This window comes from Sorex fumeus, unplaced genomic scaffold, assembly GCF_029834395.1.
Source record: "Sorex fumeus unplaced genomic scaffold, SorFum_2.1 ptg000054l, whole genome shotgun sequence".
Taxonomy (NCBI): domain Eukaryota; kingdom Metazoa; phylum Chordata; class Mammalia; order Eulipotyphla; family Soricidae; genus Sorex; species Sorex fumeus.
This window is the reverse complement of record NW_026606111.1, coordinates 13163461-13307639: the sequence shown is the minus strand read 5'-3', so window position 1 is coordinate 13307639 and position 144179 is coordinate 13163461. Positions and strand designations below refer to the sequence as shown.

General features: G+C 37.3%; 1 pseudogene; it reads left to right on the top strand.

The window, feature by feature from the left end:
* Positions 1-36998: 36998 nt before the first annotated feature.
* On the top strand, positions 36999-37681 carry LOC130033638 (BTB/POZ domain-containing protein KCTD20-like; annotated as a pseudogene).
* Positions 37682-144179: the final 106498 nt, after the last annotated feature.

Sequence of the window (144179 nt, the reverse complement as noted above, 5' to 3'; positions counted from 1 at the left end):
AGTATTAAAGAGACAATATAATTAAATGTAGTAGATACTTCTTTGGAAAACTTAAACAAATAAATGGGGCTGGAGCCATAGCACAGCAAGTAGGGTGTTTGCTTTGCAAGCAGCCAACATGGACAACCCGAGTTCAATTCCTCTGCCCCTCTCAGAGAGACCGGCAAGCTACTGAGAGTATCTTGCCCACACGGCAAAGCCTGGCAAGCTACCTGTGGCATATTCGGTATGCCAAACACAGTAACAACAAGTCTCATGATGGAGACGTTACTGGGCCCACTTGAGCAAATCAATGAACAACAGGAGGACAGTGACAGTGAAACGAATAAAATTCAATATTAAGATAATTCAATATTAAGATAACATGATCACTTGATCACTTGATATCCCATTACTCATCTTACTCATTGATTTGCTCGAACGAGTGCCAGTAACATCTCCATTCATCCCTATTGTGTACTAGCGTAGCCCAATGGCATCTACTCATTCTAGGAACATAAAGAGCCTCAAACCAATTGTTCAGGATCTTGATGAAGAAATCTGATCATCCCGGAGCTGGGCTGCCACACGATCTTTTGACATCCCGTGGAATCCAGTCGGTAATGGCTCTAGTTCAGTGGTCGTCTCTAAATCTCATCATGTGTCCAGTCCATCTGATTTTTGATGCCTTGGCAAATGAGACAGCATCCCTGATTCTTGAGCGTTGACAGAGATCGGAACTCCTGATTCTTTCTCTCATTTGAGTAAAGCGTGATACTCCAAGCATAGCTCTTTCAATTCTTCTTTGAGTGCATGGTTGTTTTTCATCTAGTGTTCTGCCAATCCTATTCAGGATGACTCGAGTGAACAGCTTGTAGATGACAGACAATAGGCAGATTGGGCGATAGTTGCCAATGTTATGAATGTTTCCCTTCTTTTACAGTAGTACAGTCCTGCTGGTTTTCTATTGGGACAGAACCTTGCATTCAGACAGGTAGCATGTGAAGAGCCGAGCCAGTGTATTGATGAGTACTGATGGTAGGTTCTTCAGGTGTTCAGGTCTGACCTTGTCTGAGCCAGGTTCTCTTTGTTTCTTTACCGACAAGATGGCAGGTTGGATTTCAGAATGGAGAACGTTGGGAACGACATATCCATCCTGCGGAATTTGGTATGTCGGCAGGTGGATGTGGCTATCGAAGAGATCTGAGTAGAAGTCATGGGTAATCTTCTCCATTGCCCTTCTGGAAGATATGATAGATCCATCAGGACATCGGAGGGCAGTCATGTTGGTCTTGTAGTTGGTGAAGGACAGGCGAGCATTATGAATGCTTTTCCCGGCTTCTGCCGCATCTACCAGCACTGCTGCTTTTCTCTCTTTGAGGTCTTCCTTGATCGCTTCTCTGCACTGCTTTGCGAGCTTGGACGTTCACTTATAGTTGCCTGAGGCGTGCACCAAGCTATGTTGGTGAATAAACTCGAGAGTTTTTGAAGAGAGACTTTTTTTTTTGTGGTTATCTCTCTCTTGGCATTCCTCGCACAATCATGGAGGTGCTGAACCAGTCGATCATATTCCTCGTCAATGTTGTCAAACAAATAACATGAAGAATAATAAAAGCCAAATGGAACTATTAGGAAAGTGAACCCAAAATTTATAAGTGCATAAAAGAAGCTTTGTGTTTGTATGTATATATATAAAAGATTTGTTTAAAATATTACTTTCTTTGAAAATATAATTAGAAAATCCTGTTGTTTTTGAAACTTTTGGTAAAAATATACACCCTGCAGTGCTCAGAGCTTATTCATGGTTCTGCACTCAGGGAACAGTCCCAGGAGCAGCTTGGGAAACCATGTGGGGCGCTTGGCATTCAGCCCCAGTTTGTCTGATGCAAGACGAATGCCCAATCTGCCTTAATATTACTATGGCCCAGGTTTTTATATTTTTGTTTTGTTTGGGGGCCAGATATGTTAGTGCTCAAGACCTAGGGCTTACTCTTGGCTCAGAACTTGGAGGAGTCACTCCCAGTGATGCTCAGGGATTTATGCAGTACTGGAGATGGAAGCAGGGCCTTATGCAAAGCATGTGATCCGACTCTTTAAACTATCTTCCTAGACTAAGTTTGATTGGTTTTATAAAGAAAAAGAACTATGGCTCTATCTTTTATAAGCTCTCTGGAGTATAGATACAATACAAGGTTAACAAACTCACATACTAAACTTAATGCAACACCGAATCAAGGAAAAAATTAAGCTGAAAGAAAAATTATTGGCTATTCTTAATATGAATATGAAAATTTTATAAACATATTTAAGAAATTTATAAATATCTCAAAAAGATTCATGATAGATTTACTTGCAAGCATTAGAAAATTTGTTACTATAGATTCTAATATTATATAAAAATCATCTTTAACTTAACTGGAATGGACAGCTTATTATAAATATCAGTTGATAATATTCAAACTTTATTTTATTTTTGGGCTGAAGTGATAGCACAGCGGGTAGGGCATTTGCCTTGCACATAGCCGACCTGGGTTTGATTCCTCTGTCCCTCCCAGAGAGCCCACCAAAGCCTGACAGGCTCCCCGTGGTGTATTTAATATGCTAAAAGTAGTAACAACAAGTCTCACATTGGAGACATTACTGATACCCACTCAAGCAAATTAACGAACAACGGGAGGACAGTGCTACAGTGCTACAGTGCTATTTTTGTTTTTTAAAACTAAAAGTGAAATTTTTATAACTAAGGAAGTAAAATTTAAGACACATACTCATTAAAGCCAAGAAAATTCTATATTGAAGAGATCTATAATTGAAATGTATTAAACTTATAAAGTTGGGAATAATTAGAAATAATGTTTGTTCACTAATTCAGAGATAAATAGACCTTTATTTTTTTGTATCATTATTTACAATAGCCAGGAATTAGAAAAATAAGTATCCATTAACAGATAATTGTATGAAGAGTACTTGAACATATACATGATAAAATACTAAGTAAGTATAACAATTATGAAATTTTGAAATTTTCAACAATATAGATTGAACTACAAAGTCTGATACTTAGTAAATAAAGCTGATGAAGAAAAGTAAACACAATAAGATTTTACTCATGTTTGATATATATGTGTATGTGTGTATATACATATATACATATATTTGTAAAACAAACAACGAATGAACTAAATAAAACGAATAGGTTTTTGAGTATAAAACAAAATAAGTTCTTATCAGAAGGGAAGGCAGAAAAGAAAAAAAAGAGAGCTCAAGAGGTCAATTTTATTGTGAAGGATAGAGTAGGACTATCACTAATGAACTTAAGGCAATATAAATGTATGTGATTTATAATAATGGACACACATTTTATATGATATTATATTACAATATTATTTCAATAGAAAATTTTAAAAGAAAATTGAGGTTTTTTAAAAGTAAAGTTTTAATAGTTCTAGATGATAATTATTTTAAAACAAGTTTTGTTAAATTGTACAAATACTTTAGTGGCAAGAATCAATGTACTTTTATTCAACTAACTTCTTTTGCTTCTTTTATTCGAAGTCCACATTGTTACACACATCAAATAAAAATAAACTTATTTTGAAATAATATATCAGATTCAAAAAGGTGATTAATTATAAAAGAAAAGGACCAAACAGAATAGAGATGTGAATTTAGTTGACCACTCTGTAGCACTGTCCTCCCGTTGTTCATTGATTTGCTCAAGTGGGCACCAGTAACATCTCCTTTGTGAGACTTGTTGTTACTGGTTTTTGGCATATCGAATATGCCACGAGGAGCTTTCCAGGCTCTGCTGTGTGAGCAAGATACTCTCAGTAGATTGCCAGGCTCTCCAAAAGGGGTGGAGGAATTGAACCCCGGTTGGCCGTATGCAACGCAAATGCCCTACTCTCTGTGATATCGCTCCAGCCCAAATTATTAGGAAGAGGCAGGGGATACAGCTCAGAACACTTGTCAGTTCCACACACAGAAATAACGAAACTAAATCAATCTAAAAGCATGCTTGTTATTTTTTAAAGTTTTTTTCAAGACATGAATTGAAATGTTAGCATTTGAAACAGTAGTTTCTAATTTTTTTCTCAAATATCTTTCTGAAAAGTATCACCTCTTAACAAGCAAAAGCATATAATTTCCCTTGTATTACCACCATTAGAGAAGTGTAACTGGGATTGTTTTTTTTGTTGTTGTTATATTTATTTATTGAATCACTGTGGGAAAAGTTACATAGCTTTCATGTTTAAGTCTCAGTCATACAATGATCAAACACCCTTCCCTTCACCAGTACTTATTTTTCACCACCAAGAACCCCAATGTAACTCACCCCCAACCCCTCCCGATGCCTGTGAGGCAGAATGATTTCTACTTAACTCTTCTCTACTTTGATTACATTCATTATTTCGACAAAAGATGCACCATAATTGTTTAGAATTTCCCCCCACCAATCAGAACTGCTGAAAAGGCATTGTGAAATAATTTGTTTTCTATAGAGGGTATTTGATATGCCAAACACAGTAACAAGTATCACAATGGAGACGTTACTGGGCTCGCTCAAGCAAATCGATGAATAACGGGAGGACTGTGACCGTGACCTAAAGCTGGTTATGAGAACCATATGATGTTGCGTGACCGCAATCGTGGCCATGTGATTTTGGATTTCTGCTATTTTACTAATTAAGTCTGGAGGGATTTCTGCCAAGAGCCAGATAATTATGAGATTCGTTTCTGTGTGTCTGGTGCTATGGCTGTGCCGGAGAGCCACTCATGGGGGCAACTCGGTAGGGCATGAAGGATGAGCCGTACTGCCCCCCATCCCATGAGGCTGCAGTTGCCCCATCACTGCCGGCTCATACCTGGCTTTCCAATAAACTCTGAGGCAGCGGCCACCTTGCTGCGGGGTGGGGGGGTGGGGAGGGCAAAAGGGAAGCATGGCGCCGTAGTTTAATGCATGGTTCATTCACTTTTCTGCCGCAAGCTGCCAGGCTCTGAATTAAGTCCTTATGCCTCTGGTGCCATGGCCGTGCTGGAGAACCGCTCGTGAGGGGGGCAACTCGTGACCTCAGTAGGGCAAGAAGCTGGGATTATTATTTACTCTCAGAAATTTAAGTATTAAAACTCCACTGACTATTCAGTCTTGGATGATATGATTCCAAGTTATATTAGTTAGGTATTTATTTAGGTATTTTATTCCAGCCAGATTCAGGTTCAGAGGTATTTATAACTGAAATGGAAGAAATATTCAACTAGCCTTATCTGGGGTCAATAAATTGATATCATTGTTTTTGTAATAAAGTAATTTATATCAAAATAGATGTCAAACTTTTACTTTGTAATAAATCTTTTTTCCTATATGCTAGAAAGTTATTTAAATTAACATTATAAATACTTTACAAATAATAAAAATGTCAAAATTGTCATCCAGACTACATATCCTTTTGGTATTTTATGAATACTTCAATTTATGTTGTCCTGACACTCTACATGATGAGAGAATAATACATTTCTTAGGAAACATTTTCTAGAAGGCATGATTTCAACTAAAGTTTCATGTGAAGCATGTTTTATTTTATAATAAAGAAGAAATTAGTTTAATAAAAGCTAACTCTTTCCAACGTGCTTTGGGAATTTTTTATGATAGTATATATGTCATAGCAGGAAGTAAAACACATATTTATTTACAATAAATTCGAAATGATTAATTTACTGTACACTAAAACAAATCAAAAGTTAGATTATGTATCTTTGGATGATGACATATATCGCATTGTCAATATTGGGAACAATTGGTGAGTGACAAAGCATATTTCAAATTATGCCTTGTGTTACCAAGTTCCTACTACTCAGTCTCTATCCCTACATTGATCAGTTCATTATAATAAATATGTGACTCTGGCAGTACATTTTTGAAGGACTTATTAGGCTAATTGTCACCAGAGGTATTACCGCACACTGGTGGCTCTGTGAGAATGAAATACTGAAGTGCTACTCCAAACATCATTATCTTCCCATTTCATGCTTACTTGCTATCTTGGCATCTCAAGTTCTAGCTTCACTTTTGCTTTCTGCTCATATGTATTATGGACCAAACATTTTCTCTATGATACATTTTCATACAATAACATTTGGTAACTGTTCAGAAAAACATACCTTCAAAAGTTCAGCTATATATAGTGACTATTCAAGCATCTGAAAAGGTGTGGAAATAAGGAAGACTCTTTTAAGTTTTAATGTTTTATTTAATTTTTTATTTTTAATTTTTAAAATTTTATTTATTTATTGAATCACTGTGGGAAAAGTTACAAAGCTTTCAGGTTTAAGTCTCGGTCATGCAATCATCAAACACATTTCCCTTCACCAGTACTTATTTATATATAAGCTCAGCTATATATAGTGACTATTCAAGCATCTGAAAAACTGTCATAATAAGGAAGACTCTTTTAAGTTTTAATGTTTTATTTTAAATATTATTTAAATAATATTAAATTTATTCATGTTCAATAAATATTAAATATTTTAAGTACTGCTAACAGGGTGCTTGCCTTGCAAGAAGCAGACCCTGGTTCAAGATTTGCAATTGCATATGGTCCCCTGAGCCCTCCAGGAGTGATTCCTGAGCATAGAATCAGGAGTAAAGTTAAAAGCAATGCCAGGTGTGGCCCATAAAGCAAATAATATAAATAAGTAATGGTAATGATTACATTGAAAATAAAATTCCATGTATTAATTTGATCTCTATTGGTGACTCCAGAATCATTCTAGGATTGATGGGTATAACTTCTATTTTAGGTTGTGGGTGTTATGAAAATTCAATACTTATTTTCATAAAACTTTGCCTAGAGAAACCTTATATCTAATACTTTTCTCCAAATTTTATATGTCATGCATTAAATAGCAAGACATGCTTGGCTTACTTGAAAATAGTACAAAACAAAAACAAACCACACCAAAACCACTTGCAAGAAAGTTTCTTCCTTATAAGGTGCTGGGAAAACTGAATAGCTACAAGCAAATAAGTAAAACCAGGAAATTACCCAAATCTGTCTGCAAAAGTTAGTTTAAAGTGGCTAACCTGGAATAGGTGTTGGAATATTATAAACCTGAAGCTCAGCTATGAGTAATTGTAAATCATGATGCCATCATCATCATAGTCATCATCATCAAACAGTGTTTTAAAAAGAAAGGGAAAGGTTAGGGGCACGTTTCCAACATTTTCAATCATTTCTCTCTTACTGGACTTCTGTTTTCTTGAGTTAAATTCAGCTCCTCAGAAGGATTCACATAAAAACCTCATCACTTAGTTTTGAATTAGAAGTAGACAAGTGAAGTTAAGAATAGTTACAGGTAATTTAGTTACTTCAGCATCAGGTACTCGATGGAAATTATTCTTCCTGGTTATAATTCTCATCTTTCTAGTTATAGTTCTTGTTGTGAACAAGAGTTAAGTCCTTTGTTTCAGTGTGTGAGGGCAGTTGAAGATGAAGAACAACGGGAAAAAAAATAAAAAACTAAGTCATCAATTTGCTCCTGCTCCTCTGTTTTTTGCTCCCTCTTTTGGACCCTAGAGGCTAACATTCCTGTTAATTGACTTTTGAGCAAAAGTGGCAAAGGATATTTCTGAGTTGAAAATATATGCTTGAATCTTGCCCCTCCTTGTAGCTATGGGTCAATAAAACTCTGGCAGTCTTGAATTCTTACAGAACTGAAAAGTGACTTCTCATAGGCTTCTAAAATTGCTTTAAACACATTGAATTAGTGAAAACTAAGCAATTGATTCTCTTTTGTATTATAAGCATTCCAGGATTGCATATTATCTAATATAATGTATCTGATATTGTTGTTCTTTTACCTCATAAAAGAGGTAAATTTCACTATGAAGAAGGAACTTACTATTTATGCAAATAGCTGACTAGTTAGGAATTTTGATTTTACTTTTAATATGTGTTGTTACTTCTCAACAAATTAGTTATAAGGAAAATGAGACCTTTTTGTGATGAATTTATGAATGGAGAAATAGTTCTCTTGATCAAAATGACCAAAACCTTAGACAGAGACAAAATTCTGAAAGCAGCAAGATCGAAGAAAGAAATCTCTTACAAAGGAGCATCCTTAAAATTCACAGCTGATTTTTCTGATGAAACCCTCATGGCCCAAAACAGTGGTGGGACATAGTAAAAAAACTCAATGAAATAAATGCCTCCCCCAAAATACTTTTCCCAGCAAGACTCTCATTCATAATAGAAGGAACAACACACAGTTTCACAGACAAACAACAGCTCAGGAACTTCATAGACTCAAAACCATGGTTACAAGAACAACTAAATGGGCTACTTTAAGGCAAGAAAGGCCCCTCAAATACACCAAACTTTAACAGAACAATGGGACAAAATCCCATAACAATAATCTCTCTCAATGTCAATGGGCTAAACTCACCAATTAAAAGACATAGAGTGGCAGGATGGATTAGAAAATTGAACCCAACATTCTGCTGCCTGCAAGAAACGCATCTCAACAGTCAAAGCAAACACAGACTCAGAGTCAAAGGCTGGAAAACAATCCTACAGGCAAACAGCTCCCATAAAAAAGCTGGGGTAGCCATCCTTATATCAGACCACATCGATTTCAGAGTGAGGAAGGTCATAAGAGACAGTGAAGGCCATTTCTTATTGATCAGAGGATCTGTACAACAGGAAGAACTTACAATAATAAATGTATATGCACCTAATGAGAGACCAGCAAAGTACTTAAAACAACTACTCATAGATTTGGAAAAAGACATCAATAGCAACACAATACTAGTGGGAGACTTCAACACTGCTTTGTCACCTCTTGATAGATCAACCAGACTCAAGCTTAGCAAGGACATACTTCATTTGAGGGAAACAATGGAAGAAAGGGACTTAGTAGATATATACAGGACACTTCATCCACAAAAAGCTGAATACACATTCTTCTCAAGCGTCCATGGAACATTCTCCAAGATAGACCACATGCTGAGCCACAAAACATGCCTCCATAAAATTAAGAAGGTAGAGATTGTATCAACAATCTTCTCAGACCATAATGCGCTGAAATTAGAAGTAAATCACACACAAAAACAGAAAACTAAATCAAACACCTGGAAATTAAACAGTGCACTATTGAACAACGAGTGGATTAGACAGGAAATCAAAGAGGAAATCAAAAGATTCCTAGAAACGAATGAAAATGAGAACACGAGTTACCAAAACTTATGGGACACAGCAAAGGCTGTGTTAAGAGGAAAGTTTATAGCTCTACAAGCATTCCTCAGGAAGGAGGAGCGAGCACACATAAGTAACCTAACCTCACAGCTTAAGAGCTTGGAGAAGGACCAAAAAAAGGAGCACAACCCGAACAGGAGAAAGGAAATAGTAAAACTCAGAGCAGAGATTAACGAGATGGAAACCCAGAAAACAATCCGAAAGATCAATGAAACCAAGAGCTGGTTCTTCGAGAAAATTAACAAGATCGATAAGCCTCTAGCAAAACTCACAAAGAAAGGGAGAGAGAAAACCCTAATAAACCGAATCAGAAATGAAAAGGGGGTCATTACAACAGAAACCACAGAAATTCAGAGGATCCTCAGGGAGTACTTTGAGAAGCTTTATGCCACGGAACATCAAAACCTCGAGGAAATGGATAAATTCCTAGACTCCTACAGACTCCCAAGGCTGAACCAAGAAGACCTGGAATACCTGAACAGACCTATCACCATCAAGGAAATTGAAATTTTCCTATTCTTAATGTTTTTTACAGCTCATATGTCTATAACATATAACATATGACTAGGTCTACTCTGTATTTTAGGGGTAAGGAGGTGAAAAATATTTGGTTCAATTTAAATGAGTTTGTTATTTTGTTCTGTTGTGGTTTTAAGATCTTTACTATTGTAGAATTTTATAAGTTTATAATGTGGCATTGTAGCACTATCCTCCCGTTGTTCATTGATTTGCTCCAGCGGGCACCAGTAACATTTCCATTGTGAGACTTGTTACTGTTTATAATGTAGTTTTTCTTAAGTTAGAATCCAGGATCAAAGATTTCTATGAGCATTTAGATGAAGATAAATTATATATCAGAAACAACTGATTAAGCAGTGGGAGAGTGCACTAAGAAAGGGAAGGATTTCTGTAAAGAAATTTATGCCAATTGGAAAATAACAGAGAATACAGTTGACAAAAGAGTTGGTGAAGGAACTAAAGAACATTAACAGGTGATTTAACTTTATAATTTAAAGTAAAGCTTTCATGAATAATTAATTCACAGTATTCAAAATGTGTAAATAGTATCAGTTATAAAGGTTAAATAGCGTGCTAAATTTTAAAAATCATTGACCAGTCAAAAAGCTCTAAAAAACACTCATTTAAAATTAATATCTATCAAATAAAAGACAATGTTTATGAGAAACAGCCTTGTTCCTGACGCCCCATTCGCTCTCAATGGAACGACCATCTCCGAATGCAACAGCTATGTGTACCTAGGTCGAGAGGTCAACATGACAAATGACCTGGCACCCGAGCTGCGCAGGAGGAAGAGAGCGGCTTGGAACGCCTTCAAGAACGTCGAAGAAATAGCTAAGAGGACGAAGAACCTCCGGCTCCGGGCACATCTCTTTGATTCCACTGTTCTTCCTGCATTAACATATGCCTCAGAGACCTGGGCCCTACGCAAACAAGATGAGAACGCCATTCAGGTCTCCCAAAGAAGAATAGAAAGAGCTATGCTTGGAATATCACGTTTCACTCAAATGAGAGAACGAATCCGGAGTTCTGACATCCGTCGACGATCAAGGATCAGGGACGCTGTCTCATTTGCCAAGGTGTCGAAAATCAGATGGGCTGGTCACGTAATGAGATTTAAAGACGACCGTTGGACTAGAGCTGTTACTGATTGGATTCCACGGGATGTCAAGAGACCGCGTGGCCGCCCACCTACCAGATGGTCAGACTTCTTTGTCAAGGTCATGAACGATCGGTTTGAGGCCCTCCATGTTCCCGGAGCGAAGAGATGCCATTGGGCTACACTAGCACGCGACAGGGACAAATGGAGACGTTACTGGCACCCGCTCGAGCAAATCGACGACTAACGGGAAGTTAAGTGATTAAGTGATCTATCAAATATTGTCAACTTTCAAGTTTTTATTTACATGCTAGTTTTTAACTGCCACTTCATTGTGAAAATGCAAAGTGTATCTTTAAACATGCTCTATAATGTTTCTGAAAATTTTATTTCTAAATTTTAATGTTATGCTTTAATAACGTGATAGTATCATCAGATATTAAATATATAATATGCTAATTTTATGTTTAACCAGACTTATATAAAATTAAAATAAAATAAAGGGAATATTACTCCTGGAATACCAGAGAATCTGAAGTGTATTTTATACCTCTGACAGTTTTGCATAGGTAGAAACCTATGAATGCCCTCTTATATAATAATTCCAGCTATAAAATAGATTGCTCTGGATTATAAAATAGCAATAATAAAATACTACACTAACTAGTACATAGCCTATGAAGATTCCAGAATAAGACTATAAAGTATTTTTTCATTATGTTTATTATTAAATGTACAGGACCACCTGTTTTGAAAGCATGTTTTATGTAAGTCACTAAAATGAGAAAAACAAAATATAAAGAAACCTAAATTATAAATAATTCTGATAATCTTAATATGCAAATAAATTTTATACATATTTTATGAATATAATTCCATATTTTTGTATATATCTCTAGACTACCTCTAGAGATATTATCTTATATTATTACTACCTTTAGCTTAGTTTTATACATGAATTTCTTTAAAAGTATTATATAAATACTTCTGTAATAATTTCTTGACTTCCACAACTGTTGAGTATGTATTAGAACATTTTAATGCTTGGTTCAAATTATTTACATTATGGCTTGTGATAAATATTATATTTTGATAAATAAAGATCTTCATTATAATGTGTATTTAAATGTACTTTTATCGATTTATGGCTCAGTAAACAATTCAAAGCTACTGTTTAAAAATTTTGTGTCTATTTTAATTGCGGTGATCAATTTATCAACACAATTCTTTCTGTTTCTCATGATCTTTTTCATGTTTATTATTGAAATTTAATGAGTCCTCTTTTTACAAAAGTTAATTCATCAAGTTGACATTTGTTGCTATCATTAAATTGTCTTATGCTAAATTTTATCTGATTTATGTTGAAATAGAGGGAAGCTCATAATTAAATTTTAATAGTTCATCTCTTGACTCAGGGGATTGTAATAAATGTCATATCATCTATTGATATTAATATTTCTTCTACATCTTTTCTTCACTTAAGCATTAGGAACAATGTTTAATAATATTTCAATAATTTCTGTTGTCTTGTTTTCAGCTAAATTTAAGTTTTTACTAATGTCATTGACTTTGATTTACTATAGAACTTTAACATGCTTTATTATATTAATAAATTTCTTAATATTAAACAGATTTATCTTTCTGTATGAAATATTGCTTTCTCTTAACATATTTGATACATTATTGAATTCTACTTACTGATGTTTTATTGGGAAGCTTGATCCGTACATTTAAAAAAATACTATGTATCTGAGGCTGGTAAATGCATTTTTTTTTGGTTTTTGGGTCACACTTAGTGATGCTCAGGGGTTACTCCTGGCTCTGTACTCAGGAATCATTCCTGGCAGTGCTGGGGGACCATATGGGATGCCAGGGATCAAATCTGGGTTGGCCATGTGCAAGATAAATGCCCTATCCTCTATACTATCACTCCAGCCCTGGTCAGTGCACTTTGTATTTAGGCTCCATAGCACAGCGGGTAGGGCGTCTGCCTTGAACGCAGCCAACATGGCCGACCCGAGTTCGATTCCTCCACCCCTCTTGGAGAGCCCGGCAAGCTACCGAGAGTATTCGATATGCCAGACACAGTAACAACAAAGTCTCCAATGGAGACATTACTGGGCCCGCTCGAGCAAATCGACGATCAACGGGAGGGCCTTTACCTTTTACCTTTTACCCATCTTTTAGTATCAAGAATTTTTTGGTTCCATAAAATCACTTTAGTTAGGATTAAGTATTAATTATTAAAAATATTTTTCATACACAATTCATAGAAGGAACCATGTACTAGGGACTACACAAACAGATATGCAAGAATTGAGTGACATAAATTACAGAGGATTAGGTAGTAGGAAAATAGGCTAAATTCTGGGATTTTATTGCATCAGAAATGGCAGAGCATAAGATTATCATTCACATGGACTCTAGGTCTTGCTAACTGAAATAGAGAGCAACAATAAAATACCAGAAAAGTATAGAAATATATAGCACTGTAGTACTGTGCTCCAGTTGTTCATTGATTTGCTCGAGCGGGCAAAGTCTCTATTGTGAGACTTGTTACTGTTTTTGGCATATTGAATAAACCACGGATAGCTTGCCAGGCTCTGCCGTGTGGGTGGGATACTCTCTGTAGCTTGCCAGGCTCTCTGAGAGGGATGGAGGACTCAAACCTGGGTAGGCCAACACATGCAAGGCAAATGACCTACCCGCTGTGCTTTTCATAGAAATATATAGCAGTATAAAACTATGCAATTCAAAAGTGGATTTACAGTGTACTACTAATACAAGAATTCTCAAAATTAGTAATATGTTCATAACATAGAGTTGAAAACTCTATACTCCTGAACATTTGATACTTAATTCTTTACTCAGTTATAGTTTATATAAAAATCTGTGACGTATTTAAAGTGCAAAACAATGAATAGGGATAAGTACACTCATAAAATAATCAGTATATGCCACCAATATTCCCATTGTCACAAAAATCTCCTTCACATTTATTTATTATTACTCTATGTTTATAGTATTGCTTTTTGTTATTAAAAAATACCCATTATCAGGGTTGGAGAGACAGTACATGCACCCATTTTGCTTTGATTTTTGGCACAACATGTTGTTCCCTGAGTACTGCCAGGAGCACTCCTTAGCACAGAGCTAAGAATAATCCCTGAGAATTACCAGGTATAAATACTACAAACGCTTCTTACTTCCAATCCATCCATCCATCCATCCATCCATCCATCCATCCATCCATCCTCTTAGCAAATTTATGAGATTAATATTTCTCATTTTAGGTACTATACTATTCACAAGGAGTTACTTATCTGTTTATTTCTTTTTTAGCCCACCCCATCATCTGTTGATATTATGTAACTTAAACTACGTGTAACTTAAATTATTGTGTTATTTAAGCTATGACTAATGCCTCACTCTTTTCCTTAGAATTTTGCAACCAGCATTCGATTCTGCTTTGAATTTGACTATTTCATATTTCTCATATTTACCCACATCATCCTATTCTTTGGACTCATCTCTGTAATTGCAAATGGCAGAATAACCTTTTCTGTCTTGCTATTTCCAATAGTCCACTGTGTATATTTAAGATGTCTTCCTTATTAGTTTATTATTTGATGAACAATTAGGTTGCTTTCATGTCTTTTCTATAGTAAATAAGGAGTATTGTAGAATAATTAGTTCTGTTTTTGTTTAAAAAATCAAATTTTTCCAAAAAATTAAAATACATATTAATTTGATAATTAAAAGGCATATTAATGGATAACATGAATGGGGTAACATATTCAGAACCATACCTCTAGCAATGAGATGATAACTATGACATATAAGGAACTTATAAAAATCAACAATGAGAAAGAATAAAATCTTATTTTAAAGAAGGGGACAATAGCAAAACAGACACTTTAACAAATAAGACATTGAGATGAACAATAGGCACATGAACAAAGTTACTTATTATCAAGAAAATGCAAGTTAAAAGGATAATGATATAATGATATACTACTATATATATCTGAGAGAACAGTCAACCTGAAAAGACCAGAAATAATATGTGATGAAAGGGGAGTGTAAAATAGTAAGCCATATACACTGTGTGTAGTAATATAAACTGGTCCATCATCTATGGAGTAGAGCATGAAGATTAAAATATTAAATGGATAAAATATTGAAACATATACTGCATGTATAGTAACTCGAGTCTTGATATTTCTCCAAAAAATATAAAAGCAATGATTTGAAAAGACATAGTCACATTTCTGTTAGTTGTAATACTATTTACATAGCCAAAATATGACTATAAATTAAATACACAACAACAAAAAAATGGATAAGGAAAACAAGCTAGATGTCACTGTCACTGTCCTCCCGTTGTTCATTGATTTGCTCAAGCGGGCCCAGTAACATCTACATTTTGAGACTTGTTGTTACTGTGTTTGGCATATTGAATACGTTATGGGTAGCTTGCCAGGCTTTGCCGAGTAGGCGAGATACTCTTGGTAGCTTGCCGGGCTCTCTGAGAGGGGCAGAGGAATCGAACCTGGCTTGGCCGGGCTGGCTGTGCGCAAGGCAAACGCCCTACCACTGTGCTATCGCTCCAGCCCATGCAAGATGTGTATACAAAATACTACACAGCCATGGGAAAAAAATAAAATCTTGTTTTGCAACACTCTCAGAGCTGGGGAATGACTGCTCAGTGCAATTATTCAGAAGAAAGACTAATATTGGATGACTTTGCCTTGTGGAATGCATAGGAGTAGATAAAGCAAAGGTGGTACTGGAGTTAGTTCAGCTGGTAAGGTGCTTGCTTGTATAACTGATGGATTCAATACCCAGGACCAAATATGGTTTCCTGAGCACCACCAGGAGTGTTTCCTAATCAGAGTCAGAAGCAAGCCCTAGTCCCAACCATGTACAGCGCCAAACTCCCAAGCAAAACAGAAAATATTCAAGGACTCAGACTCCAAAACAGTGGTGGCCAGAGGTGAAAAGAGCAGAGAAGAGTTCTCTGGACTGTGCAAGGCAAGAACAGTACCCACTGTGCTATATGTCCTGTTCCATTCCAGTGAACTGTGATGGAGGAACATTGGCTCTGCCTTTGTCACAGTACCATGCTGTTTTAATTATTACTGCTTTGAGTAGAGTTTGAAGTAAGGGAGGTTGATTCCTCCCATTTTCTTTTTTCCCAAGAATTGCTTTAGCTATTCGTGGGGGCATATTGTACCATATGAATTTCAGGAGTGTTTGCTACATTTATTTGAAGAATGTCATGGGTATCATTATAAGGATCACATTGAATTTGTACAATGCTTTGGGAAGTATTGCCATTTTGATAATGTTAATTCTGATCCATGAGCAGGGATATCTTTCCACTTTCTCGTGTCCTCTTTTATTTCCTGAAGTAGCATTTTGTAGTTTTCTTTGTATAGGTCCTTTACTTCCTTAGTTAAGCTAATTTTTAGGTAGTTGATTTTCTGGGGCACAAATGTGAAAGAGATTGTTTTTTTTTATGTACTTTCTTCTCTCTCACTATTTTCGTATAAGAAAAAATCGCTAGTGAATTCAGCTGGACCTGGTCTTTTATTTTTGGGGAGACTTTTGATTACAGTTTCAATTTCCTTGATGTTAATAGGTCTATTCAGTTACTCTGGATCTTCTTGATTCAGCCTTGGGAGATTATAGGAATCCTCCTGGAATTCCTTTATCCATTTCTTCTTGTTTCGTGGCATACAGACTTTCAAAATAGTTTCTGACGATCTTTTTAATATTTTTCATTTCTGTTGTAATATCTCCCTTCTCATTTCTGATTTGGTTTATTAGGGTTTTCTCTCTCACTTTTTTTGTGAGTGTTGATAGTGGTTTATCTATCTTATTTATTTTCTCGAAGAACCAGCTCTTGGTTTCTTTGATCGTTTGGAATTTTTTTTTTTTTTGGTTTCTATGTCATTGATTTCTGCTCTAAGTTTTATGATTTCTTTCCTTCTGCCTGATTTGGACTCTTTTAGTTGATCCTTTTCTAAGCTCTTGAGCTGTGAAGTCAAGTTGTTTATGTGGGCCCTTTCTTTCTTCCTGAGAAATGCTTGCAGAGCTATAAATTTTCCCCTTAAAACATGCATTTTGCTGTGTACCATAGGTTCTGGTAGTTTGTGTCTTCATTCTCATTTGCTTCTTGATATCTTTGATTTCGTCCTTGACTTTCTTCCTGGCCCACTCATTGTTAAACATTGAGTTGTTTAATTTCCAGGTGTTTGATTTGGTTCTCCATGTTTGTGTGTGATTCACTTCTATTTATTTTGGGGAATGTAAAGCCCTGTTTATGTCTATAAACCCTCTCTCTTCTATCTTTTCCTTCAAAGCCAATGTTTCCTTGCTGAGTTTTGTTCCTGTTGATCTATGCAGAGGTGATAAGGTAATGTTGAAGTCTCCAACTACTATTTTGTTGCTAGCATTGTCCTCCTTAAAGTCTTTTAGCAGTTGTTTTAAATATTTAGCTGTTCCCTCATTAGGTGCATATACATTTAAGAGTGTGATTTTTTCCTGTTGTACATATCACTTGATGAATAGAAAATAGGCTTCCCTGTCCCTTCTAATCTTTTTCAGCCTAAAATTTATGTTTCCTGATACTAGTTTGACCACTCCAGCTTTTGTGAGCAAGCTGTTTGCTTGCAGAATTGTTTTCCACCCTTCAACTTTGAATCTGTGTTTGCTCTGACTGTTGAGATGAGTTTCTTGTAGGCAGCAGAATGTTGTGTTCTTTCTCTGAATCTATTTTGCCACTCTGTGTCTCTTAATTGGTGAATTTAGACCGTTGACTTTGAGAGAGATTATTGTTGTAGGGTTTTGTGTCATCTTTCGGTATGTGTCTGTTGTGCTTGTAGGGTTTGTCTTGTCTTATAGTAGCCCCTTTAGCTCTTCTTTTAGGTTTGGTTTTGAGTCTATGAAGTTTCTGAGCTGCTGTTTATCTAGAAAGTCATGTACAGTTTCTTCGAGTTTGAGTGAGAGTTTAGCCGTATAGTGTATTCTTGGTGAAGCATTCATTTCACCATTGCCTTTGGGCTTGGAGAGTTTCCTCTGATAGGTCTGTTGTGAATCTAAGGGATGCTCCTTTGTATGTGATTTCCTTCTTTGACATTGCTGCTTGCAGTATTGTGTCTCTATCTGCAGCATCGATCATTCTAACTATGATATGTTTTGAAGTGTTTTTGTTAGGATCTCTTTTAGCTGGCACACTTCGGGCTCCTTGAATCTGAATGGCTGCATTGTCCAGCTCTGGGAATTTTTCAGCAATGATTTGTTTTACTGTGGGTTTTTTATTGGGATTGTTTCCTGAGCTTCTAGTACTCCAATGATTCTAATGTTGTTCCTCTTGTAATCATCTTCTAGGACCCTGATTCTCTCTAGAGCTATTTTGAGGTCTCTTGCCATTGTTTGTTGTTGCCTGTTGGTTTGGTACAGCTGATATTTCACCTCACTGATTCTGTCCTCAGCTGTGGTCATTCTACTGTTGAGGGCACAGACTGATTTTTTATTTCATCTATGGAATCTTATATTTGTGACATTTCTGTGCGTAGCTTTCCAATTTATGCTCTCATTTCTTCCTGGATTTTCTTGATTGTCTGATCCATTGTTTCTTTCATGTCCTCCTTCAATTTACTGGATATCTGTCTGACTGTTTCATTGAGTTCATTGAACATCTTCTTTACTTCATATCTGAATTCTTTCTCAGAGAGGTCCCTTAGGTGAGTAACACCTACTGAGGCTTCTGGACTCTTTTCATCATCCTCCCAACATGGTGGGAGGATCGTTTCTTCATGTTGGTTTGTAGGTATGGTGTTACACTAGATTTCTTGGTATGACTAAACTACCTGCAGCCATGTGAGCGTTGGCTGGCCCGGACTTAGGCCATGCCCATTTCTGCAGAAGCCCTGCCCAATTCTGAGAGGGCATGCCCCATGGGAACCTGGTGGGTTGGGGGTACTAGCTGAGAGAGGAAGGAGACCCATCCGCACAGCTTTGAGGAAGAGAAAGAGGCTCAGAGCTGCTTTTATCCCAGGGTCCTAGAGGACATCAGGGCACTTACACGGAGAAGGCCAAGTCCGGGTTTGAATACTGGTGGATAAACTGACTTGGGAGGGAAAGAAGACCAGCACAGTGTTGGGGATGAAGAGGAAGAGGCTCAGGGCTGCATTTGTCCCAGGGTCCTAGCAATGGTACAATTTTCTATACCGTTAAGTGGCTCTTCGAATGATTGCTTATCTAGTTTATTGATGTCAGCTGTCATTAATCCTACATTTTATACTTTAAATTAGGTTAATATTTTTTAATTTTTTAAAATTTCTTTTTATTTGGAGAAATATATAACATTCACACTCTGAGATTAACTGGCTCCTGCTATAACTTTTAAAGTCCAGTTAAAAAGGAAATATTTCACTTTGTCAATTTCACAGAAGTTAGTTACACTTAGTTATTTTGCATACCCTCTCCCTTGTTCTGTTTTAATGACCATATAAAGCATTATTTTGTCAGAACTGCATATAGTTTTAAGATATGGAATTGATTTTCCTGGAGATTGCTGCCTCACTGTGGACACATTAGAAATTGCTGAAGTTTGACAAGCAAATATCTGGCAAAATTTATTTACACATATTTCTCAAAAATTACATAAAGACATATCCACACAGATTTTAATAAATGTAAAATATTGTATACTCTGAGAAATCTATTTATGTGATGCCCAAATAGACCTTTTAAAGCTACAATGTCATATATATTAACTTCATTATTTTCTACATTGTCAGTATAGAGTAGTGGAAAGATAAATAATTTTCATAGTCATAATCCTTTCTCAATAATTTAGTACTCACAATCACTCCTGTTGCAAATTCAGGATGCTGCCTATATTATCATAAATTTATCTTAACATTCAACATTTTATTCTACGTTATCTTGATTGATTTTAAGTTTGCTTATAAGAACATAATGGAGCTAATAAAATAAACTTCATTATTATTAGTGATTTCATCAGAATTTTTCCATAAAACTTTGGTTCTAGTAATATAAATACCGACCATAATTCAAAAAAGTAACAATGAAGCCATTATCTATTTCCGTTTTTATTTTAAAATGTCTGCATTTTCATTCATAGCATTAAAATAACTCTTCTTAGATTTTATTAAAAGTCACACTGGACTGTCTTAATCAAAGTAATTTAAAAATTATATTATAGAATGACTTTTGGTAACATGTGAGCAATATAGTTTCAACATATTCCTGCGGCTCGTATTTATTTGTTTTTGTTTTTGTTGTTGTTATTGTTGTTGTTGTTTTGATCTTTGGGTCACACCTGGCCATGCACAGGGGTTATTCCTGGCTCACGGACTCAGCAATTACTCCTGGCAGTGCTTGGGGAACCATATGGGATGCTGGGAATCGAACCCAGGTTGGCTATGTGTAAAGCAAGCACCCTTACTGCTGTGATATCTCTCCAGCCCCAACCCTGCAACGTATGGAATGTATCCTCATTTTTGTGCTATTCTTATTTTTGTGCTTTCTATACTTGTAGATCATAGAGTTCTAATGCAGTGTCGTATAGTGGAGGAAATTCTGGGAAGGACATTAGGAACACAAGAATTTATTAATTGTGGATCACTATTTAGGTGTTAGGCTCTTGAGTGCCATTTTGATGTACAGTGCGTTCTTCAACTTTTATCAGATGACATTAAAGGAGCTAAAGCCATTTTCCAGAATCCCTTAATTATTATCTAAAATATAAATGGTTTCTATAACAGTTTATTCTTTAAAGAAAGCCCTTGATTCTGTTGAGAAGCGGTCATCGAGGCCCTAGCCAAACAGGGCGTTCAAACTCAATACATAGGATCCTCCGTGAGGTGTATTACAGATTCACTACCAGGATCTCACCATTCTACAAAGAAGTGATCATTGACATCAGGAGAGGAGTTCGTCACGGTGATACCATTTCACCGAAACTCTTCAGTACCACCCTCTAGAATGTCATGCAATGACTGGAATGGGAAGGAACGGGAGTGAAGATAGATGGTCGGCAACTACACCACCTCCACTTCACTGATGACATCATTCTAATAACACCAAACATTAGCCAAGTGGCACAAATGCTGGCCGACTTTGACCGTGAGTGTGAAATGGTCAGACTGCAGCTGAATCTCACCAAGAAAATATTTATGAAAAATAGACTCTTTCCTGATGTTCCATTCACTCTCAATGAATCAGACATCTCTGAATACAGCAGTTATGTGTACCTAAGTCGAGAACTCAACATGACGGATGACCTATCACTTGAGTTGCACAGGAGGAAGAGAGAGGCTTGGACCACATTCAATAGAGTCAAAGAAATGGCTAAGAGGAACGAAGAGCCTCTGACTCCGGACACATCTCTTGACTCCATCGTTTTTCCTGCATTAACAGATGCTTCAGAGACCTGGACCCTATGAAAACAGGATAAGAACGCTATTCAGTTCACCCAAAGAGGAATCAAAGGAGCTATGCTTGGAGTATCATGCTTCACTCAAGTGAGAGAAGGAATCTGAAGTTCTGACCTTCATCGACGATCGGGAATCAGGAACGCTGTCTCGTTTGCCAAGGCATCAAAAATCAGATGGGCCAGATATGTAATGTGATTTGTAGTCGACCGCTGGATTAGAGCCATTACCAACTGGATTCCACGGGACGTCAAAAGATCACGTGGCTGCCTACCAATGAGATGGTCAGACTTCTTCGTCAAGACCCTGAACAAATGGTTTGAGGCTCTTCATGTTCCTGGAGAGAACAGACACCACTGGGTCACACTAGCATGAGGCAGGGACGAATGGAGATGTTACTGGTGCCCACTCAAGCAAATCAATGAGTAAAGGGATATCAAGTGATCAAGTGAACAGTTTATTCTCTGTTTAATTTGACTGAAATAAATCTAATTCATATTCATTTGATTGAGCTGTGTTCAAACTAAAGAGTATTTATCACTGCTTTCCATAGACAAATCCTTTTAGGAAGCTTGGGCTGTCAGAAATCAACTGTATAGAGAGAGAAAGACGAGAAAGGGGTGATAATATTTCTATTTCAAAGCCTTCATTGTTTCTGTCATTTTAAATTTTATTCTCATTACTGGTGAATCATAAGTAACTGTAAGGTTGGAAAAGGTACCCTTTGCCATATCTTCCTTCTCTTCACCTGGTCCCCCACTAACTTACTGTGCTGTCCATCTAGGCTTCCTGGGATCTATTCAATCTAGGAAAAGTTTTTCTGTCTTTCTTCATGTTCTCTCTAAATCATTAGCTGTGCCTTTCTATTTTCTTTGTGCTTTGTTTTCAACCAACTTTCTAGCTTTATAAAGTTCTAAATGAATTCTGATTAAAATACATATTAGTGTCTTTCCTTTTCTTTTTTGATCCTAAAAAAAAGGTTAACTAGATCAGAGACTTAACTCATGTAAGGATAGACTTCTTCACCAAAATAATAAAGGTAATAATTTCTGTTTAATAATTTTGTTATAGAGACAGAATTGTCAAATGAAGAATTTTTTTAAAATGTCATTCTAGAACTTAACTATAACCCATATTACACTTAACAAACACCGATGCCATGAAATTTGCTGCACGTAGCAATAATTCATTTGCTATATTTTATTCTTTCTATTTTTATGAATTGTGGAACTGTTTTATTTTATTTTATTTATTTATTTTTACTTTTTTATTGAATCACTATGAGATAGACCCTTACAAAGCTATTCATGATTAGATTTCAGTCATACAGTATACTTTGGCACTATTTTAATATGGCTATGAATAATTGTATTTAATATTTTTATTATTATGCATTAAGCTGTACAAAGCAGTGTCTGTGTCTATGTGTGTGTGTGTCTATCTGTCTGTGTGTTCATGTCTTCATGCCTATATGTACTCATTTGTAGTTGGTATATCAGAATTTGGAATTATTGTGACAAAGGTTACAGGACCATTTAAGTTAAATTTAATTTGATTCTCTTTATCAACCCTGATCAGGATTAGAAGGTGTAATTGTAATCATTCTGGAGTAATAAAAAGAGCCTTGCTATAATTGCTCTGCTATTATCACTAATGCTTTTGCTTTCAGTACTTTATTTTTAGGGCCCAGTAGTAAAGCCAGCAAAGTGAAATTATTTCTATTCAATTCATGTGTAATATAAGTAACAGATTTAGAAATACTACTCAAGACATGCAAGTCATCATAAAACCCGCTTAAACTTTGAGTCAAAAGCAAGATGTTCTGTAGTAATAAACATGGGCTTTCTTCAGAGCAATTAGCTCTATTCCTGGAATTGTCATATAGTACCATGCACTCTGAAGGGTCTGAGCGTTTATCTAATTTTCAACTTAATTTAGCAACAAATTTTTTTTTGGTGTTGCTATTTTTGTTTCATGACCAGTGGAGCTCAGGACTGACTCCTGGCTCCATGCTAAAGGATCAATCTTAGAGGGAATCAAGGGCACAAACGGAACTCCCCAGGTTGAAAGGCAAACACCTTACGCACTGTAGTATCACTCTGGTAGAAGTCAGAGATAAGATGGTTTATTACTTACTGTAGTAATGTTAAGTCTTAGTCTAAGTCTATTTAAGTACTCTGAATCCCACCAATAGAGAACCACAAGAGAATACCTGATGACAGAGTTGTTTGCATTTCTCTGAGTAGCAATTTCAGAAAGGAAGATAAGTATGTCTGTTCTTTGCTCTAGATGGACACAATTCTCTTTCTCTCTCTAATTCTCTCTCTTTCTCTCTGCCCCACTTTCTGTCTTTCACTCTCTCCATGGCTCTCACAACAATTAGAGTGAGAAGATAGCCTTATAGAATCTATATGTAACTATAAATGGAGACTCTATCCTTAGCTTCAAATATTTTTATCCATACATATGTCCTAGAAAATGTAAAATGTAATTTAGAAAACAAATGGTTAGTACTTTTCTAACAGGAAAAAATGGAACGGATAGATAAATCATGGCCTCCCATCAATATATACTCTTTGCTTTCACAGAGTCTTGATTATGGTAAAAATTTCAAAGGATATATATATATACCATTTTGTTGGTCATTTTTACATAACAGAGAAGTGTGACAAAACTGCTTAATTCATCTGCACACAGTTACTTTAGTCTACAATCATTAGTGTACACAACAGGAGAATGAGATCAACTTGTAGAACACACCTTAACTGTGTCTGCCTAGAACCCCTGCAGCAACCAGTTCCAAACTGGTGCACTAACCAGGGTGTGCTAGGCTGCCATTGAGAGAAAAATATTAAGTGTTATTTTCAAATATAGGGTGGAGTTGGAGTTCTTCCTTGTACAGCTACCTGACCACTTGGACTCAAGGGCTTATGGGGAAGCTCTGAATCTGACCTTGATAAGGGTGAGCTGGCACCAAGGGACTCTGAACTCACAGATGATTAGTATAGCTTGATGGCCTTGCAATACTGGCAACTTGGGCTTGAAACAGGTAAAGCCAACACCTGTGGTATCTGTAAAACTTACTGCTCCACATCTGCATTAGATCATAGAGACCCTGTGACACTCTGTCCCACTTAGCCCATGTAGCCATAGATTTGCTGCTCCTCTTCCCATCACATGCTTTGCATCAAATCCATTCCTTTTACCCTATATTACCATTTATTTCCCTAATAAACATTGTAGTATGATCAGCAATCTTTGGAACTGGTGGGTTGTGTACCCCAGCTCATTCCTACGTAGGTGTCTCTGAGCTATCAGCCTTTGAGCAAGATTTTCTTCCCATTACCAGGTCTTCCTGTAGTTGCTCCTAGATTTTCAAAATAGTTCTATATCACTCTCTATCACTTATCTTAGTAATTTAACGAGGAGCAATAGCACAGCGGTAGGGCGTTTGCCTTGCACGCAGCCAACGTGGCCAACCCGAGTTCGATTCCTCTGCCCCTCTCAGAGAGCCCGGCAAGCTACCGAGAGTATCTCGCCTGCACGGCAGAGCCTGGCAAGCTCCCCGTGACGTATTCGATATGCCAAACACCGTAACAACAAAGTCTCCAATGGAGACGTTACTGGGCCCGCTCGAGCAAATCGATGATCTGCGGGAGGGCCTTTACTTTACTCGAGCTCGAGCTAAAATGATATAATCTCCTTTGGAAATAATCACATTCCATAATCAACTTTCCTTTGTTGAGTAGAGTTTACAATCAAAGGCATTCACATATTTATGAATAAGCTGCACTGTAGCACTGCACTGTCCTCCTGTTGTTCATTGATTTGCTCAAGCGGGCCCAGTAACGTCTCCGTTGTGAGACTTGTTGTTACTGTGTTTGGCATATCGGATACATCATGGGTAGCTTGCCAGGCTTTGCCGTGTGAACAAGATACTCTTGGTAGCTTGCTGGGCCCTCCGAGAGGGTGGAGGAATCGAACCTGGCTCTGCCAGGCCGGCAGCACGCAAGACAAACGCCCTACTGCTGTGCAATTGCTCCAGCCCATAGATAAGTTAGACTTTATAAACTTGAAAATATAATACCTTCATTTTAAACAACATTATGATTATTTAACCCAAAGTAGTAGTTTATACTAGTCTAGGGCCACTGTAATTTGGCAAAGTATCATGTAAAGTTAGAGAGGTTATGTTACCATAGTTGTGACTACTGAACAAAATAATCATATTTATTTTCTTGAGTTAGACCCAGATTCAGGAGCTCCAATTCAAATTTAACCAGAGCCAGATCATCAGGGAATCAGATTCAGATATTTCTATTTCTCTTTATTATTTATTATTTATTTATTTATTTATTTATTTATTTTTTGCTTTTTGGGTCACACCCAGCGATGCACAGAAGTTACTCCTGGTTCATGAACTCAGGAATTACTCCTGACCGTGCTCGGGGGACCATATGGAATGCTGGGAATCAAACCCGGGTCGGCTGCGTGCAAGGCAAATGCCCTACCCTCTGTGCTATCACTCCAGCCCCTCTACTTCTCTTTAAATCAAAGTTTCTACAAATTTAATGTTGGCAATTCAGATAAATAAGTTGCAAATAAAGTTTTTATTCCAACACATTGCTAACGAGCTATTTTATTTTTATTTAAAAATTTCATTGATATTCTGCAATTTATAATGCTATTAATAATGGTTTCTTATGCACAGAATTCTAACACCACACAACTTACCCATATATACTCTTCTTCTCCCAAGGAGCCCAAGTACTCTCCGTGAAAGAATTCATAGCAGAAGTGTATGATTAAATACGTATCAGAATATAGTATTTTAAACAGGAAAAATATGAACAGAATTATGTGTAATAGATAAATCTATTTGGATATGTAGAAAAATATATTTATGGATTAATATTAAATATTCAGCATTACTATCAAAATAACTGATCACAATGATATTCAATGATATTAGCTAGTGAAATTCTTATATTACTCATCACTGAGTTTTGATTATAAAAGTATCTATTAAATTCCATATATTAAGATCTCCTTTTAAATAATACTATATACAGATCTGTTTGTACATACTCTTTGGTTTAAATCTACTTACACACACTTCAATAAAACTAGATATACTCACGTTGAATGAAAAAATAAGTACTTATTTTCTAACTTCACTTTGTGTGCTTGGAAAATATAGTTTTGCTTTTGTGTATCTTAGCCATATAAAAATAAGCATGATGATTTAGGAATAATTTTGTAGATTATTTTAATTGTGAAACTATTTTTTTCTTGTTATTCATGTATGGAAGTCATTCATTCCTGTATTGGTGAGCCTATAAGCCAATAATTTATGTGCTCGTCATTTGTTACCAATGCATCATGTACTCTACTAGAAACCTAAAGGAACCTTAGGATATAAAACTTTATGGTCAGACAAAAGCAATGAAAATGTGGAGATCAATATATAAGAAATAAAAAGTTAATTATAAAATAATGTTAACTGGAGAGGATAGACAATGCTTCAGAGAGTTCACATTGAAAGAAAAGTAAAGTTTACAAAATATAGAAAAGTAGAATTTGCATTAATTACCAGATAAGAACATCTGCTTTGTAGCTCTAATTGTTTATAATAAAAAATGTTGTATTCTTTGAGAAGAATATCTAAATTGCAGAAAACATATAATTCCCTAGCTTTATACCACTGTGTCATTGACAAAATTTTAAGGTTGATCTAAATATAAATTGATGAGACATTGGAACAAATGAACAAATTATCACATACATATTTACTGTACAATTGATTATGAGATTCATCAGCAATTGATACCTATTAAATGTTTGTTTCTCCTTCCTTTAAATAGTTTTGCTCAAGTAAATTACTTGTTATTTCTCAGTTCCTAGGATATACAGCCTCCATTAAGTAGAGATTTTTGATTAATCCCTACCAATGGAGTATGGGGGTATTTAATTTTTTACTTTTAATTTCAGACCTTCTTTAAAAGTTATTGAACCCTAGAATAGCCAAGATAAGTACCAGGAGGATTACTCTATGACTCTGACTGAGGACAGCTGCACACACTAGGGGAAAAGGCAGCTCAGATAGAGAAGGGAGAATCAAATAAAGGGTGTTGGGAGGTTCCTCTCAGGATGGGAATTGAATGATGAGAGTAGACTATAGACCGAACAAGATTGCCACTCAATGTCTCTTTTGCAAACCACAGCACTCAAAAGGAGAAAGATAACAAAAGGGAATGCCCTGCCATAGAGGTAGGGTGGGATGGGGGAATGGGGGGAGGGAGGGATACTGGGACTGGTGGTGGTGGAGAATGGGCACTGGTGGAGGGATGGGTATTTGATCATTGTATAAACTGAAACCCAAGCACAAAAAATTTGTAAGTCTACAACTGTACCTCATGGTGTTTCACTAATAAAAATTTAAGAAAAAAAAGTTATTGAATATGCTGTATTTGTATTTTAATTAGTTCCTATTACCTGAACAAAGGGCTTCAAGGTTGTAGAAAAAGTCCACAACGCAAAATGGAAGGATTAATCCCCTAAATATTATGACAAAGAACCATATGAAAACACTACTGAATTAGAACACTAAGATTTCATTCATCATATTAACAGTTGGATACTATACCAGCATATTTATTGCAACAAACCAGTCAAACAAATTATACTCCTATTACATTGAGCCACATTTTTGTTATTCTTTAGAGAGCGACAGAACTAAGATGCTTGGACTTGACAGCTTAATTTTACATTTGGCTTAATTTGACACAATATACAATATTCCTTTAATATTAAATTTTCTGAAAGTCAAGTATTTCAAAGTAATAGAGTAACTTTTTTTTGGAACTAACATTATGAAGGTTTATAAAAGAAAGCTTAAGAAAGTCACAAATTAGTCAGAGGATCTGAATAAAGGTGGGTTGAAAACAGTAAGGGTAGACAATGGAAGGGGATTTGGTAAAAAGTTTATTTCGAACTCTACAGCAAGGTGATTTAGAATGCATTTCCTTTTTTTTATAACCTCATTTCAGCAGTGTCCAATGTCTTTTAGGAGACAATTTAGATGCTTCAGTAGATTTTATTGCTTCATTCTAAATTTGCCAAGTTTTCCTTTGTGTATAGCATCAACTAGAATAAATGGCAAGAGAATTGCCTCCAGTTGTGATTGTTCTGTTTCTGGTTGACACCACAGCCCTCGGTGATTTCCCAAGAATGATACCAACATTCAGAATTAAGATTACTGTATTTTAACATTATTTGGCTTTTGTATCATACCCAGAGCTCATCATTTCAGGAAGCTTATCCTTTGTCATAGCATTCTTATGTCTTAAACAGTACATTATTTATATCTCTATCAAATGTTTATTTTAAAAGGTGACTCTCTCTTTCTCTTCCTACCCCCCTCTCTCACACACACATATACACGCACTTTCTCCTGTCTTTTTTCATTTTTCATGTGATTAGTGAACCTTTTAAGTATTTTAAAAGGCATACATATATTTTGCTCAGTCTAACATATTAAATGTAGACTTATAAATTTTAAATATACAAACTATTTCCTCAGTTTGTAAATGGAATACATGTGCTTTATACTACATATGCATTCTCCGTATAATCTAATAATTAAATAGATTCTAAACTAAGATCTAGGTATGAAAAGCAGCAAAAATGTATATGATGACCCCTTATTAAGAGAAACAGTTTAGGATTTCCTCCACTAAATTAATCCTAGTGGCCTAAGTAAAACTATTGAAAGCATTGTATCTTGCTACAAAAATTTTTTTTTGAAAATAAGTTTTATTTGAAAGTTTTGAGGAAGGGCAAGGGCGAGAGAGAAAGAGAGAGAGAGAGAAAGAGAGAGAGAGAGAGAGAGAGAGAGAGAGAGGAGGGAAGAGGACAGGGGAGGGGAGGGGAGAGGAGAGGAGAGAACATGGGCTCCTCCAGAGTGGAGATACATCCCAGTATTAGATATGCAAATATGAAAGGACATGTCTCAAGAGGAGAAACGTGGTGACACAGGAGCTTGAACACCACATGCACTCAGCAACAACACATGGGCACAGGCAGCCAGGCAACACATGCAGTGTTGGCTATTAACCCCAAGTGTTTTAGGCTTCAACTTGCCTCTTTTCCTCTCCCTAGAGAAACTTACAGTGCTCTTATGAGTACTCACAGGTGTCTGAGTTTATCTTTAACCTTTCCTTTGTGCTTTACTTCTCATTCTGTTAGCAATTATATAGCCCACGTCAGGCTTGGTCACTTATAGGTTCAGTCAAACTTTCTGGTGACTTTGGACTTCAAATCTGTAGTGAATTATTTGCTTTACTCTTCCCTAATGCTTTACTATAGAACGATGTTTTTTACTTAAACACAGAAAAACTGTTATTGCTATGCTTCTAATATTTGGGAGTTAATTGACTCTGAAATATATTTACTCCTGGGCATCCATCATAATTACTAGACTCAGACTTTTGTTGCCATAGTTTCTAACTCCCCTAAAAGCTGAGTCCCACCAAGGGATATCTGGATGGACTTGTGGCAAACAGTTAAGCATCCCCGGCTTTGCTATGAAACAGTCTAGAAATCATAAGGCACAGTTGTTGTACATACTGTAATGACCTAAAAGAGAGGATTCCATGGGATAGGAAAAGCTAAACTGACTTGAGGACTTAGTCTGGGATTTACAGTAAAAGTTCAGTGGACTTTGAACCTTTTCCCTCAAGTCCAGAAAAGTAAATTTTGGAATCTATATTTCTTATTGTGTTTAAGAAATAGCTGCAATATTAATAATAAGAAAACTTAATATGATTATTGAATATGTACTAGCAGTGAGGGAAAAAAAGCAATATAGATGGAATGTCAGTCCTGGACAAATTTCTCAGAAAACCTCTAGACAAAATGCTTCCTTGAGTTAAATCCCCCACACGCAAAGAATTACCTCTGTCAAAACGCTTTATCTCTATAAATGATCAATCACACCTGTGTGCAGTTTTGTACCTCAAGTCCCCTCAGAATTTCTATAACAATGCTGTTTGGTTCTGAATAAACTGCCATTGACTGTTAGTCCGTTGTCCCCTCTCTTCCTTACCTCTGCCAAGGAGGCAGCTCTTAACCACTGAATGCATCATACCTAGGGACCCTGTGACACACTTTCCTCACAGGGCAGCAGAAGTGTGGGCTTCCTTTGTTAAAGTTGGCTTTTATAGATTTTTTTCTTTTGCATACTGTTGGGACCACAGCAGAAATGTGTTAGAGCCTGTCACTCTTAGATGCACCAATAATTATTATGAGTAGTTTAGATAGAGAAGATACTTAGCCTTTCAATGAGAGAAGCATTTCTAGTTTTTATTAAAAGTAAGTTTTAGGTCAACAATTGCTTCAGAGGAATAGGCAAACTTGTTCTTTGTCAAAAGTTCGTTAATACTTGGTGTAGATAGAACTAAGTATATCCTGAAAAGATGAACCCAACTAGAAATTCCATTATGTTTCACAGCAGTGGGATTGTTCAAGATAACTTGGTAAAGTCCTTTCCACTTAGGTAACAGTTGAACTGAAGGGGATCCAGCCTTCCCTGTTTTTAATAAAAATGAACTACCAGGATGCATTTTATTTGGAGGTATTTCTTTATTTGGGTGAGACAGAATAACATTTCTATATTCCTGAAATCCGGGCTTTACTTGCCCTAGATTCACAATATGGTTAGCTCAAAAATTTTTGAGTCCAGTAAGAAATGCATGATTAAAAAAGGGCCTGACACATAGCAACACAAACCTATTTTCCAGGGGTCTGTACTATCCCCAATAGTTTTAGGATTTCTTTCCCATGCTTTACTGAACTATTTTCAGCTGTTTTACAGTCTTCTTTCTGCATGTGCATGGAAAAAAAAACAAGAAAATATTTTTCAAATCAGTATAGATGTTTACTTTGAACTCCTTAGCCTATTACTAGCCTCAAAAAAGAGCATGTCTGCCTTTTCAGCTGAAGTTCTCCCTGATACATCTCTGGTTTCCACCCTCCTGGTCAGACTAGTGATAACATGTGCAGCTCTGAGTCCCTTTATGAACTAGACTGCTACAGTCAGTAAACCCTGTTTTATGTGTATTACCCAAGGGGTACCTTTTAAATCAAGCCAATTGGGAGACATTTATTAAATCACCTCTATAGAACTAGAATCTGATTTCTATGAAATGGCAAGTTACAAAAATATAGTTTTCAATACACCTTCACCTTAAATTTGACAGATGGCTTAATAAACCTGACTTGATATTTTGTATAAATATAAAAAGATTACAGAACTCTTCATTTGGGTACCCCATTATTTACTGAGAGGTCCTGAAAACTGATTAAGGACAGAGCAGGTGTATTACATGGAGCAATAGCACAGCGGGTAGGGTGTTTGCCTTGCACACAGCCAACATGGCTGACCCGAGTTCGATTCCTCAGCCCCTCTCGGAAAGCCCGGCAAGCTACCAAGAATATCTTGACTGCACGGCAAAGCCTGGTAAACTACCTGTGACGTATTTGATATGCCCAACATAGTAGCAAGTCTCACACTGTTACTGGGCCCACTAAAACAAATCGATGAACATTGTGGTGACAGTGACAATAGTTTTTACCTGTCACAGCATGGTTACCCAGGTTGGCCAGTGTGAAGATAGGAAAGTCAGGTCAACACAGTGAGCTGGAGGTGGCCTTGGGACGCTCATTTTTTGTAGGAGTGTCCTAGAAGGAAGGAGTAAATCCCAGGGTAGGGAGAGATCTTGCTTTTTTTCCCATAAGTTGATTTATTTTATATATTTTTCTATATTTAGTACATTTGTATTTTTTTAATTAAATCATCGTGAGCTACAGTTACAAAACTTTCATGATTGGATTTTAGTCATACAATGATTGAACACCTGTCCCTCTACCAGAGTACATTTTTCAACCACCAATATCCTCAGTATCCCTCCCCCTTGCCCACCCTCACCATGCTACCCCTCCCCCTGCCTCTATGGCACATAATCTCCCTCTTACTCTCTTGTTACTTATGGGTATTATGGTTTGCAATACAGATAGTGAGAGGCCATCATGTTTGGTCCTTTATCTACTTTCAGAACACATCTCCCATCCTCGGATCACTAAGTCAATGATGGTTGGAAGGATTGCTTGGAAGATATCCTGCTTTCCAGGGCTTTCCTGATGCTGAAAATAGGTCTCAGGCTGTGGTCAGTCATTGTAGATCTGCAATTCCTTGTTTTCCAAAGAAGAGATCATTTCCAAGTCTTCCTTGAGAAAGTCTGCTTCCAAGGATTTCCCTGAGGTTAGTAAAGTTACATGTAACAATATCTATTATTACTGGCTCTGCTCCTGTCATTTCTTTTCATTCACTCTGTCCTGAAGCATTTCTTCATTCCATTTCAGAAACTGTTTCACTTTAACAAAATTTCTTTCTTTTCCTCCAGTGATTTTCTTTTCCTCCAGTGATGTTTTCACCCATTATTTTTCTTACTTAAAATATGTAACCAGGGCTGGAGTGAATGTACAGTGGGTAGGGTGTTTGCCTTGCACATGGCCAACCCGGGTTCGATTCTCAGCATCCCATATGGTCCCTTGAACACTGCCAGGAGTGATTCCTGAGTGCATGAGCCAGGAGTGACCCCTGAACATTGCAGGGTGTGATCCAAAAAGCAAATATATATGTATATATATACATATATATGCAATTATAAGTCATATAATCACATCAACAGATTTAACTTCCTTATCTTTTTGAACTTAGTAAAACTGGATCTCCCAAGAGATTTGAAAACAAGCTGCGAATCATTCTCTCACTTAGCATGATAAAATTGTACTCTGCAGCTCTCTTTAAAATTTTGTTGCAGATCTATCTGAATAAGAGCATTAAATCAACATTATAGTAGTCCAGAAAGCTTTATGATATTCACAATTAAAGGTTTTACAATACATACTATACTTGGCAAGAAAGTTTATTCCACGTTATGAATTAACCAGATCACTCTTGTCTTTAGAGTTTTATCCTTAGAAATTTGATTTCTACAAATTAATAGGTTTAAACATATACAGAAAGGATGATACTTGTGGATAAAGTTCTCTAAAGGTCAAGAGTATGGGGACAAAGATGACATGAAATTCCATTATCTCAATAATTGCATGCATTTTAATGTATTATGCTAATTAACAATATAGTCTAAAAACTAATTACAGTAATTTCCCACATTTTTACCCAATTCTCCATTATTAGAAACCAGTCAAGTTAAAGAAGGTCTTTGTGTCAAAGGTTAAGTTTTAAAATGACCCTCTTTTATTCTCTTCAGTCTGTTATCAGTAGCTGACTCATTGACAAATAGACAATAAGTTCCCTGGGTAAAGAATTCCTCAGGAGCAGAGAGGTGAGAAATATAGCTTTAACTGCAGTTTTTAAGGATATTTGTGCCTCTGAAACTGCCAATATTGTTTTCAAACACCCTACAAAATTAGTATTTAGAAACTGAGGCGTACATTTCCATACCTGTAAACAGCAACAAACTATGAAGAGGAGAAGCTAAAACCTGACTTTGGCAATTTCTTTCACAGAGTCTTTTGTAATTTCTGCAGAGGGATTTTTTAACCCCTTTTGACTTATATCTCCTGTGGAACTTTCCATTATCTGCTGTTTCCATTAACTCCTGAAGTAAGGAACCTTGCAGCGCTTAAAGTTTGCAGGAGGGTACACCACCCCACACCCTGGCAAATGTCCCGAAAAGTTGTCAGAGAGTCATTGGATTGGATGCCTCTGTTAATGTTCTCTGCATTGCACCTGAGGCATCCCTAAGGTCCAACATGGCCTCAGACACGACCACAGTTGCATGCCCAGAGCCTAACGTAGAGTGCAGTAGCTTTGGAAGAATTTTCTTCTGGATTTGGAGAGAAAAAGTTTTGGCTTTGCTACACCTTTATTTTCAGCTCTTTTGGCCTGCTTTTAGTTTGCTTAGCCCTGAGTCTGCTTGCTGGCCTTATTAACATCTCAATTCCCTCCTGGCCATCATTAAACAATTCTCTTTGTTGCCCTGGGTGCAGAGTTAAGGGAAGTTTCTTGCCTGCAGGTTGTTTTTATTGCAGGTACTCCCAGAATCTTAAAGGTCTTAAGCACTAGTGGGTTTCCCTTGTCTCCTTCTCACGTGGTTAGTGGTACAGGAGACCTACAAATGAGGGGTGTTCCTTACTGAGATGTCACATTCACAGAGAGGTTAATCACAGAGGATCCTCCCACAAGAGATTTTTTTTTCCCAAAGGGCATATCTCTGCAGGAGATTTTCAGTTACCTCCTTCCTAGTTATTCACTGTATCATGGTCTCATCTGTGTCATCACTGAATGATGCATGTGGGGTCCTCAGGTGACATGTGAAACAGGAAGAAGAGAGGCAGTAGTATTGAGAAGCGAACCTGCCATTTTCTCTCTATCCAGCCCTGCCATCAGGAGATATCTGGGGAAATCTAGGACTGGTAGGAATCTGCTGAGGGCCTCACTCCTTGCAGTAAAGAATAGTCAATTCTAGACCTTACTCAGGACTTTCAGGTTTTCATCTTTCCCTAAAAGGGAGGAAAAATCAGGAGAGTAGCAGTAAAGTTAAAACAGATTTTATGTGGAAGTTTTGAGGAAGGTGAGAGACAGAGACATAGACCAAAAAAGACAAATGTGCTCAAGGGAGAATCTGCGCTTCTCCATAGTTGAGATAGAGTCCCAGGACACAGCATTAGATTTGAAGGTACACATCTCAAGAGGGGAGATGTTGGAGACAGAGGTGCTCAGGCACCATTTGCACTCATCAGCAACAAATAGCCAAGAGCAGCACATGGGCCTGGAGTCTAAGAGCCACTATACAAAATCTTAATTTACAAAGTCATGCAAGACATTATGAGCAATTAATTAATTTATGTGTCTGTAGTCTATTCCTTTCAAGGAAAGATTTGGTAAAATCTTTTTAAAGACCTATTGAAATATAACTAAGTTAAAATAAATAAGGTAAAGGAAATAAAAATAAAGGGAAAGGAACAAACAAGTACTTTATGACATCTGTAAAGTTGTTACATTACAATATTACATGTGGTCTACCAAAGTATAGTGGGATTATTCCTTCTCTTCATCCACATTATTACAGGTATAGTAAGAGCTCTTCTCAAGTTTCATCTATGCATCTAAGAAAGCATTTGCACATCACTTCAAATTACTTTCAACTGTAAATAACTTCAAGTCTCCATTTTCTCAGATGGAAAAAAAGGTTAAAATCAGACCATTCTCAGCATTTTAGAAATGAATTAATGTTAAACATAAATCAAGTATTTTCTTTTGTTTCCTGACTTATATTCATATCCCTACATTTTTATCTCACTCCCTTTATATAACAATGAAAAATATGCTAGACCTTTGCAGAATATTAAATATTACTACAGATAAGATCATCATTTTTAACAAACTTTTTGAATATTTTATCTATTTAATAAAATAGATTGCCAGACCTTGCCCGGGCAGGCCATATACTCTTTGGTAACTTGCCGGGCTCTCTGAGAGGCATATCTATCTATCTATCTATCTATCTATCTATCTATCTATCTATCTATCATCTATCTATCTATCTATTTCTCTGTATGATTTTGTTGCTGTCTGAACCCCATCAAATATGGAGTGGCAATTGTGGAAAGTGGGTAGGAAGTGTCTTATGATGTGTCATGTGGCTGAAAAGTGGCTGTGCAGTTCAGAAAGCGTCCTGGAGTGTGGTGGCAGTTGGGTAGCGGAGGTTGGCTGCTGGGGCTGGGTCCCTTGGGGCATGGAGTGTTCTCACCCGAGTGAAAACAGCCTGGCCCAGTCTGCGTGGATTCTGCTTCTCCCTCTGACTCCTTGGTAGTCTGCCAGTGGGAAACCCTCGACTCCGATCCTTTGCTGTCTCCTGTCTGGAACCCAGCAAGTCCTCATCATGCATGAATGCATCTCTATCCACGTTGGCCAGGCTGGTGTCCAGATTGGCAATGTGTGCTGGGAGCTCTACTGCCTGGAACATGACATCCAGCCCAATGGCCAGATACCCAGTGACAAGACCATTGGGGGAGGAGATGACTTCTTCAACACCTTCTTCAGTGAAACGGGTGCTGGCAAGCATGTGCCCAGGACAGTGTTTGTAGACTTGGTATCCACAGTCATTGATGAAATTTGCACTGGCACCTACCGCCAGTTCTTCCATCCTAAGCAGCTCATCACATTAAAAAAAATCCCAAAACCCACTGGCTACAGAAAATGACCCTAGCCTTATATCTAAACTCCTGCCATCAGCCTTGCAAAAGTTACAGTGGTAATCAGAATTTTAGGTGGCGGTGACTCAGTTTAATCTCCTAAATGCTTTTCTGAGTAAGGAATAGTGTAGGCAAATGCAAAGAACACTCTTCAAAGCCAGGAGAACAGTTCATCTAACTTTCTCTTTGGAAGACTGACTGGGGCAGTCATAAAATGGAATCAACTACCATGCCCTTTATCTCTTGGGAATGGAATTTAAGAAAATAGTTTTCCTTAGGGAACATCATGTTATCATTTGTGATGAATGAAAGTTTGGAAGGCTAACTTTCACATTGGGAGATATTCTCAAGACATACACTTCCAGTTCTAGACTCTAAGCTCTACTGTTACCAGCCATGGAAACACCAAGAGAAGGCTCTATCTCCAACCTCAGAGATGCATGTGATTACCTCTGACTTCAACACTATCTGGTGTTAAGATCTGAGTGCTCTGCTGCATGAACTTGACAAACAATGGTGCTCACAAGCAGTCTGATCACTACCTCGAGGAGCTCATCCTGCCCATCATGGTGTGTTGTGCCAAGAAAGGGGAGTGAGAGTGCCACATCATTGTGCTAACAGATGAGGATTCTGTGGACTGGGATGAAGACCACCCCCCACCTATGGGCAAAGAATATTCCCAAATTCCTTATAGCTCAAAGCTCTACAGATTCTTCAAGTACATTGAAAATGGAGATGTCGCTAAAACAGTGTTAAAGGAACGGGGCCTAAAGAACATTCCCATTGGAATTGAAGGTTACCCTACCTGTAAAGAAAAATTAAGAAGCGATCTGGTGGCCGATCTAAAGTAATCTATAACTATGTGCAGCTCCCCTTTATCCAGATGTCATGGGAAAAGAAGAAGGAAAGAGTCATCATGTGGATTTCCAGTGTGGTCAGAATAAATCACTCACTAATCTGGTGGCTGCTGGAGAGGATGTCTTGGAAGACCAGGGGATATTAGTGCACCACCCACCACAGGTGAATGAACTGGACCGAGTGAATGCCCACTTTCTCAGATGACTTCTAATGACTTTTAGGTTTAGGACCAACTGTGGGTCCACCCTTCTTTGTAGGTTTTCTCTGTTTGGGTTACTCAGAGTTAACCCTCACCCTGGTTAGTCTCCCCCATCCTTTCCCTTTATCCCATAATTAATGTGTGTCCTTTCCAGAAAGTCTGTGCCTCTGGTGCAGGGGTGGAAAAGCACTCACTGGTAACTGAACTATCAGCTTTGCACCAACTTGAAATTGGGGGTTGGTGTTGTTTAGAGTCTACAAAACTGCAGGAGCAGGAAAGGAAGTCAAGACTCCCGTTGCCTCATATTCAGCAGAGCTCTCCTCACTCTTGAAACTCTATCCTTGGATTTTGTTGTGTTCTGTTTTACACCAGGCAAAGGGACCAAACATAAGGAGACAATCTCTAGCTCTACAAGCAGGATGTTCATTAAGTATTAAAGAAAATGCCTCTGTGTTGAGATGGCGTCTGGAAAGAAGCAGGCCTCATTCAATGTGTCCAAGAGGAAATTTTTAACAGCTTAAACTTGGTTTTGTTCTTTATGATGCAGTGAACAATCCAAAGCCATAGGATTTTTGATGTATAACAGTAAACAATGGTTATGAAACTTAAGATTTAATTTGTTTTTCAGCTTAAACAGATTATTTGGAATGAAAGAACCTCTCAGATAAGGCTACTTCGCTATCCTGGCTTGTACTCTAGTATGAAGTCACAGGTCTACTGTCCAGCATAGCACATTGCTCACTCTTGTGGTTTGGAGATCTTTAGGACTGATAACTAAGAGGCTTTCAAAATCTGGGTGGAAATTTCTCACACATGCTCAGTTTTTCAATAGAAAGTTATAAGGGAAGGAAGGAAGCATTTGGGGGTGAAAGTGGAAGAGAAACATCAACTAGCCTGGCTTTATCCTGGTGCAGTTTTTTTCATGCTATGGAGTTTGAAGTACCAGGACACTTTATTTTTGAAAGTAGTCCACTGCTCACCCACTGGGTAAGAATTACTATTGTCATCCTCAAAGGATGGATGAGCTAAAGGGACTTGGGGCCTAGTAATCTGGATGTCATACATGCTATATGACAACCCCCCACCCCCACCCTTACCCCCTTGGTACTGAACTGCTTTCCCTTGGTGTTTCTATAGTTTGGGTAACAATGATAATTTAAATAATCGCCATTAAAGTAATATTAAATATAATAGCTGTTAAATTTCAGTAACATTTTCATTTCTAAAGATTTATAATTTAATAATTTTTTTTTTCTGGAGTGTTACAGACAATAGGAGCCAAAAAGATAATAGTATATTTCTGGCAAAAAGTTTTATGAGTGATCAATGTTTGTGTCATAAATCCATTATTTCAAGCAATCACATACATTCTAGCTTTTGGCTTCCCTTTCCTTAATGGATTGCTCTTATGCTCATGGTAACAGAGCATGTTTTATCTGCAGGTAAAAAGAAAGGTGAATAAAAAAGGGGAAAAGAAGCACAATGTACAAGTCTATTGACTAAAATAAACAAAACAAAACAAAAAAAATCAACATTGATCTTATTACACAGAACTTCCCCAGACCAACACTAGAAGCAGATATTTTAATACTGTATTTTTAGAAATAATGCAGAAAGGAGATAGAAAATCTTATAAGCACCTTTATGGGTAGTCAAATAGCAACATTTTTTTCCAGAGGATACTCACATTTTCACTTTTTTTAAAAAAACATTGTATTATTATTATTTTATTTGTTATTTTTAATTAGTGAAGCACCATGAGGTACAGTTGTAGACTTAAAAAATTTTGTTCTTGGGTTTCAGTTATATGATGATCAAGTACCCATCCCTCTACCAGTGTCCATTCTCCACCACCAATGAACTCAGTAGCCCTCCCAGTCCCCGATGCCCCCCACCTAGTCCCACCTCTGTGGCAGGGCATTCCCCCACGCCTTTTATTTAAGCGTTATACAATTAAGGGCTAGAGAGGTAGCACAGCAAGTAGGGCATTTGCCTTGCATATGGCGGCCTACCTGGGTTTGATTCCTCAGTCCCTCTCAGAGAGCCTGGCAAGCTACCAAGAGTATCCTGCCCACATGCGGAGCCTGGAAGCTCCCCGTGGTGAATTCAATATGCAAAAAAAAAACAACAAGTCTTACAATGGAGACGTTACTGATGCCTGCTGTAGCAAATCAATGAACAAAGGGAGAACAGTGCTACAGTGCTATATTATTAAAATTCTGAGTGCCTTTTATTACCTTCCTCCAATAGTCTGTGGTTAAAGGGCATATTTTAAGCTCTTTGGTTTCTAAACTAGCAATCTTTCTTTTAGCTTACAAGCTTGCAGCCTAAACTTTGTTTTGGAAGTTTATGTGTATAATTTTGGGACCAGAGCCAGCTGTACTTAAAGTTTTATTCAGTTGCTACTAACTTGAGAAGACCATGGACTTTGTGTCCTAAAAACCCATCTTGCTTATCAATGTCACAAGAAGGGATTTTAATCTGGAAATAGCATGGAAAGGAAATTTGAGCTGTAGAATAGTGGACTTCTGTATGAACAATAAAATCTCAAATTTTGGTTCCCTGAGATACACTCTGTTTTATCCTCAAACCTAAACAGAATAAAATTTACTTGGGAGAAGGGTAAATTGAGGATAACCTATGCTTAACTTTAAGCTTTGAGCCAAGGACAATTGTATTGCAGTGCCTCAATTCAAATGAACCTGCTTTACCTGGAGAATGGAGGAAAAGTGTGGCAGTAAACTAATACAGTTTTGACAGCTTGTCTCATTATTCAAAAGTCAGGATTGTGAGTTTCAGTCATTCTAGGTCTTTGGATTTATTTTACAGATTTAGAATGGACTGAAAAGATAACCTAGATATGCAAATCTGTTCTCTTATAAAACCCCAGACCATTTTTCAGGAGAAATTACCTTTTTACAGTAATTAAAAGAATTTTTAATTTAAAGGCTTTAGAATGTTATTTAAACCTCAGTTCATTTTTTTCCCCATTGTATCCCTGGTCTTTTAGAATGGTGAGACATACTCTCAAATTATTCTACCAAATTTATCCCCAAGTCAATCTAGTTGGAACATAAGAAGATGGGACTTCTGGTAAACCAGTGCCAACAGTTATAAAATAAAAGCGCCCCTTTAGAAGCAGATGGTGGACGGGAGGAAAAGAGGTGGTGGTTAGTAGAAGTAGGGTCAGGGTGAGAGACATTGATAGATGGAAGTAGACACTGGTGAAAGGATCAGTGTTGAAATGTGATATTCTTGAAACAATAACGAATAACTTTGCAATTCATGATGAATTACTAAAAAAGGAAAAACAGAAAGTGGTAATGTGGACCATTTTAAATTGCCCAATAAATTGACTTCATTAACCTCCCTCATTATCTGGTCAGAGAAATATAAAATATTGCACATCCATAAATCATTTTCCCATGGTTTTCTTTTCATTTATATTATCTTTTTATCACTTGATGTGACACAAAAACCTATTCTGCTGTACAATAAATTCACAAATTCCCTTAGGAATTTCCCCTCTTTTTATTAACTCTTCCCTAATTAGCTTGAACATGTATTTCATTATGCTTAAAAGCAACTTGCTAATGATGTACAAAGCAACTTATGAAGGCTTGCTAAATTTTATACTCATTTATTCTCATTAGTGTTAGTATCTCCTCAGAGCTATAAATCACTATTTTATCTTGCAGTCTAAATGTAAGACAACACTATTAAACTTCTCTTACTTTTTGTACAAAACAAAACAAGAATGAGAACTTAGAAAATTTGAAAGGAAAATATACTTTGCCATTATTGCATTATTTCATTGAGGAGTTCCTTGATTTATACCTTTATCCACCTTGCTTTTAAGTTACGTGATGCTAAAACTTAAAAATAATGTTTATCAATTTGTTCACTATTGGGTTATTTAGTGAAATTTTCATTTATAGTAAATCTAATGATTATACTTATAGTTTTCTAGTTAATACACTTTAAATAGGGAGAACTAATTCAAAGATGAATGATTCATACTTATATTACTAAAGTTTACATATACATTTCCCTCAATTTAATTAATTTTTTTATTGAACAACCATAAGATAGATCGTTACAAAGTTGTTCATGATTGGGTTTCAGTCATACAATGTTCCAACACCTATTCTTCCACCTGTGTACCTTTTCTACCACCTACATCCCCAATATCCCTCCTGCCATCCCCTCAAACCCATTTTTTTCTTTCTTCTCTCTCTCTGTCTCTCTCTGTCTGTCTCCGTCTTTGTCTCTCTCTGTGTCTCTGTGTCTCTATCTCTGTCTCTCTCTGTCTCTCTCTCTCTCTCTGTCTCTCTCCCTTTCCTTTTGTGCATTATAGTTTACAATATAGGTTCTAAGAGGTCATCATATTTGCTCAGGGTGTTCATTGTTTTTATCAGGAAGGTATATCTGGATTTGCTTTATTTAACTAGGTGGCAGCTTTGGGGTGCAGATGTAACTGCCAGGGCTTCTGGAGGCACAGGGACATGGGGGAGGTAGCTAATCCCGACCCTGAGAAAGCCTGGAGAGTCAAAAAAACCCGCATACTTGAATTTTCAGCAGATTAATATTTCTGTGAGATCTGTCCTGAGACAGTGGAGTTTGGCTGGGGACATGGTGGCAATTCTGGGTTGTAGGAACAAGTGGCTGCTAAGGGCTCAGTTTGGATGGGCACCAGGTAAACCCACCCCCTCCAATCCACCCTGGTCTGTTCAGCCTTCTGTCAGTTTGAGATTAACTTCATCTTTTGATCTCTTTTATGATTTATTTATGAGTCTTGAGCAAGTCCAGTAACTGAGCTTGTATGGCTGAGCCAGTGGTAGTTTGTGGGCATAGCTCCCACATACCTAACTTTTGGTGTTTGAATTTCTTGGAAAAGTTGGTCCTGAGTTGTTGGAGTCTAGCCAGAAGCACAGTGGTAATTTTGGATTGTCAGGGAGGCTGAGGACCCAATCAGGCTGCAGAAAGCCTTTGCCTCCCTTGTCCATGTTGAACTACCTGTGGTACTGTGCCCTCTGGGCTCCAGTGGTGGTGAGAGCAAGGGCCAGGCCCCAGGCCAGGGCTGGTAATTTTTGTGGCTCGAGGACTCTTGTTGAGCAAAAGCCACCACCAGTTCAGCAGAACCTGCCCAGAGGGCACACATCCCCATCCTTACTCTCAAGACAAGTGGTGCTCAAGGAGATTTTCCTCCATAATATGCTGCTGGTGGCACTGGCATCACAGGCAGGTCTGGGAAAGAGATGGCAGTGAGGATGATCTGCTGGTGGTAAGTTGCATGAACCGGCCTCCAGTGGTGGGAACATAGGTGCCACCTCAAATCTAAGACCTGCACTCCATGGTAGGGCCAAGTTGGATCTGAAGAATCCTATTCACTCCCATTAATATTTTGCCACCAAAGGATCAGGTGCCGATAGCAAGAGCTCCGTCAGGTTTCCTGCATGAGTACCTCTGCCAGCTTTGTGAGTCCCAGTGTGGCTTGGTACCAGTTTGGTTCCACTTAAAGTCACTCTTTTTGAGAGAAAATATTTAAAGGGCACTTAGAGTCATTCACGCAGAAATTTTATGACCCCATTTGCCCCACTCTTCTGAACTACTCAGAGCTGCTGCTCTGCCAGCTCTCACTCCTGCTGCAGTACCAACATCATCTTCTCTTCACCCCTCACCAAAGTTTAGCTACTTTATTCTTATCTTTTACATACACATATCACTGTATCACTGTTATCCCATTGTTCGTCTATTTACTCAAGTGGGTGCCAGTAATGTCTCTACTTAGCCCTGAGATTTTAGCAGCCTCTTCTTACTCATCTTTCCCAATGATTGGAGGCTCTTTCAGGGTCAGGGGAATGAGACCCTTTATAGTTATATAGACTGGTTTTGGCATATCAAATATACCACGGGGAGCTTTCCAGGCTCTGCCCATGCAGATGCAGATGGGATACTCTTGGTAGCTTGCTGAGAACTCTGAGAAGCATATAATTTGTTGCCTACTGTCTGGACTCCATCAAACATGGTGTGGTAATTATGTACAATGGGTAGAAAATGTCCTATGATGTGTCTGGAAAGTGGCCTGGAGCATGACAATGGTTGGGTAGTGGAGGTCGGCTGCTGAGGCTGGGTCCCTTGAAGTGCGTAGGGCTCTTGCCTGCCTCCCTCTGTGACTCCTCGAGTGGAAACAGCCTGGCACTGAGTCATATACCTACACATATATGGTATTTTAATAACTAGCAACATATTATTAAGGAAGCATCTAAACATATGACATTATTTTATACCATAACTTCATATTTAGAATTAAATTCATATGTATAGTCATATGCATCTACTCAAACATTAATAAGAAACTTACATTTAGAGCTATAAATTGATTCATTTCAGTAGGTTTGTTTTGTTAATTCTGAATTCTTTGTTACCAGGAACATGTTTTTCCATGGAATAAAAGTTTAGTAGTGGGTAGAAAATTGGCTCTGAATCTTTTTCATTATATCCAAGTAAAGTAAATCATTTGAGCATCATTGCCAGAGTAAATAGTAATGGGGTTTAAGTAGTTACATGAAGCATAAATAAAATAGACTGTGAGTTATTCAATAGGAATGGTAAATATGTGTGAATATAGTATTTGTGTCATAAAGTTGCACTCATAATAAGATGTAATTTGTGCAAATTATTTCCCCATTCCTCTTAGCCTTGATTCATACTTAAATGTCAACTACCTATTATTCAATACTTTTCCTAGTTAGTGCCATTAAAATGATACTGAATGGGAGCTAATCCAATTTGTAGCTAACAGATATTTGCTTAAAACAGTCATGTCTTCTCTCTTCTAAGGATTTGGTAATACAGCTATTGACTGCAATTGGATCTCAAGTGCTGTGCATAGAGAAAAAATGTGCAATGGAGAAAACTTCATAAAATGCCTAATTTATGTTTTTTTCTGATGATAAAATATAAAGTTTTAATAATTTTTATTTAATTTTCAGAAGATTAAAGTTGTAAAAGCAAGGCTGGTTTTCCCATACTGTTTGGGAGGATCCCATACATTATCCAGGAACCTTTCTTACCCTAGGCATTTTTAGACCTACTTCTGTAATATTCTGCAAAGAATAGAGATATCCCTAAATTACTATAAGCCTTATTGTAAGACTTTTATAGGCCACGTGTGTCTCCAGACTTTTCTAATTTACAAAGACAGAATCACATTCTGAGGTGATATTGCTCTATAAAATAAATTATATTATTTGGTTGCATATATTGGAATGTTAATAAAATCTCAGGAATATCAATCTTATATTTTTACAATCACAATGTAAATGCCCCCTGAAATCTACTATATATAATAAATTGAATTTTAACATTGTTTTATATACATAGGCTCTATCACAGTTTAATATATATGTAAGTTCAAGATTTAACACTTTATTTATATAAAAATATAATATAAACAACCATAAAGCACCATCACATTGCCCTATTTAAGTATAGATATGTGCATACAACTGTGTGTATATGTGTATTTGCATATATATGTCTATTTGTGTACATTTTGCATGTTTTAATGGTTGTCTTTCTGTTAGGTTTGGCCATTTAGTTGGTAGTTCTAGAGTAGAACTAGCAAACTTCTCTTAGGCTTAGAAACTTAAATCATACTACTAAACTTATTAGACTCACTGCAATTTTTTGATAACACAGAGTGTCAATATTCATTTTTGAAAGTCTGATTCAGGGGTGGAGAGATAGTAGAGGCATACATTTGCACTAGATCAACCTAGTTCTTACCTCAGTTTCATCTCAGCACCACCTGGTAACCAGAATGTTGCCAAGTACAACATTGGAGGCCCTTGAATATCACCACCGTTCCCTAATCAGCACCAGGATGCTCCAGGTAATCCCTGCACTACAGGACTGAAGTATTCTGTGTCTCTGAGCAGTACTACCTTCTGAGGATTTTCCACCTGGACTGACTAAGAATCACAAGAAAAAATACTGAGTACTTCTTGGGAGACATTCCCCACCCCCCCCACCCCCCACCAGAAGGTGTGGAATCTGGTAGACTTTGGTTTAATTTAAGCTCAGGACACTCTAGTAAAGTCACATATTAGATAACACATGGTAAATGGCAATGTTGTGTCATACGCATATTTTTGCAAACTTAAGAATGAATGGTCCTGAGATGCAGTTGGAAAAATAGAAAATAATTTGTTTAATTTATGGAACACTAAAGCCTTAGCAAAAAAATTTAAACCTTACAGTTACAATTAGTATTGAGTCATAACTTAGTAGTTGTTTAGCATTTAGGAAAATTATTGTATTTGATGAGAAATAAGATGCTGTAATTAAATTAAATGAGAGCCATAACTTTTATTTTTGTGTGTATGTATGACTTTATGTAGATCAGTCATATTGTGACAAAATGTTAATTCCCTAGGTATCAAATTATTTTAAGAAAAGAACTTTCCACTATTTAAATATTTATTAAAAGGTAAAGGTAAAGGTAAAGGCCCTCTCATTGATCGTCGATTTGCTCGAGCGGGCCCAGTAACATCTCCATTGGAGACTTTGTTGTTACTGTGTCTGGCATATCGAATACTCTCGGTAGCTTGCCGGGCTCTCCGAGAGGGGTGGAGGAATTGAACTCGGGTCGGCCATGTTGGCCGCTTGTAAGGCGAACGCCCTAACTGCTGTGCTATCGCTCCAGCCCTGAATGCGCTCGATCTCGTCTGATCTCGGAAGCTAAGCAGGGTCGGGCCTGGTTAGTACTTGAAATATTTATTATTCATTATTATACTATTCTCCCATTTGGAGGCTTAAAAAAACTATTTTTTCCCCAAATTTCAAATATTTAAAGTTTCATCAGTAATTAATACTTGTTTAATCATAGTTATCCATTTGTATGTCTCTTAAATTTCAAAAGTAAGCCCTATTCTTTTCCAGAGTAATGGTAATTTGTTAAAATCAACCATACCCAAATATGTAAAAATGTACTTGACTTATTTCTGACAAAAGAGAAAATAATATTTAAAAATTTCACAGAAATAATTACCAAATAACTACATCAAAAGATAGCATGGCCGCCCACCTACAGGACTTCAAAAGATTGTGTGGCTGCCCACCTATGAGATGGTCAGGCTTCTTCATCAAGACTCTGAATGATTGGTTTGAGGCTCTTTGTGTTCCTAGAACGAGCAGGCGTCGTTGGGCTACACTAGCATGCGACAGGGACGAATGGAAATGTTACTGGTGCCCATTCAAGCAAAGCAATGAGTAACGGGATGTCAAGTGATCAAGTGAACTAAAAATGTCTGATAAACATTTTATTTGACTTCAGAAAATGTTTGACTTTTTATTCCAATAAAATCATACTTGTATCCTACTAAAACCTGCACAATTTAAAAATATGTTATTCGATGCCTTTTTACTTTCAAATTCCTACCAAGGCAAACTACTAACACATGATAGAAATAACTTATTTTTGCCACCATTTGTTAAAAAAAGAGTGGATCTTTATTTTACATTTTTGAACAGGATACCTTTAAATTAGATATGGAATGGATAGTCATCAAGTTTGTTTATGTATTTTATTTTTTTTCTTCAAGCACTTTATATTTTTATTAATTTATACAGAATGACCAAACTGGGAGTGATATTAATAAATCTCTTATTTGATTAAAAATTCATTTTTCTTCACTTCTTCCTAGATAATCCACATAGATGAATTTGCAATAGTCCTCTTCAGTTCAATTCTTGAATAATACCCCTCCTTGAACATTATATTGATAAACATAGAAAGTGTAATTCTCTGGTGAAATGCTGAAGAGAATTCATGACAGCAGGAAAATAAGAGTGAGGCCCCAAACCTGACTGTCCAATGGCTTCTGGAAGATGGCGGCCAGGGAGCTGCCTAGGGGGAGCAGGAGGAGGGACAACACCCTTTCCCCCCTGGGGTGGCCCGGCAACAGTAACCTACTGCACAGTCCGCATGCATTTCTGCCAAAAGCCACTAGGTTTTGAGATTTGTTTCTCAGTCTCTGGGATCATGGCCATTAAGCAAGCAGCTTGATCAGGAGCCAGAGAGGCCATTTGTGGGCGGCGACTCGGGGTTTCGTTGGGATGGGGAGGAAAGGGCCGGCTCCATTCCTATCCTGTGAGGCCCCTCGTGTCTGGTCACTGCAGGCCCAAACCTGACTGTCCAACGGCCTCTGGAAGATGGTGGCCACTGGGCTTCCAAGGGGAACAGGCCGAGGCACGAAACCTATTCCTACCTATGGTGGCCCAGCACCAGTAGCCTACTGCAGGGACCGGACGCATTTCTGCCAAAAGCCGTTGGGTTTCGAGATTTGTTTCTGAGTCTCTGGGATCATGGCCATTGAGCAGTTTGATCAGGAACCAGAGAGTCCATGCCTCCAATTATATAGCTGAGCTGGAGGTGGTTTGTGGGTGTGGCTCTCACATACCTAACTTTTGGCCATTTACTTTCTTGGTAAACTTGGCCCCAAGTTTTTGGGGTCTAGCCAAAGGCACAGAAGCAATTTTGGGGTATCTGGAAGTCTGACGGTGCCATCAGGCTGCTTTATGCACTCGTCTCACAGGGACAGCTTGACCTGCTGGTGCCACCATACTCCCATAGACAAATACTTTTAATAATTTGGTGAAAATATTTTTTTCATAGAAAAAATGCAAATATATCCCTATTTGGGCATACAATTTTCTTTTTTTCATATATTATATATTTTATTAGTGAAACACCATGAGGTACAGTTGTAGACTTACAAATTTTTGTGCTTGGGTTTCGATTATACAATGACCCATCCCTCCACCAGTGCCCATTTTCCACCACCATGTATCCCAGTATCCCTCCCACCCCCATCCCCCCCATCCCACCCTGCCTCTGTAGCAGGGCATTCCCTTTTGTTTTCTCTCTCCTTTTGAGTGTTGTGGTCTGAAAAAGAGACATTGAGTGACAATCATGCTCGGTCCATAGTCTACTTTCAACATGCATCTCTCATCCTGGGAGTATCCTCCAAACACACTTTATTTGGTTCTCCCTTCTCTATCTGAGCTGCACTTTGCCCTAGAATGCCCGGCTGACCTCTAAGCCATGGAGTAACCCTCCTGGTACTGATCTCGGCTATTCTTGATTATTAGTCTCATATTTTTTTACTTTATGTCCCCCAGATGAATGTGATCTTTTTATGTCTTTCCCTCTCTTTCTGACTCATTTCACTTAGCATGATACTTTCCATGTAGTACCACTTGTATGTAAATTTCATGACTTCATCTTTTCTAACAGCTACATAGTACTCCATATCAAGAGTTTACTAAATTTAGAAAGTACTTGGATCCTAGGTTACAAGTTGATGTCTGATATTTTAGCAGACAAACTTTGATTTAAGAATTAAACAGTTGTGGTTAAATGACAGTAGTTATCTTGTATTAAATAAGATATTTTAATGAGTTATATTTATCAAATTAATTTTGCAGAACAAGAGTTCAATGTTAGTTATAATCATTTCCTATTCATAGTCAAATATGCTTAAGAAATGCCAGCTTAAATAGATTTAACAATTATAAATAGCTTTCTCTTAAAAGGTGTTTGTTAGAGTCTTTAATACTATTTACAGTGCATTTTTATTTCCAGGAAGGGGAATAAACAGGGAGTTTGAAAATAATTTCTACATATGATTGTTTTTTTCTTTCACAGACCATCTCATAGAAAAGAAATCCTCTGAATTTCATAAATGATTTTTTAATTCAATTCAGGCAAAAATACTTAATTGAATATAATACCAGTTTGTGCAGTTCTTACACATTGTTAAAAGCTGGAGAGGAAGGTCAATGGATTGAGCACATGCTTTTTCTGCAGAAGACTCAGGTTCAATACTGCATCACCTTAGTAGCACCAAGAGGAATCCCTGTGTAACCCCTGAGTCTATCCCCCCAAAAGCACTCAGTGTGGCTCCAAAATGAAATAAAAAAGCAAATAAAAATAATTGATCTTATTGTAATTCCCCAATATTGACAAACATTGAAACTCTCAAAAACAAGTTAAGCTTATAATTTAAATTTTAGTTGGCATTGATAGAGTCTCTAGTAATTATAATAGCACTGTATTTAAGAAAATAAAGTAATACTAGATAAATGAATTTGAATTCAATTTTGAATTTCTTCAATAGATAGTCTATTTATGAACAAGTATAATATTAAAGTAACTTCTTAATGATTAGAAAAAGTATTATTGATAGAGTCTGAGTAGACAGATAGTCAGTGAAGCCAGAAACCAATTTTAACCACACTGTGATTCTGACACTGGGCTTGAAAGCTAATGATTCTGTTGGTCAAATTAGAGTCCATCTTATGTATCTTAATCTTATTCATTACAATAATGCACTTCAATAGAGTGCAGTATTGAAAGAGAAAAAATTCATGAATCAAAAAATTTATGAAGATTCCAGACTATAAATAGTTATGTAGATCATTCAGTCACTACATATGTGACATTTATACTTTATATATATAGCATTGTCCTCCTGTTGTTCATCAATTTGCTCAAGCAGGCACCAGTAACGTCTCCATTGTGAGACTTGTTACTGTGTTTGGCATATAGAGTACACCATGGGGAGCATGCTAGGCTCTGCAGTGCAGGCGTGGTACTCTCTGTAGCTTACCGGGCTCTCTGAAAGGGATGGAGGAATTGAACCCGGGTCGGCCACATGCAAGGAAAACACCCTACCCACTGTGCTCACCTTTAGAACAGGATGAGTTTGTTATATCATAAACTTATCTAATAGTAAATGGTCTGAGCTACTGTTAACTAAACATAATAGTTTCTTCCAATGAAATAACTTGATGATTTTTTTTTGTTCTTATTTGAGCTGTACTCTACAGTGCTCAGAGCTTTTGGCTCTCCGCTCAGGGATTATTTCTTGCAGGACTCAGGGGACCTTATGTATTGCCATGTATTTAACGCAGGTGGGACACATGAAAGACAAGCTTTCCACCCACTGCACTATCTGTCATCTCCTATAATTTCTTAGTTAATACAATAACATATGATATTTAAATTTATTTCTTTAGTGATGTGATTATTTTAATAATGTTTCCAAGGTACTTAGTTATCTTAATTCTAAAAAGGTTTCAAGGAGAATTTAAATCATATTATATGACAATGTTCAGAAATCTTTGAATATGAATTTGCTCAACATCCATTTTGGATTTAATCCTGCTTCTGCCCTATCCCTCTTTGTGTCACATCTACTTCTATTTAGGTATCATCCATATATCTTTTTATCTATTTATCATCTCCAATGAAGCATATCTACAAAACATATAAGGAAAAATTTCAATATTCAATTCAAACACCTCTGGCTCCAATGTGAAGCCTGAGTCTGATGCTTGAATGACCTAAAGGGGCAAAGGGGTGAGCACAGCTAAGGAGTCTCGGGCATGGCCAAAAGAGGCTGAGGGGTCCTCAATGTATACTCCTGCCTCTGTGCTCAGGAACTCCTGCTAACAGAACTCTATGTGGTGGGGACTGAACTTAGGGTGTCGCATCACTGAACTTGAGCTGATTGTCAAATTGGAGCAAGAAGAACCAGGGACTGCAGGAGAAGCCCCAGTCCAGATATTCACAAGTCTCATCACTGCAGGACAGTGAACAAATGGTACCTGAATTCAGGAACCTGAAAGGTGTTAAGGAATAGCAACAGGGGCTATGGTGCCACCAGCAAGTCAACCTATACCTGTGGGGTGACTGCATCAGCAGCCTGATGGTGCCTTCAGGCTTCTGATACCCCAAACTTGCCACTCTGCCTTTGGTCAGACCCCAACAACTTGGGACCTAGTTTACCAAGAAATTAAATGGCCAAAAAATGGCCAAAATAGGTATGTGGGAGCCACACCCACAAACCACCTCCAGCTCAGTTATACAAGCTCATTTATTGTCCTTATTTCAAAAACAGGGCTGGGACGAACAGAGACATTATTGACGCCCACTTGAGCAAATTGATGAACAATGGGATGACAGTGAAACAGTGATATCTCCATCTACCTAACCACCTTACCAAAAACTCTCCGTTTCCCAGTCAGTATCTTAGAATGTATATATTTGTCCTATGGATTCCTGTATTTTTGGTAAACAATTTATTAATTATATACGTTTTCAAATGTATTTATTCCTAACTTCAAGCTTAGAAATGAGATCTTAATATCTTAATATCTTGATTCCTTCACTTCTGAGAAGATTACATTCCAGTATAGATGAGGTGCAAGGGCATTCTATCAGAACTCATAATTAGAAATGAAATTGGTCCAGAACAGTTTTGTCTGTGGAGCAACCATCTTACCTTTAGTTATGTGCTTGAGTGAATGCAGCCTAATTATCATCTCTCAGCTGAAAATGAGTATCCCAAGCTCCAGCTGCTATGGAGCCTGTGTTTCATTTTTTTTTTTCATCAATGAGGCAAGTGTAGCATAAATCTGCGAGACACAAAGCTGGGACTGAAGACTCAACACTTACTGCAGCTATATTAGGCAGAATGTTATGAAAGCAAACACTTTGCTGTTTGTGAAGTTAAGGAAATGGGATTTATAAAAATTCAGTATTCTGATGAAAAGAATATCAGTATATCAAGTAAATGTAAAATTTCACAGTTTCAAAGGATTAGAGTGCTATGACAAACATAATTGCAAATGGAGAACAATATTATTTTTCTTATTTTAATAAGCAGAAATCTCTTTGTCTTAGTATCATTAGTAATAACTACAATTCTTGTAAGAATAAATGCAGAATCTTCAGCAGAGATAATTTTGATGTCTGCCTTTAGCTAATATAAAACTAGAAAGTGTGCTTTAATAAATTTTCTGTTTCAATGACATGAGAAGTAGAGTTAACTGCTTGTGGGGCTAGAGCAAATAGCACAGCTGGTAGGGCGTTTTCCTTGCACGCGGCTGACCCGGGTTCGATTCCCAGTATCCCATATGATTCCCCAAACACCTGCAGCAGTGATTCCTGAGAGCATGAGCCAGGCCAGGAGTAATCCCTGCTCATTGCCTGGTGTGACTCAACACCCCTCTCAAAAAAAAAGGCACTTAAAAAAAGAGGTAAAGGTAAAGGTAAAGGCCCTCCTGTTGATCGTCGATTTGCTCGAGCGGGCCAAGTAACGTCTCCATTGGAGACTTTGTTGTTACTGTGTTTGGCATATCGAATACTCTCGGTAGCTTGCCAGGCTCTCCGAGAGGGGCGGAGGAATCGAACTCGGGTCGGCCATGTTGGCTGCGTGCAAGGCAGACGCCCTACCCGCTGTGCTATCGCTCCAGCCAATACCGAGAGTATTTTGCCCACACAGCAAAGTCTGGCAAACTACCCGTGATCTATTCAATATGCCAAACACAGTAACAGTAAAAAAAGAGAAGTAGAATGAACTACTTTAGATTCAGAGTCATTATTGACTGAAAATAAAGGGATGGAAAATACATTATGAAAAATAATTTTTTATTTGTTTTGGGGTCACAATCCCTGGTGCTCAGGACTAACACTTTGCTCTGTGCTCAGTGATCATTCATGATGGTGCTCAGGTGACCATGTACAATAACAGAAATCAAACTGAGAGTGGCCTCGTGAAAGACAACTACTTTCTTGGCTGGACCATCTATCTCTCTAGCCTCAAAGATAGCATTTGTAACATCATTCATGATGTATTGATCTGACTGGCAAAAGAATGTATGACCATTCCAAATTTTTAGGGAGAATAATAATACATTGACCTGAGTCTATGTTCTCTTACTTAAATCTCATGTTCTGTCAAAGGCTGAAGCTCTAATATTCTTTATATCTGAACTCAAATGAGAATTTTACCCTAAGTATAAAGGGAATAAAGATTACTTAGTCTGGAAATTCTATTATAGTTATTCATAAAAAACTTTCCCCCTGATGAAGTTGACACAGAATACTCAGTAGGAAAAAAATTCTGCCAAATTCTGACATTTTAATTTTTTTCTGATTGTTGTCTATACAGTTTATATGTATTCGATAATTACTTAATCACTGTATTTTGTCTAGTGATTGAATTTGTAACAACAACAAATATATTAGATATTGGTAGGTAGTTTTTCCCATACCAATTTGATTTCTTAATATAACAGAAGTAAAACATTATTTTTAGCTGCTTTACTTAGTACTTGACTTTATTCTACTACAAAATTACAGCAGAAACTACGTTTTTTAGAAAGTTACTGATTAGAATTTAACCTTTTGTAACTAGATTCCTAACTCAGACTAATTCATCTTAGCTGGGCTACAAATTAATGTCACTACCACACATCTGTAAATTCCTCTGCAGAGACTTCAAATTTGAGCGGATATGCTGGCAGAATTATTTATTGGAAGGAAAGTCTAAAGCATAATTATGAAACACATGAGTGGCCTATTTTTTTTAACTTTAGGTTTTCTCTCTATTGATTCAAGTATATCTTTGTTTTATCTGGTTATACTTCAAGGTGCCTCTATGTCTACTTCAACTAAATATATTATAAATCATGGTCACCAAAAAATGATGAGAGAAAAGTACATCTGAATAGATTCTTTTTCAGGGATTGAGTTTTGAGGGAAAGTGGGTTACTCCAATCTGTCAAGCAATGATAACCACAGAAAACTGCCTTAAAATATTCAGTTTTATAAATCAAACACAATTTCTAATTAAAGGGAATAATATAGATATATTTAAATTTATAATTAAAAAAGTGATATGTGCTTATTGACTTCTGTAAATAAAATTTAGTTCCAGTTGATATCAAGGAAATAGAGAAGTATTTTTCAAAAAAAAGAGCCAACCATTCTTCTTTCAATGCTTGAGCAGCAATGTTAATCTTGAATGTGTTAATCTGACTCATCCTAGGACCTATTGATGTAGGCTTTATGAATCCCTTATTCCTGGAGGCTATTGGGACCACCAGAGCCACACCTTTTAGTATTGGGCAGGGGGAGTGTCCTACTGTGCTGAGGATCAAATTTTGGTTCTTGTATGTGTAAAGCATGCACTATACTCCTGACCTTTCTCCCTGGTTCTCCTTGCATATCTTCAAACCAAGGATGCCTAAAGTTGGATAAGAACAATTTTATTTTATTTTTTAATTATATATATATATTAGTAGTATTTCTTTTTTTTTTTAGTTTTTAATAGTGAGACATCATGAGGTACAGTTGCAGACTTACACATTTTTGTGCTTGGGTTTCAATTATACAATGACCAAATACCCATCCCTCCACCAGTGCCCATTTCCCACCACCACAGTCCCCAGTATCTCTCCCACCCCCCATCCCCCCATCCCACCCTGCCTCTGTGGCAAGAACAATTTTAAAGGAAAACTATTTTTAAACTCTGGTGCATACGTGAACTGGAAGACTTACATTGTTTCAACAAAATGTAATATTTATTACATATGTTTAATTTGAATCCACAATTTCTTTGTGATATGTAAGATTATCCTGTATTGACACTTTTCCCTTTGTGGTGAAAAAGGTGTAGGGGCTGCTGTACCATTTTATTTTGAATATTTTTAATAAAAACTAAAATTTTAAAGCAAAGAAAGAATAGCAGAATTGAAGCATGGATTATAGGTAAATGATTATAGGCAAACGAGAATGAAAACCATTTCAAAGAACCCTGGAATATATCAAGTCAGAGCAATAGGACAGGGAATAGGGCATTTTCCTTGCATGAATCCCAGATTTGATCCTTGGCACTCCCATATGTTTCTCCAAATCAAGCACTGACAGGAGTGATCCCTGAGTGAAAGCCAGAGAAAGCTCTAAAAACTAATCAACATACAAAGAACTGTGGTATATAGACTAACGCAGTGAATAAACTAGGACCATCCCTCCCTTCCCTCAGGGCATTGCAGATGATTTGGTGAATGGGAAGGGTCATTTAGTTTTTTTTCTATAGTTTATCACTCAAAAGAGTGAAAGACCCATGTAGAGAAGATATCAAATAGTTGAAAAAAATCAAGGAAATTTTAATGACTTGCTGGAAGTAGTTTTGATAAGATTACCTCAGACATTGACTATGATTTGTAAAATCTGTGACCCCTCCTCAATGCAAATATTAGTGGAGAGCTTGCCTCTTGTCACATCTAAAGTCTACCTCTACACACTCTATCAACTGAAGAAAATGTCCAGGACAGCAGGAAAATGAGACACTGATTTTCAGTCTCCTAGTTCCTGGTTATCAGGGTGCAGGCAGAAATTAAAATGTTTGGCTCTAGTTGTCCTACAATCTGACTCTGGACAAGTGATATAAATATGCATGACAGAACTTAGAACTAATTCAGGAGTAGCAGCATTTCTCTCTATGACAGATTGGATGAAGATATGTTAATATCTGTAAAGTCATGGAAGAGGGGTTAACAGAAGCAGCATGGGGCCTAAAATCTGTTATCTGGGATTATTCTATTCTATTTTATTCTATTCATTCATCTATTTTGGTATTTTCACCCACATGGCGGTGCTCAGGACTTATTTTCAGCTCTGTGTTAAGGAACCAGACATGGAGATACTCAAGGAGTCAGCTGTGTGCAAGTCAAGCACCTCACCCACTGGACCACTTCAACACTTGAGTTGATTTTGGCTGAAGGTTTAAGTTCTTCCTGGCTTCTCGTCTTTAGCTTTTGTACTACTTTTATTTATCAATGACATCATTTTAGTATTTTCTATTTATATTACTTTAACTAGGAAATTTTATTTGTGTCTAGGAATACTGATGAACACATTTACCATAATTGAAGTCTTATAATAATAAAGGGCATGTTCTCTTTTGTTATAAAGGGATATAGAAGTGAGAAGATTTACAATAAGATACTAAAATATGTACATGGTTCTACTGAGATTCCATCCATATACCAGAGTTCATTTAGTGCGGTGACAAAAACATGAGACTTAGGTTTTGAAAACTGTGTTGAAATACATCTTGCTATTTTTTTAGCTACAGGATTGGCTGGAGCGACAGCACAGTCGATAGCGCGTTTGCCTTGCATGGGGTCAACCTAAGTTAGATTTCTCTTCCCCTTTTGGGGAGCCCAGAAAGCTACCAAGAGTATTCCTCCCATGTGGCAGAGCCTGGCAAGCTCCCCATGGCATATTAAATATGCCAAAAACACTAACAACAAGACACATGAGACATTACTGGTGCCTGAGCAAATAGATGAACAATGGAAGGACAGTGCTTCAGTACTATAAGATTGGTTTAACAGCTCAGAGAATCTATAAGGGAGGATAATAACTAATCCAGAATTAAAACCAAATGAAACAGTAGTATCTGGAATTTATTGTTTTATCTGATGTCCGACCATATAGTTATAGCATTGAAAAATGGTCCTTCTGGTGAAGAGTGTCAAAGTCACACATATTCATTGAAGAAATGATAGTTAAAGTTACAAATTAAGATAGACATAAATCAACTGCAGCATTCTACTAAACATTTCTGTAAAGGAAATTATTTTCATATGACTACAACCATACCTTTAAATATTCTCAAAAGTTGTCATTATGTCTGCTTAAGGACAGAGTTGTATAGTTCTGACAGAGACGAGAGACACCAGAAAGTCTCTACTGGTGGTTTTCACTCTTTCTTATGTCTTCAGAATAGCACCTGGGGATTATAAAACACTGGTCTATTTGTTTAATATCATTTTTTTACAGAGATGCTTGCTAACCTCTAACATAAACAGATGGACCTGATGAGAAAGAAAATGTAAAATAACAGATGAAAATTGAAGAAAACTTTACCTAAGCCTCTCTTCCTATTCGTAATACAATATTATATATAAGGAATATTAACATTTATGATATTTTCTTAATTTGGAGGGTGTCATTAATATTTCCATGTGTGTATAGAGAGAACAAGTTAATCAAAACAGTCTAATAAAAAGTTAATAGAGATGAAAGTGTATCTTTTTTATCAAGTCCTGTCACCTTCGTGGAGGGAATATAAACATAAAAATAATTCCTAATTTGTTTTTAACTTTACTGAGAAATTTAAACATTATGTAACTTTGGGAGGAAATTCACAGGTATTTCCTCAAATAGATCAATGAAATCAAATTGAATCAGTAATTTATCTGTGTGGATTTATTAGCAGAAAAACCTATGAGCATAGATTCAAAATTGTTGTGATATTTTTGCTATAACAAATACTTTTAAAAACACAGTATAGAACTGTTATACATATTTTAAACTCATTGAGGAGGTGAAATGATGAATTGATTGTCTTAGGTGATAATGATTTCAATTTTCCTCTACTTTAGAGAAAAAAATTAATTGCATCTTCAATCTTCAATAAAAATTTTTAAATTGTAAAAAAAAGAAAATAATTACATCAATTAAACTAACAGTTCAACCCATGAATGGCCTATCAATGAGTCTACAACTAATACTGTCTATACAATTTACCCATTAAATTTGATGAACAGTTTGAGAGAAACAGTTTCATTAATAATGCTCTGTGCTCTCCAAATGACTCTTCCTAAGTAGGAATTAAGGAAGATAATAATCCACTATAAAGCATGTGACTTTGGAGGTCAGAGATGATGTAGAGGACAGTTTGCATGTGTGAGAGCTGGATCTATTTGTGTGGCACTGAGTATCTGCTTCCACACTGCTGGGATTGATGTAATAGTCCTCCAGAACTGTCAGGAGTGGCTATTGCAGTGAACACAGAGCACCACCTAAAGAGGACCTGGTCCCTGAGCTCCACAATGGGTGTGGGCCTCTCCAACAATGAGGATTGATAAGAAAAACAACAAATGCCACTTTGACATGATTGTTTTGCACTGAATAAAATTATGCAGACTAGACTCCTGGAAAACATCCTACCTCTTCCTTAACTACCTAAAAATTTAGATGAAATCTGCACCAAGAAGTTAACTATTGTCAGAAAGAATTTTTTTCAAAATCAATAAAAATAATTTCCATGGCCAGGGAAAGTTCTTTTCCAAAAATGTGTGCTTCTCAGGTTCCTGTCATCCATCTTCAGTCATGTTGAAGACCCTGATCTGTATCCCCTACTCCTTAGGTCAATATTTTATATCTGTAAGTCTCAACATCCTGACTATCTTTGAGACTCATACCTTTTTATTGACACTTATACATGCAAAGTAAGTGTTTTCCCTGGTTAATCTGTAGCATAGCAATTTAATTATTAGATTATACAAAAGCTTTAAAAGTGAACAAAAGCTTACCCTATAATTTTTTGACCTTAAGGCCAATAGATTTATTGCTTGTACACAAAATTTATATCTCAGTACATCATGATTAAAGATATTGTCTCTAAATAATGTATTCAAGATAGCCACTTCTATAAAAATATTACTATCATTAAAAATGTTTACAAATCATATTTAATAAAATTTATCTAAGTATCAAATAAAAAAGTAAACAAAATTGCTATCTAATTTGGTCATTTATTTATAATGTTTTATTCATTTTGTTTGGAAATGTTTGGGGCGAGAGCAATCATAGCACAACGGGTAAGGTGTTTGACCTGGATTCGATTCCCAGAATCCCATATGGTCCCCCAAGCACCACCAGGAATAATTTTTGAATGCATGAGCCATGAGTAACCCTTGTCCATTGCCGAGTATGACACAAAAAGAAAAATAAATAAAGAAAATGTTTTTATTTGAAAAAAATTATAACTACAATCGTTGAAAGTACATGATAGCAGTTAGAAATATGTTATCTACTATATTAATAGAAAAAAAACACCCCCATGATTTGAATAGATGACTGTTTTCTTGTCTTCTGGCAATAAAGTATTTATATTTCTTTCCATAAATATTGAAGCATTATGTTTTTATCTACACAATTTTTTTTGTGTTTGACATGAATGCTTCTGTTGATTTTTGACCAATCTTTTAAGGCCAAAAATAAAAATGCAAAAAGCATCTTCTTGGGAGATTTATAAGAGAAGCTAATGGAGATTTTGTTTGCAGTTCATTCCTGATTTTTTCTGAAGTCCACATTAGATGAATTTTAAGATTAAATTTTTGTTTAATTTCTAAAACATATGAAAATTGAACACTCAATAGATCTTGCTTAAAGAGTCCAGGATGGATATTCATCATACTGTTAATACCCTCCTTATCATCACATCTAGAATCTCTGAGTGATAATATGGAATAACCATCTTCATTGGACTAAACAAAGATTATCTATTAACATATCATGACCAACTAAATGATAGTCACAGTCTCCAAATGACTTTGTCTCAGTAATGATTTGTGTGTATTCTGAAACGAAATTGATTCTCTAAAACACTTAGAGGAGAAAATTTCCACCAATTTGAATACAAAGTAGAGAATCTGATCACATATTTTATTCTGTATTTAATTAAATTGAAAAAATAAGAATTTATTAAAATATAAAAATTAAACTTCACAGTTCAGGTAGATTATTTTTCATTTGGTAATATTCTGTATCCTTCTACAGTTATTATCATTATTTAGGAAATGGTTACTGCAATTTGGATTAATTACCCAAAGACCAGTTTTTTTTTATGCTGACTACACTATTTTCTGTAGTAGCAAAATGATAGAAATAACATATTTCAGACCTGATATAAGCAGCTTATCTTATCATATTTTTTGTATGTATACAGCTGCCATACCTATATTTCTCTGAGGAGAGCATGAAATAAAAAAATATAATTTAAAAGTCTAAGCTGTAGCAGATTTAATTCAGGAATTTATGGACTCACCACTAGCATTATACTCTGAGGAGTATATTTAATATAGTATATTATGGCAGTACCATTCAATGTACTGTGGTTTAAGAGCTTGTCAGCATTTCTATTTTAAATTTGTTTTTTGGTGTTTACGATTTGACATTAAGAATAGCTGGGGCTTGATAAAACAGTTTGTGAAGATTGAATTCAGAATCAAATTGTATCATTTTCATTTTAGACCAGTAGAATGAACGTCATAGTTGTGTGAAAGCATTAAATCAGGTCAACTGAGTTAGAACTTCACCTTGAAAAAGAGGAAGAAGGAGAATTATGTGGTGAATTATACAGAATATGTTCCAAACACACATTTGGTTGTTAGAGAACATAACAAGAAGTTGAGTTTAGGATTAAGAGGAAAAAATCAATTGAAAAGCTTGAAGTCATTCTTTATTAAAAGTCTTGTTAGTTACATATAATAAATCTTTTATAAAACAGACTGCATTTAATTGAAGAATTTGTAGAAGGAAAATGGTGTTAAAGTTTTGGAAAATTAGATTTTAATATTTGGCATATCCATAAGATAGAAAGCTTTGTTTTCTTCAGTGGTAATGTCAATTGCCACAGAGATTTACATGCCATCACAAAGCAGTGATTTCAAGCTTCTGTTTCAACACTAAACAAGAAAATTAAAACATAGGCAAAATAAAAACATTATTCTGTCTTTATTTCTCTGATTGGAATGCCAAGAAGACTAAAGTTCATAGTATGATCAGAAATGAGAATCAATGATTAGACATCATAATATAAAGAGGGACATCATAGGCTAAAGAGGCAGCAAACATTTATTTAACCTTGTGAAACAGTTCATGTTTCCAGCATAGGATATTTTGTTAACTTGTTCTGGATACAAGCTGAGTTAAATTCACTCTCCCTTTTTTATGAAGTACTGAGACAACATTATACATTTTTAGTGTATTTGCACATATTATAAATTGTCATCTAATCCCACTAGTTAATTGATTGAGATTGTACCTAGGGTTGACATGGATCGTTTATAAAACATTTTTTGAAATATGTAGTAGCTTAATACAAAATTTAGCAACAGAAAGAGAAAGGAATAGAGAAAGAATGCTATTCTCTAAAAGAAAAGAAGGAAGGAAACATAGTATGAGAAGTAAATATCATAGAGCAAGAGCCTAATAGGCTTCTTCTGGTTTACTTCTAAGATTCAGCTGAATATGTATTCAAGTTAAATAAATTGACAATTTTCATCTTGTGTTAAGGATCCCTAATTTTCATTATGCTTTACTTAAACTGGGATATCAAGGAATGCACCAATTAACAAAATAATGCCCTTTCAATGGCAGTTATTTAAATTTCATTAAATTATAAGATTAGATTCATATCTGTAACTCCTCATACACTCAGCTTTTTTTTTATACTGGGGATCAAGTTGAGGATGTATTCTTGATCTTGCTATCTCATTTAAATATTATTCAGACTCATAAAAGTCTGTTTTTAATCACTATTTAAAAAAAGGCTTGCTTCTATTTTTTTTTGTTATTTTCCTTACAAAAAAAGGAAATTTATTCCTTTTTACATTAAGAAACAAATGCTAAATATTCTTTGTATACTAAAATATAAAACATTAAGTTTGATTCTAGTATTTGGGGTTGGATTTTGATCTGAAAAGTAGTACAAAATAATAAACCCCTCAAGTGAGATTAAATAATAATAAATATTTACAAACCTGGAAAAAAAGAAAACTGACATTCTTTTAAGGGAAAACATTTATTCACATCTTTAGATTCCGTCTATGGAAGTCCTCAAATGCTATATCTTCTTAGAATGCAACTGCAAATGGCAGATTTCCTAAAACATAATTTGACATTGAAAGGGAATAGTTAATATTTTTCATTCCTGCCTGAAAAATGCATAGAAATCTTCTACTTTGGGGCCCAAGGTAAAATGGGTAATCTCCAATCATTATTCTGATGGTCCGGAAGCCACTCCTAGCAATACTTGGCTAGAAGTTTCAGTGCTCTGGCATAGGTATTCTGGGAATCATTAGTGTCACTTGGTAATTTTCAGGGTCCAAATATTGCTGGAAATTGAACTTTGTGACTCTGTAGGCCAAGCATGTGCCCAAGACCCTTAAACTACTTTCCTAGTTCCATGATATTCCTTTATATCCATTTCCTACTAGTGAACTAGATCATCTAAGACCATGAGAGTTGAAATATTGGCTTAGAAAACTGATAGTTCAAAGAAAGAGAATCTTATCCAAGATGTACTTTAGCAGAGCATGAGATGACTTTTCAAAGAATAATCATGTGATGTGCCTGGTGGTATAAAGAGAAAAATGATGTTGGAAAGACAACTGGCAGATGTCTGTGGTATCAGATGTCTGTGTCATTTCACAAAAAGTGAAGTTACTTCAGAGCTCTTGGAGCAGATGTTGTGAAATCTCCATTTGTGTGAGAAGATTAGTACAGTGGGTCACAAAAGAAGAAAGATGAAAGATACAGGAGGTCCTCTGGCAACAAAGTTAGTAATTGGATAGGCAGTAGACAGTGAGAACAGAGATCACTGTAAGCAAGACAGGAGAGGTCCAGTCATGTTAAAGCAGAAGGCAACAATAGTCATAGTTAGGGGAGAATGTGAAACATAATGTTAAATCTATATCTGAGTCCTTTTGATCTCAGGGAAATGGAAAAATCAATAGTAAAGAACATGTACATCTAAGAGAAGGAAAGACAGGTTTAAATTTAAAAATAAAATAAAGTTATATCAAATTACTTTTTGTTTTAAACATCTCCCATGGATCATCTATTTTATGAATTTTAACATTTTATGTTTTTACTGTCATGTTTTGTAGAATAGAAACCGTCAATCACATTATAAAAGTACCTATATATATATATATTTCCTCAGATTGATTTTGAAGTATATGAAGCTAGCTAATTCATTTTGGATATAAAGATCTTAGGAGGCACTTGGTATAGTGGATGTGAAATTGAATCCTGAGGAATCAGATGAGGAAAATCATTTATGGGATGGAGGGGATGTGGGGTGGGAGGGATACTGGGATCTGTGGTGGTGGGAAATGGGCACTGGTGGAGGGATGGGTATTTGATCATTGTATAATTGAAACCCAAGCACAAAATTTTGTAAGTCTGCAACTGTACCTCGTGATAAAAATTAATAAAAATTTAAAAAAATTTAAAAAATAAAAAAATTTAAAAAATAAAAGGAAAGGGCATCTTGAAAAAGAAAACAGGGAACTGCTTTCTTGCAGATTGTAACAGAAGAAACTGGAGAACCATTTTTCTGTTTTTCTTGCCACTTTGAGAGTATAAATGCAATCAAGGAAAACTCCTAATGGAATTCATGGGCCTTCATAAATCGAATGATACTGAGCACAAATCTTGGGGTAATGCCTGAGAAAAAATTCTGGATGTGGCCCCCAAACAAAAGCAAACAAAAATCTTTAGTTCTTCGTACCAGATATTTCAGTAGATATAGTGTTTGCCTTATATGCGTCTAACCCAGGTCCAATCTTGGGCACTCCATATGGTTCCCCGTGCCTGCAAGAATGATCCCTGAATGCAGACAAGGAGTAAGCACTGAGCACATCATCCAGGTGTAGCAAAAAAATAAATAAATAAAAGGAAATTTAATCCAGGGCTAGGGAAATGGCCCCAAAATAACGGAGCCCATATTTTACATGTTAGGAGGCCTGGATTTAACCACTGACAACACACTGTTCACTGAGCTGATTCACGAACTCCTCTTGACTCCACAAATATATATACATATATATATATATATATATATATATCATGATCACGACCATCCTGTTGTTCGTCGATTGCCTTAGCAGGTCCCAGTAATGTCTCATTCGTCCTAGCCCTGAGATTTTTTAAAAATGCCATATTCAAGGCTCTTTCAGGCTTAGGAGAATGAGACCCATCATTGTTACTGGTATTTGGCATATTGGGTACGCCACAGGGAGTTTGCCAGACTCTGCCATGTGGGCAGATTACATTCAGTAGCCTGCCAGGTTTGTCCAAACTAAGAATGAGATAGGATGTCCGGGAGCTGGGTTTTATAGTCTCTGGGGAATAATAAAACAAAAATTCCTGTGAAGTAGCCCAAGGGCATGAAGACCATACCCCTCTGAGATATAAATTCTGAACTCCTTGAAGAGGAAAAAACAGAAGCACCACCCGGATGCAGAAATCCAAGGCTCTGCCACTAGAAGGGTGAAACTCTGAGAAAAGGAGAAGCTACAGATGAACCTGAGATCATGAAGAGATTACTACAGTTGCAAGGTATGAGATTAGGAGAACAACAACAGTACAGGGCTTTCCTGTGACAATGCCCTGGTTAATTTTTAATTTTTTTTGTGTATGCAAAACTCCAGGGGAAAAAATCATTTGAAAGAATTGTATAAAAGCTCATCCTGACAGGGCTTGCATGCGGCCGATCTGGGTTCCAACCCCAGCATCCCATATGGACACTGACCACATCCAGGAGTGATTCCTGAAGGCAGATCCAGGAGTAACTCCTGCGCATCACCAGGTGTGACCCAAAACAAAAGCGAAAAATAAAATAAGAGCTCTTCCCCAAAGCAACTGAGCTTGCTCTTCAAACCCATGTTTGTTTCTGTGTTTCTTTGCTTATTACTACTCTGAAGAAGCCTGTGTTTTCTTTTGTACTCCTCCCTTTCTCGCTCTCCTCACATCTTTCTAAATAAATTTCAATTGAAACGGCCTTGCTTCATGATTTTACCTCCTCCTGAATTTCTTGTCTGTGAGAGAAGGTGATGGGCCCACAATGCCTCCCTGAGCACTGGTGGCTGTGGTGGGTCGCGCAGAGAGGTGCCAACACTCTTTTCTCCAGTCTGCCTCCCTCGCTCCCCACTTTCCCTAGCAGACTGGCAACAAAGCCAAGTGCCTTGCACACCTCCTGTCCTCTCTCTCTCTCTGAGCCCCACAAACACTCTGGGAGTGCCCCAAGCCGAAGTGCGGCTATATACTGAAGAAAGCCACACTCAGAGACCCTGCCACCGGAAGTGTCCCCTCTCTGTGCTCCAGGCCCCCAGAGTTTAGTCTCAGTGATCTCAACCTGAACCTGAACCCCAAGGCCCTCCTGCATTTCTGACACACACAGAGACAGCCTGTGAGAGAGGAAAAGCCACTAAGTTCAGGCCACTGGACACGTGGCAAGTACCAGACAGAAAGCACCAGTCGTGTCCTGGAAGGCCGGCAGCGCGACCAGGCTGTGGATGCCTGTTGGCCTGGGGAGTAGGGGCAGTTCCCAAGACAGTTCCATGGAGGACAGACAGAATGAAGTGCCGCCCCGGAAATAGGAGGGAATCACAGGGTCACAGGAGGGGTCACAGAGAGGCTGGTGCCAAGGCCCCAGCAGAGTACAGAAGGTTTGTGCGGGGTGTGGGCCCGTTTACTACACAGTATTTGTAATTTCAAGGACAAGCATAATATATATATATACACTCAAATATCCAAACCAATGAACAAATAAGAAAAAAATGAAAGTTTAATTCTTCTCTTAGAATGCAGCTTTTAGAAACTGCTACGGTGCATGCCATCCACTTTCTCACATCATTTTGTCTATTTGGGATTAGTTTCTCTGATGTTTTGTATCAGGAGATAGAAAATTACAAGACTCTTCTTTGTTAATTTTTACTGTTATTGCTGTTTATATTGGTTGACTAGAAAATGGTGAAAACTCCAATGTGTTTACATGCTAAGTGGGTTGTTTCCATGCAAATCTCCCAAGAGCCCTGAGGAGACTGACTACCTCTCTCCACTGAACTGCAAATAGTGACATCACCACACCCCCACTTAATATGTGTTTCCTAGTTTGCCATGCAGTGTAGTCTCAGAACTTTATTTCTTTTCTCTTCTGTGGGAACTTGACGAGACCATATTGTATACTCTGGAAATTTTGAGAGTGATACATTTTTTTCTTTAGCTTTCCACAAAGCCACCTGGCTTCAGTTCTCTTTCTTTCTGTGCATGACACAATGCAGCCAATTTAACAACACTATTTCCTAAGCAGGTATCACCATTGATGTGGTATTCTCATCTTACCTTCTTGAAGAAAAATCCCAATATCTATGAATGCTTTTCCCTAAGTTCCTTTCTAACTCAATTTTGAATACAAGGGCCATATTCTATCTCTGGTTCCAGAAAAAACAAAGAAATTGCTGTTTGTCTAATAATAATGTTCTCCTCACAAAGTTGGGTTGCTAATTCAGTAAATATCAGTGCTGGCATCTCTCAATAGACCTAATGGAGATAGCTGAATTCAACTGCCATTGACCTCTTTAGAATATGGCAGACTTTGCTACTTTTTCTAAGTTCTTAAACTTATCTTGCCCTTTTAAGTGCTTAGAGCAGCAGCTGGGTCACTATTAATTTTACATGCAGATTCAGCCTTATTTAAATTTACTGGCTAATTGGGGGGAACAAAATAGTATAGTTAAGTACCCTGAAATGAGATAGTTAATAAACAATCCTCTATCTTTTGCAATGCATATGTAAAACTTTTCTAGAGAACGATGTGCCATGGTATTTTCTGAGACAACTCCTTTACTGCATGCCTGAAGCATACTTTTACTAGTATAATAATAAGGCTCCTCAGCAGTGGAGAAACGGGTTTGTGGTACTGTTACATTGCTTTGGAAAAGAGTCCACCAGGCTTTTGTGAACTGAGGCAAGGAGTAGATGGGTAGGGAGCTCCTCACTGTGCTTGAAGAAATAAGAACCAGAATGGAAAACAGAGAGTCCATGTTGAGTTAATACATGAAGTAATATGAATTGTAGGCCCAATGCACACTTGATTGATTTCTATTTATATAACTATCATTAGGAACAAATACTCAATAGAGCAAGTACTTGGTTGCCGCCAAATTTGTAAATCTGCATTACTGGGTATATAAACCTTCAAGTTTCTGAGGCTGGGTACTGAAAATTCTTTAATGAAAACCTTGCTTTATTCAAATCAAGCAAATAAATTTTCTGACATTCAAACTAAGCTGGTAAAAGAAAATGATTTTTCACAACTTGAATCAAGAGAAATGCCATGTTCTGGCTGGAATATCTATTTGCTCGTTCTGATGACTTCTCTATCTAAAGATTTTATACTCAGGGCTTTATTCATGCCAGCCATATTGCTGGGAAGAAATAAAACTCAAGGAAAGAACAGATGAGACGATAGGTGAAAATAAAATTCATATAGTAACATTTATTTTTTAAGGAGATTAAAAATTATACTGTACTGGGACTGGTGAGAAAATACAGCAAGCAGGGAATTTGCCTTGAGTGTAGCTTTTTGGGTTCTACCCCTGGCATCCATATGGTCCTCTAAGTTCCACCAGCATTGATTCCTGAGCACAACATCAGGAGTAAGCCCTGAGCATGGCTAGATGTGACTCTAAAACAAAAATTGTATTTTCTTATGAGGGTAGTGAGTATATAATTTATAGAGTTCACTTCGCAAGCAATGGGATATTTAAAACTTACACAACAATGGACTATAAGGATAGAAAAATAGGTAAGCACTTGCTTAGCACATGATCAACCTGGGTTTTATCCACAGTATCACATATGATACTCAGAGCTCCAGAAGGAGTGGCCCCTGAACACAGAACCAGTAGTTATCTCTTAGTTCAGTGGGTGCTGTCAAAAACAAATAAACAAAACAAAATCTTATACAGTATCACTTAATCACTTAATCACTTAATCCCCATTATACATTGCTTTACTCGAGCGGGTGCCAGTAACGTCTCCGGTCTCCATTCATCCCGGTTGCGTGCTAGCGTAGCCCAATAGTATCTGTTCGTTCTAGGAACATGCAGAGCCTCAAACCGATCATTCAGGGTCTTGCCGAAGAAGTCTGACCATCTTGTAAGTGGGCATCCACGTGATCTTTTGATGTCCCGTGGAATCCAATCAGTAATGGCTCTAGTCCAGCGGTTGTCTGTAAACCTCATTATGTGTCCAGCCCATTTGATTTTTGATGTCTTGGCAAATGAGACAGCGTCCCTGATTCTTGAGCATTGACGAAGATCAGAACTCCGGATTCTATCTCTCATTTGAGTGAATCTTTGTCTCCAATGGAGACGTTACTGGGCCCGCTCGAGCAAATTGACGATCAACGGGAGGGCCTTTACCTTATTTGAGTGAATCGTGATATTCCAAGCATAGCTCCTTCGATTCCTCTTTGAGAGACCCGAATAGCATTCTCATCCTGTTTTCATAGGGTCCAGGTCTCTGAGGCATATGTTAATGCAGGAAGAACAGTGGAATCAAAGAGATGTGCTCGTAGCTGGAGGTTCTTTGTCCTTTTAGTTATTTCTTCAACGTTCTTGAAGGCATTCCAAGCCGCTCTCTTCCTCCTGCGCAACTCAGGTGCCAGGTCATTCATCATGTTGATTTCTCGACCTAGGTACATATAACTGTTGCATTCGGAGATGGTGGTTCCGTTGAGAGCGAATGGAGCGTCAGGAACAAGGCTGTTTCTCATAAACATTGTCTTCGTAAGATTCAGCTGTAGTCCGACCTTTCCACATTCATGGTCAAAGTCGTTCAGCATTTGTGCCGCTTGGCTGATGTTTGGTGTTATTAGAACGATGCCATCAGCAAAGCGGAGGTGGTGTAGTTGCCGACCATCTATCTTCACTCCCATGCTTTCCCATTCCAGTCGTCGTATGATGTTCTCGAGGGTGGCACTGAAGAGTTTTGGTGAAATGGTATCACCCTGCCGAACCCCTCTCTTGATATGGATGATTACTTCTTTGTAGAATGGTGAGATCTTGGTAGTGAATCCGCAATAGAGCTCACGAAGGATCCTGATGTATTGAGTTTGTACGCCCTGATTGGCTAGGGCTTCCATGACCGCTTCTGTCTCAACAGAATCAAAGGCCTTTTTTAAATCAATGAACGTTAGACAGAGCGGTATCTTGAACTCCCGAGAAAACTCAATGAGCTTAGTAATCGTGTGGATATGGTCGATGGTACTGAATCCTTTTCGGAATCCGGCTTGTTCACATGGTTGTCCTTCATCTAGTGTTCTGCTAATCCTATTCAGGATGCTCGAGTGAACAGTTTGTAGACGACAGACAATAGGCAGATTGGTCGATAGTTGCCAATGTCGTGGATGTCTCCCTTCTTGTATAGTATTACAGTCCTCCTGGTTTTCCATTGGGATGGAACCTTGCATTCAGACAGGTAGCATGTGAAGAGCCGAGCCAATGTATTGATGAGTACTGATGGTAAGTTCTTCAGGTGTTCAGGTCTGATCTTGTTTGGGCCAGGTGCTCTTTGTTTCTTTACCGACAAGATGGCATGTTGGATTTCGGAAGGGAGAACATTGGGAACGACATATCCATCATGTGGTATGTGTTATGTGGGCAAGTGGACGTGGTTATTAAAGAGATCTGAGTAGAAGTCATGAATAATCTTCTCCATTGCCCTTCTGGAAGATGTGATAGATCTATCATGATGTCGGAGGGCAGTCATCTTGGTTTTGTAGTTGGTGAAGGACAGGCGAGCTTTACGAATGCTTTTCCCAGCTTCTGCCGCATCTACCAGTACTGCTGCTCTCCTGTTTTTGAGGTCATCCTTGATGGCTTCTCTGCACTGTTTTGCCAGTTCGGATGTTCGCTTGTGGTTGCCTGAGGCATGTGCCAAGCCACGTTGGCGAATAATTTCAAGAGTGTTCGAAGAAAGGCGTTTTTTTGTGGTTATCTCTCTCTTGGCATTCCTTGCACAATCATGGAGGTGCTGAATCATTCGATCGTATTCCTCATCAATGTTGTCAATGACGGCATCTTCCCATGTTGCCACAACAGAGCCAAAGAGCTCCCAGTTAGTGATCGTTCTGGGAGTCCTCTTCTTAAACCTTGCATTCTTTTCTCCTCGTTCTTTGAGGTAGAATTTTGCACAAAGAAGACGATGGTCTGATCCCGTTTGGAATTTTGGGACAACAGCAACATCGGTTAGGCAAAATCGCTGATTGAATATGATGTGGTCTATTTCATTGTGGAACCGTCCATTGGGAGACTCCCATGTCCAACGTTTATATTCAGCCTTTTGGAACTGTGAGTTACCATGAAAGGTTTTGGTTGACATGATGAACTCCGAAAGTCTGTCACCCTGTTCGTTCCATTCTAGGCCATGGTTCCCGATGTGGAGTTCATCGACTGATCTTCTTGGTCCTATCTTGGCATTTAAATCACTGACAATGATCTTGTGGAAGGTTTGATCTTCTTTATAGAACTTCTCCAGCTCCATGTAGAACTTCTCAGTTTCTCTTTCACCATAACTGGATGTTGGTGCTTAGACAACAAAGATAGAAACTGCCGGTAGTGAGCCACATCTATTCAAGTGTAATCGTCCGATTCGGGTTGTTAGGCATTTGAAGGAATCAATGCTCGTGGCTAAGTTTGTGTTGACAAGGATACCGACACCACCGACGCCTCTTTGATCACATGTTCCAAGGAACAGTTCTTCTCCAGTGTCAAAAATGGCATGATGTGATTGATGTCTTCTCGTTTCGGTCAGACAAATGATGTCGTACTTGATCTTTCACGCTTGTATCATAAGGTCTTCAATGGATGCAGTAGATGCCAGCGTATGAGCATTAAAAGTACAGACAATCATTTTTGTTTTTTTTTCGTTTTGGCAGCCCATTTCTGCCTTGGTATTTTATCAGCCTTTCCTTCCATATCCTTCTCGACTCTGCCATATTCAGGGTTAGGGGAATGAGATCCATTTATTACTGGATTTGGCATATCAATTTGGTCTATTTGGCAAATTTACATATGTATGGCCTTATAATAGCCCAGTAAAGGTATTAACATCAATACATCAGTTTAATGGCAAGAATTGGCTTCTTTATTGATAAAACTTGCTTTTGTAATTGTTAAACATCTTTATATAATATAAATCATGCAAATATAATTGTTGCATTATTTTGAAAATATATCACGTACATGAAAGATACTAGGTGATGATTGCAAAATCTTTTAATTCCCAAATACACCACTTGAATAATACTGGCGGTTCCTCAAAGTAATTTTTTTTATTAACATGAAAAAAGCAGACCCAAGGATATCTGATTAGTGCTCATAGCTTGGCATTTTCTTATTTACTACAAATTGACAAAGAAAACTGTTATAGTAATATGATGGACAAGACAAATGTATGGTCAATATATAATTATATAAGAAAGAAAATAAAAGCACTTTTCAAACTATGAGAAATACATAATATTTCTATTTGTGGTTAGAGTGAAAAGCTTCTACTTCTTTACTGACACCAGATTAAGTTATTTTTATAATCTTCTCAACCTCAAGAAAAGAAAATTATTACCTCTGCTTCTTGTGAAAATCTATTCCAGAGCAAACCTCCACAAACTGTTATCTTCCCCAGATTACTTAAGAGTAAAGATCTAACTGCATAACTAATCCTCCTAACAGCCTCCTATTTAGACATGTTGTGGGTTACATAGTGTACTTTCTCTGTCATTGTGCTGGGTCAATCAATTCAAATTTGCCTAATTACAAACATAATTATGGTGATCTTTGGTTGAAGGGCATCGGTAGTATAAATGTAAATTTCACTTAGTTCTAAATTACACAGTGACTAAAATCTTATCTGCATTCATCTTTATTGTTTGATTTTGAAAGAAATTTTTCCAACCAAGATATTACATGCAACAAGTAAATGTTTCATAATATTTTCTCATAATTGAAAAGGTTGTGTAATTAATAGATTATTTCTGTGTCCATCAGAAATTAGGATTGAAAAGAAAATCTTAGCATTTGCAAATGACTTTTTGTAATAAATAGATTTTTTCCCTCTGGTGCCCTATTGTTCCAGTGTTAATTTCTGAACCATAAAAGCAAATTATGCTTGTCAAGAGGCAGCTGCTATGCCCTGTTGACTGAATGTCATTTTGCTATTTAGAGTTAACTTAGATGTAATTGTCAAATGCAAAGGGAACTCAGACCACTTTTCTTTGACATTAAAAGAAAAAAAACTAAGGAATCTTTTACTGCAAAGAGAATTTTTATACTAAGACTGATTATGTTTTCCTATCTTTAAAAATAAAATAATGTTCCCTGCCTAAAAATGATCTTTTATATAATAGCATTTGCTCAAGCGGGCCCAGTAACGTCTCCACTGGAGACTTTGTTGTTACTGTGTCTGGCATATCGAATTCGTCATGGGGAGCTTGCCAGGCTCTGCCGTGTGGGCGAGATACTCTCGGTAGCTTGCTGGGCTCTCCGAGAGGGGCGGAGGAATCTAACTCGGGTCGGCCATGTTGGCTGCGTGCAAGTCAAATGCCCTACCACTGTGCTATCGCTCCGATAGGGTAGGGCATTTGCCTTGCCCGCAGCCAACATGGCCGACCCGAGTTCGATTCCTCCGCCCCTCTCGGAGAGCCCAGCAAGCTACCGAGAGTATCTCGCCCACACGGCAGAGCCTGGCAAGCTCCCCATGACGAATTCGATATGCCAGACACAGTAACAACAAAGTCTCCAATGGAGACGTTACTGGGCCTGCTCGAGCAAATCGATGAACAACGGGAGGGCCTTTACCTTTACCTTTTATAATAGCATTAATATTTGTCTATTATTTACATTTTTGGTTTTGCAAAATATATTCAAGTATGGATTTACATATTTTTTATTTGAGAGTAAAACATAAACATGCTTTTGTCTTTTGTCAATCATCTTGTCAGCAGCTATAAGCTTTGCACCAATTCTAATACATTTTACAGAATTAGGGTGTCGAATGTTGCTACAGAAAGCAAGGATATGCAAGTGACAATCATCATGATTCAGAAAGACTCATAATGGTCAACAATAAAAAAAATAGAACAAATAACTTTGTGAATTAGTTGTTAGTTTTTCCATAGTTAAAAGTCAGGTTGTGAAACCACATGGTAGGAAATATTTATAACACAAAAAATTGCAAGTGAATCCAGGTGAAGAACTTAAAATTTATTTTATGTTTAAAGAAAATATTTTTAAATACATATGTGAAATTTATTCCGTTCAAACAATATCCAAAAAAGGGGGAAGAAAATCTGTATATTTAACTATGTTCGTATAGAGAAACCAATTTAAATCACCCAGGTATAGAAAGTTATTTGTTTTTTAGCTGAGATCTAATTTAAAAATCAAAACATAAGACTTTACATAAAATTTGAAGTTGTAATAGATGTTATCATAGAATATAGCTGGCTTATTAATAAAAATCATTAGTCTCTTAAAAGAAACATAACTACTTATTCACAATACCTTTAAACGTTTATTTACAATACAATACAATGTTTAACATGTACCCACATTAGAGTATTACTAAGTTTTGCGCTTTTGATATACACTGGCTCCAAAGTGCCTAAAACACTCTTATCACCTTCTGTCTATCACTATTAGTTTACACCTTTGTTCGCCACCTCAACCTACCCCCACTCCTTGTAATCTCAGTTTTATAATCAAAAATGGAGGTTTTGACATCATTTAGTACAGTTTATTTCCTTTCTCCCCTGTATATACCACAGAGATAATCTGGCATTTGAGTAGTCCACTTAACAAGATGCCCTCCAACTGAATCAAGCTGTTACAGCAAATTCCATCTTTCAAATAGTTGTTTAATATTCCTTGCATATATATGTATATATATATATATCCCAACGTCTTTCATTAGTCATTTGTAATTCGATATTTGAGTTGTTTTCTTATTCTAGTATAGTAAATTAACACTGCAATCATAGGTGCTTTTAGTTTTTAGCTTTTAGTTTAATGGTGTGAGTGTGTGTGTATGTGTGTATGTGTGTGTGTGTGTGTGTGTGTTTATTGGGGATATAAGCGAAGAACTAAAATCTGTAGATCATATGAGTAATGATATTGTTATGTTTTTGAGAAGTTTCTATATTAGATTAGTAGAGGCTGAGTCAGATAATCATTCTATACATCAATGTGTATATATGTTTTCATTACTATACATATTAAATTGATAGTTCAACTCACTAAACATTGAAATCAGAGCCCCAAAAGTTTTTCATTACCTAATAAAAATATGTGAATAATAAACTGTGAACAAAGATCCTATGGTGAACTAAAATTTTTCTTTTAAAGGAAGAAGGTCTGGGAGAGGGTAAAAAAGAAACCCTTTATTCGAGCACAGGTGCCCCCCCACCGTTTCTTACACACAGGTGCATCCCCCTGGGCGCCCTCCCAGTCCCGTCCAGGCCCATGATCCCGCTTGCATGGCACCTGGACAGCGGGATGAGGGCACTCCCCGGAGTTCCCGAGCATTCTCACACAGCCCCTGCCTTTCCTCTGCACAGGCCGTGGGCCCCGGTCTGTGGACTAGCGTCAGAACCAGCTGAGGGTGTGGCCTCCACATAGGGGGCATAGTCTCCTCAAAAGTGGGCGTGGTCTTCTCTGAGGCAGGTGTCTCTGAGGCAGGTGTCCGCTCAGTATCTGCTCACACAACCATGGATATATTTCCCACTCCCAGTACTCTCGACTCATATCCCAACCTGTATCACCTAATTCTTTGGAAAAAGTCCTGGCTACCTTAAACACAATATGGCAATAATCCACTGGCCTACCCCAATTCCAACAAAATGCCAGCATGCAAGAAACTGTTCAAGCCCAATATAAAAGAGCACCTTCTCCAACACTTTACTAGATGCCTATCATAAGCCACAGATTAGTGTCTGAGAAGAAGGTCATATTCTAGAAGGGGAGAGGGTTGAGCACCATTGACCCACCTTAATCAGAATCCTTTCCCACAGTAAGTGGGAACACTGTTGTGAACCTCAAGGTTTTACTTCCACACAGCCACAACAGCATGAAGAAACAGCGCAAATCTCAACTATGAGGAGAGGACAAAGATAAAAACCATATGAATACATCAATAGATGCAGAGAAAGATTTTGACAAGATCCGGCACGCATTTATGATGAAAACTCTCACCAAAATGTGTTTTGAAGGAACTTCCCTCAAGATAGTCAAAACTATCTATGAGAAACCCATGGCAAGCATTATACTCAATAGGGTAAAACTAAGGACCTTCGCTTGAAGATCAGGGACAAGACAAGGATGCCCACTATCACCATTTCTGTTCAATATAGTACTTGACATACTTGCAATAGTGATTAGGCAAGAAATGACATTAAAGGCATCCAGATAGGAAAGGAAGAAATCAAGCTCTCACTATTCGCAGATGGTATGATACTATATCTCGAGTATCCTAAATCATCTACCAAGAAAGTTCTAGATACAATAGACTTGTAGAGTAAAGTCACAGGTATAAAATTAATGTCACAAAATCCATGGCCTTCCTATATGCACATAATGAGACAGAGGAAAGTGACATGAAATAAACAACCATTCACTATCATGCCCCAGAAAATCAAATACCTTGGAATCAGCCTAACAAAAGAGGTCAAGGACTTCTACAATGAAAACTACAAAATGCTACTACATGAAATAAAAGAGGACATGAGTAAATGGAAACATGTCCCCTGCTCACAGGTAGGAAGAATTAACGTTGTCAAAATGGTAATATTCCCCAAAGCATTATACAGATTCAACACAATCCCTATTAAGATACCCATGAAATTATTCAAAGAAATAGATCAAGCACTCCTGAAATTCATACGAAACAGCAAGCACCCACAAATAGCTAAAGCAATTCTTGGGAAAAAGACATGGGGAGGCATTACCCTCCACAACCTCAAACTGCCACAAAGCCATAATAATTAAAACAGCATTGTACTGGAACAAAGGCAGGGACGCAGATCAATGGAACAGGGTGGAATATCCATGCACACATCCCCAAATGTATGAACATCTAACCTTTCATAAGGCAGCAAGAAATATGAATTGGAACAAGGAAAGCCTCTTCAAAAAATGATGCTGGCATAACTGGACAACCATATGCAAAAAAAGGGCTTAGACCTTGACCTAACACTATGCACAAAAGTCAGATCAAAATGGATTAAAGATTTCAACATCGAATCAAAATGCTTAAGGTACATTGAAGACAAGGTTGGAAAACCCCTCAACAATATTGAGGCTAATGGTATCTTCAAAGATGACACTCCTCTGACCAACCAAGTGGAAAGAGACATAAACAAATGGGACTATCTTAAATTAAGAAGCTTCTGCACCTCAAAAGATACAGTGACCAGAATACAAAGATAATCTACAGAATGGGAAAGGATATTCACTCAATACCCATCCAAAAGGGGTTGATAACAAGGATATACAAAGCACTGGTTGAACTCCACTAGAAGAAAACATCCAACCCCATCAAAAAGTGGGGTGACAAAATGAACAGAAACTTTCTCAAAGAAGAAATCCTAATGGCAAAAAGGCACATGAGAAAATGTTCTACGTCATTAATCATCAGGGAGATGAAGATCAAAACAATAATGAGACATCATCTCATGCCACAGAGACTGGCCCACATCCAAAAGAACAAAAACAACCCGTGTTGGTGCAGAGGTGGCGAGAAAGGGACCTCTGGTGGAAATTCTGACTGGTTCAGCCCTTTTAAAAAACAGTATGTTGGGGGTATGGTGCCGCCAGCAGGTCAATCTGTACCAGTGAGGCAAGTGCATCAGCAGCCTCATGGCGCCTTCAGACTTCCAGATACCCCAAAAATTGTTGCTGTGCCTTTGGCCAGACCCCAAAAACTTGGGGCAAAGTTTACCAAGATTGGAGGCAAGGCCTCTTTGGTTTCTGATTGAACTGCTTAATGGACATGATCCCAGAGACTCAGAAACGAATCTCAGAACCCAGTGGCTTTAGGTAGAAATGCGTCTGGTCTCTGCAGTAGGCTACCGGTGCTGGGCCAACCCAGGTGGGAATAGGTTTCGTGCCTTGGCCTGTTCCCCCTGGAAGACCAGTGGCCGCCATCCGTCTGAGGCCACTGGATAGTCACATTTGGGCCCCCAGTGATGAGACACACAGGGCCTCACAGGATGAGGGTGGAGCCAGGCTTGTCCTCCCCACCCCAACAAGACCCCAAGTCATCGCCCACGAATGGCTTCTCTGACTCCTGATCAAGCTGCTTAATGGCCATGATCCCAGAGACTCAGAAACAAATCTCAAAACCCAGTGGCATTTGGCAGAAATGCACCCAGACTCCACAGTACGTTACTGTCGCCAGGCCACCCCAGGGAGGAAAGGGTGTTGTCCCTCTGCCTGCTCCCTCTTGGCGACTTGGTGGCTGTCATCCTCTAGAGGCCATTGGACAGTCAGGCTTGGACCCGCAGTGACAAAACTTGTTGGGTCTCACGGGATGGGGGGTGGTGGAGCTGGGCCTGTCCTCCCCACCCTAACGAGACCCCAAGTCATCGCCCACAAATGGCCTCTCTGGCTCCTCATCAAGCTGCTCAGCGGCCTTGATCCCAGAGACTCAGAAACAAATCTCGAAACCCAGTGGCTTTTGTCAGAAATGTGTCTGGACCCCGCAGTAGGTTACTGTCACCAGGCCACCCCAGGGGGGAATGGGTGCTGTCCCTCCGCCTGCTCCCTCTTGGCGACTTGGTGGCTTTCATCCTCCAGAGGCCATTGGACAGTCAGACTTGGGCCCGCAGTGACAAAACTTGTTGGGTCTCACGGAATGGGGGGGAGGTGGAGCCGGGCCTGTCCTCCCCATCCTAACAAGACCCCAAGTCATCTCCCACAAACGGCCTCTCTGGCTCCTCATCAAGCTGCTCAACGGCCTTGATCCCAGAGACTCAGAAACAAATCTCGAAACCCAGCGGCTTTTGTCAGAAATGTGTCCGGACCCCGCAGTGGGTTACTGTCACCGGGCCACCCCAGGGGGGAATGGGTGCTGTCCCTCTGCCTGCTCCCTCTTAGTGACTTGGTGGCTGTCATCTTCCAGAGACCATTGGACAGTCAGGCTTGGGCCTGCAGTGATGAAACTTGTCGGGTCTCACGGGATGGGGGGCAGATGGAGCCGGGCCTGTCCTCCCCACCCCAATGAGACCCCAAGTCATCGCCCAAGAACGGCCTCTTTGGCTCCTCATCAAGCTGCTCAACGGCCATGATCCCAGAGACTCAGGAGGAGATCTCTAAACCCAGTGGCTTTTGGCAGAAATCCCTCCAGATTTAAGTGTTAAAATTTCAGAATTTCAAAACCACATGGCCCTACTGCAGCCACACGACATCATATGTTAGTCATAACCAGCAATAGAACACAAATTGTCTATTGTTGCCTTTTCAGCAGATCTGAGTGTTGGGGTAAAATCTTAAATAATGGTGGGTCTGGTGTCGAAATAGTGAATGTGATCAAAGTAGAGAGAGTAATGTAGAAATCATCTGCCCCACAGGCAGGGGGAGTGTGTGGAATGGGGGTATACTGGGATTTTTGGTGGTGGAGAATGGGCACTGGTGAAGGTACGGGTGTTTCATTGTATGACTGAGACTTAGACCCAAAAGCTTTGTAGCTGCTCTCACGGTGATTCAATAAATAAAATTATAAAAAATGGAAAAAGGAAAAAAAAGTAAGGTGGAATTCATGCACAATTCAATCAGCTAATCAGTGACTGAATAAATAGCAGTACTCCTACAAAAAAAGACAAGAAAAAAAAATAAATAAAAAACAGTATGGACGATTCTCAAAAAAATTAGAAATTTAGCTTCCAGTTGACCTAGCAATACCACTCCTGGGTATATATCCCAGAGAGGCAAAAAAGTATAGTTAAAATAACATCTGCACTTCTATGTTCATTGCTGCACTGTTCACAATAACCAAAATCTGGAAAAAAACCAAGTGCCCAAGAACAGATAACTGGTTAATGAAACTTTGGTACATCTACACAATGGAGTACTATGCAGCTGTTAGAAAAGATGAATTCATGAGATTTACATACAAGTGGTACTACATGGAAAGTATCATGCTAAGTGAAATGAGTCAGAAAGATAAGTATACACATAGAAATATTGCATTCATCTGCTAAATATAAAGTAACAAAATAGGAGACTAACACCCAAGAATACCCAAGTTAAGTTCCAGGAGGTTTACTCCATGGCTTGAAGGCCAGCCTCACATGCTAGGGGAAAAAGCAGCTCAGATAGAGAAGGGAGCATCAAATAAAGGATGTTGGAAGGATCCTCCCAGGTTCGGAGGTGCATGCTGAAAGTAGACTATAGACTGAACATGATTGCCACTCAGTTCCTCTTTTTCAAACCACAGCACCCAAAAGGAGAGAGAGAATAAAAAGTAATGTCCTGCTATAGAGGCGGGGTGGGATGGGGGGATGGGGGATGAGAGGGATACTAGGATCATCGGTGGTGGAGAATGGGCACTGGTGGAGATATAGGTACTCAATTATTGTATAATTAAAACCCAAGCACAAAAATTTGTAAGTCTACAACTGTACCTCATGGTGTTTCACTAATAAAAATAAAAAAAAAACCATAATAATTGCTAAACAAACAAAGAAACAAAAAAGAAACCCTTTTATTTATCTGTTAGAATACAATATCGGGGGTGAAAGGTTTTTGTTTTATATTTTAAATAAGGCATGGGAGGCATTTTAGGAATACTTTTTAATTTGATGTGTTCTATCCTATTATACAACTATGTAGCTAAAAGAATTGGTGTAGGTAATCCCTGTCCACTTATCAAATGAAATGTATCTATTTTTTTCTGTAAGTCCTTGTTGTGTCCTACTGCTTTTCATTTACATCCAGAAATAAGAATATTATTTTTTATATTTTCATAAATATCATGACAAAATCAATTTTTTTTCTTTTTGGATCACACCCGGCGATGCTCAGGGGTTCCTCCTGGTTCTGCACTCAGGAATCACTCCTGGTGGTGTTTGTGGAACCATATGGGATGCTGAGAATTGAACCTGGGATGGATGCGTGCAAGTCAAATGCCCTCCCCTCTGTGCTATCACTCTGTCCCCCAAAATCAATTCTTAATAAAAATGTTTATTATTCTGTTCAAAAAATAGTGTTTCATCACAGCATCTTTCTTATATGCCACAGTCTTTTCCCCATCCTATGTTATCATCTAAAAATTAGACAAATTAAGACAGCATGGAAAAATATAACATAGTTTGTGCCTGCCAATGCCACTAGACCCTGTCATCAGTGTGTAATTCCTTTTCTAAGTAATTTACCATACTCCTGTTGGTTTTTAGAAAATGAAATCATCTATATATTTATTAAGGTTTTCTTAGACTCTTGCCCAGAAAGAAACTAATTTATAATTTTTTATTTAGAAGGAAAAGTCCAATGAAAGGTGTGTTTATTAGGTATGAATGACCTTAAGGGAGCAGAAATAAGACACAAAATAAGGCACTAACAAACACTACCAAAACAGAAAATTCTGATAGGTATGAAGACAATTTCAGTATTCAGAAATTGAAATTCTGAAGCTCAGTAGGAGTTGGAAAGTTTGAAAAAGGAGAACAAATGAATAGGTGAAACTATTCCATAGATGCTGTGCCAAAGCACAGAAAGGAAAAAGGTCCCCAAGTGTCCTCCCTTCTATTTCATCTGCAGGTGGCTAATATCTCTTTTAATTGATTTTCACAAGTTTTAGTTGTTTGGGGACCATAGGGCAGAGATGAATCATGACTGAATTTGATAAAGTGTGGAAAAAGAAACATTATATTTCTATATCTCATACAAGTTTTAACATTAATGCTTGATAGGTCAATGGAGATTTTACTAATGATTTCTGATTTATATTTCATTGCATTTGAATATTGTTAATGCTTAGTTCTTGAATTATACAGAACTTCATTACTTCTGATTTTTCCTAGAAAACTGTCTATTCAGACTTTTTTCATTTTAGCTAATCTTTCTTTATTTTATCTTTAATATTTCTAAAGCTTTTTATTTAAATATATATGCAATATCTATTTTAATAACACTGTATACTTACTAATCCTATACAAAAACCATGTAGTCGCATGTGTTTGTGTACAAATTTTGTATTTTCATAATTTTTAATGTTTTGGGAACTTTCATATTTTCCTTATTTAGTTAAAGAGTGATAGCACAGCGGGTAGGGCGTCTGCCTTGCACGCAGCCAACATGGCCGACCCGAGTTCGATTCCTCCGCCCCTCTCGGAGAGCCCGGCAAGCTACCGAGAGTATTCGATATGCCAGACACAGTAACAACAAAGTCTCCAATGGAGACGTTACTGGGCCCGCTTGAGCAAATCGATGATCAACGGGAGGGCCTTTACTTTTAGTTAAATCTCTGAATAAAAAATAAGAAAAAATCACAGTCCGTATTTCATTATATTTCAGATAGGGAACTAAAAGTGTTGATAGTGAGCCTTAACAACCTGTCTAGCTTGTAAGTGGATATTGTTTGTGTCTATCATATGGAGAAATATGCCTTCATTTTACAATAGATTGGCTGTTGATGATCTTACTTACTATTACTATGATCTGTATTAAGTGGTTTAGTAGTAATATTGCATAAAAATAATTTCACATTGTCATTTCAGCATGCATATCATGTTTATGTGTCCCATTAGTGAACATGATTGACAGGCAGCATTGTTTTTTGTTAATACTCTAAGATCCTGTGAATATAAACTCCTCAGTACATTTATACAATGCCTCACAAGATCAGTTACTACATTGATAATTATATAAAACAGTGACTTACAGTTTTTCTTACTATCACTCATTTGCTAGTTGAAATTCTTTTGCAAAGAAAGTTTTTCCTATTTCATTTCCCTTTAAATTTTGTTTAAACATTTATATTTATTATTTATTTTGCAACAATCAATTCTGCTGTGGTTCTTGTCTGGTTCTTGTCTGAGGGATACCTCATGGAGGTGCTTGGGAGGCCATACATAGTGTTCCCTCTTTGACTCTTCAATCCCCTTTCAATAGATCTATAGGTACACTATTATTATTGTTGTCGTTATTATTACGTATAATAATAAATAAACATACATAATAATATATTATTATTTTTTATATTCCAAAAATATCGTATAATAATAGCCTAAGCTACCAGGGGCATATTCAATATGCCCAAAGCAGTTACAATAATGGGCCTCATTCCCTTGACCCTGAAAGAGCCCCCAATATGCCATTGGGCTACACTAGCACGTGACAGGGATGAATGGAGATGTTTCTGCACCTGCTCAAGCAAATTGATGAACAATGTGATGACAAGTGATATAAGTGATACAAGTGATATTATTATTCATTATAACTGACATCACCCATTTGGTGAAATTTGTATGGTGGAAGACTCTAGATTCTTCAAATGAACACAAATAATTTATCTATATATCTAAAAGTGCCTATTTCTTTATTTTAAGGCATAAATTGTTTCAAGGTTCCTTCAAGAATGTTGGACTCAATCAAACATTTTAGATGAATTTGAGTGTTAAATGTACTACTCTTTGCTTAGGGGTGCCATTATCTCTAATCTCAGTGATCAGACAAGTATTTTAAATAAATAACGAATTTATACTGAAACTTTAAATTCAAATCTAATACCATTTGTCCTTCTTCAACGTTTTTTTAGGGGGGATGTATACCCAGTGGTGCTCAGGGCATACTCCTTGTTCTGTGCTCAGAGATTACTCCTGGAAGTGCTGGGGATTGAAGCCAGATTGGCTATTACATGATCAATTCCCTAACTATTCTACTATCTCTAAAGTTTGTCAACTTTTAAAATTTAGTTTCAATTTCCATTTAATTTTTTTAAATTTTTATTAGTGAAACACCATGAGGTACAGTTGTAGACTTACAAATCTTTGTGCTTGGGTTTCAGTCATATAATGATAGAGAACCCATCCCTCCACCAGTGCCCATTCTCCACCACCACTAATCCCAGTATCCCTGTCACCTCCCGACCCCGCATCACCCTTGCCTCTATGGCAGGGCATTCCCTTTTGTTCTCTCTCTCCTTTTGGGTGCTGTGGTTTGCAAAGGAGGCATTGAGTGGCAATCATGTTCGGTCTATAGTCTACTTTTAACGTGCATCTCCCATCCTGGGAGGATTCTCCAAACACACTTTATTTGGTATTCCCTTCTATATCTAAGCTGCCTTTTCCCTTAGAGCGTGTGGCTGGCCTCCAAGCCCTGGAGTAAACCTCCTGATACTTAGCTTGAGTATTCTTGGGTGCTAGTCTCCTATTTTGTTACTTTATGTTCCCCATATGAATGCAATCTTTCTAGGTCTGTCCCTTTCTTTCTGACTCATTTAACTTAACATGATACTTTCCATGTAGTACCAATTGTATGTAAATTTCATGTAGTACCAATTGTATGTAAACTTTATCTTTTCTAACAGCTACATAGTATGCAAAAAAAAAAAACACTTCAGAGTAACAGTAAATGCTGCTGTCTCTAAATCTTGTGTAAATTTCCTTTTATCAGATAACTTTTAAGAGAAGATAACCAGGGACTGGAGTCTTAGTTTGGTAGGTAGTGTGCTTGTTTTGCAATAGGTAAACTGGCATTAGGTCCCCCAAAGCCACCTATGTTAATCTCTGAATGTGGAGCTCCAAACACTGCTGGGGGTAATCTAAAAACAAAACTAGAAGAGGAGGCAAACATAGAGGGATGTTCTGAGAACTGTAGATATCATTTTGTTTTTTAAACTAATATTGTATAAAGCAATACTGTGTATTTTTATTTCTTATTTCACTTCGCATTTTATCTTTTAAAAATCTTCCTTATAGGATAATGGTATTGCAATTTTGTTTTCTTATTTTTTGATATTGAAGCATATATACACACCTGTTATCACATTGTTTCAGTCTTTCTAAATCACATTATCTTATATATCTCTCTACCCAGAACTCTATATTCAACATAAAAATTTTATTCACTTAGAAACTATTCCTACTAGCACTGCTATACCAGATATGTTTAGAATAATCTAATTATATATTGTTTAGATTTATTGTACATACTATATTTACAATGTTTCTCTGACTAAAATCTTTTTTGGATCTCTTGTAAAATGTCCACTTTTGTTTTGCTTCTAATTGTATTGTATTGTTATAATTTGATAACATTTGGTTTTATTTTTTGTAAATGAGTTGGAAGTTGAAGATTACTTATCTTCAAATCAAATTATTTTGCTTAACTAACTCTAAAACTTGATTGTTTCAGATGTTTTTCTATGCTTCTTCTAGAATTATTGACTTGTAGATTTAGTTATTTTGGGGGGTATTTCTTGAATTGCATATCTTTTGCAAAATTGTTCTTTGGTACTCTATATTTTTTCCTGTTTCCACTAGGGGTGCCCCAGAGGGGGGCAGGTGAGAGTCCTCCCCACCCCAAGGGACCCAGCCCCCACAGCCGACCTGCACGACCCAACCACGGCCATGCTCGAGGCCACTTTGTGACACATCATGGGATACTTTCTACCCATTGTCCATAATCACCACACCTTGTCTGATGGAGTTCAGACGGTAGACAACAGATCATAGTGTGAAATATATATATATATATATATATATATATATATATATAATGTGTGTGTGTGTGTGCTGAGCCTCTCAGAGTGCTCAGCAAGCTACAAGAGTATTCTGCCTGCACAGGCAGAGCCTGGCAAGCTACCCATGTCGTATTTGATATGCCAAAACCAGTAACTATAACGGGTCTCATTCTCCTGACCCTTGAAAGAGCCTCCAATCGTTGGAAAAGACTTGTAAGGCGAGGCTACTAAAATCTCAAGGTTGGAACGAATAGAGATGTTACTGGTGCCTGCTCGAGTAAATTGAAGAACAACGGGATGACAGGGATACAGTGACAGTGATATAACACTTTAGTTCCTCTTCTAAAGGGAGAGTTGCCAAGCAGTATTCAGCACTGTGGGGACTGATTTTGATGATTTTCAGCCAACTGTTCTGAATGATTCAAAGGTAGCACTCAAACACACAGTGGTGTTTTGACCCTGTCATTTTGGGGACAACCAAGGTCAGCCTAGTAGTGTTTGATCATCACAAAAGACATGTAGGTGACGCCTCCAGGGTTATGCCCAGCAGCTATGATACTGGAACCATGTAGTGATAGATTTAACCTGCATTGGTCACAAGTAAGGCGTGCACCTTAACCCCTGTACTATCTCTTGGGTCCCATATTTGATCTTTTTTAAGTAATGATTTTGTTTTCTTTTTGAACCAAACCCAGTAGATCTATGGATACACCTTAGATTCTGTACTCAGAAATTGTTGCTAGAAGTAGTTGGAAACTATGCAGTGTAGGGAGTAGAACCTAGGGTTCCCACATACAGAGCAGGAGCTCAGTCTTTGAAATCTCTCCCTAGTCCTTTATCCTTTTATATTACATAATCTTGTACAGTTTCCTCTAATTTTCCTCTTCTCTAAATTCAAAAGATTTTATCTGTATCAGAAGCTCCATTGGATACATTGATTTTCATACTCCATTTTTATATTTTCATAGTAGATCTGTTTTCATATGTGAAAATATGTATTTAGGATATTTAATTCAGATTGAATTTTTGTATTTTAATCCCTCTTATTTTGGCTAGTTTGGTGAAAGCATTATCATGAAATTGTATGTTATACTTTACCTTTTTCCCTGTGGATATGGGTTACTATTGCTGCTTAATTTATAGTGCATTATCTTAGATATGTATACTTTTGTTTTGGTTTGGTTCAATTTGGCACTACATCAAAGCTCAGGGCTTTCTCCTGGCTTCACACTAGGGATCACTCCTGGAAGTCTCAGGGGGACCTTATGGGAGCTGGGTATTGAATCCAGGTTGGCCCTGTGCAAGGCATGAGATACTATCCACGTATCATCTATGGTACTATCACATTTGTACTTACACAGTTGTATGTGTATTTATGCTTGCACACATGGGAGGACACAGCTAAATGATAAGGAGACAGTGATCAAAATAATACATGTCTCTTTGAAAAGTGCCATTTGATTGTTACTTGACTACCGAAAGTATTCGATATGCCAAACACAGTAACAACTGTCTCCAATGGAGACGTTACTGGGCCCGCTCGAGCAAATCGACGATCAACGGGAAGGCCTTATCTTTACCTTTATAATTCGAATTTCTTTAAAAAATTGAAAATGCATTCAACTGATGTGTTGTTTATTTTTGATATTTCTTCAGTTTTTATATAGGTTTCTTAATGCTTATATGTAATTCCATCTTTTCACTTAATGTGAACACTCTGAGATCCTTCTTTCTTTAATGTACTTTTTAAATTTTTTTTTGACATGCCCTCCCTCTCTACATACTTTAATTTCCACCTTTTGGTTCCCAGTGCAAAAACACAGACCATGCTGCATATTTTTCCCTTTGAATTGAATCAAATTTCTATATTGTTTGTGTGTGTCTTCTTTCAGTATTCTATCAATAACTAAACATGTTTTTGAGTTTAATAGTTTTCACATGCTTTTGTCTGCTCTTTAGTTGATAATTTATGGAAATTTATGTCCTATTATTATTTATAATAATTTATATAATATTATTTGTGAGTATTTTCTGATTTATATTATATTTTAAGGTATTCACAAAGTTGGATTATTAAATTGCAAGATGCATTTTATTATTTGTAAATTACTTTATATTTGGTAATCTGCTATTAACAAAACTATCGGGCTTATCTACAGATTTTATTTTGAAATCAGTATGCTAATATTTTATAAACATGTATATTTCCCATTATTATAGAAAAAGAAAAGAAATGGTGACAGAGAGATATTACAGTGGGTAAGGCATTTGTCTTGCTCATTGTCAATGTGGGTTTGATCCCTGGCACCTTATATGTTCCAGAGCATAATCAGGAGTAATCCTTGAATGCAGAGCTAGCAGTTAAGCCATGAGCACATTGCTGGGTGTAGTACTAAAACGGTCACCAACAACAAAGTGAAAACCATTTCAAATATGTTCTGATTTATATATTATGCAATTTATTTGTTATTTAATTTGGTGGGCCATACCCAGCAGTGCTCAGTGACTATTTCTAGCTTTGTGCTCAAATGACCCCTAGCAGTACCTAGAGGACCATATGCAGTGTCAGGGATAAAACCAGAGTTAACGGTATACAAGATAAGAATCATACCTTCTATACTCTCTCTCTTGTATATTTTGTTTATTTTGTAATTATCTTTTATTTTAGGTACTTTTGTAAAATTTCTAAGCTGAAATGATTAATTTCAGTGAGTTGATTTTCATTTTATTTTTAGCAAGATAACTTTTGAAATAGCTATCCTTAAGAGCCATCATAAACAATACCAATAAAAAGGAGAAATAATTCTGCATGTGATTTGATGGGCTGGAACGATAGCACAGCAGTAGGGCGTTTGCCTTGCATGCAGCCAACATGGCCGACCTGAGTTTGATTCCTCCGCCCCTCTCAGAGAGCCCGGCAAGCTACCGAGAGTGTCTCGCCCGTGCGGCAGAGCCTGGCAAGCTACCCATGATGTATTTGATATGCCAAACACAGTAACAACAAAGTCTCCAATGGAGACGTTACTGGACCCGCTCGAGCAAATTGATGGATAACGGGAGGACAGTGACAGTGACAGTGACAGTGATTTGATATTACTATTAAATTGTCTCAAATTTCTATAATTGATAGAAGTCAGTGGTAAAGGGTGTGTTACTGATTTTTTTGAGTTTCCTATTATTCATGAATCTATCACAGATCTGCATACGGGCAGTCTTGCCATACTCACAAAATTTTAGCCATGTCCGTTTACTGATGACATGAATTTAAAGATGCCATTATTTGCTATCATTAATCATTCAAACATTGGAGGGGCCACTGTCTGTCTGTCCTGTCCTCCTGTTGTTCATCGATTTGCTCGAGCGGGCCCAGTAACGTCTCCATCATGAGACTTGTTACTGTGTTTTGCAAATCCAATACGTCATGCGTAGCTTGCCAGGGTTTGCCATGTGGGTGAGATACTCTCGGTAGCTTGCTGGGCTCTCTGAGAGGGGTGGAGGAATCGAACCCGGCTCTGCCGGGCTGGCTGCACGCTAGGCAAACACCCTACCATTGTGCTATGGAGGCACCAATATTTAAATAATAACTAAAGTAAAATACAATAATTTGGAAAAAATAACTGGTTCTCTTTACTTGAATCCATTTTTTTTTCCCAGCTGGAATACCGTAATTAATTATTATTTAAAGGACCCCGAGACTTTTACTGTCCTCTGTTACCTGACCAAAGGTGAGCAAAGGGATCATTAAGAATTTGAAAAATAAATAAATAAATAAATAAATAAAATTTCCAGTCCAGGGAGATATCTCTGTGATGAGATACGTGTGTATCACAAACTTCCTGATGATTGCCTGGGTGACTCTGGTGGTTCGCATCACTGCAGGACACCAGCATGACATTCTGGTTTAGCACTGTAGCACTGTCCTCCATTGTTCATTGATTTGCTCAAGCAGGCCCAGTAATGTATCCATTGTGAGACTTGTTGTACTGTGTCTGGCATATCAAACACGTCATGGGTAGCTTACAAGGCTTTGCCTTATGGGCGAGATACTCTCAGTAGCTTGCCTGGCTCTCTGAGAGGGGTGGAGGAATTGAACCCAGCTCAGCCTGGTAGCCGCACACCAGGCAAACACCCTAACGCTGTGCTATCGCTCCAACACAACTTCTTGGGGTGCTAGTAACATATACATTAATATTGTTGCTATAAATTTACTTTTTGGGTTGGAGCTTTGGACTATATTCATGGTGCAGAGGAATGATATCTGGCCATGTCTCAGGGACTAAAGGCAGTCATGGGGATTCAACTAGAGGTCAGCTGCATGGCAGCCAGATGCCTTACCTTCTGTACACACACTTATATACATCCAGCATCTCTACACACACTTTTGCAAAACTTATATTTACTAGCAGTTCATAGAAAAAATTAGGAATTTTATACCATACATAAGCCACACTTTATAGTTGAGTCACTATTTAAAAGAATTTTTATTATGACAAAAACACACATCAGGGCTGAAGCCCATCTGCTAATGTTTTGAACTGAACTTATTTTGATTTTTTCCAAAGAAAACGACTAAGCCAGTATATAGACCAAGAGTATTTTATTTTAGGGACTGGAGCGATAGCACAGAGGCTAGGGCAATTGCCTTGCACACGGCTGGGTTTGATCCCAGCATCCCGTGTAGTCCCCCGAACATCCCGTATAGACCCTCAAGCACTGCCATGAGTAATTACTGAGTACAAAAGCCAGGAATAACCCCTGTGTATCGCTGGGTGTGAACCCAAAAAAGCAATTAATTAATTAATTAATTAAAATAATAAAGAGTAATTTATTTTAAAATACTAGGAGATAGTATTTATTTTTTACTGAACTCTGTTTCATATATATCTATGGATATACACATTTACACACATCTAGCATATATGTGCATGTATGTATATGTCTATGTATAATTGCATATTTTATTTTTAACACTAAAGAATTTTTATAGTGAAAGTGAATAGAAAATAATTAAGGAAAAATAAACATAATAGATTTACTGCAGTAGTTGGTTCCTACTCTTAAAACAGTAATTCTTAAATGTGTGTATTACAATAAATGGGAAAAAGTGAATTCTTATTTTATTATAAAGCAAAACCTGCCCTCTAGTGGTTACCAGCTGAGTTTTAAATCAGGAAAAACAATTTACATCCATGCAAGATTATTTTAATATTCAAAATCACTTATCTTTTTAATTTTAAGTAACCTACTAAAATACAAATATCACAAAATATTAACTTCTCTATTTTTATATTAACAATAGATATTACACAAGTTTTGAATGAAATGATTTTTTACTAAATGTCAACAAAGTCTCCAATGGAGATGTTACTGGGCCCGCTCGAGCAAATCGACGATCAACGGGAGGGCCTTTACCTTTACCTTTACCTTTATAAACAAAAATGTGGGGTTTCATTTTCTATTTTGCATCAGCTCAATAGATATTTTGTTTTGCTTTTTGCCTTTTAGAGTCAAAAGTAACCCCTGGCGATGCACAGGGGTTACTCCTGGCTCTGCACTCAGGAATTACTCCTGGCGGTAGCTCAAGGGATCCTATGGGATGCTGTGAATCAAACCCAGGTTGGCCGCGTGCAAGGCAAATGCATCGTGCTATCACACCAACCCTCTCTACAGATATTTTGATTATTGCTAATGAACAGCAAAGTAGCACTGTAGCACAGTCCTCCCATTGTTCATCGTTTTGCTCCAGCGGGCACCAGTAATGTCTCCATTGTGAGACTTGTTACTGTTTTTTGGCATATCAAATACACCACGGGGAACTTGCCAGGCAAGGACAGGATACTCTCAGTATCTTGCTGGGCTATCAAAGAGGGATGGAGGAATCAAACCCGGGTTAGCCACGTGCAAGGCAAACGCCTTACCCACTGTGCTATCGCTCCAGCCCTAACAAAGTAGGATTGATAAATCATTCTTAATGGAGTGTGCAGCACATTGATAGGTCAAATGGACAAAATCTTAGTGTTAATAAAGTTGAACCTAGTTTACTAACCAATTTTAGTGTAACTCATCTATTAAGTTTTTATTTTACCGATTATGTTGGAGGAAGGACTTCAAAGCAGTGCTCATGAAACCCTGTGGAACTTCAGCTTAGAGTACAGGACTCAGAACTTCACTTTCTGGTTGTCAGGGACCCCCAGGATCAATAAAGTTGTTTAGCCCTGGAGGTGGGAATGTCCTTTGGGGGTTCAAACTGAGGTCAGTTAAAGACAAACAATCCCCCCTTCTCGCTGCCCCCTTCCCCCCACAGTCTCCCTCATGTGGGGTGAAGATTTTAATTGCTTAAATAAAATAAGCAGAATATCATGCATATATTAAAATCTGGCTGAAAAATATTTGTTTAAAAATTAGGGGGAAAGGAAACCATGGGGACCTTTATAAGGTCTTAGTCACTGCATAAAAGAAAGTATAATTTTAAATGCATAATTGTTAAATGGGCTGGAGCTATAGCACAGCGGGTAGAGCATTTGCCTTGCACGCGGTCAAACTGGGTTAGATTCTTCCATACCTTTCGGGGAGCCCGCTACAAAGAGTATCCCACCTGCCATCAGAACCTGGCAAGCTCCTCGTGGGTATTAGATATTCCAAAACCAGCAGCAACAAGTCTCACAATGGAAACGTTATTTTTGCCCACTCGAGCAAATCAATGAACAATGGGAGGACAGTGCTACAGTGCTATTATTTTATAATTTTATTTTATTTTTCTTATTTAAAATATCTGGCGAGATACTCTCAGTAGCTTGACAGGCTCTCTGAGAGGGGTGGAGGAATTGAACCCGGATCTGTCGGGTCGGCCGCTTACAAGGAGTTTAAAAGATGTAGAATGAGATATTCGTAAGCAAAATGTTGAAGAAATTGTAAACATTGTACTGCAGAGACTTTAATTCTTTCAATCTCCTATATTATTATTGCCCTTTGATATTAACCACGTTTTGTATTTTCACTTGTATTTCTTAATAAGTAATGAGATTGAATTCGGACGATCAGATTAACATTTTCCATGACATTTATGACATTTTGGCCATTGGTTTTTAAAGATATTTCTTCTACCCATTTGTTTTCACTCTCACATGTTGAAGCCTTTAGACTTATATTTATAAACTTTATAGTTTCCACAATTCTCTAAGGAGAGACAAATGTTAATAATTTACTGTTCTACTCCTTGATTACAGAATCTCATATTATTTACTTAGTGCTTGAGTAGTATCCCTCAAACCCATTCAACCCTTCAAGTCAGAATGGTTCTTTTTTTAGAAAAAGAGTTTTTGTAGCCATAAACATTTAAGATCAGATCATATGAATCAGGATGAGAGAGACCTAAATTCAGTTGTTAGAATCTAATGAGAATGTTATTTGGAGAAAGAAAGATAGAAAGGAAACATCTTATAAATGTGAACACAAAATTGCGACTGCTATACCAAACTAAACCAAATGAAATTAAAAATTATTAGAGACCATCAAAACCTAGATCAGGAAAGAAGTCATTCTTGAAATGTTTCTAAGGGAACATATTCCTGAAAAATAATGATTTCAGACTTCTGTGCTCAATAGATGTGAATAATAAACTTATATTCTGGAACTTAATTTGTTTTAATTTGAACAGTCCTAGAAAATAAGTAAACCTTTTAGCAATTTTGCTAATTATTTTCAATATTTCAGTCTTGCTATAATGCATTTCATTTTAAAATGTATACATTTAAGACCAAAGAAATAGCACAAAGGGCTGACCACATGCTTTGCATGTATGAGGCTCAAAATAATCCTTGACAACCCTCAGACCCTGAGCATTACCAGGAGTGACCCTCAAGCACAAGATCAGAATAGCACTTAAACATTGCCAGGTTTAGCTCAAGATTCACCCCTGAAAACCTTTAAAAAAACATTTTATTCATTTTAATGTAATTATAAAATCATATTGATGGAACTATAATATATGGTACTGCAATTTACAGTAAGATGATACAGGTTTACATATTTCATATCTATTGGTATTATATTTAGGGACATGTTATATAATATGATTTATATTCTCTAGATCACATTTCCTTTTATCTTTTAAATTTATCTATATGGTTAAAAAATCTTTGTAAATAATGCATTACCTTGCCTTGCATACAATCTACCAAGGGTCAATCTCCAGCAACCCACTTGTTTCCCTGAACCTCTCCAGGAGTGATGCTTGAGCATAAAGCCAGAAGTAAGTCCTGGCCACCTGGCCTCGTGCCCCCACCCCCTCAAAATGAAATTCCACTCAAATACAGTATATAAAAAATGAAAACTCAGAGAAAACAAAAAGCAGAATACTTGTTTTCAGGGTTGGGGGAAGGATAATTAAAGCTGTATTCAGTGAATGTTGTGTCAATTACGGGAAGTGACTAACTTTTAGAGGGCTGTAAAGAAGCTTATTTTTTTAAAATAATAAGCACTTACCCTAATATAAGCTTGAAAAATTGTTGAATATAGACATTTGAACTACAAACAAACCAAAATAAAAAAAACTTTTGAAAATGATGGGAAAATTATAATTTTGATAGTAGCAATGGTTTCTTGGGTGTAAGTCTAAGCCCAAACTCATCACATTGGAATATATTAATTACTGTCACTGTCACTGTCACTGTCACTGTCCTCCGGTTGTTCATCGATTTGCTCAAGTGGGCACCAGTAATGTCTCACAACAAATTATGAACTTGTCGTTGCTGTTTTTGGCATATTGAATACATCACAGGTAGCTTGCCAGGCTTTGCTGTGCGGGCGACATACTCTCAGTAGCTTGCTAGGCTGTTCGAGAGGGGCAGAGGAATGGAACCCAGATAGGCCGCTTGCAAAGCAAACACCCTACCATCTGTGCTATCTCTCCAGCCCTATATTAATTACAATTACATTAATCAAATAAAGTACTACTTTGCTTTACTTGTAAATAATATGGCATAGTAATTCTAGAAGTTAGATTACTCTCTTCCCCATGGTGATTGTTATTTTTTTCTGTTGCTATAAATTTAGTGATTTCACCCACTCACCCAAATTATTCATGTACAATGTGTATTTCTTATCATGTGTGGCTACTAGTATTTATACTTGATTTGCTTATGGCCAGTAATGATTAGATAGAGATTTCCAAAAATATCTGTCTAACAGTTTTTACTTTTGTTTATTGAGGCTTAATTTCAATAAGCTTGAAGGCATTTTACCCTCTTCCATAGACTTTGCTAAACTTTATAGTTAGTTTGAGCTGACAGACTAAGGACCTTTTAGAGCTGTCCTAAAGAAAAAGTGTGAATTTAATTTCAAATACTTTCTTAGCTTTTCAATGTTTCATTTGAACATTTCTCAATACTCAGTTTTATTTTGCAAGCTTTTTTTTTTGTCTTTTTTTGTTAACCAGCAAAAGTTAAGTCCTGTCACCTAGAAAGCTGTTAAGTTAAACAATGGTTACTGATTGCTTTTGACAAAAGCTTAAGGCTTAGTATCCCTAAGCAAAGCTTTGACAAAGGTTAAAGACACATCTTTGGAAAGGCACTTTAAGCAAACTGACAGGTAGGTAAAATAGTAATGAATCTCCAGAGAGAGGATTTTTGTGTAGTTCCTAAGTCATTTTTGTGTCATACAGATGGTTTCAAAAGCTATTTTAAGTTGTGAATATTGTGAAACAAAAATTTTCAGAATATACCAGTGGTGAAGACTGGGGATAAGAAGAGCATAAATTTCACAAATTATGCTGCTCGTACAGAAATTAAGCAGCTTTTCTTGTGTTTCCAGGTTTATAATTCTCGAATACTCTGAATTCAGAAAAATGTTGTAATCTACATTACTTTAATAGATAAATGACTCTTCAAAGACCATTATTCTGCCATATTGCAACTCAAATCCATCATTTTAGAAGTACCATTGCTCCTTGTACTGTCAATTAATGTCAAAATTTATAGGTTTGATCTTTTTTTAATAATTTTAACATAAAATCACATTCTATTCTTATCTTTCACACAGTAAATTATTTCAGTTATATTTTGTTGTTTCAGTTCTCCGGTTATATTTTGAATATTCTGAAACTGCTTTGTGGTGGTCTGAAGAAAAGCTTGCTTTTGATTCAGAAAAGATTTACTATATATATATATAACATATACATATATATGTATAATATAGTATTTCTATAGAGAAAAGCATTCCTGCGTTTTTTCTTGTAATCCATTTAATAATTATAATAGCTTTTAGATAATTCTCTTGAAATTATGATTCTTAATTTTAATGTGCAAGTTTATTTTTATGTGTATCCAGTATGAATATTTTCTCATTAGTTCAACCAAGAATTGTAAATACTATGATTTTAAATTCTGAAGCTGTTGGAAATATCTCAAAGGCTTACTTTTGCATAACGGTGCTAAGTGTGTCCGGAACTTTGCAGTAAGATTGATAGTATCCTGTTTAGAAAAGAATTTCTAGCTTTTGCTGTTTTTCACCAAACACCAAGGACATCAGTAGTATGCTTTAAATTTATATATTTTCTTATAGTAGAGCTTGCATGCAGGTTGAGATAACAGTAAAAAGTTGTAAAGTATACTTCAGTTTTAACTTAGGTATAAACTTTTACTGAGGTATAAAATTTAAAGGGTTTCCAAATAAAACTTTAGTAAATAACAATAAAGTATTTTTAAATTAAAAAAATAAAAACTTACTGATGAACAAAAATTTTAAATTGTGAAAGAAGATATATTTAGTGTCACAGTGGTATTTGAGGTAAAAGGAAAAATACATAATTTTCCAAGTCACCTCATTTTATTTTATTTTACTTTTAATTTTGCACTACATATGGGAATACTCAAGGGTTATTTCTGGCTCTGCACTTAGGAATTAATTCCTGTTGGTGCTCTGGAGGCCATATGGGATTCTGGAGATCACCCTGGGTGGGCTGCAGGGAAGACTAGCAATATCTACTCTGCTATCTCTCCAACTCCATCCAAGTCACCTCATTTTAATTGAACCTCTGAAAGCAGTTTTATTAGTAATTTTAATGTTTTATTTTATATGCATTGTTATATATTTAAATTAGAAAATTTGATATTATGGATAAATAGATCTTATTTATCAAAAACAATCATATATAGGTTTTCATAGATTATAAATGCATTTTTTGATAAATATCCTTATATGAGTTTTCGTGGTACTTAATGGTATAGGATAGAAATTATTTCAAACTTCAAAAAGCACACTAATGAAAAGTAGCTCAAGTACTGTCATGGTAAGTTAGGAGTACTATTTCATTGTTTAAATGATAAAGATGAGACTTACTACATTTAAAATGATGTAAATTTTTGCAGTTGCTTATAAAATACAGAGAAAAAGTTTTAGATAATTTTTTTTTATTTTGTAGATTAGTTTTTGTAGAGAGCAACATAAATATGTGGAGTGGTTAATCTATTTAAAATGAAATAATTGCTAAAGACTTGTTAGGAGGTTGTATGCGGTATTTAAAGTAATAAAGACAGGAATGGTCTTATAGAGAAGTGATGTTTGTGTAAAATTCTAAAGTGAGTAAGTGAGAAAATCATGAGGATATCAGCAAGAACATTACTTCAGGGAGAAGAGCTATTGCAGAGGTGTGAAGAAAAATTATGTCGAGGAACACTAAGAAGCATTAAAAAAAATCAGTGTGACTCAATTTGAGTGAAAAAGAGAGAAACAAGGAAGGTGGAAAAAGTAGGATATGGAATGAGAAATGAGTCAGGAACATAAGTGAGGAATCATAAAATAAAGGCATTAAGAAAATTTTTGTTTAGTGAAAATGAAATTGGATTTTGATCAGTGAGTTTGCCATTTAACAAGATTTGGTAGATTTGGTATCAGTTTTAGCATGTTCATTCTGCCTATCTGGGCAAAATAGATTACAAGTTATCAGAAATAACACTGTTGGAGATTCCTTAAAAGAATGAAAAGTTCTATCTGATCCAACAATGCTACTTGTAGGTATTTATCCTAAAGATATGCAACACCAATTTAAAGACAATTTGCATACCCAGTTCAGGACAATACTGTTTGCAAATATGCGAAACTTAAAAACAGTTAAATGTTCATTAAATATTCACCAAGTAACTAGATATAGTGCTTGGTTTTGGTTTTTGTTTGTTTGTTTTTATTGTTGTTTGGTTTTTGAAACATACACAGCTGTACTTAGGGCTTTATTCCTGACTGTACTTAAGGATCACTCTGGGAAGTGCTTGGGGCACCATGTGAAGTGCTGGGATTGACCCTCCTTGGTCCTGGTGCAAGGCAAGAGCCCTTTGCCCTCTACTGTCTCTCAAACCCTTAGATACTACATTTGACATTAAAAGGAGGGAATCTTGTCTTTGGGGACAAAATAGATGACACTTTAGGTGATTCTACTGAGTGAAATAAAGTACTACAAAGAAAAAAATGCTGAGTGTTTTCACTCATGTGAAATATGAAAAAAAATAAACTAATCTGGAGAAAAAAATATTACTCCCAAAATCAGTGAAGACTTTGATGATTAGTTGAAGGAAGGGGGAGGTAGAATGAAAAGATGAATATTTTGGTCACTGGGTAGCACTGAAACTTCAGTGGTGAAGATGGAGACACTTATACACATAAAGGTGAAAAAATAAACAATTCAAATTTTGTGATAATTTTAGCAAATGCTAACTCAATAAAAAATTCTGTCATATAGATGGAAGATTTTGGGGTTTGGTTCAGGTTTATGCTAGTGACATTATAAGTGGTAGAAAAAGATACAATTCTTTTTTTTCTTATTTATTTTATTTTCTTTTATTGAGAGTGTTGGGGACAAACCCAGCAACACCAAGGGTTTACACTAGTCTCTGCTCAGATATCAGTCCTCACAATGTATGGAGCACCAAAGTGATACCAGGGATCAAATTGAGGTTGGCCTTATATAAGACAAGATTTTTAACCCTGGTCCTATCTCTCTGAGTCCAGAATTCTATTTTACATTTTTGAACAGAGAATATTCCATGTATTGGTTAAAGAAGAACTAACAATACTTAATATATTGGACAAAAATACATATATAAAAATTGATACCAAATATTTTGACCACAGCCATATTGAGAATAGACTAGAGTTGTCATTAACAGAAGAGGTGATCTGTGGAAGAATCTCAGAAACTAGTTTTGGCATCTTTATATTTGAGATAAAACTCAAATAGATGTTTTAGTAGTCTGTTGGATAATGTGACAAGCTGAATACTGTCCTCCACCTGAAAGTTCAGGTCAAAATATTTAGAACCTCTAAAATAGCCGTATGTGATACAAAGGAAGTTACAGATATGATGACAAATTTTGAGTTGGAGGAATTATATTAGAATATCAACTTGAATTCAATGTAAATACTTGTTTTTATAAGATGGAGAGAGAGGATCAGAGTCAGTAGTAGCTAATATAATAACGAAACAAGAGGGTTGGATTAAGTCAAAATATGGCTATGATGTGAAGAATGCAAACAAATTCTAGAAGTTGAAAATTTTAGAAACAAATGGATTCTTCCTTAAATTCACCAGAAAGAAATCTATTTTATTGACATATTAGATTTGTATTATTCACAAGAGTAGGAAAGGCATTAAACTTTGGCCAATTTTTTGAAAAGTAATGAGAGATTAATACAGATACTAAGAAATGTTCATGAGAAAAGAATACATTTATATTGTCAAATGTAAATCTGGGAATATTGATATCTAATTAGATGAGTCCATCTGAAAAGGGGAGATAAAGAGAAAAACAAAGAGCTAGCCTGGGCATGCCAATACTTAAAGCCTGGAAACCAAACCAGTAGGTACAGAAGATATGGGACGCAGTCATAAGAAACCAAATTATAGTGTCCTGATGATTTTGACAGTCAATGATATTATTTAAAGAAAAGAGCTGGGGATGAGTTTCTGTAGTAGAGCACTGCCTTGCAATGTGTGATGCCTGGAATTAATGAGGGAGAAGTTGAAAGAGGTAGTGGGAGCAAGAAAGAAAAGCAGGATTGGAGGAACACAAAATACTGAATGAAATAGTGGATTCATGCAAGAAAAATGGAAAATGAGAAATTAGAAGTTGCAGATACAAAGAAATCTCTGAAAGTCTTTGGCTGACTTGGAAAAGAGTTAACTAATTTTTGTGTTTTAGAGCCAGGGCTTTTGGTGTTCAGAGCTTACTCTTGACTCTGGAGGATCACGCATGTAGTGTTCAGGAGACCATATGCAGTGCCAGATAGCCAACTGCTATCTGCTGTGTGCAAGGCAAGTGTCAAAACCCTATACTACATGGTCTCCAAACACTATCAGAAGCAATTCCCAACCGAAGTACAAGACTAGAAGTAGTCTTTGAGTGCACACCCACGTGCGTGTGCACACCCACACCCACACCCCCCCCCCACACACACACACACACAGGGAGAGGGAGAGAGAGACAGAGACAGAGAAAGAGAAAGCGAAGGAGGAAGAGATATAGGGAGAGAGATTAATAATCAGAGCAGTGTGGAAAGATTTTCTGTAAGTGTTCTGAGTAGGTGAAGAACACATAACACACTAGTCTATTTGTAGAAAGAAGAAATATGTAAAATACATGAGGTAGCTACAGAAATTTGGTATGTTCAGTAGGTTCAGTAATTTTCCTGATGAATTCAAAGTATATTAAACAGATGAAAGTAAGGGTCCAGGGTGCTGAGGACCTGGGTCTGACTTTTTTGATATAACAGTCTATGAAATTTATACTAGTTTCCACAGACATTTCCTTCTCTAAAATGATCTTTGAAATACTACATTTTAATAGACCAGTTTAGAGTAATTTTACATTTAGAGTAGCATTTGGAAAGAAGAGGGGGTGAAAAGACACTGGTGGAGAGATAGGATTCTCACACTGGTAGTCGATACAGTAAAGTAACTTCTATGCCTAAAATATTATTGCTAACAGCATTGTAAATTAACATTTCTAAAAAAAAACAATTAAAGGATGATCCAGAGATTTTTTCATATATTCTGCTTCTTGTTTCCCCAAAATGCTGTCTCCACCAATATAAATATGAATCACCAAAACTATATGTGTGCACATGTCTATCTGTCTATCTATCTTATGGTTGAACCAGCACAGACACATCTCAATCACCTAAAAGTATAGAATTTGCTATAGAGTTATAGGGTGTACGCTTTTTATTGTATATCCAGAGGGTTGAACAAATAAATTGTGACATATATCCTTCATTATAGTTCATGTAGAGCATTTCAGTTTCCTAAAAATCACCTCTGCTCTGGCTATTAATCTCTTCCCAGCACACTTGGCGAACACTGATGATATTTACTGTCTTTATATCCAGAAAGACAAATTGTTGGAATGATACAGTGTGTAACCTTCTGATATTGGACTTATAAAATTTGGTAATAAGTATCTATGAGTTTTTAAGTTTCTCATGGCTTTATAGTACATTTTATTTTTGCTTTGGATAATATTTCATTATATACATAAATTCAATTTATTATCCATTACCTAAGTAAAGGAGATTCTGGATGCACCTATTTTCTAAAGCTTCTATAAACACCAATGCACATATTTTTGTTTATAAATTTTCAATATCTTAAGTTATAATACAATGAAATTGTTGAAATGTACAAAGACTATGTTCAATTTAGTAACAATGATTAAAACAAAACGAACCCAACAGAAATTGCAGAGCTCTTTTCCACAGTGACTGTACTATTTACACTTAGACCAGAAATGAGTCAGAATGTTCCATATTCTCTCTCCAAAGATTTCTGGTCTCAGTTTTCTGGATTGTTTTAATTTGTGTTTTCTTAATGACATGTTAAGATGTGGGGCTTCTTTTCAGGTTTTTGTATACCATGTATCTTCTTGTGAGTTCTCTATTATTGCATTGGCCCATTTTTAATCAGAAGTTATTTGTATAAATTTATGTATTTGTGATTATTATTGGTTTATACATATATACATATACCACTAAGAGTCCTTTTAAGGGAATGGATACTTTTAAGGGAATGGAGTATGTGCTACTGAAGTTTATATGGATTCACAAAAGATCCTGAATATTCAGAGAAATCCTGACCCAACCTGTAATTAGATAAATTTTGCTATTATTCTTTCTTACTATGCTAAATTTCTTCCTAAATTTCTGCTAAAGTGACACTTGATAATGTCACTTAAAGAATAGAAGTTTCAAATTTTAATGAAATACACTTATTTCTTTTATGATCATTCATTATGTTCTAGATCTAAAAAGGCATGAGCTATACTCAGTATTTTCTCAGGAGATCTATGCATAACCTTTTACTGTTTTCTTTTAGTTTGAATATAATGCATTTTTCATGTTATACTTTAATATTTAATTATAATTCAACTGAAAACATGATATAACTCATAGTTCTGTCTCTACATCCTCCTTTACAGATTTTATGCTAATTTTATGTCCCCTAATGTCCTAATATTCACATCAGTGTTACTCATTTTCTCTCTCCCTTTGTTCATAATCTATTCTAATTTTACTCTTGTGGCTTATGAACATAAAGGGTTTATAACTCAGTAGCCTATGATTTTCTAGGGTTATTAAATTAAGAATTACTTAAAATATTTTTCATCATGTGAATCATTGGTTCCTTTAAAAACTACATAGAAATGTTACACATCAGGTAAAATAGCTATAAAAGTATTATGTGTGAATAAAAGTGAAAATAAGAGTAAATACTGTTAAAATTATTTTTATATAATTAACACAAAGTGAAAAGAATGCTAGCTACCATCTCTCATAATGAGAATTTTAAACTATAGCACTGTAGCACTGTCCTTCCATTGTTCATTGATTTGCTTCAGCGGGCATCAGTAACATCTCCACTGTGAGACTTCCACGTTGTTATGTTTTGGCGTACTGAATACATCATGGGGAGCTTGCCAGTCTGCTGTGAGGGCGGCATACTCTTGGTAGCTTGCCGGGCTCTCTGAAAGGGACAGAGGAATCAAAGCCAGGTCAGTCTAGTGCAAGGCAAATGCCCTACCCGCTGTACTATCACTGAAAACAAAACAAAACAAAAATTTTAAACTATATCTAAAATTATTTGAATGCAGTTTTTAAATTATTAATTACTGTGAGATAAATATATAGAGAGATTAAAAATATCTAAAAACTAGGTGGAGAGATTCCCTCGATACTAAGATATTTTGTGAAATTGAGCATTAAGATATGTTGTTCAATAAAATAATAAAAATACTGTAGTTGTAATTAATAATCAGGTCAGAACTAATATGCCAAATGTGGAAAATATTAAAGAGTTAAAAGTTTTGACTGGAGAAATGTACTTCAAGTATATCTCTTGTCTTGCATATGGCTAATTCAGTTCAATCTCCAGCACCACATATTGTCCCCTGTGGTGACAATGTGTGTTGTCCCGGGAATGATACATGAGTAAAGTCTGAGTACTGCCAGGTGTGGGCTAGAAACAAACAAATGAAAAAAGTTGAAAGATTTATAATGAAAGCTATATAACACCATTAAACAAAATAGAAGATGCAAATAAGTTAGGAGATATTCAATGTTCCTACTTTGGAATAATTAACAAGGTTAAAATGCCCTTATTACCGAAAACAATGTACGGCTTCAATGCATTTTTTTCCAAAATATCATGATACTTTTAAGGGAATGGAGTAAGTGCTACTGAAGTTTATATGGATTCACGAAAGATCCTGAATATTCAGAGAAATCCTGACCCAACCTGTAAGTTCAAGTGTGGGTGTGTTTGGTGGCTGACAACAGCCTCCCTACGCCAGCAGACAGCAAGAGAGGAATAAAGGAATGGGGCCACAGGCTGGTTGATAATCAGTGGTCTCATGACATTCAAGTCTCATGACATTAGTTACAGAGAAATCATGAAGGATGGGGTTAGCAATTACATATGGGTGTGGTTGAACATTACCCTAACAATGAACAGACCTAAACCCCTTTATTCAGGGGAAGTTTTTTTCAGGAGATTAACTCAAGGACGAAACTTCATCTGAGTGCTCAGCTGTCTAGAATCCTGCTTGGAGATCACCCAAGAACACAATTTCCTCAAAGGGCATAATGCTTTCTCCTTTCCTTAGCTAGTAATCCATTTAAACAGTCATCATAAATCTACTTCTTAATATTCTAGTCATTTTGTATGGACACAGTAAGAGATATATTAGACTTAAAGGGTGGCTCTTCCTGGGAACACCTCAATATATATATATATATATATATATATATATATATATATATATCAGACTACAGTCTTCAGGTCAGATTAGTTTTTCCTAACCTCAGCAGGATTCTTATTCAGTCACTTTTTTTGGGGTCATGGGAAAGTTTGTTCCATGGCAATACTCTTAATATATTATACTTCTTTTGTTTTCTTTTTTGGCAGGGATCACACCCCATGATGTACAGGGGTTACTCCTGGTTCAGGAATTCACAAATTACTCCTAACGGTGCTCAGGAGACCATATGGGATGCTGGGAATTGAAACCGGGTCAGCCGCGTGCGAGGCAAATGCTCTACCCGCTGTGCTATTGCTCCAGCCCCTGTTATTCTTCTTGTGGCTCTTAGCCTGTCCCTTTTCAATGCCAGAGTAGCTTGTGGTTTGCCCTGAGTCCATCCAGGTACTTAGCTGGTACATTCCCTTTGTGCATGTTAGATCAAGTTTATGTGAAGGATACTCAGGAATAAATATTATTTGAAGTTAAATAGCTCCCAATTTACAAAAGCATAGCATTAACTGTCTTCCTATGTCTATATTAAAAGGACATTGTTCTAAAATAAACTATGCAAAGGACATAAAGGAAAGAGAAGAGCAATATTTCACTTACATATACAATATCCAGAATCCTAAGAAGAATTTGACTTTACAAGTTACAGTGTATGATTTGGGGATATATGTTAACAGATAGGAGAAGGAAAGCACAAAGTAGAGGTTACAGATAAACACAGAGGATTGGGAGTGCCTGACGGAATTGGGTGTGCTTAAGGAGCACTGTGATGGGTAAAACTCAATAAACCTATGCTTACTGCAGGAGGAGCAAAGACAAACCAATGTTACTTATAAAAATGCTTAGAACTCTAATCCACCGTCAGCCAAAAAGAATGTAGTCATCATATTCCAAACTTCACATAGACTATGAAGTGTGTAGCACTGTAGCACTGTCCACCTGTTGTTCATCTATTTGCTCAAATGGGCACCAGTAATGTCTCCATTATGAGACTTGTTGTTGCTGTTTTTGGCATATAAAACACACCACAGGGAGCTTGACAGGCTCTGTCATGTGGGCGGGATACTCTCAGTAGCTTGCTGGGCTCTCTGAGAGTGATGGAGGAATCAAACCCAGGTCGGCCGCATGCAAAGAAAATGCCCTACTCGTTGTGCTATCGCTGTGTGTAATTATTATATTTTTGTATAATTAAAAACCCTACAGTAGCTGATGTGTGGGATACAATTACCTATACATAAATGTATCTCTCTATAAATATGTGTATATTATAAGTACATAAAAATAATTTACAAAAACAGAGACACATGCAATGTATAATTGTCTAGACCATAGATCAAGGTACACAACTGATATTCAAAGTTAGGCAAACTGCAATCACAGCTTATACTCAGAAATTTTACTTTATTGCTTTTAACACTTTTACAGTGACATGATAAATGTTTAAACATTTGTTGAAAAGAATATATTTCATCATCTGAATGGCTCCTTTTGTGTTGTATGGAAATATAAATCTGTTCTAACATTATCTCATTTTAAGTAAACTCTATGACTGTGCACATAGAACTTATAGAAATTATAAAATTTAGATTTATATATAGTTACATACATATTAAGTAAAGTAAAGTAAAGGCCCTCCCGTTGATCATCGATTTGCTCAAGCGGGCCCAGTAACATCTCCATTGGAGACTTTGTTGTTACTGTGTTTGGCATATCAAATATGTCACGGGGAGCTTGCCAGGCTCTGCCGTGTGGGCGAGATACTCTCGGTAGCTTGCCGGGCTCTCCGAGAGGGGCTGAGGAATCGAACTCGGGTCAGCCATGTTGGCTGCGTGCAAGGCAAACGCCCTACCGCTGTGCTATTGCGTTTGCCTTGCACGCAGCCAACATGGCTGACATACATATTATAAATTTTTAAGTAACTATAAATTTATAGTTACACATCTATTATAAGTTTATAATTTACATATTTATTATAAATTTATTGTAAATTAAAAAACTTAAATTTACAATTAAATAATATAAAATATATTTCTGTAATATTTAATTCACTTAATCACTTAACTTCCCATTAGTTGTCGATTAGCGGGTGCCAGTAATGTCTCCATTCATCCCTGTCGCGTGCCAGTGTAGCCCAATGGCATCTGTTCGTTCTGAGAACATGAAGAGCCTCAAACCGATCGTTCATGATCTTGATGAAGAAGTCTGACCATCTGGTAGGTGGGTGGCCACACGGTCTTCTGACATCCCGTGGGATCCAGTCGGTAACAGCTCTAGTCCAGCGCTCGTCTTTAAATCTCATTACATGACCAGCCCATCTGATTTTTGACACCTCGGCAAACGAGACAGCGTCCCTGATTCTTGATCGTCGACGGATGTCAGAACTCTGGATTCTTTCTCTCATTTGAGTGAAACGTGATATTCCAAGCATAGCTCTTTCAATTCCTCTTTGGGAGACCCAAATAGCATTCTCATCCTGTTTACGTAGGGCCCAGGTCTCTGAGGCATATGTTAATGCAGGAAGAACAGTGGAATCAAAGAGATATGCCCGGAGCCGGAGGTTCTTCATCCTCTTAGCTATTTCTTCAACGTTCTTGAAGGCGTTCCAAGCCGCTCTCTTCCTCCTGCGCAGCTCGGGTGCCAGGTCATTTGTCACGTTGACTTCTCGACCCAGGTACAAATAGCTGTTGCATTCGGAGATGGTCATTCCCTTGAGAGCGAATGGGGCATCAGGAACAAGGCTGTTTCTCATAAACATTGTCTTCATAAGATTCAGCTATAGTCCTACCTTTCCACACTCACGGTCAAAGTCAGCCAGTATTTGTGCCGCTTGGCTGATGTTTGGTGTTATTAAAACAATGTCATCAGCAAAGCGGAGGTGGTGTAGTTGCAGACCATCTATCTTCACTCCCATTTCTTCCCATTCCAGTCGTCGCATGATGTTCTCGAGGGTGGCACTGAAGAGTTTCGGTGAAATGGTATCACCCGGCCAAACCCCTCTCTTGACATCAGCCATCACTTCTTTGTAGAATAGTGAGATCCTGGTAGTGAATCCGCAATACAGCTCACAGAGGATCTTGATGTATTGGGCTTGAATGCCCTGATTGGCTAGGGCTTCAATGACCGCTTCTGTCTCAACAGAATCAAAGGCTTTCTTTAAATCAATGAGCGTTAAACAGAGCGGCATCTTGAACTCCCGAGAAACCTCAATGAGCTTGGTTATTGTGTGGATATGGTCGATGGTCCTGAATCCTTTGCGGAACCCGGCTTGCTCGCATGGTTTTCCTTCATCTAGTGTTCTGCCAATCCTATTTAGGATGACTCGAGTGAACAACTTGTAAATGATAGACAATAGGCAGATCGGGCGATAGTTGCCAATGTCATGGATGTCTCCCTTCTTGAACAGTAGTACGGTCCTGCTGGTTTTCCATTGGGACGGAACCTTGCATTCAGACAGGTAGCGTGTGTAGAGCCGAGCCAGTGTATTGATGAGTTCTGACGGCAGGTTCTTCAGGTGTTCAGGTCTGACCTTGTCTGGACCGGGTGCTGTTCGTTTCTTTACTGACGAAATGGCGTGTCGGATTTCAGAAGGGAGAATGTTGGGAACGACATATCCATGCTGTGGAATTTGGTATGTCGGCAAGTGGACATGGCTATCGAAAAGATTTGAGTAGAAGTCATGGATAATCTTCTCCATCGCCATTCTGGAGGATGTGATGGATCCATCAGGACATTGGAGCGCAGTCATCTTGGTCTTGTAGTTGGCGAAGGACAGGCGGGTGTTACCAATACTTTTCCCGGCTTCTGCCGCATCTACCAGGATGAGAAAGGAGAGGCCGATAAAATCTCAAGGCCGAACTAGGCTGCCACAACGAAGGAAGACAAAAATGATTGTCTGTACTTTCAATGCACGTAAGCAAGGATCAGATGCATCCATTGAGGATCTGATGGTACAAACACGAATGATCAAGTACGACATCACTGGTCTGACCAAGACAAGGCACGAATCTCACCATGCCGTTTTCGACACTGGAGAAGAATTGTTCCTCGGAACATGCGATAAAAGAGGTGTTGGAGGCGTCGGTGTCCTTGTCAACACAAACTTGGCCAAGAGCATTGATTCATTCGAATGCCTAACAAGCCGAATCGGACGTTTACATCTGAATATATGTGACTCACTGCCTGCAGTTTCTATCTTCGTTGTCTACGCACCAACATCTCATTATGATGAAAGAGAAATCGAGAAGTTCTACATGGAGCTGGAGAAGTTTTATAAAGAAGACCACACCTTCTACAAGATCATTGTGGGTGATTTTAATGCCAAGATAGGACCTAGGAGATCAGCTGAAGAACTACACATCGGGACCCATGGCTTAGAATGGAACGAACAGGGTGAGAGATTCTCTGAGTTCATCATGTCGACCAAGACCATTCATGGTAACTCACAGTTCCAGAAGGAAGAATCTAAACGTTGGACATGGGAGTCTCCCGGTGAATGATTCCACAATGAAATAGACCACATCATATTCAATCGATGGTTTTGCCTGACCAATATCGCTGTTGTCCCAAAATTCCGAACGGGATCGGACCACCGTCTCCTTCATGCAAAATTCTACTTCACAGAGCAGGGAGAAAGGGCTGCAAAGTTTAAAAAGAGAACTACCAGAACGACCACCAACTGGGAGCTCTTTGGCACCATTGCGGCAACATGGGAAGATGCCATTGTTGACAACATTGACGAGGAATACGATCGACTGGTTCAGCACCTCCATGATTGTGCGAGGAACTCCAAGAGAGAGATAGCCACAAAAAAACCCCTGTCTTTGAAAACTCTTGAGTTTATTCGCCAATGTGGTTTGGCGCATGCCTCAGGCAACCACAAGCTAAAGTCCGAGCTTGCAAAGCAGTGCAGAGATGCGATCAAAGAAGACCTCAAAGAGAGAAGTGCAGAATATTTAATTGAGTTTAAAATAATTAGAATGTAGCTATTGAGAACTTGAAATATGATTGACCTCATTTGAGATGTTTATAAGTGTAAATTGGGTTAAAATGTTTAGTATTATAAATGATGAATACCTTCCATATGTATGCTTTCAAAGGAGAACAATCGATGTTTATTGACTTCATTAAATATACACAATTAAAATTAAATTTAGTTTATTACTTTTTTTTGGCTTAGAATTCTATATGCTGCTTACATTATATTCCACTTTGACACTGGTGATATACACACTGGCTATTGGGCAAGAAGATAGTAGAGTGGTTGGGGTGCATGCCTAGCATATGCAAGATTGTGTTGCTGAGTGGAGACACACAGTTTCTAGATACTGCTGAGTGCATTCCTGGAGGTCTCTGGAGCACTGTGAGTGTATTCTGGGTAATCCTGGATATTGCAGAGCATGAGAAGCGGCATCCTCAAGTATCCATACTGAGCCACTGGCCCACTTAGCTAAAAATGGCTAGTGGGACCTTCTATTATTTCCTGATGCACTTGAGAATCCCATTGAAACTTCTTTTGAAATGCTATCAGGCAAAAATCTGCCTGTAAAGTCAGTTGTGTCATCTATGAAGGGTGTTAGGAAAAGTGATGGCTGAGAACTGACTGTCAGGTGATTAGTTTACACTTGATGTAGATTTCAAAGGGTGGGGTCTCCCAGGCAGTGCTTAAAGGCTCCAGAGATTACTCCTTAGGCTTCTCAGTCAAGTTGACTGGCAGTTCATGGCAGGACTCAAAGAAGAGGTGTTGCTCCAAACTTGTGTGCTGGGGACCCATAAAAACACGCTGACATTCCTTAGGTCCTGCAGGTACTGAGTGGCCCCTGGCAGTGCTCCAGGGGCTGTGTGTTTCTGAGCTCAAACTCAGTCCTGCCACATGTGTCCCTGATTTTTGAGCTCTAACTTCCAGAACTACTTAGTGATATTTTAAGACAATAATTCCTACAATTCACTCCGGCTCTTTTCTGATATACAATAAAATCATCTCTGCTATTTGTTTTCTGTCTACACAAATAAAATTTTAGGAAACATTTAATAGAAATTTTAAACAGATAGATCATTAATTATGGAGGGTGCCTTGTATTTTTTTTTTTTGTTAAGTGTAGCACTGTCCTACTGTTGTTCATTGATTTGCTACAGCAGACATCAGTAACTTCTTCATTGTGAGACTTGTTGTTACTGTTCTTAGAATATTGAATATGCCACAGGGAGCTTCCCAGACTCTGCTGTGCGGATGGGATACTCTCGGTAGCTTGCTCGGCTCTCTGAGAGGGGTGCAGGAATCGAACCCGGGTCGGCTGTGTGCAAGGCAAATGCCCTACCCACTGTGCTATCACTCCAGCCCTTGTCAAGTATAAAAACAAATAATTTACCATTTGACAAATCTGTCATTTAAATAATTAACATATTTATACAGAGAGCCTAGATGCTTCATCTTTATGTCTAAATAAATTGGTAACATGCATCTGTTTTTCAGGGTAGAACTATATTGACTGAATCACATACTTTCCCTTTTAAGCATCACAGATTGAGTATTAAATCTCACCAGGACACAAATATACTGCTAATTATTTCTGCCAAAATATTATTTACTAAGTACACATAGGATTTAAGACAATACATTACTTTTAATTGATTCATATGAAAGAAACAAAGAAACTTTAGGACTGTATTTTTTTCAGTCTGGTTATCATTAACATTATTTTAAATAGCAAATAAATTGCTCACTAATACTTATATTTTATGAGATTAATCATACCATTATTTTTTTCATCACTTAAATGTTAGACTAAATGTTTTATTAAAAAAAAATCTCAAAGTGACATTAGACAATATTATATGCAGGAGTGCTATACTGAAATCATGACAATAGAGGCCAGTAAAGCACTAGACTAGTAACTTCACAATAAGAAATCATCCCGATAGGGAGAAAAAGAACCTAACATTATAAACTTGGATGCCTTATTTAGCGATAGCTATGTAATATAATATTTTTATTTTAAGTCAAAAATAAAAATTAAAGAGTTTGAGTAATGGAAGAATTTGGCACAAAACTAAAGGTCAAATGCGATCTCTCAGCACAAAGCAAAAATTTAAGCTTTCTGTAGTTAATGAGAGATTTTATTTTATAATGGAGCCTTGGGGGTATATGTATTTTAAAACTCACCTCTGTATATTTTATATTACCTTTATAACAAAGAATCTTGCCACTTCCCATATATTCTTATAGCAAAACAATGGAGTATGTGAAGTTCATTTACTGTACATTTTTTTGTGAGTCTGAGTATAATCAATTAAAATGAAGAGTGTATTCTGAGTTCATTAACACTTCACTTTTCTTGTCCACCGAACTGACTTACAAAGTAAAATTTTAATTGATTTTGTTGGTGTTTTAGAAGGTCGAATAATAGATTTCCCAAAACTATTAACTTCTTATGGATTTTCTTTTCAGTAGAATTTCTAACATCATAATATAGGCTTATTTATTTTTTCCAAAATAAATATTGGCAAAAATCATTAAAGCCTAACTAATTATATTAGATTTTAAAACTGAGTCTGTTTTCATCTCAAAAACTTCAGATATGTCTGTAAAATAACCTGATATAATGGTTGAAAGAACATTTTTAATGAAAAAAAAATTACCGCAAACCTAACATGTGTATGTAATAAGAATTCTTTTTTTTTCTTAATTTGAGGTTTTATATGCCTTTCTGATTTAGGTAGCAGTTCGTTTTGGAAGCACAGATGCTGCAAAATTGAAGTTCACTATCTTTCTGTCAAATCATGTATAACTTCACATACTTATTTACTTACTTAAGTCTTATTTTATGCAGACAATTTATGTATATTGAAGTAAGAACATAAAATAACCTTTTTTAGCTGGTTCATAGTAAATTTCATGACTCTCTTTAGTATATAGAATAGCTTATTGCAGTACTGTTATGTTGCACTTATTTTTTTTACTTATTATATACAAGGAATTAAGACTTCTTCCATTCAAACTTTTTCTCTTTAGTTTACAGATATGATTTTGATTTTATGTTAGAAAAGTAACATTCTGTTGATTTCAGTATAAATGAGTTATAACTAATTTACTGAATTATAATGATTAAAATTTTATTAAATATCATCTGTCTCAGCATTTTAACATTGTAGGGCTAGTGATTGCCTAACTGTATCAATGAAGATGTTTTCTTTGTATGTATTTTTTTTCTTACATGCACCATTTTAAACCACTTTCTGTCATCTGCCATGAATCTATTTGCCTTTTTTACTCATATTCTTTACGAAGTCAGAAACTATAGTGGTTGAAATAAAACATTAAGTGAATGATCATATGAATATTAGTTTTATATTAGAGATTTTAGTCATTGTCTAGGAAACAATATGAATATTATATTTCTTATGGCTTTCAATAGACATGACAAAAGTGAGCCTCAGTTGGTCAAGATTACACACTAGAGTCATTTTATTTTTTGAATCAGAGGAGGTATACTTACATATCATGTAGTCCCCTGATAATTATAAACAATAATCATTTATAAATTTAATATTACTTTTTCAAATTATTTAAAATAATGTATTGTGACTGTAAATATGACATAAATTGCTCTTTATTGGAGTAGAATAAAACTCGTTTTAAAGATCAAAACCCATGAACTACTTAAAAATGTCATTTTTCTGCTTATAACTAGATCTTTTCTTAGAATAATAAATTAGGATCTAGAACTTGGAAAAGTAAGGAGCGATAGCACAGTGGTAGGGCATTTGCCTTGCATGCAGCCAACATAGCTGACCTGAGTTCGATTCCTCTACCCCTCTCGGAGTGCCCGGCAAGCTACCGAGAGTATTTCGCCTGCACGGCAGAGCCTGGCAAGCTCCCCATGACGTATTCGATATGCCAGACACAGTAACAACAAAGTCTCCAATGGAGACGTTACTGGGCCCGCTCGAGCAAATCAATGAACAACGGGAGGACCTTTACCTTTACCTTTACCAACATTTTCATTCAGATGGAGTATGAATGTGTGTTGAATGAACCAGTAAATATATTGTACTTAAATCAAAAGTCTCATCATATGTCTCAACAGTTTACAAAGGAACAGAATATAAAGAGTAGGAGAGAGCCTCTATCTAAAAATAATACTTAGAAATATCCAAAATGATAATTAATAAGTGAGCAAGTTGACTTTTTTCATCAACAACAAATTTTCTTTAGTGTATTAAGGAAATAATCGATTTATAATTCTCAACAAGTTGAACTATAATTCAAATGGCATTGGAACATTTTTCACCCAAAGAGTTAAAAAGCCGTTCATTAATAGCTCCCCTGTGAAGGAATTTCTAAAAACCTTTTCTTAAGAGAGGGAAAAATTCTCTGTAGGAAACAACAATGAGCAGAAAATTTGGCAAATGTATGGGAGAGCTTAGATAAACATTGGTTATATGATGCAACCATAACAATGTATAATGACTGCTGTTTAGTTGGCGATTAAAAGAGTGTATTCAAGGATTGGAGAACAATAACGAGACACAACAAAGCAATGGAAAAAAGTACTAAGCCATCCAGTTAACAAAGGTGAAAAGCAAATTTACTGAAGTGCAGTGATAGCACAGCTGTAGGGCATTTGCCTTGCACACGGCTAACCTGATTGGCCCAGGTTCAATTACTTTGCCCCTCTCGGAGAGCCCGGCAAGCTACCGAGAGTATCTCGCCCGCACAGCAAAGCCTGGCAAGCGCCCCGTGATGTATTCGATATGACAGACACGGTAACAAGAAGTCTCACAATAGAGACGTTTCTGGGCCCGCTCAAGCAAATCGATGAATGACAGGAGGACAGTGCTATGGTGTATATATATATATATATATATATATGTATATATATATATACACATATATATATACACATTCATATATATGTATATATAGGCATATATTTTAGAGCATATAAATGTATACATCTAAACATACTTATAAATATATATAGACTACAAAATGTGTAAGTAAATATGTATGATATAGAAAGCAGACATTGACAGAAATGAATATTTAATGAGTCAGAAGTTTGAGAAAAGTTATACTCCATCTTCTAGGTGAATAGGATTTGTTATACTTTATTTTACCTGGAGCTCAAGAACAAGAGTTTCTGAGCTGGAAATGAGGCTATTCACCTGAAAATGCCAGTAAGGTGAATAGTTCAACATATCTTTTATAGAGTATTTTGATGTATTTGGAACCAAGATCAATAAAGAACTCTTTAAGTGTTTCACTAGAGGCATTAATGAGGCTGTTATCATTGAGCAGTTTCTCTTGGTAACTCCCAAAGTGCTAATAACATAATAATATGGAATGAAACCCTAATAGAATAATAATTTCAGCCAGAAACCTGGAATAGTAACTTACTTGTATTATGAGTGCTGTGGGTTCATTTCTGTAACTGTTTCAAAGAAGCTGAGGTTTTATTTTGTATTAGTTTTACTAGAATTCCAGAAGCTTTCATAAAGAACACAATGCCAATTTATTTGAAGCAGTTTTTAAATATGTCCACTTTACTAACCCTTACCTCTCATACTACTTTTCTTCAGATCTCACCTTTCTACTGAGGCCAACATGAAAACTTAATTTATTCCTGTGCCCCCTTCCTCTCCAGTCTCTAATAATATTTGCATATGATTCGATTTTCATTTTCTATTTTTACTTTTACCCATATCAATAATATCAGGATTTCCAGAAAATTTTCCAGATTAAAAGCTGAGCCTTTGAGGACCAGGTCTATAGCACCATGAGTAGGGCATTTGTCTTCTACATGGATATCCTGGGTTCAATCCTAGGTGTCAAAAATAGTTCCTTGGGGCTAGAAGCGATAGCACAGCGGGTAGGGCGTTTGCCTTGCACGCAGCCAAGATGACCGATAGAGGTTCGATTCCCAGCATCCCATATGGTCCCCCTAGCACCGCCAGGAGTGATTCCTGAGTGCATGAGCCAGGAGTAACCCCTGAGCATCGCCAGGTGTCAACCAAAAAGCAAAAAAAAAAAAAAAAGTTCCTTATTCCCTAACAGGAGTTGTTGCTGAGCACAGAACCAGAGAACCAAATAAAAATAAAATTAAACCTTAACCTTTCAGTTTGTTATGGTAATTAAACATGTTAATGGAATGATTGGTCCCATGGTCCAATAAACTCTCTCCTTTTTTTTCTTTTTTTTAGCATTTTTAAATGTTAATGGGAAGGTGACTAAGTAGTAGATCATCTTCTTTGCTATGGGGGACCCTGGATTGGATGCCTGATTGGGGTATTGGGGGGAGATACAGGATAGATCTCCTCAGTCTACTGTGTCGTCCCTTGTTTTACAAAGCTTTTGTTTAAAAGCTCAGTTTTACAAAAAACAGACTTCTACCCCTAGGGGTTCACTAAAACAGTCAGACTCTGAAGACTGAGCACTCCCTCCCCCTGACTCACTCTGCACTTTTAATCTGTTTATTTTGGATTTTGGGGCCACACCCCATATTACTCAGGATTTATTCATGGCCTGCACCCTGAGTATCATATGGGATGTCAGGGATTGAACCCAGGTTGGCTACATGCAAGGCAAGCACCCTACCCAATGTACTACCATACTAAACAAACTTTATTATTTGTTTTATAATTCTTTTAATTAATCACCATGAGATATACAGTCAGTTATAAAGTTGTTGATGATTGAGTTTCAGTAACACAATCTTCTTCCTTTTTTTTTTGACTCATTGTATTTTTTATTAAGGTTTAGGTAATAAGGATACTACATCGTTCAATAATATGATATTGACGTGCTAGGTTATTGCACTCTCCCAAAACCAAAGTGCCAATGACACTGTGCCCCCATTCTGATGTCCCCTTACACTTGACATTGTTTCCCTCCCATATCTCCATATTTATTTATTTATTTAATGTAGGAGTACTGCTATTTATTCAGCCACTTCTTAGGCTGATTGAATTGGGCATGAACTCCACCTTACTATATTTTTTTATTTTTTATAATTTTATTTTTTGAATCATCATGAAAGAAGTTACAAAGCTTTTTGAGTTAAGTCTCGGTCATACAATGAAACACTCGTACCTTCACCAGTGCCCACTCTCCACCACCAAAAACCCCAGTATATCCCATCCCACAACCTCCCCCTACCTGTGGGGCAAAGGATTTCCACATTACTCTCTCTCTACTTTGATTACATTCAGTATTTTGACAACAGACCCACCATTATTATTTGGAACTTTACCCCAACACTCAGATCTGCTGAAAAGGCAACTGTAGGCAATTTATTTTCTATTTATTGCTGGTTATAAATAACATATGACATTGTATGGCTGCAGTAGAGGCTGCACAAGTTTGAAATTCTGAAATTTTAACAATTAAATCTGGAGGGATTTCTGCCAAAGCCTGCTGGGTTTCAAGACTTGTTTCTGAGTCTTGGATCATAGCCATTAAGCAGCTTGATCAGGAGTCAGAGAGGCCGTTGGTGGGCAGTGACTTGGGGTCTCATTGGGATGGGGAGGAAAGGGCTGGCTCCAACCCCATCCTGTTAGGCCCACGTGTCTCATCACTGCAGGTCCAAACCTGACTGTACAATGGCCACTGTAAGATGGCGGCCACCCAGCTTCCTAGGGGGAGCAGGCAGAAGGACAGCATCCTTTCCCCCCTGGAGTGGCCCTACGACAGTAACCTACTGCAGTAACCTACAATGGCCACTGTAAGATGGTGGCCACCAGACCGCCAGGGGGAACAGGCCAAGGCACGAAACGTATTCCCAGTTGGGGTGACCCAGCGCCCGTAACCCACGGCAGAGATCGGACGCATTTCTGCCCAAAGCCGTTGGGTTTTGAGATTTGTTTCTGAGTCTCTGGGATCATCGCCGTTAAGCAGTTCGATCAGAAACCAGAGAGGCTTGCAAAAGAGGCATTGAGTGGCAGTCATATTTGGTCTGTAGTCTACTTTCAGCATGCTTCTCCCATCCTGGGTAGATCCTCCCAACATGCTTTATTTGGTGCTCCTTTTTCTATCTGAGCTCTCTTTTCCCTTAGAGAGTGTGGCAGGCCTCCAAGCCATGGTGGAGGGATGGGTACTGGATCATTGTATAACTGAAACCCAAGCACAAAAATTTTGTAAGTCTACAACTGTACCTCATGGTGTTTCACTAATACAAATAAAAAAGAAAGAAAGAAAGAAAGAAAGAAAGAAAGAAAGAAAGAAAGAAAGAAACCAGAGAGGCCATGCCTTCAATTATATAGCTGAATCAGAGTTGGTTTGTGGCTGTGTCTCCCACATACCTAACTTTTGGGTATTTACTTTCTTAGTAAACTTTGCCCCTAGTTTTTAGGGTCTGGCCAAAGGCACAGCAGCAATTTTGGGGTATCTGGAAGTCTGAAGTCGCCATCAGGCTGCTGATGCATTCGCCTCACAGGTACAGATTGACCTGCTGGTGGCACCATACCCATGAAGCCACACAATATTCTAACACTCATCTCTTCACCAGTGCACATTTCTTAAAACCAAGGTCCACGGTTTCCCTTTTTAACTCCTCAACCTTCCCCTGCTGCATCCTACCTCTAAGTCAGACACTTTTCTTCTGTCTCTGTCTCTCTCTGTCTCTGTCTCTGTCTCTCTCTCTCTCTCTCTCTCTCTCTCTCTCTCTCTCTCTCTCTCTCTTACTCACACACACACACACACACATGTTTTCTCTCTTCTCTCATTTTCCTTTTAGGAACAGTGATTTGTAATACCATTACTGAAATAAGGTATCTCTTTACATCCTTTCAGCACTCAGTTTTTGCCCAGAGTGATCATTTCCAACTATCACGGTCATAGTGGTCACTTTTCTGTCCTAATTCCACTGCACCTTCCCCATGGCAGCAAGATTCCTACCATGGATCAGTTCTCTTGGTCATTGTTTCTACTGTCTTTGGGTATTAGTCAAATACTATGTTTTTTTTATATATATATAGCACAGCGGGTAGGGCATTTGCCTTACAAGCGGCCAACACGGCCGACCCAAGTTTGATTCCTCTGCCCCTCTTGGAGAGCCCGGCAAGCTACCGAGAGTATCTCGCCTGCACAGCAGAGCCTGGCAAGCTACCCATGACGTATTCGATATGCCAAACACAGTAACAACAAGTCTCATGATGGAGACATTACTGGGTCTGCTAGAGCAAATTGATGAACAACGGGAGGACCGTGACCGATATGTCCCTCAAATGAGTGCAATTATTCTATATTTGTCCCTCTCCCTCAAACTCATTTCACTCAGCATGATATTCTCCATGTAAGTCCATGTATAAACAAATTTCATGAATTCGTTTTTTTTTTTATAATAGCTGTGTTGTGCAGATGTACCATTATTTCTTTATCCACTCCTCTATTCTCAGCCATTTTGGATGTTTCCACATCCTGACAACTATAAAAAGAGCTGCAAAGAACATAGGAGTGCAGACGTCTTTTCTGAATTGTTTTTTGGGGCCATAAGGTGATAGCCACAGGATTGGTACTGCTTGGTCATATGGAAGCTCAATTTATCATTTTCTTGATAAATGTTCATACTATTTCACAGAAAGGATGAACCAATTGGCATTTCCACCAGCAGTGAATGAAAGTCCCTTTCTTTTGACATCCATGCCAGCACTGGTTGTTCTTTACTAAGTGTGCCAGTTTCTGAGGCATGAGATGATACTTAATTATCCTTTTGATTTATATCTCCCAGATAATTAGTGATGCAAAGCATGTTTTCATGTGCCTTTTGACCATTTGTATTTCCTGAGGATGCTTCTGTTCATCTCTTCTCCCCATTTTTTGATGGAGTTTTCTGTGAGTGTGTGTGTGTGTCTGTGTGTATGTGTGTGTGTGTGTGTTTGTAAAGTTCTACCAGTGCCTTACTTGAATACTAACATCTTGTCATATGAGTGTTGGTTAAATAACTTTTTCCTTTTTATCAGCTATCTTTGTATTCTGGTCATTGTTTCCTTTGTGGTACAGAAGCTCTTAGTTTAATGTTTTTCTTTGCTTTGACTTTCTTGGTCATTGGTGTTTCATCTTTGAATATACCTTTAGTTTTACTGTCATGAAGAGTTCTCACTATTATTTACTCTATGTATCTTTTGGATTCAAGTGTGATATTAAAGCCTTTAATTCATTTTTATTTGACTATTGTACATGGCATTACAAAGAGGTCTGAGTTTACTTTTTTTATGTAGCTGACCAGTATTCCCAATACTTATGGTTGAAGATGACTTCCTTGTTCCACTTCACATTTTTTGCTCTTTATCAAAGATTAACTGATTATATACCTGAGGTTCTAAATCAGGATATTCAATTCTATTCCATTGATGTGAGGGTCTTTATTTTAATACCATGCTATTTTAATTATTACAGTTTTGTAGTAGACTTCAAAATTGGGGAAAGTTATACTTATTATTTTCTTTTTTCCCAAGGAATGACTGCTATAGTTGTCTAAGGGGATTTATTGTCATACACAAATTTCAGGAGTGTTTGATGTATTTCTTTAAAAAAACACATGGATATTTTTATAGGGACTGATTTGAAACTGTGCAATACTTTGGCATATATTGTCATTTTGATGTATTATTTCTCCCAATCCATTATCAGGGGATATATTTGAGTTGCTTTTTCTTTTCTGTTTGTTATTAACTTCTACTTCTCATGATTCATGGTCTGAAAGATAGTTGATATGATTTCTAAGATCTTGAATTTATTGACGTATGTTTTGTTTACAAACATGTGTTCTATCTTGAAGACTGTCCCATGTGCATTGGAGAAAAAAATATGTATTGATCTTTTGAAGGTGAAAAACCCTATAATATCATCTATATGCATATATATCTGTATATCTATTAAACACCTCTCTTCCATTTTTTCCATCAAATGAAATATTTTCTGGTTGAGCTTTAGTCTAGTAAATCTAGAGGTGACAAGAAGGTGTTGTTAACAACATCTACTGTGTTAGGATCAATGTCTTCCTTCAAGTCTATTAGCAGTTGCTTTAAGTATTTTGCTAGTCCCTCATTAGATGCAATATGTTTAGAAGTGTTAATTTATCCTGATATACCTGACCCTTGATCATTAATACATCACTGTTTCTATCTCTAATAAATTTTATAAGCCTGAAGTCTATGTCATGTGATACTGGTATGACCACCCCAGCTTTTATGCAGAGGTTATTTGCTAAAAAATTGTCTTCCTACCTTTGACTTTGAATTTGTATTTGCTCTGACTGTTCAAATGTGTTTCTTGTAGGAAGCAGAGTGTTTGGGTTCTATTTTCTAATCCATCCTACCACTCTGTGTCTCTAGTTGGTGCATTTAACCCATTGGTATTGAAAGAGATCATTGTTATGGGGTCTTGTACCATCTTTCTGTGGGAGTTTGACAAGTTTGTGGGGCTTATCTTACGTAAAATGGTCCATTTATTTCTTCTTACAATGATAGTTCAGAGTCTATAAAGTTTTTAAGTTGCTCTTTATCTGTGAAGTTGCTTATTGTTCTTTCAAATATGAATGAATGTCTGTCCAGGTAAAGTGTTTTTTGTGAGGCATTCATTTCCCTGAGTTTTTTCACTACATCAACTACTGTCTTTGGACCCAGAGGGTTTAGGCTAAGAAGTCTGCTGTAAATCTTTATTTCTTTTCATTTTTGGGGGGTGTCCCACCTAGTGGTGCTCCGGGATTACTCCTGGTTCTGTACTCAGGAATTACTCCTGACAGTGCTCGGTGTACCATATGGTGTGCTGGGGATCAAACCTGGGCTGGCCATGTGCAAGGTAAATGCCCTACCCACTGTACTACCACTCTGGCCCTGTCTCCTATAAATCTTAAGGAGGTTCCTTTGTATATAATTTCCTTCTTTGATATTACTGCTTTCAGTATCTATATCTATAGTTTCAGTATCTATATCTATAGTTTTCTATATCTATATCTATATCTATAGTTTTCATCATTTTGGTTTAGGATGTGTCTTGAGGGATTTCTATCTGGGTACATGCACGTTTCAGTTTTGGAAACTTCTCAGTAGCACTGTAGCACTGTCTTCCCATTGTTCGGTAACGTCTCATTTTCATACTTGTTGTTACTGTATTTGGATATTGAATACATCACGGATAGCTTGCAAGGCTTTGCCGAGCGGGCGAAATACTCTTGGTAGCTTGCTGGGCTCTCTGAGAGGGTCAGAGGAATTGAACCTGGTTTGGCCGGGCTGGCTGCGCGCAAGGCAACCGCCCTAACTGCTGTGCTATCACCCCAGCCCTGCTGATGGGTTATTGTTGTGCTATCACTCTAGTACATGCCGACGGGTGCTGACCCCTTTAGTGGGGGCAGGGGTAGGGGGGAGTACGTGCATTTATCAGTACTTGGATAACTTCTCAGAAATGGTGTGTTCTTTCTGTTGCTTCTTTATCAGCTTCCGGCCCTCCTGAGACCCTGATGATTCTTATGGTGTTCCTTTTCAGTTCATCCCAAAGTTCTCTTGTCATCTCTTGGCTAATTTTGAGGCTTCCTCCACCCCCCATCATGAAGTGCTGTCTGGAAGTTAACTGCACTTCATCTTGAAGCTCACTGATTCTCTCCTCAGAAGCTAGACTCTGCTGCTGAAGCCTTTGAGTGACTTTTTCATTTCACCAAGCAAGTTTCTCAGATCTGCTTCTTGTTTTCTTATTTCTGCTTATGTTTTATTAGAGGTCTGTTCCATTGTTTCTTTGAGCTCCTTATATATCCTTAACAATACCTCTCTAAATTTCTTATCAGAGAGATTGTTTAGTTTGTAATTACTGGCTCAGTCTTCCTGGCTAGCATCTTCACTCAGTCTGGTGGGTTCTGTCTTGCTTTAGCATTGTGACTTTTTATTGTGTGTTGTTATGTGGTTAGGTGCCTAAAGTTAGGATGCCTTTTATGTATACAGTGAGTTATAGAGAGGCAACAACAACAAAAAATTATCCCTCCCCTCCTTATCGACTTCCTGCTCATGGGACAACTTCTATCTCTGAGGCAAAATTGAGATACTGAGTAAAAATTAGGGTCTCCAACACCCCTGAACTTCTCAGTTTTCTGGGATTGGACTGGACTAGGCAAAGCCAAGCCATGGTGGATAAGCAGCCTTCACTGCTCTCCTTATCCACTTTGGGGACAGGAGGCAATCCTGCCTAGGGGTTGCAAAATGACAATCTGGAGTAAAAACAAGGTCCACAATGCCACTGAACTTCCACAGTTTTCTCCAATACATTTGTTACCTTATTCAATCCTCACATAATTTGGACTCTAACATGTTCTTCTTACATCACTGTTGATTTCTTTACTCTTTCCCAAATTTTAATATAGACATAAATAGTCACTTGCACTGTTAGCAGTTAGTTACATTGAGAAACTTTAGTTTCAAAATATAGAATTTTAAATTTTTATATATAAATTATTACCATAAAAATTCTCTTATCTATAGTTTTCATCACTCTGATCCATATGTGTCTTGGGGATTTTTATTTATATTTTGTTTTAGCTGTTAATTTCTGGGTCTCTTGATCTGGGTGCATACATTCCTTTCCCTTTAGTCATTTGTTGTTTACTATCTCTGTATCAACCTTAACAAACCTAGTTTTCTATTACAGGTATCACTTGATAATGGGCTGTAGGTTTTCTTTAGATATAACAAGTATTTTTAAAATTATAAGCAACCTCTCAGTATTTTTTTTTGGTGGGGTTTCACACACAGTTAAACTCAGGACTTACTTCTTCCTCTTATTTTTCAGTATGGTCAGTCCCATAGTTTTCAGTGTGATGTATAAATGTACACAATTTATAGAATATTAATCAGAGTGCTGGTAATAAGATATATTCAGGAAAAAACTATCCAGAAGATCCTTTCAAAGAAGTGCTCAATATATCCCAGTTAAGAATACCCAATCCATTTGTGCATGACTTGTTTATTCAATAGTGTCAGATTAACATTGCAATTACAATGGCCTGAATGATTCATGGAACAGATTAAAGCATTAAATAAAGTGTTATTGTAGTCATTATGCTTCATTCTAAGTGAACATTTTCAGAGCAATATCTAAGTATTATAGCACATAAAGTTAATAGGGATTCCCTGAGCACTTCCAGGAGCACCGACCCCTGAGCAATAAGGGAGGAACAGCCCCTGAGTAACCCTGAACACCAAACAACAACAGAATAACCATGCTATCAATTTGTTTTTACTTATAAGTATAGGTTTCCTTTGATGCTTATAGCAGAGTTGTGCACCATAATAAATCACTAAATAAATTAATATGTTTCCACTCTTTTAAGGTTGCTACAGATTAATAATTTCTTACACTGTTTTGAGATTCATATTAAATCATTCAGTTCACTCATTAGGAACAATTGCATTGGTAGCACAGTCCAACTCTAATCTGCATCATCTTTTTTATCATACTTTAATTATATTAATTATATTATATTGTGCATTGGTAGCACAGTCCAACTCTAATCTGCATCATCTTTTTTATCATACTTTAATTATATTAATTATATTATATTGTGTATTCGATATGCCAAAACCAGTAACTACAACTGGTCTCATTCACCTGACCCTGAAGGCTTCACCGACATGACAGCACTGAGAAGGATGAGAAAGGAGAGGCTGACAAAATCTCAAGGCCGACCTAGGCTGCCACTACGAAGGAAGACAAAAATGATCGTCTGTACTTTCAATGCACGTACGCTAGCATCAGATGCATCCATCAAGGACCTGATGGTACAAGTGCGAATGATCAAGTACGACATCATTGGTCTGACCGAGACAAGAAGGCATGAATCTCACCATGCCGTTTTTGACACTGGAGAAGAATTGTTCCTCAAAACATGCGATAAAAGAGGTGTTGGAGGTGTCGGTGTCCTTGTCAACACAAACTTGGCCAAGAGCATTGATTCATTCGAATGCCTAAAAACCCGAATCGAACGTTTACATTTGAATAGATGTGGCTCACTGCCTGCAGTTTCTGTCTTCGTTGTCTACGTACCAACATCTCATTATGATGATAGAGAAATCGAGAAGTTCTACATGGAGCGGGAGAAGTTCTATAAAGAAGACCAGACCTTCTACAAGATCATTGTGGGTGATTTTAATGCCAAGATAGGACCGAGAAGATCAGCTGAAGAACTTCACATTGGGACCCATGACCTGGAATGGAACGAACAGAGTGAGAGACTGTCTGAGTTCATCATGTCGACCAAGACCATTCATGGTAACTCACAGTTCCAGAAGGCAGAATCTAAACGATGGACATGGGAGTCTGCCGGTGGACGATTCCACAACGAAATAGACCACATCATATTCAATCGACGGTTTTGCCTGACTGATGTCGCTGTTGTCCCAAAATTTCGAACTGGATCGGACCACCGTCTCCTTCGTGCAAAATTCTACTTCACAGAGCAGGGAGAAAGGGCTGCAAAGTTCAAAAAGAGAACTCCCAGAATGACCACCAACTGGGAACTCTTTGGTACTATTGCGGCAACATGGGAAGATGCCATTTTTGACAACATTGACGAGGAATATGATCGACTGGTTCAGCACCTCCATGAATGTGCGAGGAATGCCAAGAGAGAGATAGCCACAAAAAATCACCTCTCTTTGAAAACTCTTGAGATAATTTGCCAGCGTGGTTTGGTGCATGCCTCAGGCAACCGCAAGCTAACGTCTGAGCTCGCAAAGCAGTGCAGAGATGCGATCAAGGAAGACCTCAAAGAGAGAAGAGCAGAAGTACTGGTAGATGCGGCAGAAGCTGGGAAAAGTATTCGTAACGCCCGCCTGTCCTTCGCCAACTACAAGACCAAGATGACTGCCCTCCGACTCCTGATGGGTCCATCACATCCTCCAGAACAGCAATGGAGAAGATTATCCATGATTTCTACTCAAATCTCTTCGATAGCCATGTCCACTTGCCAACATACCAAATTCCATAGGATGGATATGTCGTTCCCAAAGTTCTCCCTTCCGAAATCCGACACGCCATTTCGTTGGTAAAGAAACAAACAGCACACGGCCCAGACAAGGTCAGACCTGAACACCTGAAGAACCTGCCATCAGTACTCATCAATACACTGGCTCGGCTCTTCACTCGCTACCTGTCTGAATGCAAGGTTCCGTCCCAATGGAAAACCAGCAGGACCGTACTACTGTTCAAGAAGGGAGACATCCATGACATTGGCAACGATCGCCCAATCTGCCTATTGTCTGTCATCTACAAGTTGTTCACTTCTGTCATCCTAAATAGGATTGGCAGAACACTAGATGAAGGACAACCATGCGAGCAAGCCAGGTTCCGCAAAGGATTCAGCACCATTGACCATATCCACATGATAACCAAGCTCATTGAGGTTTCTCGGGAGTTCAAGATGCCGCTCTGTTTAACGCTCATTGATTTAAAGAAGGCCTTTGATTCTGTTGAGACAGAAGCGGTCATTGAAGCCCTAGCCAATCAGGGCATTCAAGCCCAATACATCAGGATCCTCCATGAGCTATACTGCGGATTCACTACCAGGATCTCACCATTCTACAAAGAAGTGATCGTTGATGTCAAGAGAGGGGTGCGGCAGGGTGATACCATTTCACCGAAACTCTTCAGTGCCACCCTCGAGAACATCATGCGACGACTGGAATGGGAAGGAATGGGAGTGAAGATAGATGGTCGGCAACTACCCTCCTCCGCTTTGCTGATGACATTGTTTTAATAACACCAAACATCAGCCAAGCGGCACAAATGCTGGCCGACTTTGACCGTGAGTGTGGAAATGTAGGACTACAGCTGAATCTTACGAAGTCAATGTTTATGAGAAACAGCCTTGTTCCTGAAGCCCCATTAGCTCTCAACGGAACGACCATCTCCGAGTTCAACAGCTATGTGTACCTAGGTCGAGAAGTCAACATGACAAATGACCTGGTACCCGAGCTGCGCAGGAGGAAGAGAGCGGCTTGGAGCGCCTTCAAGAACATCGATGAAATAGCTAAGAGGATGAAGAACCTCCGGCTCCGGGCACATCTCTTTGATTCCACTGTTCTTCCTGCATTAACATATGCCTCAGAGACCTGGGCCCTACGAAAAGAGGATGAGAACACTATTTGGGTCTCCCAAAGAGGAATCGAAAGATCTATGCTTGGAGCATCATGCTTCACTCAAATGAGAGAAAGAATCCGGAGTTCTGACATCTGTCGACGATCAAGAATCAGGGACGCTGTCTCATTTGCCAAGGTGTCGAAAATCAGATGGGCTGGTCACGTAATGAGATTTAAAGACGACCGCTGGACTAGAGCTGTTACCGACTGCATTCCATGGGATGTCAAAAGACTGCGTGGCCGCCCACCTAACAGATGGTCAGACTTCTTCATCAAGATCATGAACGATCGGTTTGAGGCCCTTCATGTTCCCAGAGTGAACAGATGCCATTCAGCTACACTAGCATGTGACAGGGACAAATGAAGACATTACTGGCGCCCGCTAAAGCAAATCGATGACTAACGGGAAGTTAAGTGATTAAGTGATTAATTATATTCATGAAACATATCTTGATCATATTTGTGTCAATAAAAGGATGACAAAAAAAGGCATGCTTTCTGTATGATATGTAGTATTGTAACAGATATCCTTAACTTTGCTTGTCAAAGATTAACAATATATATTAATGGTTTTATTTGTGAGCATTTTCATCTGTTTCTTTGTTCCTATGCTGGAATCATACCTTTTTATTCATTTAATCAAAAGCAGATTTACTGTTAAGAGTTTAGTTTCAAAAACAAAAAGTAGAACTCATCCAGTGGTTAAGAGGAATCCAGGAAAACCTGTCCTAGTAAAACCAATTTACAGTTGATGGGCTGACTTGGGCAGCTGAGCAGGGAAGCTTTTTGCTTGAAAATCTTCTCATTTGCCTGCTCAAGATTTTCAGTTGAAGGGAATGTTTCTTGGCTCTGTTGGGAGTGCCCATGGCCCTGACTTAAAAGTTTTTATTTTATTTATTTAATTTTTTTGAAACATGGACTCATTTCTCTTGATGGAGTAGAGTCTTCTCTACATCAAGTCTTCCACTTCCCACTGGTTTCCTTCAATCTCCACAAGTGTGTGTGGCAGTGGGGTCAAAGGGGGTGTGCTTCTGTGCTGAAAATATGACCACCAGCCCACAGGATTCATAACCCATCGTGAGTACCCACCACATCGAAACTGAAGTGGTTTTTGTGCATGAAATGAGGTGGAAGCAAGTATATATTTTGTATCAGCTGCTGATTTATAGAAGCACAGATGAGCTAACACTGAGGTTGTAGAATTGTAAGCGAACCTAAAAGGTTGTAGTTTTAACAGTAGAAATTTTGTTATGCTGCCTTACAAAAAGAATCATTGTTTCCTATATAGAGGTACTTAAATTTATTAAGCTATTAATTCTAAAGCTAATGCCATATTTTTGAAATATAGTTGTAGAGCACATTTGTGAAATTTTCAAGTAGTGAGGCAAATTATATTTTGTTATTACACCCTGTTGTGAGATTTATGGCTAATCACAATTTTAGATGTATGAAGTAATTTATAGCTCTATGAATAGGACAGAGGAGTAAGAGCTTTCCTATTTAAGTATTAGTGTGATATACAATATAATTAACTAAATGGTAGCAAAAAAATTATTAAGCTATGTAATAACTTTTTTTGTCTTCATTTACCAGGTCCATTTTATTCCATGTTAGCCTTCAACCTGTAGATTATTATTCACGTTGTGAATTTGTACAGAGATACTAAATTTATTTTACTTTTTCATTACCTGAGGGATTTGGTATGATTATTAATACAACTATATTTAAAGATGTAGCTTTGTAACATTTGCTGAAGATCAAAATCATTGTCACTGTCACTGTCCTCCCGTTGTTCATCGATTTGCTCGAACGGGCCCAGTAACATTGTGAGACTTGTTACTGTGTTTGACTTATTGAATACATCATGGGGAGCTTGCCAGGCTTTGCCTTGCCGGCAAGGTAATCTCGGTAGCTTGCCAGTCTCTCTAAGAGAGGCGGCGGAATCGAACTCAGGTCAGCCATGTTGGCTGCGTGTAAAGCAAACGCCCTACCTACAGTGCTATTCATCCAGCCCAAAGATCAAAATAGCCTCTCAAAATGTTTTAGTATAACCAGATTGATACTTCAGAATGAATTGCCAAAACAGATTATTAGATCACAGTAGTATTTAAAAGTAAATTATAAAACACTGGGCAAGAATTGATTAAGAAATAAAAATGGTAGTGAAAATAACTAACTGTTCACAAATGATAAAATTACTTGAAAATACTTGTTTGTGCAAAGTGCTGTAGACTTTGTCAACAGTATTCTCCAAGGACCAATCTATCCTTTCTACAATATGTATAAACTAGTGAGTAGATGATCAGATCTTGTCAATTATACTCTTAGAATTCAAAGCACAAAGCTGGTAAAGATGAAAGAAAATGGCAAAGAGAGAATATGGCTTTTCTGATCTGTACTATATTTTCTATTCATGGAATAACCAAGTGGAATGAATATACCTGAGCCTAAAATATATTATAACTTATTCAAAACTTTATATCATGAGGAAATATGACTGAGTAACTTTCCCTACTCAAACAGATCATTAAGGTTTGCATTTATTAGTTTGTATTTATTAATTCCTTTGTTTAAAATAGTAAATCTTTTGCACAATAACTAGTTTAATAACAGAAATTTTGTACTGAAATGAAAAGGAGTTTGGCTGATGGAAACAGACATAAACAATTTTCTTTCTTTCTTTCTTATTTTTTTCTTTTCACATAACGAATATTTTCCGAAGGTAAATGTGACAGATGGAGCAGGGCTGCAAATATTACAGTAAAGTCATTATCATATACATACAATCTATATGTTCTCATAGTAGATTATTTTATTTTATTTTTCTGATATTTATAAAACATTTCTTTGATTTTACATAATGTTTCCATGTTAATAATTATTTAACCTGTAGTCTTTTGCAGTCTATTAAAAGAATCTGGCATTAATAATCATTTTTATTCACATACAGATTCTTAGAAATCATGATTTAAAAAATCTACACTGATTCTTATTTGAAATAACTCTACAAAGATTTTGTTAATTGTGGCAAAAATAGCTTTTTTCAATTTCTTTAATTTTTATGGTTTCTATTTAGAGACTGGTACTGTTAGAAGCTGCCACTAAGGCAATATTACAGTTCTGCTGGGGGTTTAACTTATTAGATTTGGACCTAACCTTATCAAACGAGCTTCTAACTAATGATTATACTCTACAGACCAGTTTCACACTAATTGGCTTTTCTTGTTTAATTGTTTTACAAAATTGATAATTTAGTAGAAATATAATAAGCCTTTAATATTTTGTATAATTTGGCACCTTTCTGGTCTTTAGAGGGTTCTCACTTAATAGAATATTTGAATGCACATTGTAAAATTTAGGTCTTGGTTCCAAAAAATGATTTGTAGTCTATATGTCATTATGAAGAACGTTTTGATAATGCTATGGTCTGCTACATATGTTATATTGATTCTACTTGAATATGATATATATTCTTATAAATTTTCATTTTATAAGAAAATATACTTCATTTTTGAGGAAAATAGTTTCAACTAATGAAATTTCAGAAGAACAATTTATAAATTCTATTTCACAATCAAAGAAAAAAATCTATTTGTAGTTTTCACTTCATTAAATTAAATCTCAGCTGCATTATTTACTCAATTTTACTTTAATGTGGCTATAGCAAAACTTGTTTCCTGATTTCTAACATAAGGCATTGTACTTATTGATATATTAACAAAACAGAAGATTCTTTAGTTTCTTTGAAATATTTGTTGATACTTCTTGCTTCAGAATCTCAGCTGGAGTTACCCTATGTGCTTTTTTTTATCACTTGCTAAAGAATTGTGAGCCTAAAATATATTATAACTTATTCAAAACTTTATATCATGAGGAAATATGACTGAGTAACTTTCCCTACTCAAACAGATCATTAAGGTTTGCATTTATTAGTTTGTATTTATTAATTCCTTTGTTTAAAATAGTAAATCTTTTGCACAATAACTAGTTTAATAACAGAAATTTTGTACTGAAATGAAAAGGAGTTTGGCTGATGGAAACAGACATAAACAATTTTCTTTCTTTCTTTCTTATTTTTTGTCAGAATTCAACTCCTTTAGTTTATAGAAACTTTTGACATATGACCTTTGATATATAAGCTTTAGTAAAATGTGTGGCTTTCATACTTTTATACTAGTAAATTAGCACTGGTCTCCAAATCTATGGTTGAAATTCACTGGTTAGACAACAACCCTGTACCCCGTTAGCAGGAAGCTCCAGGGTTCTCTGCCAACCATATATTCTAGGTAAGCTATCTACTTCATCTAGAGCAGACTAGGAACAGGAAGTAGAAAACGTGTTAACTATATAAAGTACAGTGAATACTTCTTGCTTGAAGTAAACTTTGGAAAACATCAAACATGAAGCTTTTATAAAGATAGAAAATTAAAAAAATGATTATCTTATTTGATGACACATCACAAAATGTATTATGCTATGTGCATGTCCATAAGACATTATCCTACTAATAATGAAGTAAAATAACTTAGATATTTAAAGATCTTATCATTTTTTTGTTAAATGTGGAATTTTTTTTCCCCAAAGGAAAAAAGGGAAGTTTTTAGTATTGATGCTTTATGTATACACATGAAAGGAAAATTTAGATTTTATGACAAAATAGTTCTTACAACCTTGTTATTATATTAAGATTATATTAATCTTATTGCACAAATAGAATTAAAGAAGTTTTGACTACTTCTAAAGGATTATATTCACTTCATAAAAACATAGATTGAATGTATCAATAATTTTGAGGGGTAGTTTGGGCAACATTCAGAACACTCTGAAATCTGTGCTTGGGAGGCAGTGTTGGCAGAGTTCAGTGGACCATGTGATGCTGAGAATTGAATCAGTGCTGACCACATGTGAGGAAAGCACCTTAAACCCTTACTAACTGTCCAGTCCTGTCTTAACACTTTTTTAAAGGAATATTATTGTGATATACCATTTTGACGTTAGTTTTGCTCTTTCAGAGTTGCCTTCAAAATATTTATTCTATTAGTTTTAGACATCAATTTTATTTATATATTCTTTTGTGAGTAACAAAACTTAATCTCTAAGTACTTTTAAAGAGTGTCAAATTTCAGAAAATCAGTATCTTAAACTGTGAAGAATCCATGTGCAGGTATGATTTAGATATAGTTTAGAGTGTTGTACAGCATGATCCATAGGGTACATTTCCCCCGATATGCAATCTAATCAGAACCCAGCACATGCCATCAATAAAGCAGGAAGTGAAGTTAATTACAGGTTTCTATTCAGAGTCCCTGTGCCACTGGTGGCCCATTATAATGAATCATTCTTCCAATTGAGAAAAGATTGACAGGAATTTTATAAACTTTTCACTCCCCATGTCTTCCCTTTGTAATAAGTGCCTGCTGTACATTGGGAAAGTGATTAAATATCAATTTTGTGGAAACCTGGGAATAATGGTTAAAAGACTAATGAGACACTATTTTTACTGCCTGAGGTACTATGACTCCCCCATGCGTCAGAAGAATGCATGTCACTCTAATTAGTCATCATTTGGCCTGTTGTTTTTCCCCCCCTCTTGCTCTAATTAAGAACTTTAAACTTAAGGTCTTAGTGAGAGAAATGTTCTTGAAAGATCAATATGATTGCCATTTCATAATTCATTTGATTTTCAAACCAAAGGTAAGCACCAATTTTATTTGAAAAATAGCATTTGTAAAAAACCAATTTCCAACTGACCTTATTTCCAACGTAAAACTTGCTTTATTAAAATTACATTTTAAAATACCTTCAATGGTTCCAGTACTAAAATTATGACTACCTTTATATTTAATATGCATTTAAATTTATTATTCCAATTATTCTGTCTATTTAAGTATAAGGAGCACAATACATATTCTATAATAATATCTGAAGTAGAAGCAGTTCTTACAAAAGTAAAATAAAGTACATACTTTCTTCAACATTAAAATAAATTGACTACTTACATTAGATGAAGCATTTTATTTTTCGGAGAATTTGAAAAATTACTTTTTCCCTGAGCTTAGATACATCATGATTATTATTAAGACAGAGAACAAAGAGTTATTATTTTATAGAAAAATGGATTTGTATCTACCCAGATGCTCAGAGATATATAACTCAAAAATACTTACAAAATAATTCTCAAAAATTAGGTAGTACAATAAACATAAATATTTTAACTGTAAAAACGAAAGAAATACAACAAATAATCATTTTTGTTTATATTCAAGTGTCTCTGATGCCTCACGAGATTAGAATTATACATGTTCTCTCCTCCAGGTTTTTAGTGAATTTTAAAATCTAAATAGTTGATTTTTATCTTTACTAATGTTGTATATATACACATGAAGGCAGTTGGGATAGAGAAGGGAGCAACATGCAAAGACAGATGGAAATGATCACTCTGGATAAGAACTGTGTGCTGAAAATAGGTGATTGAACAAACACCAACCTCTCAGTATCTGTAATGCAAACTATAAAAGGAAAGACAGAGAGAGAGAGAGAGAGATTTTTGAGGGGCAGTGAGGGGGATGGAAGGGAAACCGGGTAAGGACACGGCTGGTGGTGAGAAACTGGTGGAGGGATGGGTGTAGAAATATTGTATGACTGAAACCCAAACACAAACAGCTTTGTAACTGTTTATCTCATGGTGATTCAATAAGAAAGAAAGAAAGGATGGAAGAAAGAAAAGAAAGAAGAGAAGGAAAGTAAGAAGATAAAGGGAAAGAGAGAAAGAGAGAAAAAGAAAAGCCAGACAAGTGAGTTGTCATCCCAAGGGTCTTGAGGGAACTCAGCAATGCCACTGATGCTCCTCAGGGGGAAAAAGGAAAAAAAAGAAGCTATTAAGACAACGTAGGGAGAAAAGGAATGTACATTGTTGATGGTTATGTAAACTGGCATGGTCATTATGGAAATAAATATGGAGATTCCATAGGAGAAAAAAAAGTTAGCAAACACACAAATTCCATATATTTCAGCTGTCTCACTTCTGCACATTTACTGGAAAAATTTAAAATACGAATTTGAAGAGATATATTTACTCCTGTGTTATTTTTTTCATTATTTACAATAGCTACAACCTTGCAAACAGCCAAAGTAGCTATCAACTAATTTTAAAAGTGGGGCATATATACACAATGAAATACTGTTCAGCCATAAAAATGATGAAATTCTGCCATGTTCAACAACATGAAATGATATAGAGTCTATCACTTAATAAAATAAACCTGATTGAGAAAGACTGTTATATATTACAGTGATATACATATTTAGAAAAGACAAACGGAGGAACTAAATAAATTAAAAATAAGCATTTGTATTATGTTACCAGAAGAGGAAAGGAAAGGTAGTGTGGGTAAATTAGTAAACTAGTAATAAGGAAGAAGTATATGCAAAGGGCAGAATTAGATTTTTAGTGGTGAATTTGAAGTAAAAAAGAAATTATTTTCAATAATACACACGTGGGACTGGAGAGATAGCACAACGGGTAGGGCGTTTGCCTTTCATGCAGCCGACCCAAGTTCGATTCCTCTTCCCCTCTGAGAGAGCCGGCAAGCTACCAAGAGTATCCTGCCTACTCAGCAAAGCCTGGCAAGCTACCTGTGATGTATTTGATATGCCAAGAACAGTAACAAGTCTCACAATGGAGATGTTACTGGGCCCACTTGAGCAAATCAATAAACAATGGGAGGACAGTGTTACAGTGCACACACACGAAACCAAGCAATTTTATTATGCAATGTTACTTTAGTAAAATAATAAAATAGAAAAATGAGAGAGTAGTATTTAGATAGCTGTCTGAAATATGGTTTATATTTTACTAATATATATTCATAAAGTCACTTAGGAGACCAAAATAGTATTTTATGTATATATTTAACTTTAAGTTACAGTTTCTAGGTTATGACTCCTCAAAACCTTAGAATTTACCAAGTGTCAAGTGTGATTAAAAATGCTTCTAAATCCAAGGCCCAGTTGCTAAAGAACCAACTATATGAGATGGAATTTCTAGTATCACCCCCAAATTTCAGAGAGAAGAGACAAACTAGAGATTAAGATTAAATGTTAATGGAATTGGGTCTCTTCAATAGCCACGTACACCTGCCCACATACCAAATTCCGCAGGATGGATATGTCGTTCCCAAAGTTCTCGCTTCTGAAATCCAACATGACATTTCATCAGTAAAGAAGAGAACAGCACCCAGCACAGACAGACAAGGTCAGACCCGAACACCTGAAGAACCTGCCGTCAGTACTCATCAATACACTGGCTCGGCTCTTCACACACTACCTGTCTGAATGCAAGGTTCTGTCCTAATGGAAAACCAGAAGACTGTACTACTGTACAAGAAGGGAGACATCCACGACATTGGCAACTATCGCCCGATTTGCCTGTTGTCTGTCGTCTACAAGCTGTTCACTCGAGTCATCCTGAATATGGTTGGCAGAACACTAGATGAAGGACAACCATGCGAACTAGTCAGTTTCCGAAAAGGATTCAGCACAATCAACCATATCCACATGATAACCAAACTCATTGAGGTTTCTCGGGAGTTCAAGATGCCACTCTATCTAACGTTCATTGATTTAAAGAAGGCCTTTGATTCTGTTGAGACTGAAGAGGTCATCGAAGCCCTAGTCAAACAGGGTGTTCAATATCAATACATCAGGATCCTCTGTGAGGTGTACTGCAGATTCACTACTAGGATCTCACCATTCTACAAAGTTATCATCCATGTCAAGGGAGGGGTTCAGCAGGATGATATCAATTCACCGAAACTCTTGAGTGCCACCCACGACGACTGGAATGGGAAGAAATGGGAGTGAAGATAGATGGTCGGCAACTACACCACCTTATCTTTGCTGATGATGTCATTCTTATAACACCAAACACCAGCCAAGTGGCACAGATCCTGGAAGACTTCGACTGTGAGTGTGGAAAGGTCGGACTACAGCTGAATCTTACGAAGACAATGTTTATGAGAAATGGTCTCGTTCCTGATGTTCCATTCACTCTCAATGGGACAAACATCTCCGAATGCAACAGTTATGTGTACCTAGGTCGAGAAGTCAACATGACAAATGACCTGGCACCTGAGTTGTGCAAGAGGAAGAGAGCGGCTTGCAATGCCTTCAAGAGCATGGAAGAAAGAGCTAAGAGGACAAAGAACTTTCAGCACTGGGCACATCTCTTTCATTCCACTGTTCTTCCTGCATTAACATATGCCTCAGAGACCTGGCCCTACGAAAACAGGGTGAGAACACTGTTTGGGTCTCCCAAAGAGGAATTGAAAGAGCTATGCTTGGAGGATCATGCTCCACTCAAATGAGAGAAAGAATCTGGAGTCCAACCTCCATCGAAAGTCAAGAATCAGGGTCACTGTCTCGTTTGACAAGGCATTGAAAATCAGATGGGCTGGACACGTAATAAGATTTGGAGACGACCTCTGGACTAAAGCCATTACCAACTGGATTCCATGGGATGTCAATAATTGCATGTCTACCCACCTATGAGATAGTCAAATTTCTTCGTCAAGACCCTGAATGATCTGTGTGAGGTTCTTTGTGTTCCTAGAATGAGCAGACGCCATTGGGCTGCATTAGCACGTGGCAGGAACGAATGGAGACGTTACTGTCACCTGCTCAAGCAATTCGATGAGTAACAGGATGTGAAGTGATCAAGTGATCAATTGATTAATGGAAATTATTTTTAAATATCTAGGCTATGTACTGAAGCCTACGTAAAACTGCAGGAGATTTCAATTCTGAAGAGCTTTAGTTAGGCAAACTCCGAGATCTGAGGAGATCTGGAGATACATGTAAGCTTGGTGCCCACTCTCCGGATCTGGTAAAAACTTTTATAAAGTATTCCATTTTGAAGTTCCTGTGTTACTTTCCTTAATAATAAATCAGTCATACTGTGAGTAAAAGTTTTCTTGAGTTTTTCATATTGCTCTAAAACATTCTTATCTACAGTCAGTTAAAAGCAATGTAACTACCAGTTGTCTATCTGAAGACTGATAACAAAACAAAACAAGAATTCTAAAACAGTATATGGATATCTCTGTTTATTATTTACTTTATGTAAGATATGTAAATGACTCAGTACCTAACAGATATGTAGATAAAGAAGTTGTGCTGGATCTGTAGAGCTAGTAAGATGTTTGCCTTGCATGGTGTCAACCCATGTTCAATCCCTGAAAACCGATATCACCTCTTAATCACCTACAGAAGTGATCACTGAGCACAGAGCCAGCATAAGCACTGAGGATCACAGGAGGTGGCCCACAAATTAAACAAACTCGAACAAAAGGATACAAGAGGAAGAAGAAAGTGTGTCATTAGGAGTCTATACAACTCAGCTTTAGGAGAAAAATGAAGTCTTGCTTCTTGCTATGACACCGAGGGAAATGTTAGGTTAAATGAAATGTATCAGAAAGCAAAGGACAAATTCCAGGTCCTCTGAATAATAGGTAGTAGTATATAAAAAATAAGGGGATGGTCAGCATTTATTGAAAAACCCATAGATTCTTGCAGTACTGAGCTTATGTATGGTGGGTGTCTAAGGAAAGGGTTGCGGTGGAGGGATATTGGCACTTTATTGGTTATAATAGATTAGGAACATCACCTCTAGTAAGTGTAACACTAGAGATTTCTTCTGAAATGTTTTATTTTTATTTTAAATATTTTATTTTAGGACATTTCTCTGAATCCAACATTCTGACTTCCGCCGTCCCCATTGTTAATACACGCTCAACAAAGACATAGTTCAACAGAATTATCTGCAATTTTCTCTGCATGCATATGAATCATTTTTTTAAAAAAATGAGACATGAATTCATTCACGAGAGCTAAATTTTCTTGCAATAACCTCAGCACTAACAATTACCTGAATGTTACTTCTTTCCAAAGTTAAATCTATATTCTAAAATTACAATCTTAGAGAATAAGTAAATGCAATTTTCTTTTCATATGATTCAAAAGTTATATTCACTGAAGAAAGCATAATTTAAAAGAAAAACAAAGAAAAATAAAGACTGGGTAGAAAATATAAAAACACTGCTATTGAAAATTGCACAGTACTTGTAGTTAGTGCTTTTTAGATTATCAATGACCAATATATTAGAAATAGAATATGAAGAAAAGACTGCCTTGAAAAATTAAAAAATTGAATATGTATTGTATATAATTTATATTCTTGTAGTAAAATGATTCATAATATTTGGTACCTTGTCAACACTGCTTTTAGTTTTATTTTATATCAATACTATTATATTAGACTTTTAATCCATTTGAGATAATGCCCATTTTCATATTGCTGATTACTAAGATATTCCTCTTATTATTGTGTCATTTGCAGCAACTGTACTATTTGGTTTAGCAGATAATATTTTCTAAATTTATCTTATAAATATCATCAGTTGAAATAAGTGTTCTATATGTGATTTTTCGAACTTCTTTTTTTTACTTATTTTGATATCAACTATGGCAGGAATAATCTATTAAACTATTCTTGATGTTGAGATTTAGGTTAGAATTTTGCCAACCAAATTACTTCTTGAACAATAATTTATTATAATTTTATAAAATTATGCAAATTTTTATAGTATAATATAATCATAGCTATTTAAAGATTACTTTGCTTTTTAAGTTTTGAGAAACTGTGAGTTTGAGAAGTATAGGATGTTGTGTTAACCTATTATCTTGTTGTGTCACTGTCACTGTCACTGTCCTCCTGTTGCTCATTGGTTTGCTCGAGAGGGCCCAGTAACGTCTCCATTGTGACAATTGTTACTGTGTTTTTGGCATATCTAACATGTCACGGGTAGCTTGCCAGGCTTTGTAGTGTGGGCGAGATACTCTCCGTAGTTTGCTGGGCTCTCTGGGTAGGGCGGAGGAATAGAACTCAGGTTGGCCATGTTGGCTGCTTGCAAGGCAAAAGCCCGACCTGCTGTGCTATCGCTCCAGCCCATCTCATTCTGTATTGATTCATATTTCCTAAGAATGTACTCATAGTATGTTTAAAATATGAAACTCATTTATAATATTTAATTTTAATAAAGTAAGCATATTTTTATATTAACTCAAAATGAATACATTAAATACATCCCAAATCTATTATAAAATAATAAACACCCAGAATGATTATGTCATTTGGGAAAAATATGGTCTTATTATCTACTCTGTTTGTAATTATTATCTTTTCCTTATAAAATGACAGCATATTATAAAGATTGCAGGATATTAATATTTTAGTAAATTTTCTTCATCCATAAACTATTAATTATATCAAATTTGTAATCAGGTACTGCCCAAGGAAAGAAATACATTCTTAATGTTCCAAATCTGTATCACTGGTATATTAAAATATTTAATGAGGGGGTGTATTTTAGTAGTTTAAAAACCAATATTTTTAAAATTTGCAAATGATTTATATTGACTTAATTGCTTTGCATATTGATGCACTGTTGTTTGAAGATTCTCATTAGAATATATGCTTTTAAATGAAGTATTTACAGATACAACGTAAGGAAAATATTAGAAAGAATTTGGCAAATGACCAGATATGAAATAATGGATAAAATGTTATATTTATATGAAAGACCAAATTTTACAAGGTAGTCTATTCTATATGTTCTCTATAAATTCAGTAACAATAATTGTTCTTACTACTTCAGAATTTCACTGGTATAGAGAGGCAATTCTCTCTTGACAAAATGGTCAAGGCTGTAAAAAATAATTATAGGGTTAAACTACGCTTCTGAACTATGTAAAAATTATTTTTTGTCTGAATATCTTATCACAAACAGTTCATTCATGTCAGAAGTGAAGTAACACTTTCCTTGAAGCAATCGGCAATTCAATTTTCTGTGATAAAAATTAAACCGTAGATAAATGATAGTAGTGGGAAAGCAAGGTTGTACATATTTGGATGTTGGTTTAGTGTTGATGTTTTGCCTGCTCACTACTCCAGCTTGACATCCTCTTTGTCTGTATACTATTGGAAAACACAATCAAGATGTTCTAATCGCCTTAACATTCTTAAGCTTCCTAGCAAGTGCACAATATATTAGGAACAGATGTTCAGCTTAGTGGGAAGTCTCACTAAAGGTCTGAATGCCTGATCCTTTCCAAAAAATGTATAGCATCTGGCATGTTTGAAATAGAACTGCTCTCATTTATTCATCCATGGAATGATACTCCTGTGTGATTAGATACTATGACTCACTTTTCTGGGGATGACTTAACTCAATTTTTCTCAAGAGAAATAACTTAGGAGAATTGTCAAGGAAAAAAAAAATTGAAAAAAATAGCATCATGTGTTAAGACTGCGGCTGGCAGCAATATTGCCCTATTTTGATTTTGGTTTGATGATTGGCATTTTTATGATTCTATATTTTATTTCAGACTTGTTAGACATTGTCTATTTTATAGACAATCTTATCATTCCTACATCTTTATTTCTTTTTAGAATGCATTAAAATGATTTAAATTTTTCTTTTCAAAAATTATGCAAACTTTTAAAATATTATTCTGGTACGTATTTACTGAAGTATTTTATAGTTTTTTTCCCTTACCTGTGCAGCCTCAAATATTTTAAAATTTGAGTCTCTGTTGTGATACACCTGCATTTATTTATTTATTTATTTATTTATTTTGGCTTTTTGGTCACACCCGATGATGCATAGGGGTTACTCCTGGCTCTGTACTCAGGAATTACTCCCTGGACCTACTCATGGGATCATATGGAATGCTGGGAATTGAACTTGGGTAGGCAGGTCGTGTGCAAGGGAAACACCCTACCCCTGTGCTACTGCTCCAGCCCCATGCCTGGATTTATTTAGACATTTTCAAATCATTGTTCTGTGGTTCAGTTGAACTAAAATTATTCATTGTTATTTATTCATTGTTTTATAGTACATATCAGAACTACTTAAGGATTACTCAGAATATTAGATTTTAATTTTAAACATTTAAAGTGAGAAGTAACCTGATCGAGATTTGAAAATGTATAATAGGGTTACTGTTAAAGACTATGCCCAATACCTTTTATAGTCTGTAAAAGTATGTGCCGACATCAGAACTGGAGAGATAGTACAGGTAATAGAGCACTTACCTTACATGTGATCAGTCAGGTTCAATTCACTGGCACCCCATATTGTTCTTTGAAGGTTGTCAAGAGCGCTGAACACAGAAACTGAGGTAAGTCTTGGGCACAGTTGGGAGTGACCTGAAAATCAAAAAAAAAATTAGACATAGAAATTATTATTTTTTCAAAATCAGTTTTGGGTTAAATAAATGTGGGTGAGGAAAAGATAAACAGATAAAGATACGTATCTTCACAGTCACTGTTTAAACACTAGTGAGTGAGTTAGGAAAATATGATTGATGATGATATTATGCCAATTTGTGCTTTTGTCAAAAAACAGAATTTTAAATCAAGATGAACAACATATGGAAGACAATACAATGGAAACACAAGAAAAGTAAAATTAATGCAAAGAGTAAATGTAAAAAGATTAAGAACATGTGATATGAATCAAATAACTTGATTAGAATTAGTGGCGACATTCTTTTTTTGGCATTTGAGGCTTTTTTATTCTTTTTTTTCTGCATCTTTCTTATTTTATTTTATTTTAATTTTTTTATATTTATTTATTGAATCACTGTGGGAAAAGTTACTAAGCTTTCCGGTTTAAGTCTCAGTCATACAATGATCAACACCTCTCCCTTCACCAGTACTCATTTTTCACCACCAAGAACCCCAGTATACCCCCCCTCCCACCCCTCCAAATGCCTGTGAGGCAGATGATTTCTATTTATCTCTTCTCTACATTGATTACATTCATTATTTCAACAAAAGGTAAAGGTAAAGGGTAAAGGCCCTCCCGTTGATCATTGATTTGCTCGAGCGGGCCCAGTAACGTCTCCATTGGAAACTGTGTTGTTACTGTGTCTGGCATATCGAATACTCTCGGTAGCTTGCCGGGCTCTCTGAGAGGGGCGGAGGAATCGAACTCGGGTCAGCCATGTTGGCCACTTGTAAGGCGAACGCCCTACCGCTGTGCTATCGCTCCAGCTCCTTCAACAAAAGATGCACCATTATTGTTCAGAATTTCCCCCCAAACAATCAAAAGGCATTGTGAAATATTTTGTTTTCTATAGCTGTTAATGAGAACCACATAATGTCACGCGGCCACGATTTTGGATTTCTGCAAAGAGCCAGAAAATTACGAGATTGGTTTCTGTGTGTCTGGTGTTATGGCCATGCCGGAGAGCCGATCTTGGGGGATAACTTGTGACCTCGGTAGGTCGTGAAGGACGTGCCGGTACTGCTCCCCATTCCCATGAGACTGCAGTTGCCCCATCACTGTCGGCTTGTACCTGGCTTTTCTATAAGCTCTGAAGCGGTGGCCACCTTGCTGACAGGGGGGAAAAAGGCAGAAGGGAGCAACACCCTTTCCCTCCTGGGGAGACATAGCGCCATAGTTTAATGCATGGTCCATTTACTTTTCTTCTGCAAGCTGCCGGGCTCTGGACTAAGTCCTTTTGCCTCTGGAGCCATGGCCATGCCAGAGAGCCGCTTGTGGGGGGCAACTCATAACCCCGGTAGGGCATGAAGAACGAGCAGGTACCGTCCCCCCTTCCCATGAGACTGCAGTTGCCCCTTCACCGCTGGCTCATACCTGGCTTTCCAATATACTCTGAGTTGGTGGCCACTTTGCTGCCAGCTGGGGGGGAAGGCGGAAGGGAGCAACACCCTTTACCTCCTGGGGAGGCATGGTGCTGTAGTATAATGCACTGTCCATTCACTTTTCTGTCGCAAGCTGCCGGGCTCTGGATTAAGTCCTTTTGCCTCTGGAACCATGGCCATGCCAGAGAGCCGCTTGTGGGGGACCACTTGTGACCTCAGTAGGGCGTGAAGGATGAGCCGATACCACCCCCCTTCCCATGAGACTGCAGTTGCCCCATCACCGCCGGCTCATACCTGGCTTTCCAATAAGCTCTGAGACGGCGGCCACCTTGTATGCAGTCCAGATGCATTTCTGCCAAAAGCCGCTGGGTTTCAAGATTTGTTTCTGAGTCCCCGGTATCATGGCTATTAATCAGCTTGATCAGGAGCCAGAGAGGCCATTTGTAGGCGGGTCTCGTTGGGATGGGGAGAGTTAGCTCCACCCTCATGTGGTGAGGCCCCATGTGTCTCGTCACTGCAGGCCTAAACCTGACTGTCCAGTGGCCTCTGGAGGATGGTGATCACATGGCCACCAGGGGGGACAGGACAAGGCATGAAACCTATTCCCACCTGGAGTGGCCCAGCGCCAGTAACCTACTGTAGGAACAGGACGCATTTCTGCCAAAAGCCTTTGGGTTTCGAGATTCGTTTCTGAGACTCTGGGATCATGGCCATTAAGCAGTTCGATCAGGAACCAGAGAGGCCATGCCTCCAATTATATAGATGAACCGGAGGTGGTTTGTGGGTGTATCTTCCACATACCTAACTTTTGACCATTTACTCTCTTGGTAAACTTTGCCCCAAGTTTTTGGGGTCTGGCTAAAGGCACAGCAGCAATTTTGGGGTATCTGAAAGTCTGACGTTGCCATCAGGCTGCTGATGCACTCACCTCACAGGTACAGATTGACCTGCTGGCGGTACCATACCCTCTAGTGGCGACATTCTTAGACAACAAAAGCACTAAGAATATATTACCACTTAATCACTTAATCACTTAACTTCCCGTTAGTCATCGATTTGCTCGAGCGGGCGCCAGTAACGTCTCCATTTGTCCCTGTCGCGTGCTAGTGTAGTCCAATGGCATCTGTTCGCTCCGGGAACATGAAGGGCCTTAAACGGATCGTTCATGATCTTGACGAAGAAGTCTGACCATCTGGTAGGTGGGCGGCCACGCGGTCTCTTGACATCCCATGGAATCCAATCAGTAACAGCTCTAGTCCAGCGGTCGTCTTTAAATCTCATTACGTGACCAGCCCATCTGATTTTCGACACCTTGGCAAATGAGACAGCATCCCTGATCCTTGATCGTCGACAGATGTCAGAACTCCGGATTCGTTCTCTCATTTTAGTGAAACGTGATATTCCAAGAATAGCTCTTTCTATTCTTCTTTGGGAGACCTGAATAGCATTCTCATCTTGTTTGTGTAGGGCCCAGGTCTCTGAGGCATATGTTAATGCAGGAAGAACAGTGGAATCAAAGAGATGTGCCCGGAGCCGGAGGTTCTTCGTCCTCTTAGCTATTTCTTCGACGTTCTTGAAGGTGTTCCAAGCCGCTCGCTTCCTCCTGCGCAGCTCGGGTGCCAGGTCATTTATCATGTTGACCTCTCGACCTAGGTACACATAGCTGTTGCATTCAGAGATGGTCGTTCCATTGAGAGCGAATGGGGCGTCAGGAACAAGGCTGTTTCTCATAAACATTGTGTTCGTAAGATTCAGCTGTAGTCCTACCTTTCCACACTCACGGTCAAAGTCGGCCAGCATTTGTGCCGCTTGGCTGATGTTTGGTGTTATTAAAACAATGTCATCAGCAAAGCGGAGGTGGTGTAGTTGCCAACCATCTATCTTCACTCCCATTCCTTCCCATTCTAGTCGTCGCATGATGTTCTCGAGGGTGGCACTGAAGAGTTTTGGTGAAATGGTATCACCCTGCTGCACCCCTCTCTTGACATCAACGATCACTTCTTTGTAGAATGGTGAGATCCTGGTAGTGAATCCACAATACAGCTCACGGAGGATCCTGATGTATTGGGCTTGAATGCCCTGATTGGCTAGAGATTCAATGACCGCTTCCGTCTCAACAGAATCAAAGGCCTTCTTTAAATCAATGAACGTTAAGCAGAGCGGCATCTTGAACTCCCGAGAAACCTCAATGAGCTTGGTTATCTTGTGGATATGGTCGATGGTGCTGAATCCTTTGCGGAACCCTGCTTGCTCGCATGGTTGTCCTTCATCTAGTGTTCTGCCAATCCTATTCAGGATGACTCGAGTGAACAACTTGTAGATGACAGACAATAGGCAGATTGGGCGATAGTTGCCAATGTCATGGATGTCTCCCTTCTTGAACAGTAGTACGGTCCTGCTGGTTTTCCATTGGGACGGAACCTTGCATTCAGACAGGTAGCGAGTGAAGAGCCGAGACAGTGTATTGATGAGTACTGATGGCAGGTTCTTCAGGTGTTCAGGTCTGACCTTGTCTGGGCTGGGTGCTGTTTGTTTCTTTACCGACGAAATGGCGTGTCGGATTTCGGAAGGGAGAACGTTGGGAACGACATACCCATCCTGTGGAATTTGGTATGTTGGCAAGTGGACATGGCTATCGAAGATATTTGAGTAGAAGTCATGGATAATCTTCTCCATTGCCGTTCGGGAGGATGTGATGGAACCATCAGGACGTCGGAGGGCAGTCATCTTGGTCTTGTAGTTGGCGAAGGACAGGCTGGTCTCATTCACCTGACCCTGAAGGCTTCACCTACATGGCAGCACTGAGAAGGATGAGAAAGGAGAGGCCGACAAAATCTCAAGGCCGTCCTAGGCTGCCACAATGAAGGAAGACAAAAATGATCTTCTGTACTTTCAATGCACGTACGCTAGCATCAGATGCATCCATCGAGGACCTGATGGTACAAGCACGAATGATCAAGTACGACATCATTGGTCCGACCGAGACAAGAAGGCACGAATCTCACCATGCCGTTTTCGACACTGGAGAAGAATTGTTCCTCAGAACATGCGATAAAAGAGGTGTCGGAGGCATCGGTGTCCTTGTCAACACAAACTTGGCCAAGAGCATTGATTCATTGGAATGCCTAACAACCCGAATCGGACG